This window comes from Macaca nemestrina, chromosome 1 (assembly GCF_043159975.1).
Source record: "Macaca nemestrina isolate mMacNem1 chromosome 1, mMacNem.hap1, whole genome shotgun sequence".
In the NCBI taxonomy this organism is placed as follows: domain Eukaryota; kingdom Metazoa; phylum Chordata; class Mammalia; order Primates; family Cercopithecidae; genus Macaca; species Macaca nemestrina.
Genome location: NC_092125.1, coordinates 210,008,973 through 210,143,657, shown reverse-complemented (window position 1 = coordinate 210,143,657; position 134,685 = coordinate 210,008,973). Strand labels below are relative to the sequence as shown.

The 134,685-nt window shown below is 43.9% G+C and overlaps 3 protein-coding genes, 2 long non-coding RNA genes and 1 pseudogene across 12 annotated transcripts; 3 read left to right on the top strand and 3 right to left on the bottom strand.

Annotated features, from left to right (window-relative positions):
- The first annotated feature begins 45,501 nt into the window (after positions 1 to 45,501).
- LOC105494439 (proline rich nuclear receptor coactivator 2) lies at positions 45,502 to 47,931 on the top strand. Its single transcript, XM_011762844.2, has 2 exons — positions 45,502 to 45,638; positions 45,937 to 47,931. The coding sequence occupies exon 2, from the start codon at positions 45,955 to 45,957 to the stop codon at positions 46,372 to 46,374; it is 420 nt and encodes a 139-aa protein (XP_011761146.1). The 5' UTR covers positions 45,502 to 45,638; positions 45,937 to 45,954; the 3' UTR covers positions 46,375 to 47,931.
- A 4,650-nt stretch (positions 47,932 to 52,581) lies between these two features.
- Positions 52,582 to 65,458, bottom strand: LOC105494440 (serine and arginine rich splicing factor 10). 8 transcript variants are annotated; one of them, XM_011762851.2, is made up of 7 exons: positions 65,261 to 65,458; positions 63,847 to 63,951; positions 60,128 to 60,231; positions 56,967 to 57,129; positions 56,688 to 56,741; positions 56,453 to 56,554; positions 52,582 to 52,844 (listed from the first exon to the last, which is right to left on the bottom strand). In XM_011762851.2, exons 1-7 carry the CDS (start codon positions 65,323 to 65,325, stop codon positions 52,784 to 52,786), a joined length of 654 nt encoding a protein of 217 aa, XP_011761153.1. In that variant the 5' UTR covers positions 65,326 to 65,458; the 3' UTR covers positions 52,582 to 52,783. The 8 variants fall into 8 exon arrangements, with proteins under 8 accessions (XP_011761153.1, XP_011761151.1, XP_011761150.1 ...); XM_011762849.2 differs by lacking the exon at positions 56,453 to 56,554 and having other exon boundaries at positions 56,688 to 56,738; positions 65,261 to 65,454; XM_011762848.2 differs by lacking the exon at positions 56,453 to 56,554 and having other exon boundaries at positions 65,261 to 65,452.
- Positions 65,459 to 84,619: 19,161 nt separating this feature from the next.
- On the bottom strand, positions 84,620 to 94,693 carry LOC139363810 (uncharacterized). The gene is made up of 2 exons (XR_011624827.1): positions 94,323 to 94,693; positions 84,620 to 89,294 (listed from the first exon to the last, which is right to left on the bottom strand). It is a non-coding gene; the product is annotated as an uncharacterized lncRNA (long non-coding RNA).
- Positions 94,694 to 98,789: 4,096 nt separating this feature from the next.
- Positions 98,790 to 98,912, top strand: LOC112429052 (U4 spliceosomal RNA; annotated as a pseudogene).
- Positions 98,913 to 103,305: 4,393 nt separating this feature from the next.
- LOC139356898 (large ribosomal subunit protein eL36-like) lies at positions 103,306 to 104,084 on the bottom strand. The gene is made up of 2 exons (XM_071072281.1): positions 103,848 to 104,084; positions 103,306 to 103,401 (listed from the first exon to the last, which is right to left on the bottom strand). The coding sequence occupies exons 1-2, from the start codon at positions 104,082 to 104,084 to the stop codon at positions 103,306 to 103,308; spliced, it is 333 nt and encodes a 110-aa protein (XP_070928382.1).
- A 10,202-nt stretch (positions 104,085 to 114,286) lies between these two features.
- Positions 114,287 to 134,287, top strand: LOC139356900 (uncharacterized). Its single transcript, XR_011609426.1, has 4 exons — positions 114,287 to 114,397; positions 119,763 to 119,856; positions 130,355 to 130,462; positions 134,145 to 134,287. It is a non-coding gene; the product is annotated as an uncharacterized lncRNA (long non-coding RNA).
- The last annotated feature ends 398 nt before the right edge of the window (positions 134,288 to 134,685 follow it).

Sequence of the window (134,685 nt, the reverse complement as noted above, 5' to 3'; positions counted from 1 at the left end):
GGACATGCCATTCCAATACCTCTTCACCACTAGGCCAGAGCTTTGACATGCAAATGCATACAGGTAGATTAACATAATGGGTGATGGGTCCTGGTGTGGGGCAATAGGGAGTGGTGGGGACTGTGGGTAATAAGGGGAACACAGGATCCAAGTGGAAAAGCCTGGCTGGAACTGAGAGATACCTGACCCTCTCCCCTGGTCCAGCTGAGAAGTATCTGCCCCACACCCCAGACCCTGATCTGGGCCAGTGGAGAGGGGCAGGTACCTCTTAGTTCCAGCCAACCTTTTCTCCTTGGGAGTACAGGCAAACTGTCAGATGTTCCAAGCATTTGGAAGTTGTGCTGTATTTTCCAAGAGATACCGGAAATTTTGACTTATGTGATAACTTCCTCTGTGTGTGTGTGTGTGTGTGTGTGTGTGTGTGTGTGTGTGTGTTTTGTTTGTTTGTTTGTTTGTTTTTGTTTTGAGACAAGTCTTTTTTTTTTTTTTTTTTTTTTGAGACGGAGTCTCGCTCTGTCGCCCAGGCTGGAGTGCAGTGGCCGGATCTCAGCTCACTGCAACCTCCGCCTCCCGGGTTCACGCCATTCTCCTGCCTCATCCTCCCAAGTAGCTAGGACTACAGGCGCCTGCCACCTCGCCCGGGTAGTTTTTTTTAGTTTTAGTAGAGACGGGGTTTCACCGTGTTAGCCAGGATGGTCTCGATCACCTGACCTCGTGATTCGCCCGCCTCGGCCTCCCAAAGTGCTGGGATTACAGGCGTGAGCCACCGCGCCCGGCCTGAGACAAGTCTTGCTCTGTTGCCCAGGCTGGAGTACAATGGCGCAATCTCAGCTCACTGCAACCTCCGCCTCCTGGGTTCAAGCAATTCTCCTGCCCCAGCCTCCCAAGTAGCTGGGACTACAGGTGTGCGCAACCACCTCCAGCTAATTTTTGTAGTTTTAGTAGAGATGGGGTTTTGCTATGTTGGCCAGGCTAGTCTTGAACTCCTGACCTCAAGTGATCCGCCCACCTTGGCCTCTCAAAGTGCTAGGATTACAGGTGTGAGTCACCACGGCCAGCAGCTTCCTGATTATTTTATTTTATTTTTTTGAGGCAGGGTCTCTCTCTGTTGCCCAGGCTGCAGTACAGCGGCATGATCATAGTTCACTGCAGCCTCAACTTCCTGGGTTCCAGTGATCCTCCCACCTCAGCCTTCCAAGTAGCTGGCAGTACAGGCATGTGCCACCATACCCAGCTATTTGTTTAAAATTTTTTGTATAGATGATGTTATGCCCAGACCGTTTGTTCCCCAAAGAAGACCACCAGAGTCCAGAGTCAAAGCCAAGCGGCAAGGATCTTTACTACAAGTTCGAACTTGGTCCCTCCATTCCACAGCATACAGGAGGGCCTCGAACAATGCGAGTGCTTGCTTTTTATAGCCCGATGTAAACAGGATATGTAAAGTTATAGGGAACAAGGTAATTCTCTCGGTTACAGCATTACAATTGGTTAACATTCTACACTTAGCATTCCTTATCGGAGATCTCCCAGGTGATGTTTTTCTGAAGTTTGAAAGAAATATGGAGGAATGTGTTTGTGCTGGGCTCAGGAAGTTGGGAGATATATGGGGGATGTGCCTTATTCCTTTCAATGAGGGTCTCACTATGTTGCCTAGGCTGGTTTTGAACTCCTGGGCTCAAGCAATCCTCCCGCCTCAGTCTCCAAAAGTGTTGGGATTACAGGCATGAGCCACCGTGCTCAGCCAGTTGCCAATTTTAGAATGTCAAGCCCAAAGTCACACCTTTAAAAAATGATATGTGAGTCAAACAAAACATTATCTTCAGTTTATATTTATTAGGGAGTGTGTCCCTAATGTCCAGTCCTGGGCTAGACATAAATACTCAGGTATGGAATCTGATACAGTTCCACTGTCCTCATATCCACTATCAGATAAAATATTTAATGAGATGCCATTATATTCTGATTATGGCAAAGTTTTTGCCCTTGTAAACTCATGGCCTATGATTATCTCATCAGATTCTCTCACTAACTGCTCCCCACACCCCAGACCCTGATCTGGGCCAATGAAGAAAGATTTTGCCCCTGAGGTAGAGTTGCAAGATTCTTTTTTTTTTTTTTTTGAGGCGGAGTCTCACTCTGTAGCCCGGGCTGGAGTGCAGTGGCCGGATCTCAGCTCGCTGCAAGCTCCGCCTCCCAGGTTTACGCCATTCTCCTGCCTCAGCCTCCCGAGTAGCTGGGACTACAGGCGCCCGCCACCTCGCCCGGCTAGTTTTTTGTATTTTTTAGTAGAGACGGGGTTTCACGGTGTTCGCCAGGATGGTCTCGATCTCCTGACCTCGTGATCCACCCGTCTCGGCCTCCCAAAGTGCTGGAATTACAGGCTTGAGCCACCGCGCCCGGCCGAGTTGCAAGATTCTTTAAGTAAAAAATAAACACAACAATAGTTGAGACATTCAGGCACTAAAAATTACTTGTTGCTTATCTGTGATTAGAATACTTATCTGGGCGTGGTGGCTCATGTCTGTTATATCAGCACTTTGGGAAGCAGAGGCAGATGGACTGCCTGAGCTCAGGAGTTCAAGACCACCTTGGGCAACATGGTGAAACCTCGTCTCTACTAAAATACAAAAAATTAGCTGGGCGTGGTGGTGCGCAGTTGTAGTCCCAGCTACTCGGGAGGCTGAGGCACGAGAATTGCTTCAGCCACAGAGGCGGAGGTTACAGTGAGCGAGATCGCCTTACTGTACTCCATCTTGGGCTCCAGAGTGAGACTCTGTCTGAAAAAAAAAAAAAAAAAAGAATGTAACCAGGCATTCTCTGTCTTATCTGGCAACACCACCCAGAGGGGATACTTGGCAATATCTGGAGACATTTTTGGTTGTCACAACCTGGAGGAGGAATTCTACTGACACCTGCTAGGTAGAGGCCAGGAATGCTGCTAGCCATTCTGCAATGCACAGGACAGCCCTACAGCAAGGAAATATCCAGCTCAAAATGCTAACATGCGAACCCTGGTCTAGACCTAGTCCTGACTCCTTCAGTGCAAAGCCATTGCTGGGAAGGGCCTTTAATTTGATCATTAGTCCTTTTGGGAAATGGAACAGTAACAGCCTCCAGGCCTTGCATTTCTCCCAAGAGCAAGACATTGTTGGTGAGGAATGGGACAGAGAGCCCCAGGTGCCAAGAAAGAGGAAAAGAAGACCAGAAGGAGCTGGGGAGTGGGGGCCACCTGCAGCCTACATCAGACTCCTATCTGGGCTGGAATTGGAGACCCAGGGGTGAGCTGGAAGAGATCTAGCAGATACTTCCACAATCCTGAATCCTAGACCTCTGGCCTTGAGAAAGCCCCACATGGGGAAGAAGAGTGAGGCTGTCCCTAAACGCCTGGTCCTCCATTGCAGCCTGAAGCATGTAATTGGAGGTCGAAGGCATGAATGAGTGAAGGAATGAATGAATGAAGGAAGAAAGAAAAGAAGTTACTGAAAGTTCAAGTGGAAGGAACATTAGGAAGCTGAGTTATTGTGTAGTCTCTGCCATTGCCTGGCTCAGCAACAAGTTACTTCCTGTATCTGTTCTCAATTTCTCCATTCCTGAAATGAGGAAGTTGGAGATAACAGGTGCCCCTGAAACGCCTGAGTGCATTGAAGTCACCCATAGGGCCTGTTAAAACACAGACTGGAGCCAGGCGAGGTGGCTCATGCCAGTAATCCCAGCATTTTGGGAGGCTGAGACGGGAGGAGGTCTTGCCGGAGCTCAGGAGTTTGAGCTTACAGTGAGCTCTGATCATGCTACTGCACTCCAGGCTGGGTGACAGAGAGAGAACCTTGACTCTTAAAAACAAAACCCCAAAACACAGATTGCTGGGCCCCACTCCTAGAGATTCTGTTTCAGTATTTTGGGGTGGGGCCCAAGAATCTGCATGTCTAACGAATTCCCAGGGGAGGCAGATGCTGTGGGTCCTTGGACTCCCTGTGGGCAGCACTGGACAAGAGGATCAAGAAGGAAGCTTCAGGATCTCTAAGTCCCCTGGGCGGGGCTGATGGGCCCACAGAGGAAGTCTGTTTTCTTTTCTCCCTGGGAGGGCCAGGAGCATTTGTAGGTGAGGGTTTAGCAGATGGTTTTCTCCGCTCCTTGGGTAGAGCTGGCCTCAGCAGCCCTTGTACTGTGAGATGCCGCCATCTACAGGATGGATCTACCCCATGCTGGGGCCAAGTGCTGTCATATTGAGGGTTTGATCTGAGGAGGAACATTCCTGAGAGGTATACTTTTCCTGTCAGGCCACAGGGAAGCAGTCTTTGCACTGTCTGAACCAACTTACCCTAAGATGATTCAAAGCCGGGCATGGTGGCTCCCATTTGTAATCCCAGGACTGTGGGAGACCTAGGAGGAAGGGTTGCTTGAGCCCAGGAGTTCGAGACCAGCCCAGGCAACATAGCAAGACCCTGTCTCTACAAAAAATAAAAAATTAGCTGCGCATGGCGATGTATGCCTGTACTTACAGCTACTCTGGAGGCTGAGGCAGGAGGATCATGTGAGCCCAGGAGGTCAAGGCTGCAATGAGCCATGATCTGCACCACTGCACTCCAGCTTGGGTGATGGAGCAAAAAAAAAAAAAAAGATTATTCAGTTTCCAGTGTACATGTTGGTGCCTGAATTAACTTGGGAAAATAAAATAAAACGTATCTGCAATCATATGGGATAACATATTTTCACCAAAAGTGTTGTTATGTTTTGCCTTTTAAACCCTGCTATACAGTATTCCTTTTAAAATATTAATTTTTTAGAATTGTCAAAAATTGTATCCATTTAACATGTACAATGTGATGTTCTGTAATATACATATACATTGTAGAATGGCTAAATTGAACCAATAAGCATATGCATTACCTCATATACTTATTTTTGTGGTGAGAACACTTAAAATCTACTCTCTATCGTTTTCAAGAATATAATCCATTGGGCCAGGTGGGGTGACTCATGCCTGTAATCCCAACACTTTGGGAGGCCAAGGCAGGCAGATTGCTTGAGGTCAGGAGTTCGAGACCAGCCTGGCAAACATAATGAAACCCCATTTCTACTAAAAACTAGAAAAATTAGTCGGGTGTGGTGGTGGGTGCCTATAATCCCAGCTACTCAGGAGGCTGAGGCAGGAGAATCGCTTGAACCTGGGAAGCAGAGGTGGCAGTGAGCCGAGATTGCACCACTGCACTCCAGACTGGGCAACAGAGCAAGACTCTGTCTCAAAAAAAAAAAAAAACAAACAAATCCATCAGACCCAAATTTTGCCCATTTGTCAGGCCTTTTTTCCCCCAATTATGAAAGTAAACAGAAGCAGGCTGGGTGTGGTGGCTCACGCCTGTAATCCCAGCACTCTGGGAGGCCGAGGCAGGCAGATCACTTGAGGTCAGGAGTTCGAGACCAGCCTGGCCAACATGGTGAAACCCCATCTCTAATAAAAATACAAAAATTAGCCGGGCATGGTGGTGGGCACCTATAATTCCAGGTACTCAAGAGGCTGAGGCAGGAGAATCGCTTGAACCCGTGGGGCAGAAGTTGCAGTGAGCCGAGATTGTGCCATTTCACTCCAGCCTGGGCGACAGAGCGAAACTCCGTTTCAGAAAAAAAAAAAAAAGAAAAAAAAGAAAAGAAAGAAAGTAAACAGAAGTAACCAACATGTGCCACGTCAAAAAGGAAGCAAAGTAAGGCTTATAACGTGACCATTTTGTAGATTAGAAAGCATCTGTATATACAAGAGTATAACATATTTCACAAGGACACATTTAAAGTTAAGGATACCTGGCTGGGCGCAGTGGCTCAACCTGTAATCCCAGCACTTTGGGAGGCCGAGGCGGGCGGATCACGAGGTCAGGAGATCAAGACCATCCTGGCTAACACGGTGAAACCCCGTCTCTACTAAAAAACACAAAAAAACTAGCCGGGCGAGGTGGCGAGCTACTCGGGAGGCTGAGGCAGGAGAATGGCGTGAACTTGGGAGGCGGAGCTTGCAGTGAGCTGAGATCCCCACTGCACTCCAGCCTGGGCGACAGAGCGAGACTCCGTCTCAAATAAATAAATAAATAAATAAATAATAAAGTTAAGGATACTTATCCACCCAGAGGTACCCCAGAGGAGAGTTACTTTTGGTGCTGCGGGAAATGGGAGGAAACGGGATTAAAGAAATTCAGTCCAGCTGGGTATTGTGGCTCACGCCTGTAATCCCAGCACTTTGGGAGGCTGAGTTGGGCGGATCACGAGGTCAAGAGATCGAGACCGTCCTGGCCAACATGGTGAAACCTTGTCTCTACTAAAACAAAAATTAGCCAGGTGTGGTTGCATGCACCTGTAGTCCCAGCTACTTAGGAGGTGGAGGCAGGAGAATTGCTTGAACCCAGGAGGCAGAGGCTGCAGTGAGCTGAGATCGTGCCACTGCACTCCGGCCTGGCGAGAGAGCAAGACTGTCAAAAAAAAAAAAAAAAAAAAAAAAAAAAAATTCAATCAATTGATGAGCCAATTCCACAGGAGGGGCCTTGGACAGAATCCATGATGGTGCGTCATAGACAGCAGGGGGCTTAAAGGCAATAAACCCACCAAAGATCCCCCTGAAAAGCTCAACATTTTTATTTCAGACATTTTGGAGAACTTCTTTCTACTTTTTTTTCTCCCCTAACCTAAATGCCCATCAACGCTATGGAAAACTTTGAAGGAAGAAAACAAAAATGCTTCCTGATCTCACCACAGGGAGGTAGCTGCTGCTAACTTTTAGATGTGTTTCTTTCTGGGCTGACACAATTTCAGGCCACAGGTATTGAGGAACCCAGGCTGGGCCGTGGGGGCAGAGGAGAGAACACAGTGGAGAGATGAATTAGAGGGTTGATTAATAGAACCAGAGCTTGGAGCCAAACTTGGGGCTTCCAGCGTCTGAAAACTGCCAGGGCCGAGCACGTGACTATTTCTTTAGAACTGCCCTTTGCCTTCGTGCCCAGCCCCAGCCCAGCCCCTGCCCAGCCCCAGCAGTAAACAGTCAATTCTATAAATAACCATGTGGGCAGAGGCCAAGGCAGATTTGAGCCTACCAGGCCCCGGGACCTGAGAGCATTTAGTGATTGCCTCGACTCTCACCACAGGGCTCAGCCAGTGGTACAAGCACAGGCCGATAACGTTCCCCTCTCCAAAAGAGGACTGTGGCAGGCAGCTTTGGTAGCAGAAGATTAGATTTGGATTTGTCAGCTTCCATGAGAAGCAACATAGCACGAGGATTGAGAGTCTGGGCTCTGAACCAGAGGGACCTGGGCCTCTGTTCCCAGTGTGCCACGGAATAGCTGCGTGACTTAATTTTCTTGAATTTCAGTTTTTCCATCTAGTAATACCACCTAGCAATTACATACAAAAAAAAGAAAAAATGGAAAACACCATATAAACATCAGGGGTTGGTGTAAACAAGGTAAAAAAGATAAATATAGGGGCTGGGCGCGGTGGCTCAAGCCTGTAATCCCAGCACTTTGGGAGGCCGAGACGGACGGATCACGAGGTCAGGAGTTCGAGACCATCCTGGCTAACACGGTGAAACCCCGTCTCTACTAAAAAATACAAAAAACTAGCCGGGCGAGGTGGCGGGCGCCTGTAGTCCCGGCTACTCGGGAGGCTGAGGCAGGAGAATGGCGTAAAAACCCGGGAGGCAGAGCTTGCAGTGAGCTGAGATCCGGCCACTGCACTCCAGCCTGGGCAACACAGCGAGACTCCGTCTCAAAAAAAAAAAAAAAAAAAAAAAAAAAGATAAATATAGATGCTGTCACTGATAAACACTCTCTTTTAGCAAACTTTAGTTAGGTTCCTCTGTCTTTTCAATTAGAACTTGAACTTGGCTCTGTCCTGTCTTTGGTCTGCCCAGCTCAGTCCTAGCAAAAAATCCTGCTAAGTCATTGCCCTACCCTGGATATCTGATCAAGTTCTTCATCCCCCATCTTTGATGTGTATGTCCTGGGCCTGCCTTTAGCAAGAACCTTGTTAGGTCTATTTAACAAGACTCTCCCTATTCTTGACATCTCCTCTTAGTGATGTTAAAATTTATAGGAGGCTATTGATTTGAACTGAGCTTCCTGCATGAGGCCCAAGAGAACAGACTGAAATGGAGTTCCTTGTGCTGAAGCCCACGCTACCAAGCCAAAACTAAGTTGTTTATCTGACCTTCTGAGAAACCAGGAGAGAGCCAGATAAACACCAAACCTCCAAACAAGCCAATTTTAGCGGGCATGATAATAAAGTTCTCTCAGCTTTTTAAAAACTGTTTTTGTTTTTTTTTTTTTTGAAACGGAGTCTTACTCTGTCACTCAGCTGGAGTGCGGTGGCATGATCTCAGTTCATTGCAACCTCCACCTTTTGCAAGTGATTCTCCTGCCTCAGCCTCCCAAGTAGCTGGGACTATAGGCATGCACCACCACGTCCAGCTAATTTTTTTTTTTTTTTGCATTTTTAGTAGAGACGGACTTTCATCGTGTTGGCCAGGCTGGTCTTGAACTCCTGACCTCAAGCAATCAGCCTGCCTCAGCCTCCCAAAGTACTGGGATTACAGGCATGAGTCACTGTGCCCGGCCTGCTTTTTAGAAACTTTAAGGCCGGGCGTGGTGGCTCACGCTTGTAATTCCAGTACTTTGGGAGGCCGAGGAGGGCAGATCACGGGGTCAGGAGATTGAGACCATCCTGACCAACATGGTGAAACCCGATCTCTACTAAAAGTACAAAAATTAGCTGGGCGTGGTGGTGCGTGCCTGTAATCCCAGCTACTTGGGAGGCTGAGGCGGGAGAATCACTTGAACCTGGGAGGTGGAGGTTGTAGTGAGCTGAGATCATGTCACTCTAGCCTGGTGATAGAGCAAGACTCTGTCAAAAATAAATAAATAAATAAATAAATAAATAAATAAATACCTTTAAATTTTTATTTTTTATAGAGACAAGGTCTCACCATGTTGGCCAGGCTGGTCTCGAACTCCTGGCCTCGAGCGATCCTCCCATCCCGGTCTCCCAAGGCACTAGGATGAGAGATATGAGCCACCACACCTGGCCCATGTTCCCTCTGCTTTAACCTTTACTAGGAAAGGAATCCCCCTTTTGTTCTCTGTTTCTGCTTTCCCTGCCCCTTTTCTGTCTATAAAACTAACATCTGCTGCTTGGTTCACGGGAACACTTACTCCATTTTACAGAATAAGGTGTTGCTCTATTCTAGAATCGCAAATAAATGCCAATTAAGATCTTTAAATTTGTTGTAATTTTATTTATTTATTTATTTATTTATTTATTTATTTATTTATTTTGAGACGGAGTGTTTCATTCGCCCAGGCTGGAGTGCAGTGGCACAATCTCGGCTCACTACAACCTCCGCCTCCTGGGCTCAAGCGATACTCCTGCTGCAGCCCCCTGAGTGGCTGGGTTTACAGGCATGTGGCACCACTCCCGGGTAATTTTGTATTTTCAGTAGGGAAAGGTTTTACTGTGTTGGCCAGCCTGGTCTCAAACTCCTGACCTCAGGTGATCTGCTTGCCTTGGCCTCCCAAAGTGCTGGGATTACACACCAGGCATGAGCCACCACCACACCTGGCCAATGTGTTGTAATTTTGTCTTTTGATAGTAAATTCCACCCACAGACCCCCTCACTGTGCTCCCCGGCTATAAATTCCCACTTATCCGTGTCGTATTTGGAGTTGTGTCTGATTCCCCCCATCCGTTGCAACACCCCTACTGCAATAGTCTTAAAGTTTTCTTCACCATTTTAACAAGTTTCAGGATAATTTTCCTTTCACATCTCCAATCTGAACAAAAAATATCAAAGTTAACCCAGGAGAAAATCCATGTCAGGCAGTAAAATCCCACACTCCCATTGTAAATTCCATACTCTCCCAGTACCTGGCACAAATGTCCAATCCATGATTGGACAAATGCTCAGAGAGTATTTGTTGAGTGAGTAACTGCTGAGTGTCCCTGGGATGGCAAAAATAATGGGAGCCATAGTTTCTGGGAGGTGGGTCTGATCTGTTCCTTTAGCTCTGGAAGGTGGGATGGTGTGGGGAGACAGGACACTGGGAGTCAGAAACCCCATGTCCAATCCCAGCCCCATCCTAACTCTCTATAAGCCTCAGTCCCCTTATCTGTGAAATGAACAGGCTGGGTTTGGTAAGAAGTTAAAACTGTTTTTTTCTTACCTGCAATCCATGAAAGATTCATTTTATATTATGACTCAATACACATATAAGGCCGGGAGCAGTGGCTGACACCTATAATCCCAGCACTTGGGGAGGCTAAGGTGGGAGGATCACCTGAGGTCAGGAGTTCGAGACCAGCCTGGCCAACATGGAGAAACCCTGTCTCTACTAAAAATACAAAAATTAGCCAGGTGTGGTGGTGCATACCTGTAGTGCCAGCTACTTGGGAGGCTGAGGCAGGAGAATTGCTTGAAACTGGGAGGCAGAGGTTGCTATGAGCTGAGATCACGCCAGTGCACTCCAGGCTGGATGACAGAGTGAGACTCCATCTCAAAAAACAAAACAAAACAAAAAACACATATAATATTTACACACTATATGTAAAATTGCAACTTCAGTTTCATGAAACCAGTAATTCTTACTATATGGGATACACTCTGATATTTTCCTTTTTATTTTATTCAGTTCTAATTAATTCTGTTTTATTTAAGTATGTCATTTGTAGCCAAAGAAATCATTTTTATTACTCACCAATGGATCACAAGCTGAAAATACTTATTAGAGGGCCTCTTCTGTAGGTCTGGAATTCTAATCTGCCCACATATTTCCACCTCTGCACCTTTGATCCTCTTAGCCTGCAGTGCCCTCTGCCTCCTGCTTATCAGTTTGGTCTTGACTCCTTCTTCCAGGCCCAATGTAAGTCCTTTTTCCTCCAGGATATCTTCCCAGCTTGTCACAAGTCCCATTTCTCAGTCAGTTTTTGTTTTGTTTCCTTAAATTGCTGTATCTGTCAATTAGCCAGCAGGTATTTATTTGTCTGTTTATGTGTCTAGAACTGTGCTTGGAGGAGGAGTCAAAAAGTCCTAAGATGCGTTCCAGGACCCAGGTGCTGAGTTGGAGTGACCAGCAGGACACAGAGGACAGGGGACATGAGAAGGTAGCCCATTAGGGGGTGCAACCTCCTGGAGGAAGAGGGACACGGAAGAACCTGTCTTCCACTTCCCACTCCCATCCTTGCAAGGGTTCAGAGACGTGGAGGGAGGGCAAAGACAGTTAGCGCTAAGGACAAAACAGAGCGCAAAGGGGCTGGGGGCGGCAGGAGGAGCTGTTTTGTGGACAAAGAGAAGTCAGAGTCCAGGGCCCCAACACAGGGGTTAAAACAAATGGGTCAGAAGGAGGCGCTTCATGCCGCTGGACCAGCTGGGTCACCGGAGACAGCAACTGCAGCAAAGTCTGCAGCTGCAGTTTCCACTCTGAGCAGATGCCAAAGCATCCAACTGGTTGGGCACTCCCGACTCCAGCTGGCTGGAGAAGCTGTGGATAGGTTTGAACTTCCAGGAAAAGTTGACTGAATGACTTCATGGTTTTACATCACAGGCTGAACAGTGACGATTCCTTGATCAAACTCTACTCAGGCCTTGAACTTTTTTCTTTTTCTTTTTCCTTTCTTTCTTTCTTTCTTTCTTTCTTTCTTTCTTTCTTTCTTTCTTTCTTTCTTTCTTTCTTTCTTTCTTTCTTTCTTTCTTTCTTTCTTTCTTTCTCTCTCTCTCTCTCTTTCTCTCTTTCTCTCTTTCTTTCTTTCTTTCTTTCTTTCTTTCTTTCTTTCTTTCTTTCTTTCTTTCTTTCTTTCTTTCTTTCTTTCTTCTTTCTTTCTTTTTTTTTTGAGACGGAGTTTCGCTCTTGTTTCCCAGGCTGGAGTGCAATGGCACGATCTTGGCTCACACAACCTCCACCTCCCGGGTTCAAGTGATTCACTTTCCTGAGCCTCCCGAGTAGCTGGGATTACAGGCATGTGCCACCACACCTGGCTAATTTTGTATTTTTCATAGAGATGGGGTTTCTCCATGTTGGTCAGGCTGGTCTCGAACTCCTGACCTCATGAGATCCTCCCGCTTCGGCCTCCCAAAGTGCTGGGATTACAGGCAAGAGCCGCCACGCCGGGCCTAGCCTTGAACTTTTCAACAAGACCTTGACTTCTGTGTTCATCTCTGCATTGGTCAATGTTACTAAGAATCCTGTGAAGTTGATTTAGCTAGAATCTCCTGTCCTCCATGTCTGATCACCCTCAATATCTGATAGGCTCCTTCATCCTCCACCACCTCCCAGGTGACATCTGATCGTCCTGACTTGCCTTCAGCCAGGATGTTAGGTTGGCCTAGCCAGGAGCCCCCCTCCCCTTACTTCTGATGTATCCTCTTAGTAATTTTTCATCCAGTGATCCCCATGCTGCTCCTTGGCTTTAAATTTCCACTTGCTGATTCTGTATGTGGAGTTGGGTCCAATCTGTCTCCCCCACTGCAAAACCCCATTGAAGTGGTCTTTATACCTGTCATGATGCCCCTCTTGAATAAACGCTTCCTTACCATCTTGAATGAGTGTCACTAATAATTTTGTCTTTAACAATAGCTTGCAGGACCCATAAAAGGGTATAGCCAAGAGTCAACAACCGGGGGTTCGGGAGATCCTTGGATGGATGAGGAAGCGATGGTGGAGGAAAGACCGGATCAGAGACCAAGTTCTAGTTCTGGCACTGCCTCATTCTGCCATGTGGCCTTGAACAAGTGTGAGCCTCAGATTCTTCTCCTACAAAAGCAGAGGATGGGAGAGATCATCCTGCTCTGACTTTCGTGTGGGAATGAATTAGACATAACTCCTGCCCTCAACCTGTTTATAGTCCAGTTGGGAAGGTGAAGCATTGGCTGAACTGGGTCATAACACTTAGCCCCAAGTGGCTGGTTCTGGTGTATAGTCAATACTGAGTGTAATGTTTACTGAATAAATGAAAGGAATATGCTAATACACCTCCTCACTGAACCCTGACTGTATACCAGACACAAAGTTAAACTTTTCACAAATATTTTCTCATTTAACCCTCACAACACTTAGCAGTAAGGATTATATATCTATATTGTGTTACACGTTCAAATATAACATAATATTCACCAGGAAGTAAGAGGAGCTCTAGGTGTTTTGGGTAAGACCAAGTTCACCATCCTTTGTACCCCGGACTCTAATCTTCATATGGTCCTACAGGCCAGGAGGCAAATCTTCTCCCACCTCACTGCAGAATTCCTGTTCTCGGACTCATTTTATTTTTAAAAATTTTATTTATTTATTTATTTATTTATTTATTTATTTATTTATTTATTTCAGACGTAGTCTCACTCTGTCACCCAGGCTGGAGTGCAGTGGCACTATTGTGGCTCACTGCAGCCTCCGTCTCCTGGGTTCAAATGATTTTCCTGCCTCAGCCTCCTGAGTAGCTGGGATTATAGGCTGGCATTACACCACACCCAACTAATTTTTGTATTTTTAGTAGAGACGGGGTTTTACCGTGTTGGCCAAGCTGGTCTTGAACTCCTGATCTCAGGTGATCCACTGGTCTTGGCCTCCCAAAGTGCTGGGATTACAGTGTGAGCCACTGCGCCTGGCCCCCTACTCATTTAATATTTCTCCAAAGCATTTATCATCACATGACACCTACTGTATGTTTCTTTTTCTTCCTTTTTTTTTTCTTTTTTTTTTTTTGAGACAGAATCTCACTTGTCCCCCAGGCTGGAGTGCAGTGGTGCGATCTCAGTTCACTGCAAGCTCTGCCTCCCAGGTTCACGCCTTCCTCCTGCCTCAGCCTCTGGAGTAACCGGGTCTATAGGCACCAGCCGCCAAGTCCAGCTAATTTTTTGCATTTTTAGTAGAGACTAATCCCTGAAGGACTCTATTCTAGGCACTGGGGGTATAGCAGGGATGAAAACAGACAAAATCCTTGCCCTTGTTGTGCTTGCTTCTTAGCATTGTCCCATATGAAAAGAGATGTAGTTTTGTAAGATTGGGATGCAAGGCCCATGTGCCGACATACCTGATACCTTATGTATCAATGGCAGACATAACTAACGGATCAAGAACCTTATTCCTGCCCAGCCCAGATTCTGCTCATGATCTTTCTCAACTCAGCACTCCAGGCTGACACTCAGCTGACTGGAGTTGGCACCAAAATAACCCCTGTTGGTCATGTGTGAATAGGTGTTGTCTCTTCAATAAGGGCATGAATCCCAACCCTGCACTGTGCAGTCAGAACCTCTGGGACCACAAGTGGAAGTTCCATAGCTGGAACAGGACTTGGGGTTCCTTCCCACTGGCCCCAGACAATGTTTGCCTTGTTCCTTTCCCCAGCCCCTCTGACCTGTCCTGGGGGCACAAAGAGCAGGGAGCTTAGCCAAGGTACAGACTCAAAAGCCTTGAATGCAGCCTGGTTATGGTGATCCTGGGAGGGCAAGCTGGTTAAGGAATGGGCATAGGCTCTGGAATGGGTAGTTATGGGTTCGAATCATGGGTTCTCCACTCATTCACATGAATTTGGGCAAGTCACTGCACCATTCTGAACCTTAGCTTCCTCACGTGTTAAATATGGGGATGATGCATTTACTTCAAAGGGTTGACCTGAAGATTAGGTGAAATCATCTATATAAGGGACCTGCCTTAGTGTTTGGAGAGCAATAGGCACTCAACAAATGTTGCACGAGTGAACAAATGAGCACCTGAGGAACTGCATTAATTAGTGTTCTGGCAGGAAAGGTAGACACAAAAGCACACCTGGCGGGTTGTATTTTCCAAAGATAACCTGAGAAGACTTTTGAGATCATTTCAACCACAGAGTATGTCAGAGTGATAATTTTTTTTTAAAGACAGAGTCTGGCTGTGTTTCCCAGGCTGGAGTGCAGTGGGTATGCACAGGCATAATCATAGTGCACTGTAGCCTCAAATTCTTGGACTCAAGCGATTCTCCTGCCTCAGCCTCCCTAGCAGCTGGAACTACAGGGGCATGCCACCACGACTGGCCTATGTGACTTTCTAGGCTAGGAATGCTTGCTCTTGGAGCCCGCAGTTACTGTGTAAGCAGCCTGACCGCCCTGAGGCTGCCATGCTGTGAGGAAGCTCAAACTCATTCACATGGAGAGACCACAGGGAGAGCTCTGAGAGTAAATGAAGGCAGAGCTATGCCCATCCAGCTCCATCCACCATCCACCACCAGCAACCACAAGAGAGACCCCAGGTCACACCACACAGGCAATCCCTTTCTGAATTCCTGACCCTCTGAAACCTTGAAAGATGATGAAATGATTGTTGTTGCTTTAAGCCACTAAATTTTGGAGCAATTACTCTTCAGTAACAGAATTTGTACAGTGTGTTTGGGAACACAGAAGAGGGAGCAATCAAAAGTAATTGAACGTTCAGCCAGGTGCGGTGGCTCACACCTGTAATCCCAACAGGGAGACCAGGCAGGAGGATCACCTGAGGTCAGGAGTTTGAGACCAGCCTGGCCAACATGGCAAAACCATGTCTCTAGTAAAAATACAAAAATCAGCTGGGTGTGGGGTGGCATGCACCTATAATCCCAGCTACTTAGGAAGCTAAGGCTGGAGAATCACTTCAACCTGGGAGACAGAGGTTGCAGTGAGCCGAGATCACGCCACTGCACACCAACCTAGGTGACACAGTGAGACACCATCTCAAAAAAAGAAGAAAAAAAAAAAGGTGTTGAACATTCAATGTGAAGAAAGAAATTACACTAATACATTGAGTAGGATACCCAATAAATTGAGTTGCTGTTGAAAATAATCCTTAGATGAAGGCTTTCACATACAGCAGCTCAAAGACAGTCTCCATTCCATGTTATTTTAGGAAACCTCTCTGGATCCCCACTCCTCCCACTTCCTACTCTTCCTCCCCAGCCCCTGGGTCAGGTCCTGGACTCCCATAGCTTTCAGGCTGCTAAACAACAGAGCGAGCACTGGACTTGGCGCCGGAAGTCTTGGGCTCAAGCCCTGCCTCACTGCTTACTAGCTGAATAATTCTGGGCAAATATGTTGAACTAGTCATACCTCAAATATGTTGGACTAGTCACACCTAGTCACACCCCCATTTAGGAAATGGAGATGTCATAAATGCTAATTCATTGAATGCTTTGTATGACCTGACCATTAAACCCTTTAAATTGACCACTTCACTTAATCTGCAAAACCACCAAACGAGATAAGGAATATCATTACTATTATTATTATTATTTGAGGCAGGGTCTTGCTTTGTCACCCAGCCTGGAGTACAGTGGCACAATCATGGCTCACTGCAGCCTAGACCTCCTGGGCTCAAGTGATCCTCCCATCTCAGCCTCCAAGTAGCTGGGACTACAGACATGTGCCACCGTGCCCAGCTAATTTTTGTATTTTTTGTAGAGATGAGGTTTCGCCATGTTGCCCAGGCTGGTCTTGAACTCCTGGGCTCAAGTGATCCTCCCGACTTAGCCTCCCAAAGTGCTGGGATTATAGGCATGCGCCACTGTGCTGGGCCAACAGGAAATATTATCATTTTCCCAATGGGGAAACTGTTCCAGAGATGTTAAGTAACTTGCCCAGAGTTATGCATCGTCTGCACGGCAGAGCTGGGATTCAACACCGGGCTGCCTCGCTCCAGAGCTTGTGCTCTTGACACTGTGCTGTCCCCAAGGGGGTGGGTGAAACTCTCAGGACAGCTTGTGAGAGTGTAGAAAAGGGCTTCTGGAAATGGTAGGAGTGCCATGTGCAAAGGGGAGGAAACTTTATTGTTATTATTATTATTATTATTATTTTTGAGACGGAGTCTTGCTCTGTCGCCCAGGCTGGAGTGCAGTGGCGCCATCTCGGCTCACTGCAACCACCTCCCGGGTTCACGCCATTCTCCTGCCTCAGCCTCCTGAGTAGCTGGGACTACAGGCACCCACCACCATGCCCAGCTAATTTTTTGTATTTTTAGTAGAGACGGGGTTTCACCACGTTAGCTAGGATGGCCTAGATCTCCTGACCCCGTGATCTGCCCTCCTTGGCCTCCCGAAGTGCTGGGATTACAGGCATGAGCCACTGCACCCGGCCTATTACTACTTTTTTTTGAGATGGAGTTTCACTCTTGTTGCCCAGGCTGGAGTGCAATGGCACAATCTCGGCTCACCGCAACCTCCGCCTCCCGGGTTCAAGTGATTCTCCTGCCTCAGCCTCCCAAGTGGCTGGGATTACAGGCATGTGCTACCACACCTGGCTAATTTTGTATTTTTAGTAGATACGAGGTTTCTTCATGTTGGTCAGGCTGGTCTCGAACTCCTGACCTCAGGTGATCAGCCTGCCTCAGGCATGAGTCACCGCGCCCGGCCAAAAACTTTTTCTTTTTTTTTTGAGACAGGTTCTCACTCTGGTTGTTGCCCAGGCTGGAGTGCAGTGGTGCAACCACAGCTCACTGCAGCCTAGACCTCCCAGGCTCAAGTGATCCTCCCACCTCATCCTCCCAAGTAGCTGGGACTACAGGTGTGAGCAACCATGCCCTGCTATTTTTTTTTTTTTTTTCCTGTAGAAACTGTGTTTGGCACATGTTTATGGTTACTTGCAACTCCCTGATAGCATCTGGCCTGTTCTGCCTTATAGCAGACATGGTTGCTCCTATTTCTGGGTCTTCCTGTTAAAGCTCCTTAAGGGCGAGCCCCACGTCTTATTCCTCTCTGCACGCTCACAGCATCCCATCCAGTGCCGAGGACTGAGTTGGGATTCAGAAAAAATATATATATATATATTTGAATGGAGTGGATTCCTCTATTAAGCTGAAGCACTAAGACAATTATACCTGCTCATAAAAACATAATGAGAACAAGAACCTTTAAGAACACATTCTAGGCCAGGCACAGTGGCTCATGCCCATAATCCCAGCACTTTGGGAGGCCGAGGCACGTGGATCACCTGAGGTCAGGAGTTCGAGACCAGCCTCGCCAACATGGTGAAACCCCGTCTCTACTAAAAATACAAAATATTAGCTGGGCCTGGTGGCGGATGCCTATAATCCCAGCTACTCAGGAGGCTGAGGCAGGGGAATCGCTTGAACCCGGAAGGCAGAGGTTGCAGTGAGCTGAGGTCGCACCACTGCACTCCAGCCTAGGCAACAAGAGCGAAACTCTTGTCTCAAAAAACAGAAAAAAAAGAACACCTCTAAAAATTCTCAGCATTCCTGAAACATTTCTAATGCCAGCTTTCTATTCTGGGTTTTAAACCCAAACTAACATGTTCTTTCTTGAGAGTTTGCAGATGTGGTCACAAAAGGAGGGGGAAAAGAGGAGAAGAGAATCTCTATAACTCATTCAGACACTCCCTGACACGTTCCTCAGGGTGAGAAGGAGGCTTCCTCTTCACCAGTGTTAGAATCTGGCTGGGGAGCAGGTGCGGATGGAGTTATTTGAAAGCAGAATTTTCTCAGGAGAAGAGGCTCTGTGGAAACTTGTTTTCACCAAGTTCTGTCATGTGTGACGTGAGCCAGAAGCTCCAGGAGATGTTTGAGAGAAATTTTTACGTTATGAGGCAGCTGCTTATGAAATTAGATCCAGAAGCTTCCTTCGAGCCAAGCTTCTTCTTACAGAAGCCTGGAGAACATAAATAGTTTCCATTGTGGCAAGAAGAAAAATTCTTCTGTATGTTTGTGGGTTTGTCCTTTCTTTTCCACAGTGGGTAGCAAACCTCTATAACAAGTTGACATTGAACTAAAATAGGATTTCTCAGATTCATTTGACTAATACTAAATTCAGTTGAGAGAGCTTATTCTTCTACTCATGAGCAGTCATCTGAGACTTTTGCAAATCATAAAGCTAAGCTCTAAATGATAACCAGGAACATTTCCCATTCATCTGAGATATGTCATAGGCAGTGTAAGGGTTAAAAGCACAGCTTTGGAGTTGGACAGGCTGGGTTTGAATCCCAGCTGGAGGGCCGTGGGTAAATTGTTTAATCTCTTTAAACCTCAATTTCCTTTGTTACAAATCAGGCATAGTAATATTTCTGGTTCCCAAGGCTGTTGTGAAGGTTATGCAAGTATATACACATGACTTACTATATTAAGTACTCAGTAAATGTTAGCTATTGTAGGCCAGGTGCGGTGGCTCATGCCTGTAATCTCAGCACTTTAGGAGGCCGAGGTGGGTGGATCACGAGGTCAGGAGATTGAGACCACCCTGGTTAACACGGTGAAACCCTGTCTCTACTAAAAAAAAAAAAAAAAAATTAGCCAGGCATGGTGGCGGATGCTTGTAATCCCAGCTACTCAGGAGGCTGAGGCAGGAGAATGGCATAAACCCTGGAGGCGGAGCTTGCAGTGAGCCGAGATCGTGCCACTGCACTCCAGCCTGGGCGACAGAGCAAGACTCCGTCCCAAAAAAAAAAAAAAAAAAGTTAGCTATTGTAGTAGGCAGCCCCTAAAATGTCTTGCAGTAATTTCTGCCTCCCTGTATTCAAATCCTTTGGGTAATCTCCCCTCCTTGAGTGTGGGGATTAGTGATTAGCTTCTAACAAATAGCATATAGCAAAAGTGATGGCATATTAGGGATCTCGAACAGCCAAAACAATCTTGAAAAAGACCAAAGTTGGAAGTCTAACACTTCCTGCTTTGAAAACTTACTACAAACTGCAGTATCAAAAACAGTGGGTACTAGCATAAAGACAGACGTACAGATCAATGGAACACAGCTGCCAAGACCATTGAATGGAAAAAGAGAATCTTTTCAACAAATGGGGCTAGGAAAACTGCATGTCCACATGCCAGAGAATGAAGTGAGGCCCTTACCTAACATCATATACAAAGATTAACTTAAAAATGGGATCCCTTGAGCCCAGGAGTTCGAGGTTACAGTGAGCTATGATTGTATCGCTGCACTCCAACCCAGGCGGCAGAGTGAGACTCTGCCTCTAAAAAAATAAAAACAAAAAATTAACTCTTAAAATTGATCAAATATCTAAGTGTAAGTGATACAACTATAACATACAAGAAAACATAGGACAAATGCTTCATGACATTGGATTTGACAATCATTTTTTGGCTATGACAACCAAAAACATAGGCAACAAAAGAACAAAACAGACAAGACTTCATCAAATTTAAAAACTTTTCTAAATCAAAGGATAGTATCCACAGGTTCTCAAAAGGCAACCTAGTGAATGGGAGGCTATATCTGCAAATCATATAACTGATACAAGGTCGTCTAGGGAGAAAGTCTCCTAACACTGTTTTTCCTCTACTCTCACACCGCAACAATCAACTACACAGAAGGAAACTTCCGTGACTAAGGGAGGAGACCACCCCTCATCTTGTCTTATGTCCAATTTCTGCCTCCAAAGAAAGAAGTAAAAACTAAAAGGCAGAAATGAAATCCACAGGCAGACAGCCCGGCGCTGAGCCCTGGGCCTGGTTAAAGATCGACCCCTGACTTAAACTGGTTATGTTATCTATAGATTACAGACATTGTATGGAAAAGCACTGTGAAAATCCCTGTCCTGTTCTGTTCCGTTCTGATTACCAGTGCATGCAGCCCCCAGTCGCATACCCCCTGCTTGCTCAATTGATCACCACCCTCTCACTTGGACCCCCTTAGAGTTGTAAGCCCCTTAAGAGGGCCAGGAATTGCTCACTCAGGGAGCTTGGTTGTTGGAGATGTGAGTCTTGCCAAAGCTCCCGGCCGAATAAAGCTCTTCCTTCTTTAACTCGGTGTCTGAGGGGTTTTGTCTGCGACTTGTCCTGCTACATAACCAAACGTGTGGGGGCCTGTCCCCACCACCAACCAGCAGATACCAGCCAGGTTACCTCCAATTCAGTTCTGATGCTATCTACCCGGAGACAGTGCCAGATCCCACACGTTGAGGATTCAGTCCCCAAGACTGCTCCCTCCTTCTCCACTCCCCCAGTCACAAGTCTGGGCCTCCAGAACTTCTGACCGATTGGCTTCAAGCTGGGGATCCCCCAGACTCCTCTTTGGATTTGATTAATTTGCTAGAGTGGCTCACAGAACTCAGAGAAACACTTACATTCACTGGTTTACTAAGAAAGCTATGTTAAAGGACACAGATAACCAGCCAGATGAGGGTATACATAGGGTAAGGTCTAGAAGGGGCCCAAGCACAGGAACTTCCTGCCCTGTGGAGTTGCGGTGCGCCACCCTCCCAGCACCTGGACCAGTTTTTCTTCCCCTTCCTGCTGACTTCCACATGTTCAGCTATCTGGAAGCTCTCCTAACCTAGTCCTCTTGGGTTTTTATGGAAGCTTCATGATATTAGCATTCAGTCCCACAGGGTATAGAGTGGGACCCTCTCATCGGAGAGTCTTAAGACTCCAAGTCCTGCCTTGGAGCAGATGAAAGGAGGCAGGGGAAGGTCAGAGGCCTGCCCCTGAGGCCTAAGGCACCCAACACTATTTTCTAGCCTTCATAAACAATTGTTGGTGATCGCAATGGAAAAGATATAATGGGAATGGACAAGGAAGCCTTTAAAAATGTATTTATTTATTTTATTTTTTTTTGAGATGGAGTCTCACTCGGTCACCCAGGCTGGAGAGTGGTGGTGCGATCTTGACTCACTGCAACCTCTACCTCTTAGGTTCAAGTGATTCTCCTGCCTCAGCCTCCTGAGTAGCTGGGATTGCAGGCACCCATCACTGCACCCAGCTAATTTTTATATTTTTAGTAGAGACAGTGTTTTGCTATGTTGGCCAGTCTGGTCTCGAACTCCTGAACTCAGGTGATCCACCTACTTTGGCCTCCCAAAATGCTGGGATTACAGGCATGAGCCACTGCACCTGACCTGTTCTATCAGTTTTAAGATCTGTTTTAATGTTAATGCTGGTCAGCTGTGTCTGAATTCCAAAAGGAATAACAAGGCATGTCCAACTCCCCCTTCCCATCATAGCCTGAATTAGTTTTTCAGGTTAACTTTGGAATGCTCTTGGTCAAGAGGAGGATCTGTTCAGATGGTTGGGTGACTTATGATTTTATTTTTGATTTGCAAAATATACCAATTTTCATAATCCCATTGAAACTACCTTTGCAAAAATTATAACAGTAAAAAACTCATGGCGGTAAAAGAGATCTGATCTAATCCACACCCATCTTGCCTTTCCCTTAATTATTCCTGGGCTTTGGGGCTGAGCTAACTTTGAGAGACATTTAGTTTATACTTTAAATGATAACAGGCCTTCCCCAAAACTCAACTGTCTTTGTGAAGCCAATGAAAGGTCATCAGGCTGTGGAAGGAGAGGAATCTGAATTCTGCTAAGGTGAAGACATTGTTTAATTGACAGCCACTCCTGCAGATAACACCACTATTGTAGACTGGCCTTTTGAGTATTTTTCAGTTTTCGGAAGTCTGAAACCCATGGCTCCACCCATACCTGATGGCTCTGCCTGTATCCACCAACACTGCTCCTGTGGCCCCACTCAGAAGGAGTTCAGCACTCAGGACAGCTTCCACCCCCTATGATTTCATCTCTGTCCCAACCAATCAGCAGCAAGCCTAGCCACCCCTAGCACCCCTTCCTCAAAAGTGCTTTTGGAAAACCCCTAACCTACCAACTTTGGATGAGATTTATTTGAGTCCTAATTCTGTCTGTCACATTGTGTGACTGGCCTCATGTCTATTAAACTCTTTCATTACTGCAATGCTGTGGTCTTTGTTTATGCAGCAGGCAGGAAGAATCCACTGAGTGGTTACACTACCAACCCTTACATTTTTATGTTCTAGTTTCAGAAAATTCTCTTCTCTACCCCCAGACCATAAAGGGGGAACCCACCCCCAATATTTCAACATAAGTTCTATTTTCCATAAGTGTCAGCTGGCTGAGAAATAAAGAGAGACAGTACAAAGAGAGGAATTTTACAGCTGGGCCGCTGAGCGTGACATCACATATCGGTAAGACCGTGATGCCTGCCTGAGTCTCAGACCAGCAAGGTTTTATTAAGAGTTTCAAAAGGGGAGGGGGTGTAAGAACAGGGAATAGGTACAAAGATCACATGCTTCAAAGGGCCAAAAGCAGAACCACTAATAAGGGTCTAACAAAGATCATATGCTTCTGAGGGAACAGGATGAAGGGCAAAAGCAGAACCACTGATAAGGGTCTATATTCAGCGGTGCATGTATTGTCTTGATAAACATCTTAAACAACAGAAAACAGGGTTCAAGAGCAGAGAACTGATCTGACCACAAATTTACCAGGGCTGAGTTTTTCCCCACCCTAGTAAGCCTGAGGGTTCTACAGGAGACCAGGGCATATCTCAGTCCTTACCTCAACTGCACAAGACAGACATTCCTAGAGCAGCCGTTTATAGACCTTCCCCCAGGAACTCATTCCTTTCCCAGGGTATTAGTATTAATATTCCTTGCTAGGAAAAGAATTTAGCAATATCTTTCCTACTTGCATATCTGTTTATAGGCTCTCTGCAAGAAGAAAAATATGGCTCTTTTTGCCCGACCCCACAGACAGTTAGACCTTATGGTTGTCTTCCCTTGTTCCGTAAAAATCGCTGTTATTCTGTTCTTTTTCCAGGTGCACTGATTTCATATTGTTCAAACATACATGTTTTACAATCAACTTGTACAGTTAACACAATTATCACAGTGGTCCTGAGATGATGTACATCCTCAGCTTATGAAGATAACAGGATTAAGAGATTAAAGACAGGCATAAGAAATTATAAAAGTATTATTTGGGAACTGATAAATGTCCATATTAAGGTGAAATCTTCACAATTTATGTTCCTGTGCCATGGCTCCAGCCTGTCCCTCCATTCAGGGTCCCTGACTTCCCACAACAGACCATTTTACCTTCTCTTATGCAAAAGACTTTGGATCCCCAGCTAAGGGTTGAGCCAAAGGACTCTGTCCCTTTTGTCAATCCTTATTTTGATTAGTTTATCCAATGATTGCCCCTGAAAATTTCTGATCAGATTTCATTGTAATCTCTGCCTTCTAGCTTTAAAATTTCTCCACACTGGGAGAAAGACAGAAAACTTGTTTTGGGCCTTTTAATGTTGGGGGACCAGACAAGGCTTCCTTTGGTCTACCCAACTTTTGATAGTATTGTATTAAGACCTCTGTTTTAACCCTACCAATTTCCATTTCATTCATTCCATTTCTTTATAATCACCTGAAGATTTCCACTCTACTGGGATGATTTCCATGACTTACTTACTTTCTTTCTTTCTTTCTTTCTCTCTCTTTCTCTTTCTCTCTCTCTTTCTCTCTCTCCCTTTCTTTCTTTCTTTCTTTCTTTCTTTCTTTCTTTCTTTCTTTCTTTCTTTCTTTCTTTCTTTCTTTCTTTCTTTCTTTCTCTCTCTCTCTCTCTCTCTTTCTTTCTTTCTTTCTGATGGAATTTTGCTCTGTCACACAGGCTGGAGTTCAGTGGTGCCATCTCAGCTCACTGCAACCTCTGCCTCCTGGGTTTAAGCAATTCTAGTGCCTCAGCCTCCTGAGTAGCTGGAATTACAGGCATGCACCACCATGCCCAGCTAATTTTTGTATTTTTCTTAGAGACAGAGTTTCACCATGTTGGCCAGGATGGTCTCAAACTCATGACCTCAGGTAATCCACCTGCCTCGGCCTCCCAAAGTGCTGGGATTATAGGTGTGAGCCACCACGCCTGGCTGACTCTCTCCTTTCTTTTTTTTTTGTGAGATGGAGTCTTGCTCTGTCCTGCAGGCTGGAGTGCAGTGGCATGATCTTGGCTCACTTCAACCTCCATCTCCCAGGTTCAAGGGATTCTCTTACTTCAGTCTCCCAAGTAGCTGGGATTACAGGCACACGCTACCACACCCAGCTAATTTTTGTATTTGTAGTAGAGACGGGGTTTCACCATGTTGACCAAGCTGGTCTCAAACTCCTGATCTTGTGATCCACGCACCTCAGTCTCCCAAAGTGCTAGGATTACATGTGTGAGCCACCACACCCAGTCTCTCATTTTCTTTTTTGTTCCACCCTAACAATGTTTTCTTCATTTGCCTTATTTCTTTTTTCTTTCTTTCTTTTTTTTTTGAGACAGAGTCTTGCTCTGTTGCCCAGGCTGGAGTACTGTAGCGCAGTCTCAGCTCACTGCAACCTCCATCTCCCGAGTTCAAGTAATTCTCCTGCCTCAGCCTCTTGAGTAGCTGGGATTACAGGTGTGGGCCACCACACCCAGCTAATTTTTACACCTGGCTAATTTTTGTATTTTTAGTAGAGATAGAGTTTCACCTTGTTGCCCAGGCTGGTCTCGACCTCCTGACCTCAGGTGATCCACCCACCTTGGCTTCCCAAAGTGCTAGGATTACAGGCGTGAGCCACTGTGCCCGGCAGAGTCTTCATTTCTTAGTCACCTGTGTCACATAAAATTTGTATTAAATAGATTTGTTATGCTTCTCTGCTGTTCTATATTCTCTCTTTTCTTTTCTTTTCTTTTTCTTTTTTTTTTTTTTTTTGAGACAGAGTCTCACTCTGTTGCCCAAGCTGGAGTGCAGTGGTGCGATCTCGGCTCACTGCAACCTCTGCCACCCAGGTTCAAGCGATTCTCCTCTCTCAGCTTCCTGAGTAGGTGGGATTACAGGCGCCTGCCACTGTGCCCAGCTAATTTTTGTATTTTCAGTAGAGATGGGGTTTCACCATCTTGGTCAGGCTGATCTTGAACTCTTGACCTTGTGATCCACCCACCTTGGTCTCCCAAAGTGCTGGGATTACAGGCACTGTAATGTGAGCCACCGCGCCTGGCCTATCTGTTCTTTCTTATGGGCTCTCAGCCGTGAATCCTGCAATGGGTAAGGGAAAGATCAGATATCTGATTAATTATGTGAGGCCATGCCTTTTTTATACATGCATTTATTCAACAGACACATAGAGAAGTTTGAATAGGCCGCATCCTGTCAATCAAGGGAATAGTTTGGCAAACAGGCAGACATATGGGATTTCCTACCAGGTTTCCAGGAAGCAAAGTCCCTGTGTATAGAGCCTGTAACTCTACGTGTCCAGATCCTTGAAAAGGAAGGAAGAAGGGAGGGCTTGAAGTGTCAGCTTTGCTGGGGTCTTACCAGATAAGGGCTACCAAAAGGAAAACCCTGAGCTACAGCATTTGGTGGCAGTTGTGGTCCCTGTATGTGGTTAATGCCTGCTCCAAGATCCTTCTAGTGGAGATAGCTGTCACAGAACTATTAGACACCATAGTTGATCTATATTTCATTATATTAGATTTTAAGGACATACAAGCAAATATATTACTCCTGAGATTAGGCAAGAGAGGCCCTTGCTCTGGGGTTAGAGAACCCCATGTCACAAGCATACATAAAATTAATTAATTAAATAAGATAAAAGTGAAATATTAGGCCGGGCACGGTGGCTCATGCCTGTAATCCCAGCACTTTGGGAGGCCGAGGTGGGCGGATCACCTGAGGTTGGGAGTTCGAGACCAGCCTGACCAACATGGAGAAACCCCATCTCTATTAAAAATACAAAACTAGCCGGATGTGGTGGCGCATGCCTGTAATCCCAGCTACTTGAGAGGCTAAGGCAGGAGAATCGTTTGAATCTGGGAGGGGGAGGTTGTGGTGAGCCGAGATTGAGCCATTGCACTCCAGCCTGGGCTACAAGAATGAAACTCCGTCTCAAAAAAAAAGAAAAAAAAAGGAAATATTAGAATCAAATTACAAACAATAACTGTTAATGCCACAATTATCATTCTATCTTGAAATAAATGAACACAAGAATGAAAGTTGCTAGTCTAGCTGGGTGCGGTGGCTCATGCCTGTAAATCCCAGCACTTTGGGAGGCTGAGGCGGGCGGATCACCTGAGGTCAGGAGTTCAAGACCAGCCTGGTCAACATGGTGAAAGCCCATCTCTACTAAAAAAAAAAAAAAAAAAATTAGCTGGGCGTGGTGGCTTATGCCTGTAATTCCAGCTACTCCAGAGGCTGAGACAGGAGAATCGCTTGAACCCTGAAGGCGGAGGTTCCAGTGAGCCAAGATCATGTAACTGCACTTCAGTCTGGGTGACAGAGCGAGACTCTGTCTGAAAAAAAACAAAAAGGAAAGAAAGTTGCAAGTCTAAATAAACTGAAATCTTCCAGCCATGGGTTCATAGGGGTCAAACGACTGTGTGGCTACATGTGTTACTGTACATGACATGAACATATGGGCACGTCTGCCACTCAGTGCTGGCACAACACAACCTGTAACTCTTGACAGCCATTCTTAGGACTAACACTGTTCAGGCCTCAGGGAAATGCTTCTGCATGTCTTTTGCCCCATGACCTCGAAACAAAAGGAAACTGCATGCAAATGACATAAAAGGTTGGGGTTAATTTTGTTGTTGTGAATGTAAATTTGTCAAGGTAGAAAGATAGAACATCTTTTATTATTTTAAGTGTTAGCTTTCTTATTTAAATATTTAGACAAATGACTATGTTGAAACAAAATCCATGGTATAAAGAAATACCTTTATTTTACTTCTTTTTTTTTTTTTTGAGACAGGGTCTTGCTCTGTCATTTAGACTAAAGTGCAGTGGCGCGATCAGAGCTTACAGCAGCCTCAACCTTTCAGGCTCAAGTAAATTTCCTGTCTCAGCCTTCTGAGTATCTAGGACTACAGGTGTGCACTACCATGCCTGGCTAAATTTTTTTTTTTTTTTTCAGATGGAGTTTTGCTCTCGTGGCCCAGGCTGGAGTGCAATGGTGTGGTCTCGGCTGATGGCAACCTCTGCCTCCTGCGTTCAAGTGATTCTCCTGCCTCAGCCTCCTGAGTAGCTGGGATTATAGGCACAAGCCACCATGCCTGGCTAATTTTGTATTTCTAGTAGAGATAGGGTTTCTCCATGTTGGTCAGGCTGGTCTCGAACTCCCAACTTTAGGTGATCTGCCTGCCTCGGTCTCCCAAAGTGTTGGGATTGCAGGCGTGAGCCACCACGCCCGGCCACCTGGCTAATTTTTTATTTTTTGTAAAGACAGGGTTTGACTATGTTGCCCAGGCTGGTCTTGAACTCCTGGACTCAAGCGATCCTCTTGCCTCAGGCTCCCAATGTTCTGGGATTACAAGTGTGAGCCACCACTCTCTGCCTACTTCTTCTTCTTCCTCATTTGTAAATACACATAACATAAAATTTACCAACTTAACCATTTATAAGTGTACAGTTTAATGATATTAAGTACATTTGTATTCTTGTGCAACCATCTTCACCATCCATCTCCAGAACTCTTTTTATACTGCAAAACTGAAGCTCTATACCCATTAAATAATAACTCCTCATTTCCCCTCCTCTCAGCCCCTGCAACCACCATTCTACTTTCTGTCTCTTTAAATTTAACTACTCAAGAAACCTCATGTAAGTGGAATCATACAGTATTTGTCATTTGTAATTGGCTTATTTCACTTAGCATAATGTCCTTAAGGTTCGTTTATGTTGTATCATGTGTCAAGATTTCCTAACTTTTTAAGACTGGATAATAATCCATTGTAAGTATATTATACATTTTGCTTATCCATTCGTCCATGGATGGACACTCGGGTTGCTTCCATGCTTTAGCTATTGTGAATAATGCTTTGAACATGGGTATGCAATTATCTGAGACCCTGCTTTCCAATTCCATACCCAGAAGTGGAATCGCCAGCTCATGTGGTAATTCTATTTTTAAGTTTTTGAGGAACTGCCATACTGTTTTCCACAGCAATCTTACCAATTTACATCCCCACCAATACCGCACAGAAATTGCAATTTTTCCACATCCTTGCCAATACTTGTTATTTTCTGTTTTTTGTTTTTGACAGTAGCATCCTAATGGGTGTTGGGTGGTACCTCATTGTGGTTTTGATTTACATTTCCCTCATGATGAGTTTTATTGAGCATCTTTTCATGTGCTTATTGGCATTTGTATATCTTCTTTGGATAAACGTCCATTCAAGCCCTTTGCACTTTTTTTTTTTTTTTTTTTTTTTTTTTTTTTTTTTTTTTAGAGACAGGGTCTTGCTCTTTCACCCTGGCTGGAGTGCAGTGTCATAATAATAGCTCCCTGCGAGCTTGAACTCCTGGGCTCAAGCGATCTCCCACGTCAGCCTCCCGAGTAGTTGGGAATACAGACATGCATACCACACCTGGCTAACTTTTAATTTTTTTGTAGAGATAGGGTTCTCACTGCGTTGCCAGGGCTGGTATTGAATTCCTAGGCTCAAGTGATCCTTCCATCTCAGCCTCCCAGAGTGCTGGGATTACAGGCATAAGCCACTGCACCCAGTTCTTTGCCCATTTTTGAATCAGTTTATTTCTTTTGTTGAGTTTTAGGAATTATTTATAAATTCTGGATATTACTCCCTTATCGGATATATGACTTGCAAATGTTTTCTCTCATTCCATAATTTTCGTCTTCCTTCTGGTTGACAGTGTTTTTTGTTTGTTTGTTTGTTTTTTGAGACAAAGTCTCGTTCTGTTGTTGGAGTGCAGTGGCATGATCTCGGCTCACTACAACCTCTGCCTCCTGGATTCAAGCGATTCTCCTGCCTCAGCCTCCCAAGTAGCTGGGACTACAGGTGTGCGCCACCATGCCCAGCTAATTTTTGTATTTTTGGTAGAGACGGGGTTTCATTATGTTGGCAAGGCTGGTCTCCAACTCCTGACCTCATGATCCACCTGCCTTGTTCTCCCGAAGTGCTGGAATTATAGGTGTGAGCCACTTCATCTGGCCGATAGTGTTCTTTGATGTACAAAAGTTTTTGATTTTCACGTAGTCCCATTTGTCTATTTTTTCTTTTGTTACCTGTGCCTTTGGTGCTATAATCCAAGAAAGTATTGCCAAATCCAATATCATGAAGCGTTTGCCCTATGTTTTCTTTTACGTTTTATAGTTTTATGTTTTACATTTAGGTCTTTGATCCATTTTGAGTTAATTTTCATATATGATGTTAGGTAAGGGTCTAATTTCATTCTTTGGTATTTTACATCCAGTTTTCCCAGCCCCATTTGTTGAAAAGATTGTCCTTTCTTCATTGAATGGTTTTGGCGTCTTTGACAAAAATTATTATACCATGTATGTGAGGGCTTATTTCTGGGCTCTTTATTCTATGTTATTGGTCTATATGTCTGTCTTTATGCCAGTACCAAACTATTTTAATTACTGTAGCTTTGTAGTAAGTTTTGAAATCAGGAAATGTGGGATGTCCAATTTTGGTCTTCTTTTTAAAGGTTGATTGGCTATTCAAGGTCTCTTGAAATTCCTCATGAATTTTAGGGTGGGTTTATCTATTTCTGTAAAAAATGTTGGGGTTTTGATAGGGATTGCATTGAATCTATAGAATGTTTTGAATAGTACTGACATCTTAACAATATTAAGTCTTCTCTAATCTATGATGTCTTTCCACTTACCTATGTCTTTGATTTCTTTCAGCAATGTTTTTTATTTCTCATTGTATAAGTCTCTCACCTTGGTTAACTCCTAAGTATTTTATTCTTTTTGATGCTATTATAAATGGAATTGTTTTCTTAATGTCTTTTTCAGATTATTAATCATTAGTGTCTAGAAATGCAACTGACCTTTGTATATTGACTTTGTACCCTGCTTCTTTGCCAAAATTTTCAGATAGTTTGAACAGTTGTGTGTGTGTGTGTGATCTGTATGCATTTCCACATGTAAAATTATACCATCTGCAAATGGAGAGAATTTTACTTCTTCTTTTTCAATTTCAATACTTTTTTTTCTTTTTCTTGACTAATTGCTTTGGCTAGGACTTTCAGTAATGCGTTGAACAGAAGTGGTGAAAGCAGGCATTCTTGCCTTATTTTTGGTCTTAGAGGAAAAGATTTCAGTCACTGATGAGTATGACATTGGCTGTATTTTATATATAGCTTTTATTATGTTGAGGTATTTTCTTCTGTTCCTAGTTCGTTGAGTGTTTTTATCATGAAAAAATGTTGAATTTTGTCAAATGCTTTTTCTGCATCAATTGAGCTAATCATGTGGGGTGATTTTCCCCTTCATCCTATTTTTTTTTTTTTTTTTTTTTGAGACAGAGTCTTGCTCTGTTGCCCAGGCTGGAGTGCAGTGGCACGATCTTGGCTCACTGCAAGCTCCACCTCCCGGGTTCACGCCATTCTCCTGCCTCAGCCTCCCAAGTAGCTGGACTACAGGCACCCGCCACCACGCCTGGCTAATTTTTTGTATTTTTAGTAGAGACGAGGTTTCACTGTGTTAGCCAGGATGGTCTCGATCTCCTGACCTCATGATTTGCCCACCTTAGCCTCCCAAAGTGCTGGGATTATAGGCATGAGCCACCGTGCCTGGCCCCTTCATCCTATTAATGTGGTATATTACTTTAATTGATTTTCATATGTTAAACTATCTTTGCATTCCAGGAATAAATCCTACTTAGTCATGTGTATAAATAATCCTTTTAATATGCTGTTGAATTCAGCTTGATAGTATTGTATTTTGTTAAGGACTATTGTATCGATGTTCATAGGAGATATTGGTTCACAGTTTTCTTTTCTTGTGGTATCTTTATCTGTCTTCAGTATCAGAGTAATGCTGGCCTCATAGCATTTGTTAGGAAGTGTTTCCTTCTTCCATTTTTTTGAAAAGTTGAGAAGGATTAGTGTTAATTCTTTAAACATTTGATAGAATTCATAAGTGAAGCCCTCAGGTCCAGGGCTTTTCTTTGTCAGGAGATTTTTTTTTGGTCAGGAGATTTTGTATTACTGATTACATATCATTATTAGTTATAAGTCTATTCATATTTTCTATTTCTTCATGATTCAGTATTAGTAGGCTTTGTGTTTCTAGTTATTCATCCGTTTCATCCAGATTATCCAATTTGTTGGTGTATAATTATTCATAGTATTCTCTTATAATCCTTTTCATTTGTTTCCACTTTCACTTCTGATTTTAGTAATTTGAGTCTTCTCTTTTTTTTTTCTTAGCCAATCTAGCTAAATTTGCCTATTTTGTTAATCTTTTTGAAGAACCAATTTTGGGTTTAAAATTTTTCTCTATTTTTTTTTTTTACTTTTTCCTTAAAATTTTTATTTTTTATTATTATTATTATTTAGTAGAAACAAGGTCTTGCTATGTTGCCCAGGCTGGTCTTGAACTCCTGACCTCAAGTCATCCTCTCACCTCGGCCTTAGGAAGTGCTGGGATTATCAGTGTGAGCCAATGTGCCTGGCCTCTGTGATTTTTCAATTCTCTATTTCATTGATATCTGCTTTAATCTTTATTATTTCTTTCCATCTGCTAGTTTTGGGTTTAGATTTTCTTTTCCTAGTTCCTTAAGTTGTAAAATTAAGTTGTTGATCTGAGATCTTGTTTTTTAATGTAAGTGCTTACAGCTATAAATTTCCTACGAGCACTATTTTCATTGCATCCTAGAAGTTTTGATATGTTGTGCTTTCATTTTCTTTTTTTTTTTTTTTTTTTTGAGACGGAGTCTCGCTGTGTCGCCCAGGCTGGAGTGCAGTGGCCGGATCTCAGCTCACTGCAAGCTCTGCCTCCCGGGTTTTTACGCCATTCTCCTGCCTCAGCCTCCCGAGTAGCCGGGACTACAGGCGCCCGCCACCTCGCCCGGCTAGTTTTTTGTATTTTTTAGTAGAGACGGGGTTTCACCGTGTTAGCCAGGATGGTCTCGAACTCCTGACCTCGTGATCCGCCCGTCTCGGCCTCCCAAAGTGCTGGGATTACAGGCTTGAGCCACCGCGCCCGGCCTGTGCTTTCATTTTCATTTGTCTCTAAGTACTTAACAATTTTTCATGTATTTTAATAGCAAACTTACAGGAAAAGCACGGAAGACAGACAACATTAAATATACGTAATTGCACATAGGACAACTCAGTTAGAAAAGTATAATGAATGGATGGAATCTACTAGATGACAAAAATGCTACAAACACCATTTAGTTGCCGTCAATAAGAAATTTACTTGTTTTAAAAAAATCCAGGCTGGGCGCGGTGGCTCACGCCTGTAATCCCAGCACTCTGGGAGGTCGAGACGGGTGGATCACGAGGTCAGGAGATCGAGACCACCCTGGCTAACACGGTGAAACCCCGTCTCTACTAAAAAATACAAAAAAAAAACTAGCCGGGCGAGGTGGCGGGCGCCTGTAGAACCAGCTACTCGGGAGGCTGAGGCAGGAGAATGGCGTAAACCCAGGAGGCGGAGCTTGCCTCCTGGCTGAGCTCCGGCCAGCTCCGGCCACTGCACTTCAGCCTGGGCGACAGAGTGAGACTCCGTCTCAAAACAAAACAAAACAAAACAAAAATCCAAACGCTGGCATTGTCCAGAAAAATTTAACAGGTTTATTTACAATTATTGTAAAGTTGAACTGCTGAAACTTGTTCATTGAAACATTTTAACTTGCATTAATGCTTTACGTCTCCGCATTTATATTAAAAATTCACACACAAACAAAAATGGAAAAACTGCCAATACCTGATTTCTGTCCCCTATCTTTCCACTCGCAATTATAACGTTTTGACTCCATGCGAAAAAAATATCTGACGTTCAGAACTACCAACAACAGGAAGAAGAGAATTTATTTTCTTTTTTGAGAATGAAATGTTTCCTATCACAATGGATTCTTAAGCACGTTCTCCATGTATGCAGCGTGCCAGTTGCATGTTTTTTGGCATAATTGTTACACGTTTGGCATGGACAGCACACAGGCTGTTGTCTTCAAAAAGGCCAACCAGAGAGGCCTCACTTGCCTCCTGCAAAGCACCGATAGCTGAGCTCTGGAAGCGCAGATCTGTTTTATTATTTGATTTTTATTTATTTACTTTTTTTGAGACGGAGTCTCGCACTGTCGCCCAGGCTGGTGTGCAGTGGCACGATCCTGGCTCACTGCAAGCTCCGCCTCTCGGGTTCACGCCATTCTCCTGCCTCAGCCTCCCCAGCAGCTGGGACGACAGGCACCCGCCACCACGCCTGGTTAATTTTTTGTGTTTTCAGTAGAGACGGGGTTTCACCATGTTAACCAAAATGATCTTGATCTCCTGACCTTGTGATCCGCCCGCCTCAGCCTCCCAAAGTGCTGGGATTACAGGCGTGAGCCACCGCGCCCAGCCCCTGCAGATCTGTTTTAAAGTCCTGAGCAATATGTCGCACCAGACGCTAGAAGGGAAGTTTGCAAATCATAAGTTTAGTGGACTTCCGATAATGTCTAATTTCACCGAGTGCCACAGTACCAGGCCTGTAACCATGAGGTTTCTTCACCCCTCCAGTAGAGGGCGCACTCTTGCGAGCGGCCTTCGTAGCCAGTTGCTTCTGGATGCTTCACCACCGGTGGATTTGCCGGCAGTCGGCTTTGTAGGAGCCGTTGGTACAGAGACCTCCCTGCTTACCCCCTTTCTCTTGCTTACCCCTTCTCTTGCTTACCCCCCTTCTCTTTGCCTTCCGGAGCTCAGCGAGTGAGAGGTGGCGCTGGCCTTGGAGAGTGACAGTGGCGTGGCAGCGGCTGTGAACACAATTCAGAAAAATTTTTGTTTTTAATGTATTTAATTTTTTTTAGACAGTCTCGCTGTCACCCAGGATGGAGTGCAGTGGTGCAATCTCGGCTTACTACAACCTCCACCTCCTGGGTTCAAGCAATTCTTCTGCCTCAGCCTCCCAAAGTGCTGGGATTACAGGTGTGAGCCATTGCACTAGCCTGTCTTAAACAATTGATATGCATTATCTTATTTAATTCTCATCACAACCTACTGAGGTCACTAGTAGTATTGCCTCATTAAATGGATGAGAAAACTGAGGTTCAAAGAGGTAGGCTAAGTGATTTGCCCAAAGTCACACACGTCGAACTTGAACCTGGGTCACCCTGATGCCAAAACCTGCTCTTAGCCACTCTGCTACACCAACCTAGTGTTCAGGGTCCATACTGCTAGGAAGCGCTCAGAATACAGTATGCTCTAAATGGGAGGTAGCCACCCTTCTAGTTCCATGCTATCATTGGCCAGTAAAATTGCACATATATTCTCATTGCCGATTAGAAAAAAAATTAGAAAAAAAAAACCTAGAGTATTTATAGACCCCGATGTGTTTGTTTGTTTGCGAGACAGGGTTTCACTCCTATTGCCCAGGCTGGAGTGCAATGGTGGGATCTCAGCTCACTGCAACCTCTGCCTCCTGGGCTCAAGTGATCTGCCTGCCTCAGCCTCCCAAAGTGCTGGGATTTCAGGTGTGAGCCACTTGCCTGACTGGAGTTATTTTCAAAGCCCACGAGGGTGGCCCCTGCAATGACAGTCTTACAGCAAGATATTGTACTAAGAGGCAGAAGCTGAGGGAGCAGTCAGCCTAAGGAGAAGCATTGCCCACTGTGAAGGAATTGCAGCTGAGAGAGCTCATGAAGAGAATTTGCTGAAGAACAAGTGCCATGAGAGAAAGAGGCAGCTTTAGCTATCTATCAGGCCAGGAAAATGTCACAAGAGTTCTAGTCAAGTAAGAACTTTCTTAACGTCTTCTGCCCTTCTTCCTCCCTGATTGCAGCCCTTAACTACAGTTAAGGCCAGGCACGGTGGCTCACACCTGTAATCCCAGCAATCTGGGAGGCCAAGGAAGGCAGATAACCTGAGGTCAGGAGTTTGAGACCAGCCTGGCCAACATGGTGAAACCCCGTCTCTACTAAAAATACAAAAATTAGCCGGGCGTGGTGGTGTGCACCTGTAATTCCAGCCACTCCGGAGGCTGAGGCAGGAAAAAAAAATCACTTGAACCTGGCAGGCAAAGGTTTCAGTGAGCTAAAATTGCACCACTGCACTCCAGCCTGAGCGACAGAGTGACGAAAAAAACTGGGGGGCTGAGGCAGGTGGATCACTAGAGCCTAGGAGTTCAAGACCAGCCCGGACAACATGAAGAAACCCTGTCTCAACAAAAAATACTAAAATAAGCCAGGCACGGTGGCCTACACCTGTTGTCCCAGCTACTCGGGAGGCTGAGGCAGGAGGATTGCTTGAGCCCAGGAATCCTGCAGATCTCACCACTGCATTCCAACCTGAGTGACAGAGATCCTGTTTCCAAAAAAAAATTTTTTTTAATTGCTTAGGACAGTGTACCTTGCTCACAGTAAAGTGCTAGATACTTAGTGTTATTATTTAATATGCAACACATTTGTAATATGCAAAAGATCGTATCTTTGAATTGCATCAGTAACAGTTATAACAAAACAAAATAAAGATATACCAGTCAAAGGCAAGGAGATGGTGTAAATATTAAACCACGGTGAACTGGAATCAAGAGATCAGACTGAACTTGAGCAAGTTACTTCACCTCCTCTTGCCTTGGAAACTGCGGGCGAATGGCGACTCCTTTGTTGCCTGCTCTTCCCAAGATTGGAAGTCATGCCATGGTGTCACCTAACAGTTTAATCATGTGTTAAGACTGTGTCAATCTGTTTTTGGTTGTTTTTTTTTTTCCTGCTGTGGCAAAATCTAGGCTTTTGGGCCATGGAAGCTTGACTCATAGTCTCTTTCCAAACCCAAGCCATCAGCCAGAGAACAAACACCGGCTTGCCTGAGTCAGTGGAAATTCCAGATGTTTGTAGCTCATTAACTGCCAAATTGACAGCTATGGAGGCTGTGACGAATAAATGGATCTTATTAGCTCCATGTTCCCCAGAAAAAGCTGTCCCACAGGCATGCTTTGTACAAAGGCCATACATAACACGTGATCTTTAAAAAAACCTTTTAAAATTACTTTGACTATTTCCCGTCAAAAGAAATTCACTGCCGGGTGAGGTGGCTCACCCTTGTAATCCCAACACTTTCGGAGGCCGAGGCGGGTGGATCACCTGAGGACAGAAGATCAAGATCAGCCCAACCAACATGGTGAAATCCTGTCTCTACTAAATACAAAAAATATGCTGGGCGTGGTGGCACATGCCTATAATCCCAGCTACTTGGGAGCCTGAGGCAGGAGAATCGCTTGAACCCAGAGGCAGAGGTTGCAGTGAGCCGAGATTGTGCCACTGCATTTCAGCCTGGGCAACAAGAGCAAAACTCCGTCTCAAAAAACAAATAAATTTACCAATGTAAATTCACCAACTCCTCTTACAGATCCAATGTCAGGAAAGCAGCTATAAACAACAAGAACGGAGAACAGTATCCTCAAAGCCAGAAGCCTGGGGCTGACCTTTAGCCTGATGGTGGGGGCATACATGGATACATAGTTTCTGGAAGGTATTTGGTAATATATATCAAAAGTCTTACCTATATATTTACCTTGTGACCTAGTACTTTCACCCCTAGTAATTTATTTAAAGGAAACTTATTTACAGAAATGAAGATTTATTTATAGGGATATCCAACTCAGCACATAATAGCAAAAAATTGGAAATAACAGTGGAGAATAGTAAAATTAATCAAAGATGGTCATAACATAAAATATGGTTAGCAATAAATGTATATATACATAGAAACATGCTCACAACATCCTGAGTTTAAAAAGTGGAAAAAGGGGCAGGCATGGTAGCTCACAACTGTAATCTCAACATTTTGGGAGGCTGAGGTGGGTGGATCACATGAGGCCCAGGCGTTCAAGACCAGCCTGGCCAATATGGAGAAATCCCATCTCTACTAAAAACACAAAAATTAGCTGGGTGTGGTGGCACATGCCTGTAATCCCAGATACTCAGGAGGCTGAGGCAGGACCATCACTTGAAACTGTGAAGTGGAGGTTGCAGTGAGCTGAGATCATGCCACTGTACTCCAGCCTGGGTAACAGAGATAGACTCTGTCTCAAAAAAGAAAAAGAAAAAAAAAGTGAAAAAAGGTAACAATAGAATTTATACCACTGAGGCAGGAGAATCGCTTGAACCCCGAGGCAGAGAAGTTAAACAACCTGCCAAAGTCAGTCATATGCTAGAAAGCCACAGAGCTAAGGTGAGTCGCTGAGCAGGTTTTGGTGTCTATGCTCCCGCCACGACTCACACTCTCTCCTGGTATAGAAAAAAGACTGGAAGGACATACCTTCCAAGCATTCACAATGCTTACTTCTGGGAAGTGAGATGTTGAGTGATTTCTACTTATTGTTTATCTACCTTTTCTATAGTTAATGTGTTATGTAACGAGACAAAACTCCAAAGAAAATGTTTAAAATACAAGACATTTGTTGCAGAGGTGAATGAGTCTCTCTCAGCCTCAGTTTAGAACAGCAACTGTGCCTACCTTTAAAGCTCATGGTAGGACTGAATGAAATAAAGTGAGAGCACTTGGATGATGTAGGTTTAGAATATGTTAAAAAGATGTGTAGAAGATGTTAAAAATGGTAGCGGCTATTACAATACAAAGCAGAGGCCGGGCGTGGTGGTGCTGAACCTCGGTTTTTCACCTGTGAAAATGCCGACAGAGGCCTGGGTGCAGTGGCTCATGCCTGTAATCCCAGCACTTTGGGAGGCCAAGTCAGGCAGATCACTTGAAGTCAGGAGTTCAAAACCAGTCTGGTCATAATGGTGAAACTCCAACTCTATTAAAAATATAAAAATTAGGCCTGGCAGGGTGGCTCACACCTGTAATCCCAGCACTTTGGGAGCCTGAGGCAGGCGGATCACTTGAGGTCAGGAGTTCAAGACCAGTCTGGCCAACATGGTGAAACCCTGTCTCTACCAAAAATCTAAAAAGTTAGCCAGGCATGGTGGCATGTGCCTGTAATCCCAGCTACTTGGGAGGCTGAGGCAGGAGAATCGCTTAAGTCTGAGAGGTGGATGAGCCGAGATTGCGCCACTGCACTCCAGCCTCGGCAACAGCGCAAGACTCCTTCTCAAAAAAAAAAAAAAAAAAAAAAAAAAAATTAGCAGGGTAATGGCAGGCATCTGTAATCCCAGCTACTCGGGAGGCTGAGGCAGGAGAATTGCTTAAACCCAGGAGGCAGAGGTTGCAGTGAGCCGGGATCACGCCACTGCACTCCAGCTTGGGTGACAGAGCAAGACTCCATCTCAAAAAAAAAAGACAAACAAACACACAAAAACCATAGCAAGTGAATCCAGAGAATGTTGTCAAGCAAACACTGTGTGGGAGCTTCAGTGGTTTCATGTTTCCTTTGATTCTCTTTAGAGCCTCCCATTATTTCTGAGCTGGGGATGGCGTATCTGTCTCTTCCTCATGCCACGAGTGTGAATAGTTGGGGGACAGGCATTGTTATGGTCTTACATATAAGTAGATGGCTCTGATATACCATTATTTTGGGGGGAGTGAGCACGGGGTGTTTCAGATTTCCTCTTCCTATCAACGCAGGTAGCAGTCTCAGCCTGTTTCATTCGTTCCTCTCAAGATTGCTGCCCCTCTCTCCATTCAGCCAGCTTCTGGCCTGGGGACTGAGGCCAAGACCCTTGAATGGGCCAAGAATTAGACAACTGGGATCAACAAACTAGCAAGGAACCCCATGGCCGAGCCTGGGAGTCCACCTGTGTGAAAATCACTTTTAAAAGCTAATCTAAACAACTCTGGGTATTCAGGAGCTAGTTTCTGATTTCTTGGGGTTATTTGGTGTTATCACCAACTTTGAGAATTACATAGGACAAGGGGGTCTCCTTCATAAATATGTCTCCACACCAGGGGATTGCCCTTAGCAAAACTGAAAGCAGCGATTCTCAACTAGAGTGAGACATTGGAATCAGCTGGATTGGAATAGCCGCACCCCCGTGCTCAAAGATTCTGATTCTGGGATGGGGTCTGGGCATCAGAATCCTTTAAGGGTCTTGAAGGCTGGACCCCTGGATCAGCGTTGACAGGAGGAGTGGGAGTTCAGCATTGACTTCCTGTGCCCTGTTTAGTAATTAGACTGAAATGGCTGCAATGGTTAAGAACAGATTTGACACTTCTCAGGAACGTCTGAGCAAGCAGGGAGGCAGCAGATGCTTCCCCAGGAAGTGAATTCATGGTATGGGGAGGGGTGTGTGTTTTGCAATCAGTTTGGCAACCAGATGAGAACTCTGAGGCACATTGAAACAGTGGGCAGGTGTTCCATTTCACTCTTCTGGCAGGTTCTAAGAATTTGCTTGCTTCTTCAAACCGAATTAAGCCCTGAGCTGACAGACCTGCAAACATTCCAAGTTGACCATCTGATTTCATATATGAGCATGAAGGAGAAAGAGAACCAAACCAGCTTTTGTTTTGAAATGGACTTGCTAGGGCGGGGGTGGAGTTGGGGGGATAATATTAAAGTACCTAACATTTTTAGCATGTTCTGTGTATTTATTTTTGAGACAGGGTCTTGCTCTGTTGCCCAGGCTGGAGTATAGTGGTGTGATCATGGCTCACTGCAGTCTCAACATCCTGGGCTCAAAGAATGCTCCCACTTTAGCCTCCCAAGTAGCTGGGACCACAGGGGCACACCACCTCCCACTCCCAGCTAATTTCTGTATTTTTTGTAGAGATGGGGTTTTACTATGTTGCCCAGGCTGATCCTGAACTCTTGGGCTCAAGTGATCCTCCCGCCTCTGCCTCCCAAAGTGCTGGGATTACAGGAGTATTCTAAATCTACATCATAAAAGTGCTTTTACATTCATTATTTCATTGGCTCCTACCATGAGCTCTACAAGACAGGGAGGATTGCCATTCTACAGATGAAGAAACTGAGAATCAGCCTGAAGGCCAGTCGATTCTACTATGACTTATTCCAAAGCCATGGCAAACCTGGGTGATTTCTCTAACCACTCTGGCACTGGTGCAATTGTATGCCTCAGCCTACAACTTGTCTCTCCCCCAAAGCTGGGCTTTCAGAAACACTTTTTTTTCTTTTTTTCTTTTTGAGACGGAGTTCTGCGCTTGTTGCCCAAGCTGGAGCGCAATGGCGCAATCTCGGCTCACTGCAACCTCTGCCTCCCGGGGTCAAGCAATTCTCCTGCCTCAGCCTCCCGAGTAGCTGGGATTATAGGCACGCGCCACCATGCCCAGCTAATTTTTTGTATTTTTAGTAGAAACGGGGTTTCACCATGTTAGCCAGGCTGGTTTCCAACTCCTGACCTCAGGTGATCCGCCCGCCTCAGCCTCCCAAAGTGTTGGGATTACAGGCATGAGCCACTGCACCTGGCCCAGAAACACTTGCTTCTTGCTCCACCTGTACTTACAGATTAGGTAGATAATGTTTTCCTATGATTTCGTTGATTTTGGTTGCCACTGATATGTTGCTCAAAACAGATCCTCCAGTGAAAAAATTTCAGTAAGTTGTGAGAGTCTCCCTCATTTTCTACTTTATTCGCAGGGTCTAGTCACAATGTTTGTTACCTGCACCTCCTGAGTGAGGTTAGCAGGCTGATTTTGGCATTGCCTGTCCTTGACTCTCAGGGGAAGAAGGAAAGGAATAAATCTCCCAGACACCAGTTTCCCTCTCTGATAAACTGTAAAGGAAACAGCTTTTGGGTTCCTTTAGGGCCAGGATGGAGCCTCCTTCACTGTTGTATCCCCAGGGCCTGGCATAGTGCCTGGCACAAAGTAGGCACCAGATAAATCTTTGCCAAATACTTTCTATTAAACATCCATGTATTTATTATGCATTTGGCTTCCAGTCTAGGTGAGCTATATCCTGAGAGCTGTTTGTTGGCATCAACATTTTCCTATTTGAACTGAGAACTCTAATAGGATTGTGCTGGTGGAGCTGAGTTTAAAGACCACATGGGTCTGGCAGAAGCTGTGTCAGATGTCCCAAAAAGGGTATTATTTTAACTTCTCCTCTCTAGTTCTGAGCTGTTGAGGGCACTTGGTAAATACTAATGAATAATGAGGCTGGAGCTAGCCTGAGACTGTGCTGGGAGTCTGAGATGCGGTAAAAGCTTTAACAGTGCTTTCCCCGAGGGCATCTCGACTCTGACCTTCTGGCAAAGAAACTGGTTCTGCCAGATGGTAGGATGGAGACTTTTTGCTGCCTGAACAGCCCCGGCAGCCCAGTCAACAGTCAGTCAGTGTTTGCTCTGGGCAAAACACCTTTTAGGTGCTGGGGAGCACAGATGCTACGGGAAAACTGCAGCCTGGGCTCTTGAATTCCAGTGCCTGGCTTTCAACGCAAAACTGGCTGAGCCTCAGATTTTTCATCTGTACAGTGGGGATGAAAACAACTCCTACCCCACAACATTATTGTGAGGATTAAATGAAATAAGAAAAAAAATCTAGCACAGGGTTGGGGGCAGAGTAAGAATACACTGTGTGTGTTTATACATTTCCAATGTTATGTGTACGTTTATGCAGATAAAATTCAGAGTGGCTGAAGAGATGAATTCTTTTTTATTGGTGGTTTTCTTTTTTTTGAGACAGTGTCTTACCCTCACCCGGGAGTGTAGTGGTATGATCGCAGCTCACTGCAGCCTGTACTTCCTGGGCTCAGGTGATTCTCCCACCTTAGTCTCTCAGGTAGCTGGGACTACAGGCATGTGCCACCATGCCCAGCTAATTGTATATTTGTAGAGATGGGGTTTCGCCATGTTGCCCAGGCTGGTCTCAAATTCCCAAGCTCAAGTGATCCTCCTGCCTTGGCCTCCCAAATTGCTGAGATTACAGGTGTGAGCCATGCCTGCCATGAAAAGACTAATTCTAGACTGCAATGACTTTGAATGATTTTCTAAACGTTTAGAGTTTAGATTTTATTCTGTATTACAATCTGGAGCCACGGAATTTTTTGTTTTTTAAAGTGACACCATTAAAAATTCATTAAATACAGCTGACTATTATCTGGCTAGATGTCTAAGCAAACTTCTTGAATGTTTGGAAAACAGATTACCCTTTCACTGAGACACCTGTTGGTTTACCACATTCTTCTTATTTGACTATGATTAGCATCAGAAAGTCCCTATGCTCAAAAATACCTCTTTTATCAAACTAGATTAACAAACTGCATCTCTTAAGATGCAGTAACTTTTCTTAAGATCCAATGGCTAGAATATAGGAATTTGGGTTGGATTGGGAAGTGGGGGATGACGGTGGCAAAAAATTGAAGATTAAAAAACGAAATACAGGCCGGGTGTGGTGGCTCACGCCTGTAATCCCAGCACTTTGAGTGGCTGAGGCGGGCGGATCACATGAGGTAAGGAGTTCGAGACCAGCCTGGCCAACATGGTGAACTCCTGTCTCTACTAAAAATACAAAAATTAGCAGGGTGTGTTGGCGGGCGCCTGTAATCCCTGCTACTCAGGAGGCTGAGGCAGAAGAATCGCTTGAGCCCAGGAGGCGCAGGTTGCAGTGAGCCGAGATTGTGCCACTGCACTCCAGCCTGGGCGACAGTGCGAGACTCCGTTTCAAAAATAAACGACGAATTACATGAGATTTATAAGAAGTTGGTAAATACAAATTATTTAATGTAAACTTACGTATGTATGTATCCATGTGCATACACGAACAAACTGGGAATGTAATGAGACTTGATTTTGTACCGTTTATCCCAGAATTATTCACGCTCATTGAAATTAGTGTTCTCTTTTAAAAGATTCACACTGGGTTGCTCACACACGTACTCCAAAGAATTGCCATTTTCCCCTTACCTGCATCTGGCTGGCATAATCAACTGAACAATATTCTCTTTCTTTCCTTTTTTTCACTTACAAGTGGGGCAAAAAGGGGAAGGGAGCAGCCCTCACTCTCTCAGCAAACTTACTGTGCACTTACCACGCGCGAAGGCGCTGCGGTCAGAGAAACAAAACCTAACCGGTTGTGGCCCTCGAGGGTGTGTGGGTGGGGAGAGCTGCTGCCACAGGAAACTGTAACACGGCGCGTTAAGGGCTCTAACTGAACTTAAGGACCAATGGGGCCACCAAGCAGGAAGTGACTGACTTGCCCGCGTGTGTCTGAACCGCCTTCACACGGAGGCAAATTTTGAGTAACTGCGGGGCTGGAGGGTGGGGGGCACCGGAGGGAACCGCAGGGACGCGCCGACTTCGGATGCGGAGTTGTGAATGTGGGAGAGAGGCGACCCAGAAGTCGAGGCCCGAGGCGGCGGGGGCTGGGCCCTGGCAAGCGGCTTTCTGGAGTATCCTCCATCTGTCAATACAGGCTACGCGACTCAGTGGCCCTAATTCGAGAGCCAAACGTCCCCCGCCGGTCAGTCTTTTCCCTCAGGGCAGTCCCAAGGGCAGCGAGCCCGCGCGCACGAGAGCCGAGAGCTAGCGGCCGGGGCCTTGGGGGGCCAGGGGCGCGGGGAGGCCGCCGTGGTAAGGCCGTCAACACCGGCGGACCGGGCAGTTACTCCCGGCATGCTCCTCCTCCCCGGGCGGATTTCAAACCCTCGGCAGCCCCACCTCCCCGCCTTCGCCCCCGGCCTGCCCCAGCAACAGGCGGCGGCCCGCTTCTCATTGGCCAGGCCTGCGCTGTCGTGTTTTGATTGGCCGCGGAGCCGCCCGGCCCTGCTTCTGCGGTCGCCGCCGACTCCATTTTGTCGGTAGAGGCAGAAGGAGGAGGTTGGGTTGTAGAAGCTAGGGTGGCCGGCAGCTCGCTCATCGGTGTTCGTGGGCTTTGTCGGTCCGTGCCTCGTCTCTCCCTGGAAAGGGAGGGAGGCTTCGACGTCGAGAGGGAGCCACTGCCGCCGTAGTTCCGAGCTTGAAGTCGGTAAGTAGCGGCTGTGCAGCGGGCGCGGCCATGTTGGTGGCTGCGCTCCCCATTGTTGGGGGAAGGAGGCGAGCGGAGGCGAGATCCGGGCGGGGGCGGGCGCGGGCGGTCGCAGCGCCCCGACCCCTGCGGCTCCGGAGAGATGGGGCCACTGGGAAGCCAAGCCTGTGTGGCGTCGGAGGCGGCGAGTTTTCCGAGTTCGAGTTGTGAATGACTCACAGTCCGGAAATGGCAATTTATTTAGGGTGGTTTATCTGTTTGGAAGGCTCTCTTACCCCTTTGAAAGGAGGGGGCTTAACTATTTGGTAACTTATTTTCTTGGAACATCAAATTAAAACCAAACCTTGAATGTTGAGCTGTTCCCTCTAGGGAGACATTTTTATAGATTTAAGATGGGCTTAGACTGTTAGGGCTTGTGAGAACTTATTTTAAGACGGGGAGGAGGCGAGGGTGTTCACAACCAAAGGAAACACTGCGTGATGTCTACATGTTCCAAGAGACTGAAAATGGATGTGACGTGTGTGGAAAGATTGGAAAATTCTGGTGGGAGTTTAAAAACACGGTCTCTTTTGAAAATCCGCCTGAAGCCAATTTTTGGATATGACTCTTAACATTTAACACTCGTTATTTGATTTTATACGTGAGAGAATCTGAAGATCTTTCCCAGGAAAAAGATAAAAACAAAACTTACTGCGGGACTTCGAGACATTTCCAAAAATTCCCCAGGAGTGACTGGGTCTCAAGGGTGAAGAGTTTTTAAATGATCGTGGTTATGAGGTCAAAGCCATCTTAAGATAAATTTTCTTAGTTCAGGAAGTAGCCTTCTTTACAGTCAACGATTTTTGTAGTAAATCTAAATGATCACTTTCTCAACGTGTTTTTGAAATAATGAAGTAATCTTTACTTTTCTAGCTAGGACTTCTCTCAAACTTGTGTGCTGAGGAGACTCAGATGTTGGCCTCAGCTCCTAGGCTGAACTCAGCAGATCGGCCCATGAAAACTTCTGTATTGAGACAAAGGAAAGGATCTGTCAGAAAGCAACACTTGTTATCTTGGGCTTGGCAGCAAGGAAGAGGACAGGTAGTGGAGATCCTGCAATCTGAAAAGCAGACTGAAAGGTAATTATCATAATGGGCAAACATTTTATGATGGAGCCATCCTAAACCAATTGTTTTTATTTTAAAATAGATTATGCAGATTTGTGGGTAAGCTCATTTTTCTTAGAGACGGTATAATAATAAAGGTTGTGCATATATTGGAGTCTAAACAGCTTGCTTTTTTAATTTAAAGCAGCTGAATAGCCTATTACTGAGTCTTGTTCAAAATATCTGGAGTTATAAGTTGGAGCCATAGAAGCTTTTTACAGATTTGAACTTAATGGAATTTTACTCAATATTTGTTTCCATTCACTTGTAGGTGACAAAGAAGCTGAAGATGGGTGGTGGAGAGCGGTATAACATTCCAGCCCCTCAATCTAGAAATGTTAGTAAGAACCAACAACAGCTTAACAGACAGAAGACCAAGGATCAGAATTCCCAGATGAAGATTGTTCATAAGAAAAAAGAAAGAGGACATGGTTATAACTCATCAGCAGCTGCTTGGCAGGCTATGCAAAGTGGGGGGAAGAACAAAAATTTTCCAAATAATCAGAGTTGGAATTCTAGCTTATCAGGTCCCAGCTTACTTTTTAAATCTCAAGCTAATCAGAACTATGCTGGTGCCAAATTTAGTGAGCCACCATCACCAAGTGTTCTTCCCAAACCACCAAGCCACTGGGTCCCTGTTTCCTTTAATCCTTCAGATAAGGAAATAATGACATTTCAACTTAAAACCTTACTTAAAGTACAGGTATAAAGTAAGACAAATGTTAAAATTATGTTCGCGGGTAGTTGTCAATTGGTCTGAAACATTCGCTAAGGAATTAATCTATTTGTGTAGAACTGCTAATTAATGTAAAAAAAATAGACGATCTTGTGTGCACTGTGATACAATGGTAGTATCAGTGCAACTTAAACTAATGGTATTTGATATTAAGTGTTCTCAACCGAGTAACTTTTAAGTGGAAACCAAGTTTAGATTTGGGGAGTGGTAACGGAATCAGCTTTTTCTATTGTTAGGGGAAGATAGTAATTTATCATTCATGGAATAGATTGTTGAAAGTTGGTGAATCAGATTATAAGCTTCAAGCTAACACAAGGATTCAGAATTAGGTAAACATCTGAAAGTTTAGTATATTAGAAACACCCAAACCAGTAATATGCTAACAACCTGATGCACTGCTGAAAGAAAATGTGAATTTTTTGTAATAATTGCATTTTAGTGAATTGTACAGTGGGTGGAAAGGGCATTTGGAGCTCATTAGAATGAGACATAGTACATCCCAATGGCCCTGTTTATTAAATATAGTGGATTAAGTGTCAACAAATACACCAAAACCATTTTTTATAGAAACAGTATTTAATGGTCACTCAATAGCTTTCAAAATACATTTTTGTATTACAGCACTGCACAAGCTATTCTAATAGTGATCTGGGCCTCATCATTCCTGCAAAGCTTGCTTTCGGGAGTTGGATAATGTGAAAATTTTAAGTACCTAGGGGAGAAAGAGCCATGTACATATCTGTAATAAACTTGTAGCATATGTAAAGTTTTATTGGCCTTTATCTTACAAAAATGGAATATTTTAGTATGAATTTGCTGAATGTAAGACCGTGGACTGTTTTTTATAGTATGGCCTAATTTTAAAGGTCCAAAATAATTTGTTTTTAAAGTTTGCCCTTGTGCTAAAGTGCCAGTGTACGTATGTTATACTTGATTGTAAACTACATTTCAAAGTAAATCCGAGTGTAGTAAGTTTTATAACTAAAAAGGTTTAAGCTGCTAAAACTATTTTTAAGAGATGTGAAATGCAGTATGGGACTATTTTTTTTTTCCTCCTCTAAGCCCAAAGATTAACTGGAGTCCCTCCAACCTTACAGATTTTTGGGTTTCACAATCTTATAAACTAGGATACAGGTAGTTTTGAGTATGGTGCCAATGATGTTTGGTTTTTGTTTGGTCAAGGGTAGGTGCAACCCAACGGACCATTTATGCAAAAGATGTAAACTCTTGCATAATACATTGATAACATGTTTTGCCAACCTTAAGAGTAAATGCTTAAACATAAGCGAAACCAGTAGAAGGTATGTGGGTCAGTTTAAAAATTTTGATTGTTAATGCCCTATTTTGTAATTTGGCACCTCTTTTGATGCCTAAGCAGGTTAGCAGATGCCTAAGCTGTATTTCTCTAAATAAATCAAGATGAAGTACTGCCCAAGTTAAATATTGATAGCCTAAAGATAAGTTTATATGGTACTTAATGTACATGATATGAATTTGAAGCATAAAATTAAATAAAATTGTTTTCCCCCATTGGCTTGGTTTTATTTTAAAAATGGTTTTGATTGCTTAATATTCTTTTTAAAAATGTCACTGACGGCCGGGCGCGGTGGCTCAAGCCTGTAATCCCAGCACTTTGGGAGGCCGAGACGGGCGGATCACGAGGTCAGGAGATCGAGAGACCATCCCGGCTAACACGGTGAAACCCCGTCTCTACTAAAAAATACAAAAAACTAGCCGGGCGAGGTGGCGGGCGCCTGTAGTCCCAGCTACTCGGGAGGCTGAGGCAGGAGAATGGCGTAAACCCGGGAGGCGGAGCTTGCAGTGAGCTGAGATCCGGCCACTGCACTCCAGCCTGGGTGACAGAGCAAGACTCTGTCTCAAAAAAAAAAAAAAAAAAAAAAGTCACTGACTTGAAGCTCGTAACATACTCAGAATACTCAAGACTCTTGGACTTCTCTTAAATTTCTGATTATAAAAGAACAGTCACAACTAAAATGTGACAGGACTGTTGGCTTGAGAAGGGGCAACTAGTTTGCTGACTGATACAGAAGATACTAGGATTTGACAGCTATGCAATTAAACAACTACTTGAGATTTCTCTCTCCCAGTAGTGCTAACAATTAAAAGGAAAAAAAAAAGGCCACACATGGAAAACGTCGCAAAGCTTTTCAAAGTTAATTCCATGATCTAGGTTCATAGAAAAAAAATTATGAATTTATCAAGTTGACAAGAACCCTTGTGTTTCAAAGTATGTTGACGAATCAAAGTACACCAACCCTTGTGTTTCAAAGTATGTTGACGAATCAAAGTACACGTAAGGGGACCCTCAGAAGAAAAGCATCACGACCACACCTTTCTGATACAGATTCCAAATGATAGAGCATCTTAAAACTAGTTTGAGAATCCTTAAAATTCTACAACTAGTCCCATGGCAAAGCTGTATTTTTTCACGCAAACTAGGAAATGATTTGGAGTTAAGGCAGAACCAGCATTTTGTTTCCAGGGTAATTTCTGTAGACAATGCCAAGGATTAAAGAATTGAACTTCATGTACTGAACAAATCACAGCCTAGGTGTCTGTTAAGGTTTTAAGCTATATATTGAATACACTAGATTTTTGTGGATTAATCTAGTAATACACTAGATTTTTGGTTTGACTCAAGCAAAATGGGTAAATGGAAGTGGGAGTGGAAGATTACCTATAAAAATTTTAGCAGCTTAAGGGTAACCTGAATAAAAGGTCAGTAACCGTATGACACTTCATACTTTAGGAAAGGTACTGATAAAGTTTTGGTTAGCCTACAGAATGGTGATAGGAATTTCCCAAATTGATGCAATCGTGAGAACCAAAAATACCTGGTACAGAGAACTTACCATGTAAGGCTGCTGAAGTCAGCCATATTGTGAACCTTAAGTAAATGCTCTAATTTTTTTTTTTTTTTGAGACGGAGTCTCGCTCTGTCACCCAGGCTGGAGTACAGTGGCCGGATCTCAGCTCACTGCAAGCTCCGTCTCCCAGGTTTATGCCATTCTCCTGCCTCAGCCTCCCGAGTAGCTGGGACTACAGGCGCCCGCCACCTCGCCCGGCTAGTTTTTTGTATTTTTAGTAGAGACGGGGTTTCACCGTGTTAGCCAGGATGGTCTCGATCTCCTGACCTCGTGATCCGCCCGTCTCGGCCTCCCAAAGTGCTGGGATTACAGGCTTGAGCCACCGCGCCCGGCCTAATGCTCTAATTTCAATTTGTCTTCTTTTTGATGGCAGTTACACTATGATGGAATCAGGTCCAAAACCTATCCTTAAGCTTAAAATATATACTGATAAACTATCCTCTTCCCTAGAACTACAACAACACAGGAAAAAATCTGAAAGGTTTTGTGTAAGTTTTAGTTTCTAGTATTTTGGTTGCATTCTCGTAGGCAATTTGTAAAGCAAGAGGGACAGAGTGCATCTCTAAAACCTCTTATACAAATTAGGAAAAAGTGTACCCAGGTGGTTACAAATCTAAGGTAGAGCAAAGTCTTAAAAAAACCCAAGATTTATTTTTGGCTCCTAGACCAGTTTATTTCACTTTCCAGCATTCAAAGAAATGTGATCTGCAAAAAACTAGATACAAAGGCCTTTTACTTCTTTACAAACTATGGTTAGTTCTCAATGAATTTACATGCCTCACTTTTTATTCCAAGAAAAATTCCCATTGTGCAATACAAGGGTGAAACAGCTGTTACAAATACACAGAAACATAATAAAGATAACCAATACTGTTAGAGGAAGGGGCAGAGGAAAAAACCCAAGAGAAGGAACCTTTTCCACAGTGACTAGCAGAATGTCTTGTAGATACCAATAACTGAAGGCAAACAGGTTGCTCACTTCTTCCTATCAAGTCATCCAATCTAAAATGAGAATAGTTCATGCCTAGGATAGGCTAACTATAGGCTTTGCTAGTCCTCCTTCCTAGTAGAATGCCATCAGATTATTCCTGAGCTATTGCTCAAGTTACAGCTACTTCAGAATATAATCTCAGGTTTTGTAAACAGGAACATGGTCAAAATGCAATACAATGGAAAATCTCTACAAGAGAATGAGATTTGGAAAGCCATGCTTAGAATCTCTGAGCCACACAACCATGAGATCTTGGATTACATTTAATCTCTCATCCAGGAACATTATCCATTTACCTTGTAAGGTTGTGAGGAATGAATAGCATATGCAGGAAGCTATCACATGATGGGTATTCTACAAAGCACAATTTTCTCATCTGTAAAATGGGAATAATACCCATTTCCCAGGAGTGTTTTTAGGATTAAATAGGAATATTTGAAAAGCACATGGTTCAGCACAGTAAGTGCTCAATAATATTGACAGCATTCAGTACAAAGAGAACCACAGAAGAGATCCTAAAGCAATTCATTCAACAGATGTAAAAATTAAAGAGGGCCTTTTCTGATTTACCATAATTAAATACTTTAGAGAACTACCAACTATTGTTATTGTAGTTACATAAGTATTTACCTAAATTTTTTAAAAACAAAATCCCAACTCAATATGCAACTTAATTCTCTCCCCCTTAAATGTCTTAACTTCAAAAGGAAATGGAGAAGGGAGGTAGAGGGCAAAAAAGTCTATGACCTCTACATTTTCTTTTAAAAACACACAGAACCTCTGTCCTAAGAACCCACTATGTTAATGAGTGTGTAACAGTATACAAAATACTTTTTGTGATTAAATCTAGTCATTTTGGCTCTAAGTAAATTCTAGATCCCATTATATCAATTTTACTATCTCCAGGAAAATAAAGCTATAAAAACAATCCCCCATTTGATTAAACAACAAAAAACATGGTAACAAAAGATGAAACAAGTGAAAAATTATGGGCTGTAACCTAGGATCTGATGCTTGCTGTGTGATCTTGGAAAAGTTCAAAAAAAATTTCTAAAATAAAATATGAACAAAAATACCTCATGAAAATATACCTCTGCTATATTTTCAAAATTGCTATAAATTAAAAGCTTAAGACTCCACTTCCAGATTTTTAGTTAATAATTTTATACGGAAAGTTTTAAGTATGTGGCAAAAATGACAAAAATAAAATGTGATGGAATCAATGTATAGGTAAAGAAACATCATATCCTAATAAGAAACTAAGGAATCCAAAACATTTTGTGATACTATAAAAGTTATTTATTCGCTATACACAGAACATGTCCCCTATAAAATGTACATGTAAATCACTAAAAAGTATAATTTGGTGAACATTTTCTCAATTACAGAACATACTAAATCAGTTGGGGTAACAGCTGTCTGCCTCAAAATAATCTAATTATAGCACCCAGTCTCCTTTATATCTAATGCAAAGTTAAATACTTATCTTGGGGGTTATATCCTAGTATGTGTTTGGTGAGGCAGAGTAAACAATTTAATATAACTCTAGTATATTACAGTCACTGCACAATAAACCAGTTTATTACAGATTAAAACAAATCATTTTTTCATTATTTGTAATAATGTGATCAAATACTGGATACTTTTAAATGGCAGATAACCACACAATTACTTATCTTTGATAGTATATTGTGTTCTATAATTACATTGATACGAATGGTATAAAATATTGTTATGAATAATATACCTCAAACAAAGCAATGAGGCCATACTGTAATGATTCACTAGATTGTGCTCAGTAGACATTTACTGAAAAAGGGAAAAATCTATTTTTCTCCTCAATTATCCAGGACAATGATTTGCCCATAGTAAGGGCTCAATAAATATTTGCTGAACATACTGACTAGGAAAGAGGTGAGAAGAGATGGGCCCTCTTAGCTGGATGTCAAATATAATTGGAATTTACCTGGGAAGGAGAGTACTTAAAGAAAGATGTAAACTGCATGTGGTGTATACAAGTAAATAAACACAGATGCCAACAAAGCAAATCATTAAGCAGAAAACACTGGCACCAAAATAAACAAAGGCAAGATTTGCCAATAATGGCAAAAATGGAACTTTTATATTGGACCATACCTTTTCCCACCCAATTCAGTTTGAGACAGACCAACAGAGGCACTGTAAGAGACTATGGCTGTCTTCCTTGATATTCAGACATCCTAGTTTCCAATAATTTATTATGGACCTGTTACCCATGAATCAATATAAACCTATTCATATTTAGGGATTAGTTTCCACAAGTACAAAGTTGAATTTCCTTTTATTTGTCCTAAAATGCTTACTTTCAAACTTGAAGGGACTTCAATTATTCCATGTAGTTTTCGATAACATTCTTTTATCTTTTCAGACCAGAGTCAAAATATTCGTACAGTATTCATACTGCAGCACCTTCCACCCACCCTTTGGTCGCTTGAACTGCCCTTCTTTGGTTCTTTTTCCGCTTTCAGATCTTTCTTGAAGTGTAGTAAGCAGAACTGTACTGGGTATTCCAGCTGCAGTTTGGTCTTAAATAAAAGAAGGATGTTTGTCAGTTTGGTTTTCTTTATTCTTCTCTGTGGTATACAGGATTTTGTTAGTTGAACTGGATGTAGCAGCTTACTGGGCCAAATTTTCAAGAGAATAATACAATAGTTCCCAGGTCTTTCCCCTGGGATGTAACTTAACAGCTCATACTCTATGTAGCACCTTTCCTCTCTCACTGAAGCATTATCTCTCATTTTTCTTCTTGCTTACTTGGCTTCAAAAAAAAAAAAAAAAAAAATGCAGAGAGATCTTAAGCAAAAGGAGAGGTGAAGTGTGTCAGCCCTCATTTGAGTATTGATATAACCATTCTATTTATTACTGAGCCCAGTACCACATACACAGTACATACACTCAGTAAGTGGGGGACTCAACTACATCACCCAAAACTAACATAAAATACTATGTAAAGATCCTCATCAAGTATCAGTAGGATCCAAACTACCATGGGTTCAACTGTAATATAGTCCTTTTGAAGCTGTTAGGTGTGTCACTTTAGGAACATACAAGGTTCTCAATAGTCCAAGTCTAAAAATAAGTTGACACAAGTAAAAATAAAAATGAAATTAGGCCTTCAAGTTCTATACAGAAAATGAACAATTTCAATGAGCTATCTCCTCAATCTACTTCTCTCAAATTATAGTCTGTAAAACAAACAACACCCACCCCCACCCCCCCAAACTAAGGACCAGGCCTTGGCTTAAATCCTGGCTCTGCCTTATAGTCTTTTCTTTGTGCCTGTTTCCTTATCTTTGATATGGGGAAAACAAAAGTATCTTTCTCACAGGGTTTTGTGAAGAGTGAGTGAGTTAATACATAGCCTTTTCAAGTGTCTGGCACATCATGAATACTTAATAAATTAGCTATAATTGTCATCAAGTAGATAGAATTTGAACCACAAAATACCTAACTAACCTACTTCCCCAAAGAGGTTATCACTTAATATTAGCTGCTCATCAACATTCAATTCAAATTGATTTAAAATCATGTCATAAACGTTAAGTCCCAATGCATCTTGTTTACGAAGAGGGAGAGCAGAATTACTGGTCCAAATTTCATCTTAACATACTACCAAATAACCTCTTAAGTTAGTTAACCCAAGAGGCTCAATGAGCAATCATGAAACAACTTTGATATTACACAATGAATTTTTAACTACTGTGTAAAAGATGTACCTTTCTGGCAAGTTCTATCATTTCCAAAGTAAAAGTTAGTTGTGCCTAGTGCAACACTGATTAAAAATATTCCTAAATCTATAAAGGACTGTTTCCATTGTTATTTTAGAATCATATTCAATACTGTAATAATTCCAGTTAATCGTATTTCCTTCATTTTGTTTTTATTATAGCATGTTTGCTTAATTTACAGCAAGCAGAAAATAAGCTGGGTCTTGTTTTGATCCAAACATTGATGTTTTAAAGGTTGTACACAATATTTGTTAAAAAGAACATATAAAAATACCTTTTTAGAAGCCTCTATAAGAAAGAAAATACAAAGTTTAACCCCACAACTTTCCTCTTTGCTAGAACTGCAAACTACTGCTACAGTTTTAAATAGACTTTTTGTTGTTTAAACTATACATCCAGGAAAATCTAAAAAAATTAAAGAAACGTGCATATAAATGATTGCATAGCAGAACATGAACATTAACTGCAAACAGTAAAGAAATGAAAGTTAGAAATACTATCAAATATACAAAGGTTCTAGAATCAATCCTTTAAACACATTCCACAAACAGTATTTAAAATCCATCGTTGTATTCTTTACAGGCAAACCCTAGATTACTAAAACCAAAATTGAAAAAAGTAATCCTCTAAAAGGAATCGCTTCTCCATAATTCTCACTTATATCTGTAAGCAAGCAATCTGAGATTTTTAAAGATGCTAGCTTTTTATTCTGAAATGAAATTGGACATGTCAAGTCACTTTTGTCCCCAAAACGATCTTTCAGAGAAATACTAGAAATTATAAATGGTTAAGGGTATTACTTCATTTTTAGTCAGGTACTACACTGATAATCGAAAGCTCAGAAGATGTGACTCTTGCTTAAAACTGACTAATCCTTTTTCCCAAATTATCTTAAATTTCATGGCACCACAGAATCACCTAGAGTGAGTGTTGTCTTTCAACTTGCCTCGAATTAAATAAACTGAGGTGTGAAAAGCAGGCCTCCCTCACAAAGAGGTAGGCAAATTTTGATACAAATGCACGAGCGAAGTGCTGTAAGCATCAAAATTTCAGTTTTTACACTATGCACACACACAAAACCTACTTTGAAACAATTTACTTGTTTCTAACAGCAGTAAAAAAAACTAAGCAATATTATGGTCAATAACGCTCCTTAAACTTTAGAATAACTACATAAGAATATTCCTTTCTCCTTAAAATTATTTTTGCCATCATCGACCTGCTCAAATTTCAAGGTGAGTTTTTGTGTTTTCTATGTTCCAAATCTTCATAGGAACCAGAAAAAAAGCAGTGAAGGTTCCATGTTTCAGTCAACAACTCAATTTCCCAGCAGGCATCATTCCCCAAGACAGTGGGGTTAACAAAAGAACTAATCCACACTGCATCAAAAATAATTATCATTGGCCTAGACATCTGGTTTTGCTTTTTTGTTTTGTTTTGTTTTTGAGACGGAGTCTCACTCTGCTGCCCAGGCTGGAGTGCAGTGGCGTGATTTTGGCTCACTGCAACTTCCACCTCCTGGGTTCAAGCGATTCTCTTGCCTCGGCCTCCCGAGTAGCTGGGATTACAGGCATGTGCCACGATGCCCGGCTAATTTTTGTATTTTTAGTAGAGACGGGGTTTCATCATGTTGATCAGGCTGGTCTCAAACTCCTGCCCTCGTGATCCACCCGCCTCGGCCTCCCAAAGTGCTGGGATTACAGGTGTGAGCCACCGCGCCCGGCCAGGCCTAGACATCTTGACAAGACATAAAGGTCCACCCTGAACCTAAATGTGTCTGAGCAGTCAGTGTTGTACTGTGGCTACTACTTCACTTTTGTATCATTCTATCTTATTAGCAAGCTACATTTCTAGGTTAACAGTTCTACCAAATATGAATATGAAAGTTTATTTTTAATGAGACAATGTTGCAAATTATGGTCAACCAACATCTTTTCACCAAATACTTCAAGCATAAAAAATGAGAATCTTTACAAAAATATACAGAGACACCACAAATTGGTAGCTGCCCATAACATTAAACAAACTGGACTCTTAAGAGTGGCTTCTCAACAGCATATCATTTTAATTATAACCATTGCCCGGTACAGGGAAAACTAACAAGTGTTTTTTTAAGCATCATTGCAACATTGTATTCCTGATAATTTAAGTAAACCAAACTATGAGTAAATGAATGATACATGCCTAAAAATGACCATGGTTTATACTATCAGTGGCCACTGGACTTAGGACTAGTCCAAGACCTTGATCTAGATTTTGACCTAGACCTAGACTGTGATCTTGACTGAGATTTGGATCTAGGTGGTTCTTTTTTCCTTGATTCCTTTTCATATCTTGAGCCAGACTTATAATGTGTTTTGGAATCTGTTTTAGAGGTGCCTCTAGTTTTGGTGTGAGATGCAGACCTAGAACGTGATTTAGCCTTCATTTCTTTCTTGGGCTGGGACTTGGACCGTGATCTTGAATTGGATTTAGATCTTGAAAAAGATCGATTTCGGTGTTTGAATCTTTCAAAACAGAGGAGAGATATAATTAGAGTAAAAATTAGATTCTATATTAATCAAATTTGTTATTTTTAGAGCAAAAGTTCACTCTGAAATTAAAAAATATATGAGTCTTTTTCAAAGCAAAGTTATTTACCTATCATTGTCGGAATGGCTTCTGCTACGTCGTGGTCTTCCAGTCGGTCTACTGCTAAAAAGCATATCAGAAAAAGCGGTGACAAATATCTATTCATAGAGGCAAAGTTTCTAATTAAAAGCAAACCATAAAACTTTTAAAATAAAATGATACCATATTTTTTGTCTCAATGAAACAGTCAATATATATAATTAAAAGTATACAAAAAAGTAAAAAAAAAAATTAAATGCTAACAAATACATTTTTTAAACAGATCACTGTGCTACACAGCACACTTACTTTCTAGGACTATACGATCTTCTATAGTTGTAATCAAAAGACCGACTTCTTGATCTCCTCCTTTCATAACTTCGGCTTCTAGAACGTCTGTATCTGTCATAATCATCATAGCGTGAAGAACTGTACACATTCCTCCCTTCCTTGGCTTTCATCTGATTTGGTGCTAGGAAATACAAAGAACAGAAATACTTAGAAATATTAAAAACAGTATTAAAGCCCTCAATAAATAGGAAAAAAAATCCCTGCATCCCCTCTTGTATCCCAAACAGAGTATGTATGACCGGGTGGTGCCTCATGCTTGTAATCCCACTACTTTGGGAGGTTGAGGTGGGAGGATCCTTTGAGCCCAGGAGTTTGAGACCAGCCTGGAGCAACATGGCAATATCCCATTTTTACAAAAAATAATTAGCTAGACCTAGTGGCTTGCACATGTATTCCAGCTACCTGAGAGGCTAAGGGGGTAAGAGTTTGCAGCTGCAGTGAATTGTGATTACACCACTACACGCCAGCCTGGGGGTCAGAGACCCTGTCTCAAAAAAAAAAAAAAAAAAAAAAAATTTGCGTATGTTTTGGCTTTTGTTTTTTTTTGAGACGGAGTCTTGCTCAGACGCCTAGGCTGGGGTGTGGTGGCGCGATCTTGGCTCACTGCAAGCTCTGCCTCCTGGGTTCACGCCATTCTCCTGCCTCAGCCTCCCGAGTAGCTGGGACTACAGGCGCCTGCCACCTCGCCCGTCTAATTTTTTTGTATTTTTAGTAGAGACGGGGTTTCACCTTGTTCGCCAGGATGGTCTCGATCTCCTGACCTCGTGATCTGTCCATCTCGGCCTCCCAAAGTACTGGGATTACAGGCGTGAGCCACCGCGCCCGGCTGGCATTTTTTTTTTTTTTAACGTATTTTTATTCTTGAGACCAGGGTCTCGCTGTGTCATCCAGGCTAGAGTGCAGTGGCACAATCTCAGCTCACTACAACCTCCACCACACACCAGGTGAAACCATTCTCCTGCCTCAGCCTCCTGAGTAGCTGAGATTACAGGCACGCACTACCACACCCGGCTAATTTTTATATTTTAGTAGAGACAGGGTTTCACCATATTGGCCAGGCTGGTCTCGAATTTCTGACCCCAAATAATCCACATGCCTCGGCCTCCCAAAGTGCTGGGATTACAGATGTGAGCCACTGTACCTGGCCTGGAGTCTTTTTTTTTTTTTTTTTGAGTCGGAGTTTTGTTTTTGTTACCCAGGGCAGAGTGCAATGGTGCAATCTTGGCTCACCACAACCTTCGCCTCCTGAGTAGCTGGGATTACAGGCATGCACCACCACGCCAGGCTAATTTTGTATTTTATTTTTTGTGGAGACGGGGTCCCACTTTGTTGCCCAGGCTGGTCTCAAACTCCTGGGCTCTGGCAATCCTTCCACCCAGGCCTCCCAAAGTGGTGGGATATAGGCGTGAGCTACCACACCCAAGCATTTTACATTTTTAAATGGTTGAAAAAAATGAACCATATGCTGATTTGGAATGATCCTGCCACAGATTCCATTCATTAAGAACACAATTAACAAAATATTTATAGGTGGCCTATGAACAATGTGTAGCGTCAAAATGCAGTAATATATAATTACAGTTCTAAGACCCTAAGCAGAATAAGGCATTCCTAAATGCCTATAGACACTTCAGTTCTTATCTCATTCAATTCATTGAAGCAGATACTTTATGTATTGAAGTACATATAAATAACACAATGCATAACCAGGAATCTATTACCCAACTGAAGAACTAGAGTTACCAATATTTTATGTCTACTCAAGAGCTCCTCTTCTCCTCAGCAGCTATATATATATATATATATTTATTTATTTTTTTTTTTGAGACAGTATCTCGCTCTGTTGCCCAGTCTGGAGTGCAGTGGCACAATCTCGGCTCACTGCAACCTCTGCCTGCTGGGTTCAAGCAATTCTCCTGCCTCAGCCTCCTGAGTAGCTGGGACTACAGGTGCGCGCCACCATGCCTGGCTAATTTTTTGTATTTTTAGTAGAGATGGGGTTTCATCATGACCTTGTGATCCACCTGCCATGGCCTCCCAAAGTGCTGGGATTACAGGTGTGAGCCACTGCACCCTGCCGTTATTTTAATCTCTTAATTAGTATCTTGCCCAAGGTAACATAGTGGCTAAGCCAGAATTCAAACACAGGTCTATTTGACTCTAAAACCTGTACTCCTGCCTTGTAAGTATGAAGTGAACATCTGGTAAGCCTGCATAACCAACTTTCAGAAGAGTCCACATATATTTTAGGCATTCTCATTTCCACTTCCTACCTACACTTAACCCCAAAACTTTGTAATACATCTGGAAAATATGATGAAATATTCAAGAAATATTCAAGATACTCCATTTTCTTAAAAACGATCCGTTTGGGATCACGCCTGTAATCCCAATCCCAGCACTTCGGGAGGCCAAGGCGGGTGGATCACCTAAGGTGGGGAGTTCGAGATCAGCCTGGCCAACATGGTGAAACTCCGTCTCTACTAAAAATACAAAAATTAGCCAGATGTGGTGGCATGCACCTGTAATCCCAGCTACTCGGGAGGTTGAGGTATGAGAATCGTTTGAACTCAGGAGGTGGCGGTTGCAGTAAGCCGAGATCATGCCACTGCACGCATTCCAGCTTGGGCAACAGAGCGAGACTCTGTCTCAGAAAAAAAGAAAGAAGAAAGGAAAAAGAAAAAAGGCCGGGCGCGGTGGCTCATGCCTGTAATCCCAGCACTTTGGGAGGCCGGGGCGGGCGGATCACGAGGTCAGGAGATTGAGACCATCCTGGCAAGCACGCTGAAACCCCGTCTCTACTAAAAACAAACAAAAAAAACTAGCCAGGCGTGGTGACAGGCGCCTGTAGTCCCAGCTTCTCGGGAGGCTGAGGCAGGAGAATGGCGTGAACCCGGGAGGTGGCAGAGCTTGCAGTGAGCGGAGATCGCGCCACTGCACTCCAGCCTGGGCGACAGAACAAGACTCCGTCTCAAAAAAAAAAAAAAAAAAAAAAGAAGAAAAAAGAGATCCTTTTGGGTTTTGAACAGATACACAAATTGCTTAAATTCTTAAAAAAAAAAAATATCAAAACACTAAAAAAATAATGCTTCATACATATCAGGCATAAGGGTACTTACTCTTTCGATCCCCCTGGGCAAACTGGATTTCAATCTGCCGTCCACAAATCCACTTTCTGTCCAAATTATGTAAAGCATCTTCAGCATCACGAACATCCTCAAATGTGCTAAATGTTAAGGGGCTTGGGAAGTTTTGCAAACTTTGATAATGAATGAGAGTTCAGTTGGTATGTCTGGAACAATTCACAATCTCCCAATATTATTCCAGAAAATCGACCAGACCCCCACTCACTAGTTGGTGATTCAGTTGGATTCAGCCATTAACACTTCACACTATAAAAGCACTTGTGTTTTCCTAAGGCACATATTTGAAAACGTATGAATACATATTGCAGTAAAGTTATTATTGAAATAAGATCTGTTATAGCTGAATCACCAAGTTGTCCTATCCAAAAATTTTCCTAAGTTTTAAGAATTAAGTTTACAAAACAAAAAATAAAAACAAATGTCAGTTCTATGTTGTATGCTAAAATAAAAATTTCTTAAAATAAAACCAAACTACTGTCTTTCATATTTGTTTCAAATGAAAAAAAGAAAATGCCAATAGTTCTTGTGTAAGCAAGCAGTATATGCCTTACCTTACAAGAGACGAAAGCATTAACTTCAAATTTATTTTGCTGTTTTCTTTTTCATATATATCTACTACTACTATTTAACTGTCTTCCTTCCACTGCATGGGAAGACAAGCACGCTAGCCATTTGTGGGCATCAAGACAGAGTCAAGCAATACTCAAGACAATCACTATACCAAAAGCGTTATTACATCCATGCAGACTGTAAAAGCATGCTATCAAGAAACAGATCACTGTAAGGACTCCTAGACTGGAAAGCCCTAACCATGACCCTAAATTTACAACTTCTTGCAAAGAAATGGTTTGAGACTGGTTTCCAACTTGAGAATTTCAAGATATTATTTACCGGCCTTAAGCAGGAACTACTGGTACTTGTTTTTGATCTGAGAAGCTAAGCTGCTTGTCCTCCCTGGTCATGACAGCAATATTACTACGAGAACTCCTGGCTTTACATAGCTATTCTGTCCAAACCTAGCTCCTTTCCTAAAACCATCATTACAACAGAGACCAAGTATACATTCAAGGCAGGGTTTGATATAAATGGTTTGGAAAGAGCTAGGTTAGGTACAGGTTTTCATTCTATCCTAAAAATCATTATTCTAGTTTGCACATTTCTATTTCCTAAATTTGAGAGAAAACACAAGACTGCAGATTTAGAGAGGTGATTTAAAAAATCCCTGAAGTGATACACTCCTTTTTCGAGACCGATACTGGTATTCTTTTACTACAGAGATTAAAAGGTCTGCCTTACTAGACTTCCCACTTTTTGTTCTGAAAGGAATTAAGGACTGCAGGTTTCCAGCTCTCTCTTCCCGAGGCCATTATGAACAGATTAAATGGAAGGACAAGTTTTAAATAACTGGGGTTTCAACATGAAAAGGCAAAGGCTGATGGGGAGTTCAGAACCTTGAATACTGTAACTGAACATCCCTCAAGGTTAATGCAGCTGGGCTCTAAACTAATTAGAAGGAATAAGTTCACTTAACGGGTATACCCCAAGAGACAGAATATAATAAGTATAAAAAGGATTTATATTGAGAGCCATAAAAATTATTAATGAGAGCAGAGCATCCTCTCTGGGGCTACTTTCAAAAACAGAATCCTGGGCTGATGGCAAGTTTCTGCTTTATTCGGTAAGCCAGGGATAGGAAGAAAAGGCTATTGCAAATGGAGTCAGACAGAAGAGAAAGCAGCAGCAGAGGCAGCCAAGTATCACTCTGATGTCAACCATGGAGAAATTTGTACTTTATGGTCTTTTCAAAAATGAAATTGATAAGCCTGTTACTTATTTCTTTTCAACTATTTTAAGACCATAGACTTACTGAATAAGTATTTTAAAATTATCATTCTCCTTTAGATTGCTTTGAATTGCTAGCCTTTTCTGCCTCAAATACCACACACTCTTGAATCAAACTACTACTGACCTTGATTCCTGGGCCACCCAACACTAGGTAAAATCAGGTCTATGTTGTAAGCCAGAATGCACCGCTACCTTTATTTACTAAGCCAGATATAGCTATTACCTTCTCTGTAATGGAGCTTTGCAACCAATGCTTACAACTGTCCTTGATCACTGGCCCTGCAGGAGTAGCTTTTGGCTTTTTCCCTGTAAGTCTCACTAGGACTCCACTAACTTAAAAGTTTGAGGCCCACTGAATTTAAGCAGGAAGAATTTTTCCTAGTCTGAGGCCCACAACCCAAACCGTTGTTGCAGGCAGATGATCTCACTGAAAGGAGGAAGGTTACCTGACTCTGGGTCAGGGACCAGTCTCCCATAGGTCCCAGTTGGGTACCTATACCAGGGAGAAGGCCTCCTGCAACTCATTCAGGGCCAACTGATCATGTGTGCTAAAGCAGCGCAGAGCCAGCAGTCTTCACAGGGTTAAGATAAAGAAGTTAAGGGTTTGTGTGTGTCCCCAACGACCACTTTAAAATCTATATATAAACAGAATTTCTAGTGGCTCTGACCCTACAAGACCACCTGAGCTGTTTCTAAGTAGTCCCCAGTGCATGCACCTGTCTCTCCTTTAAGCAGGGCTCTGTGGCTTAACCCCAGAACCCCATGCTACTCCAAAGAGCACACTGCCTGCTACTCTGTGGCATCTGACCACCTGGTCCAAAACCAAAATATGCTGAATTTAATCTTAAGAATATACATCCTGTTACACTTTAACTTGATAAGAGAGTGCATTTATACAAGACCACAATCACAACATCAAAGGCCCACATAAATCAAGTTACAGGTTTTGTCACTAGACCAAACCAGAATAATTTTGAAAATTAACTGCTTACAAAACATTAAAAAAAAAAAAAGAAAAAAAAAGAAAAATAGTTATTCTGTAGGATACATCAGGTATGACTCCTTTAATCTTGGCCATCATTCAACTTCATCTTGACCTTTAACTCTTTAAGTGCTTGTCAGAAGGACTTGTCATGAGATGCTTGGCCAAATATGACAGATGGCTTTATCTTTAACTTTGAAAAACAACCTTTTCCCCCTTTTGTAGATAAAGCGAGGCTTTGTCTCCCATTAGGCTTGTCCTTCTTCCAGCTTTTCTTTATTTTTTCTTTTCCCAAACTCTCCCTTCTCTTCAAGCCTGATCCTTAAGAGGTCTTTGGCTTGTCTACTTGCCTTAAGTGTTGAACTCTACTCTAAAGGTTCTTTCATGCTTTCTCTTTGGGGTCGCCATAACTGTACAGCTTTACATTCTCTGAGGTAACAACAGAGGACAGCAAATTAGGGGACAATATTAAAGAAGTTTACCTCATTGTTATACAATTTGTTTTTGATCAAGTGATTCAAATTAACAAACAAGAATACCAAATTTTAATTGCTAAGCACAAGAACATATTAACTTTTAATGGACTTACATTAAAGGTAGTAGCAACCAGAGTGCATTCAAATTTAAATCACATATATAATCATCGACTTGAGTTTCAGAAGCATGAATGGGAATTTAAATATTTTACCATTTTTGGATTAACTTTAATAACGACAGCAATGTGTGAGTCAGAATTAATTTTCAAAAATTTGAAGACAGACATTAGAGGACAAAAAGAAACTACTTTTTAGATGTTACCACTTACATAAACTTGAATTTCAAACTTCAACACCCCTCACTAATCAGCCATCTGAAGAAAGGATATTGAACATAAGCAAATCCTCTTGGACGGCGAGTGTAGAAATCAAGTGGAACATACACATCAACTATAGGACCATAACGACCAAATTCACGCCGCAAGTCTTCAGACCTAAAACATCATAAAATTTTTATGTCCAAGTCCTTAAGATGTATAGGCAATATATCTTTCTGATGAAGGAAAGCTAGGATCCAAGAATTTGGAAGATAAAAATGCAGTTTACATTAGCAGGACAACAGCAGACATATGGTACAAGGGAATGACCACAATTTTTATCTACAGCCTTCGTTTTTCATAAAAGGTACAGCGGCATCAGGTTGTATATAAGCATTGGTTTTTTTTTTTTTTTTTTTACTTTATATTACAGCATCAAATCGACTCTAGTACTCTGAAAAATACCAAGCACTTATTTTTACTCCCCAATTTTAGCGACAGGTTTAGACACTTAACAATAGGTAAATATGGTCTGAAAAAGTCACAAATATCGAACTCCTTAAATGTCAAAATGACGTAAAAGGAAAATTTCTCTAGACGCTAACATAATTACTATTGCTTTCTTTCCTGCTTAAATTTAAGACAAAAGCAAATCACAAAGCTAGCAAAAAAAAAAAACCCCACAAAACACCAAAAACCCAAACCACTTATTTTTTGTGTGTAGATTCATTATTTGTGAAATAAGAAGCCTCATCTTGTAGTAAGAACTCTTCCAAAATAATCTGAAGGTAACTCGAAACAAGGGAATGGTGAGAACAAAGCCTATTTAAGGTAGGTCTGAATTAATCTAATTTAGCTGTCAACGTCCTAATGATCGAGGCTTCCCAAACCTCCCTTTTCAAAGGATGACCAGAATTTCCAGGAAATAAGAAAAACTACTCGCAACATTTAACTGGAAAAATCTAACTCCCCAAATCTCAACGCTCCCTTTCTCCAAACACCTCCAACTGATTAAAACCCCCAAATATTAATAACGGCAACAACAATAAAGATAAATAGTAGCAAGATTCCTCTCCTCGATCCCGTTATTTCACCTCACTCAAAAAAAAAATCTCTGGGCCAAGGGGGCGTGAACCTCGAAGAATGAACTTCAAATCAATGGGGGGGCTGCCGTCGGGTCGCGGAAAGGCCGCGGCAGGGGGCTGCGCGCTCGAGGAGGAAGCCGGGAGAAAGGGGCTGCGAACTGCGGAGAGGGAGGGGACCGAAAAACCCCGCCACGCGGCTCGGCGAGGGCAGAGGCGCCGCCCTCGCTCCCACGCGGCGGCTGAGGCCGGCAGCGCGGCCTAGTTCGGCGCCAAAGCGGGCGCGGGACCCGCCATCTTCACTCAGTCCCCTCCCCCGGCCCAGTGCCGCCACCACCACCAGGGTCCTCTCCGGGCGCCTGCGGCCTCCCCGCCTAGGCCCGGGGTACCTGCCTTGTACCTACCTGGTGTCGTCGGCCACGTTCCTGACGAACAGAGACGTGTTGGGGGGACGCAGGTAGCGGGACATGGCGGCTGCTTGTCTCGGCCGGGCGCGCTAACGGGCTCAGCAAACCGTCCTCGGCTCCGGCGGCCGAGCCTCAGACACACACAGCTAGAGGGCTCTGCTACGGCAACCGACTCTTCTCGCGAGACTTCACTCCCGCCTCCACTCCCCCCTCCTACCTCCGCGCAAAGTCGGGCCCGCAACGGTTCTTTCCCGCGAGATCACCAGGCTTGCGACTGCGCATGCGGAGGGCTGGCGCACGCGCCTCCGCCTCGGTCTCATTCACTGGCCTCTTGCGGTGCCTGTTACCTTCCCGCCCGTCTGTTCTTTCTTTAGGTCTTCATTTTCCCGCCCTTTTCTACCTTGCACTCTCCTTCATCCCCACCCCCAAATCAGGAAGCAGATGTTTTAGTCTCTAGGCCAAACTTTGCAGTTATTACTAAATGGACAGATTTTTAAACTATTTAATTCAGAGAGGCTGCCTTAAATTTCTCATTTGGTCCAAGTAAATGCCCTGCTTTTATTTTGCCTTGAATTTCCCGTTTGGTCCAGGTTATGCCCTGACCAGCAAAATAAGGATTTAAAGCTTCTTGTATTGAGTGTGTAAAGGAAGGAGGTGTGTGCCCTTGCGCAGAGCTGGGCCTGCCTCTCCAGTGCTTACAGCCCGCCTTTGCCCCTCACCCACACCCTGGCCATCTCCAGTTAGTCACGTATTTGGCTTCCAGCCTGGGTGGGACCAAACCTCACACTGTAGGTTCATTACTGTGGTCATTTGTAATGTATTGTTTGTTGCTGACGGCTTCCCGGGTATGCATCGGAGCTGTACTGCAGTGGTTCTCAAACTTTTTGGTCTCAGAACGCCTTTATGTTATTGTGGATTATGGAAGATTCCAAAGAGTTTTTTTTTTTTTTTTTTAAAGTGTGGGTTATACCTATTAATAAATAGTTAATGAGAACTTAAAATAGAGGAAACTTTGGCTGGGCTCGGTGGCTCATGCCTGTAATCCCAGTACTTTGGGAGGCCTAGGCGGGCGGATCACGAGGTCAAGAGTTCGAGACCAGCCTGACCAACACAGTGAAATCTCCTCTCTACTAAAAATACAAAAATTAGCTGGGCGTAGTGGCGCGTGCCTGTCATTCCAGCGACTTGGGAGGCTGGGGCAGGAGAATTGCTTGAACCCGGGAGGCGGAGGTTGCAGTGAGCCGAGGTTGCACCACTGCATTCCAGCCTGGGCGACAGGGCGAGACTCTGTCTCAAAAAAAAAAAAAGAAAACTTTGACTCACTCCACTACCCTTTATCACACATCACATCATGTACCCTCTGCAAAACTCCACGTTTGTAAGAGAATGAGCATGAAAATAGCAAATAATCTTTAGTATAGTTTTGACTTTGGAGGCCGTTTTGAGAGCCATTTCCTGCTCGATAAGAGTCAACTTCTGGAGATGAGAGACCTCGGGTTGGAATGCCTCCAGCGTGTGGCACAGTGCCAAGTAGGTAGCAGGGATTCAAGTACTGTTAAATTAAATGAGGTTTTATTTAATAAAAAGTCATAAAAGCATTATTTTTGTATTAATCAGCATCCAAATTAAGTGATCTGATACAGGTGATGATGGTTTGCAGCAGTCTGTAGCAGAGCTATTCTACATTTTTGTTTCCCATGAAGATTTGCATGCTTAATTTATTAAATGTTGGGCCGGGAAAGGTGGCTTACACCTGTAATCCCAGCATTTTGGGAGGCTGATGTGAAAAACAAAACAAAACAAAACAAAAAAAAGTTTGATTCCGTTTTGTGTCAGACATTGTGCGAGAAGCTTGAAATTCAGTAATGAAAATCATAGAACTTATATTTCTAGAGGGGGCAGTGAGAAAATAAGCAAAGTAAATGCAGGTTTGTCATATGAAAGAAACAGTAATATGATAAGTTTTTTTCTTGTTTTTGATTTTTATTTATTTTTATTTTATTTTATTTTTTGAGACGTAGTCTTGCTCTGTTGCCCAGGCGGGAATGTAGTGGCTGGATCTTGGCTTACTGCAGCCTCTGCCTCCTAGGTTCAAGAAATTCAACTACATCAGACTCCCGAGTAGTGGGGACTACAGGCGCCCACCACCATGCCCGGCTAATTTTTCTATTTTCAGTAGAGACGGATTTTCACCATGTTGGCCAGGCTGGTCTCAAACTCCTGACTTCAAGTGATCCGCCTGCCTCGGCCTTCCAAAGTGCTGGAATTACAGGTGTGAGCCACTGTGCCCCTGGCGTTGTTTTTAATTTTTAAAACAGGGTTGCCTAGGAAGGCCTTGCTGAGCAAGTGTCTCCCCTGCCCCTCTCAGTTAAGTACTTTCAGTGGCAAGAAAACAGATTCCTGCAAATTACCTTCAGTAATAGAGGAAATTTACAGTCTGGTGCTACTCCAGCCACTCATGTTTAACAGGGTAAAGGTTTAGAAGGGAGTCTGATGCATAGAAAGTGCCCTAAAATGGGCCGGGTGGGGTGGCTCACGCCTGTAATCCCAGCACTTTGGGAGGCCGAGACGGGCGGATCACGAGGTCAGGAGATCGAGACCATCCTGGCTAACGCGATGAAACCCCGTCTCTACTAAAAGTACAAAAAACTAGCCGGGCGAGGTGGCGGGCGCCTGTAGTCCCAGCTACTCGGGAGGCTGAGGCAGGAGAATGGTGTAAACCCAGGAGGCGGAGCTTGTAGTGAGCCGAGTTCGTGCCACTGCACTCCAGCCTGGGTGACAGAGCAAAGACTCCGTCTCAAAAAAAAAAAAAAAAAAAGAAAGTGCCCTAAAATGTTAACAGGATCACAGGGGCCCAGTACAACATGAAAATGCAAGGCCCTTCATTCAGTATTTATTAAGAAATTCAAAATGACAATCGCAGAGTACTAAGCCAAGTGCAGGGTCCTTCCGAGTGTGGGGCCCATTCCAGTGCACAAATAGCACACTCAAGAAGCTGGCCCTGAATGCTAGCAATTATTATTATTTATAATGCCTTCAGAAATAGCACAGGCAACTGAGAGACAAATATTTACTCACCAGAATTGCTTTCCCCCAAGTGTCCCTTTTTTTTTTTTTTTTGAGATGGAGTCTCACTCTGTCCTCCAGGCTTGAATGCAGTGGTGCAGTCTCAGCTCACTGCAACCTCTGCCTCCCGGGTTCAAGTGATTCTCCTGCCTCAGTCTCCCGAGTAGCTGGGATTACAGGCATGTGCCACCATGCCCAGCTAATTTTTGTATTTTTAGTAGAGGTGGGGTTTCACCATGTTGGCTAAACTGGTCTCGAATTCCTGACCTCAAATAATTCACCCACCTCGGCCTCCCAAAGTGCTGGGATTATAGGTGTGAGTCACTGTGCCCAGCCCACAAAGTGCCCTTTGATGTTTTCTGCTGTAGGATCCCAGAACCTAGAAAAAGATGATGCTGGGAAAAGTAGAGAGAGAGTGAACTCCTTTCTGCCAGAGATAGGGCTTGAGCTGTGTAATTTACCAAACTACAAATCTGCTGGGGTTTGGGGCACAGGGACAAGGGAAGATACACTAAGGAAGTTTGGAAGCACAACATCTCATCCCAGAAGTGCTGCCCACTATGCTAAGAGCACTGTATTTAATTCTGAGTATAATACCAGGGCTGGTACTTTTTTTGAAGACCCAAATGTTAAATTCTCTCTCTCTCTCTCTCTTTATTTTCCTTCTTTCTTTTTTTTTTTTTTTTTTTTTTTGAGACGGAGTCTTGCTCTGTCGCCTAGGCTAGAGTGCAGTGGTGGGATCTCGGCTCACTGCAACCTCTGCCTCCTGGGTTCAAGCAATTCTCCTGCCTCAGCCTCCCAAGTAGCTGGGATTACAGATGCCTGCCACCTCGCCTGGCTAAGTTTTTGTATTTTTAGTAGAGATGGGGTTTCGCCATGTTGGCCAGGCTGGTCTCAAACTCCTGACCTCATGATCCACCTATCTCAGACTCCCAAAGTACTGGGATTACAAGCGTGAGCCACCGCGCCCAGCCTCTTTCTTCTTTTCTTGTTTTCCTTGCTCTTTTTTTTTTCTTTTTTTTTTTTTTTTTTTTTTTTATACAGAGTCTTTCTCTGTCTCCCAGGCTGGAGCGTAGTGGTGCGATCACAGCTCACTGCAACCTCCACCTCCCGGGCTCAAATGATCCTCCCACCTCAGCCTCCCTAGTAGCCGGGACTACAGGTTCGTGCCACCACACCTGGCTAATTCTTTAAGGTTTTTGTAGAGATGAGTTTTACTGTATTGCTCAGGCTGGTCTGGAACTTCTGGGCTCAAGCAATCATCCTGCCTCACCCTCCCAAAGTGCTGGGATTACAGGTGTGAACCACTGCACTTGGCTTCCACATGTTAATTTCTGAAAATGATCTGTTGGGCACTGCACCTCTTCTTGAAGACATCATGTTTTATTGAGATTTATGTTAGAAAACCGCTTTCCTTAGTTCTGTTCTCAGAACTGCACAAATAAGACCCAAATGGAAAGACTATAACCGAATTTCCTTGATACTGAAATAGTTCTTCCTTGATTTGTGGGCAATGGCACACTCATTGAGCCATTCTGCTTGCTGGAAGGAGACTCACAGGGACAAATTCTGTGTGTTAACTCAGTGGCGTTATGAGCCTGACTCCACAGGCAGAACCAAAGCCTTGAGTCAATAGGACATGAATTTTATTGGTACAATTGCTTAATTCAGACAACTGCCACAGACAGTGCTTGGTGGTGTGTCTCTGTCTCCATGAGCAAACAATCAATTAGAAGCATGTTCATCTAATTTGTTTAATAAGACATGCCTGGTGTTTCCTATAATCTGCCTCACTCTAGTGAGTAGGCAGCAAGCCAAGTTTTTCAGACTGCAAGAACTCAGTGTTGTCGTTTAAACATTCCTTACTTGTGAGTTGGAAACTTTTGGGCACATACATATGTACACATTTATCAATTTATTAATATCTATGTGCAGGCTGTCCTTTTAACCCCTGCTCTGACTAATTTTGCTCTGTGGGAGAATTCATGGCTAATGGACATATTTATTCACTACATTATTTTTTTAATTTTTATTTTTTTGAGATAGGGTCTCACTCTGTTGCCCAGGCTGGAATGCAGTGGCACAGTCATGACTTATTGCAGCCTTGACCTCCGAGGCTCAAGAGATCATCCCACCTCAGCCTCCCAATTAGCTGAGACTGAAGCACAAGCCACCACGCCCCACTAATTTTTTTTTCTAATATTTTGTAGAGATGGAGTCTCACTACATTACCCAGGCCCATCTTGAACTCCTGGTCCTCCCACCGGGGCCTCCCAAAGTGTTGGGATTACAGGTGTGAGGCACTACTTCTGGCTTAATGTCTTAAAATAACATTTGTCCTAGTTGTACATGTTAAAACTTTGGAGATGAAAAATTTAAAGGAAACAAAAATCACCTGTTATCCTATCACTCAGAACTAATTACTATTAAAACTTCGATTATTATTATTATTTTGAGAAGTTTTGCTCTTGTCACCCAGACTCAAGTGCAATGGTGTGATCTCAGTTTCCTACAAACTCTGCCTCTTGGATTCTCCTGCCTCAGCCTCCTGAGTAGTTGGGATTACAAGCACCGGCCACCACGCCTAGCTAATTTTTGTATTTTAAATAGAGACGAGGTTTCACCATGTTGACCAGGCTGGTCTCGAACTCCTGACCTCTAGTGATCTGCCCACCTTGGCCTCCCAAAGTGCTAGGATTACAGGTGTGAGCCACCATGCCCGACCTAGAGCCTGACTCTTAAATGTTACATGACATCTCCCTAGAAAAGTAGATCAGGGAGCTCTGATTTACCAAGGAGTGCGTGTAGGGGCTGAGAAAAGGTAAGAACCTTTGCCTTAAGACTTCATGGAATTGTCAAGGCTTACTGTTCTTTGTAGCCTGGTTATCTAGGCTAACATGTAACAATTGGTATCATGTAACAAAGGGCATGGGAAAGAAGTGAAGAAATACAATCATGGGCTTCATAACAAGGTTTTGGTCAGCAACCGGCCCTGTATACCAGCAGTCTCCAACCTTTTTGGTACCAGGGACCAGTTTCATGGAAGACAATTTTTCCGTGGACCAAGGATGGGGGATGGTTTCAGGATGATTCAAGCACATTACATTTATTGTACACTTTGTTTATATTATTATTATGTTGTACTATATGAGGAAATAATTATATAGCTCATCGTAGTGTAGAATCAGTGGGAGCTCTGAGCTTGTTTTCTTGCAACTAGACGGTCCCATCTGGGGGTGATGGGAGACAGTGACAGATCATCAGGCATTAGATTCTCATAAGGAGCATGCAACCTAGATCCCTTGCATGCGCAGTTCACAATAGGGTTCGTGTTCCTATGAGAATCTAATGCTGCCACCGATCTGACAGGAGGCGAAGCTCAGGTGGTGATGTGAGTGATGGGGAGTGGCTGTAAATACAGATGAAGCTTCGCTTGCTTACCTGCTGATCACCTCTGTCGGTGTGGCCCAGTTCCTAACAGGCCACAGACTGATACCAGGCCTGGGGTTTGGGGAACCCAGCTATATACAATGGGGCTCCCATGACATTATAATGAACTGATTATAAAGATGATATAAATCTTTATAATTCTATAAAGATTATAGAATTATAGCAATGTCGTAGCTGTCTTAATGTCATAGGTTAATGTTATTATTGTTATGTGGTGTTGCTGGTGTAAATAAACCTACTGGGCTGTCAGTTGTATAAAAGTATAGAACAGGCCAGGCGTGGTGGCCTACACTTGTAATCCCAGCACTTTGGGAGGCCAAGGTGGGAGTGAGATCCTGTCTCAAAAAAAAAAAGTATAGCATATACAATTATATATAGTACCTAATACCTGATAATGATAATAAATGATTATGTTACTGGTTAATGTATTTACTGTACTATGCTTTTTATGTTGTGTAACTTTTTGTTTTTAATTTTTGGGGATACATAGGATGCGTATATATTTATGGGTTATAATATATACCCATATAATATTAGTTATTAATAGTTTTTAATAACTACTGAAAAGTATAGTTTAGAGTGTACTCCTTCTATTTATATATTAGAAAGTTAACTGTAAAGCAGCCTCTGGGCCAGGTGCAGTGGCTCACACCTGTAATCTCAGCACTTTGAGAGACCGAGGCAGGTGGATCATTTGAGGTCAGGAGTTTGAGACCAGCCTGGCCAACAGGGTCACTGTGTTACAGTTGACTATAGTATTCAGTACAGTAACATGCTGTTCAAGTTCGTGGCCAAGGAGCAATATCCTATATCATCTAGGTTTATGTAAGTATACTTTGATGTTTGGACATCGATGAAATTGCCTGATGATGCATTTTTCAGGAAAAAAATCCCCACCATTAAGCCATGCATGACTGTGTGAGAATGTTGAAGCCAGGCCGAGGTGGGAGGATTGCTTAAGGTCAGGAGTTCAAAACCAACCTGGGCAACATACTGAGACCCTACCTCTAAAAACATAATTAGTTAGGTGTGGTGGCACGCACCTGTAGTCCCACCTACTAGAGAGGCTGAGGTGGGAGGATCACTTGAGCCCAAGAGGTTGAAGCTGCAGTAAGCCATGATTGCACCACTATATTCCAGCCTGGGTGACAGAGGGAGACTCTGGTTTTTTTTTTTTTTTAAAAAAGTAGAGGTCATCCTGTTAATGGATTTCAGTCATCTTTAAAAGGCCACAAAGCTTCTTTTTCAAACAAATTATTATCAGAAATCCAATATATAGAATTGTATCTGTCTTATCCCACCTTGGGGAGAGGACAAAAAAAAAAAAAACACACACACACACACAGAAAAAAACAAGTTAAGGTACAGTGGCTTATCCTGTAATCCCAGCATTTTGGAGGCTGAGGCAGGGGGATCGCTTGAGCCCAGGAGTTCAACCGATTAACATAGCAGAGGCCCCCTCTCTACAGAAAAAAAAAAAAAAAAAAAATAGCTGGGCATGATGGCGCATGACTACAGTTCCAGCTACTCAGGAAGTTGAGAAGGAAGATTGCTTGAGCCCAGGAGGTTGAGGCTGCAGTGGGCTATGATTGTGCCACTGCACTCCAATCTGCGCAGAAGAGTGAGACCCAATCTCCAAACAAAACAACAGCAACAAAACCATACCTGGAGGGTGGAACTGCCTATAAAAGACTACTGATCTGGTAGTGATCTTTATAAACCTCCTCACTTTATGGGCAGGAAGGGAGGGATGCACCCCAACCCACACTGCAAGTGAGTGGGAGAGTTTGTTCTAGAAAACTGCCAGCTGGCTGCTGTGCCTACATGTTATCTTCAAACTACAGTTGCTTGAAGGAAACCTGTAAAACCACTTTTATCCATTTGGTGAAGATGAGTTTAGTTAAAATTAGATAATATTGTTAAATTACGTTTATTGAGCTATAATGCGTGTTTTTTTTTTGTTTGTTTGTTTTTTGAGACGGAGTCTTGCTCTGTCGCCCAGGCTGGGGTGCAGTGGCGGGATCTCAGCTCACTGCAAGCTCCACCTCCTGGGTTTACGCCATTCTCCTGCCTCAGCCTCCCGAGTAGCTGGGACTACAGGCGCCCGCCACCTCGCCCGGCTAGTTTTTTTTTTTTGTATTTTTTAGTAGAGACGGGGTTTCACCGTGTTAACCAGGATGGTCTCGATCTCCTGACCTCGTGATCCGCCCGTCTCGGCCTCCCAAAGTGCTGGGATTACAGGCTTGAGCCACCGCGCCCGGCCGGTTTTTTTGTTTTTTTTTTTTTGAGATGGAGTCTGGCTCTGTTGCCCAGGCTGGAGTGTAGTGGCATGATTTCAGCTCACTGCAACCTCTACTTCCCAGCTTCAAGCAATCCTCCTGCCTCAGCCTCCCGAGTAGCTGGGATTACAGGTGTGCCCCACCACGCCTGGCTAATTTTTTTGTATTTTTAGCAGAGACAGGGTTTCCCCACGTTGGCCAGGCTGGTCTTGAACTCCTGACCTCAGATGATCCGCCTGCCTTGGCCTCCCAAAGTGCTGGGATTACAGGTGTGAGCCACTGTGCCTGGCCCATTTATTGAGCTGTAGTTTAGATATGATAACATGTGCCTACTCTAAGTGTACCTTTCCAATGAGTTTTGGCAGATTTGTACACCTGTGTGAGAGCCATCACAGTAAAACTATGGGACATTTCCATCACCCCAAAAGGTTCCCTTGTCCTCTGTCCCACTTGATTTCTCTTCTAACTAATGCCCTAGGCAACCACTAATCTGCTTTCTTTTACAGTCATACAGTATGTGTACTTTTGTGTGTGTCTGGTTTCTTTTGCTGAGTATGTAAGATTCATCCATTTTTTGTTGTTGTTGTTTAAGGTGGAGTCTCATTCTGTCATCCAGGCTGGAGTGCAGTGGTGCCATCTTGGCTCACCTCGGCCTCCCACAGTGCTGGGATTATAGGTGTGAGCCACCGCACCCAGCCTGTTTTGTATATATCTGTACTTCATTCCTTTTTGTGACCAGGTAGTATCCTATCATATGGTGTGATGGTTAATTGTATGTGTCAGCTTGACTGAGCAATGAGGTACCCAGACATTTGGTTAAACATTATTCTGGGTGTATCTGTGGGGATATTTTTAGATGAGGTTAACATTTGAATCAGTAGACCTAGTAAAGCAGATTGCTCTCCCTAACAGGGGTAGACTTCATCCAATCCATTGAAGACCTGAACAGAACCAAAAGGCTGGGTAAGAGAGAACTTTACCTCCCTGACTCCTTGAGCTGGGACATTGCCCTCAGATTGGAATGACCCCATCAGTTCTCCTGGGTCTCCAGCTTGGTGACTGCAGATCTTGGGACTTCTCAGCCTCCATAATCCCATAAGCCAATTTCTCATCATAAATCTTTTTACCTCTATCACTATCTCTAGTCTCTGGATAGCTATACACATAGTGTTGGTTCTGTTTCCCTGAGGAACCTTGACAAATACATGTGGCTATTCTATAATTTGTTTATCCACTCACCTGTTGCTGGACATTCGGAATTGTTTCCGGTTTGGGGCCATTAGGAATGAAGCTTCTAGGCCAGGTGTTGGGGGAGTGGGGACGGGTCACGCTGTAATCCCAGCACTTTGAGAGGCAAAGGTGGATAGATCACTTGAGGCCAAGAGTTCGGGACCAGCCTGGACAACATGTTGAAACCCTGTCTCTACTAAAAATACAAAAATTAGCCTGGTGTGGTGGCGGTGCCTGTAATCCCAGCTACTCAGGTGGCTGAGGCGTGTGAATCGCACAAACCCGGGAGACAGAGGTTGCAGTGAACTGAAATTGAGTCACTGCAGAGTCTGGGTGACAGAGAGAGACTTTTTTTTTTTTTTTTTTTAAATAAAAGAGCTGGGCGCGGTGGCTCATGCCTGTAATCCCAGCACGTTGGGAGGCCAAGACGGGCGGATCACGAGGTCAGGAGATCAAGACCATCCTGGCTAACATGGTAAAACGTCGTCTCTACTAAAAATACATTTAAAAAAATTAGCCGGGCACGGTGGCGGGCGCCTGTCGTCCCAGCTACACGGGAGGCTGAGGCAGGAGAATGGTGTGAACCCAGGAAGCGGAGCTTGCAGTGAGTGGAGATGGCGCCACTGCACTCCAGCCTGAGGAACAGAGCAAGACTCCTCAAAAAAAAAAAAAAAAATTAAAAAATTAAAAAAAAAATTAAAAAAGAAAGAAAAAAATGAAGCTTCTATGAACATCTGTGCAGCAGTCTTTTTGTAGACGTGTGCTCTCATTTCTCATGGGTAAGTGTCTAGAAGTGAATTTACTAGGTCCTATGGTGAGTTGTCTAGGAAGCAGATGCCAAGATAGAGCAAGAAATGCAATCAATTTATTGAGGTTAATGTCTGTGAAATATAAAGGAGACACAGAACAGGAGGAGGCAGACCTGAACAGGGTCTTCAGACCAGATGTGACCCTGTCAAAGGAGAGGGGGATATCTTGATGGTTTACGTGGTTACCATACCCTTGGAGGGTGGCAGAATATGCCACTCGAAAATATGCCACTTTGGCATAGGATTATTTTGAACTGAAGGCACTTGAAAAACAGCAGATATAAGAAGGGCACTCTGACGTCTCTTCCTTCTTCCTGAAAGCAGGAGATAAAACTCCCATGTGAAAGATGTCCTCCCTAAACCAGGAGGAAGAAACATTCTTGTCAACAGAGATAGGGAGTCAAGGCTGAGAAAAATCTGTACAAACAGACCTTATTAAAATACTCATTATTGGCCGGGCGCGGTGGCTCAAGCCTGTAATCCCAGCACTTTGGGAGGCCGAGACGGGCGGATCACGAGTTCAGGAGATCGAGACCATCCTGGCTAACACGGTGAAACCCCGTCTCTACTAAAATACAAAAAAAATTAGCCGGGCGAGGTGGCGGGCGCCCGTACTCCCAGCTACTCGGGAGGCTGAGGCAGGAGAATGGCGTGAACCCGGGAGGCGGGGCTTGCAGTGAGCTGAGATCCGGCCACTGCACTCCAGCCTGGGCAATAGAGCTAGACTCCGTCTCAAAAAAAAAAAAAAATACTCATTATTTTTCCCACATATTTTAGTTACTTTTGTGCAGTTGCCTCTTTCTGTTCAACATAGAATACAAGCACTTAGATTTTTCCACTTCTTTGGGTCTGTAGTATACTATATATACACACACACACATATATATACACATATATATATATGTATATATATATACATCTTTTTTTTTTTTTTTACTTTTTTTTGAGATAGTGTCTTGCTCTGTTGTCCAGGCTGGAGCGCATTGGCACGAAGATGGCTCACTGCAGCCTTGACTTCCCCAGTTTGAGGTGATCCTCCCACCTCAGCCTCCCAAGTAGCTGGGACTACATGTATGTGCCACCATACCTGGACAATTTATTTGTTTTTAGTAGAGACAAGGTCTCACTATGTTGCCCAGGTTGGTCTTGAACTCCTGGGCCCAAGTGATCCTTCTGCCTTGGCCTCCCAAAGAGCAGGGATTATAGGTGTGAGCCAACATGCCTATCCTATTTATTGGTTTTCTTTTTTTTTCTTTTTTTTTTTTTTTTGAGACGGAGTCTTGCTCTGTTGCCCAGGCTGGACTGCAGTGGCCGGATCTCAGCTCACTGCAAGCTCCGCCTCCCGGGTTTATGCCATTCTCCTGCCTCAGCCTCCCGAGCAGCTGGGACTACAGGCGCCCGCCACCTCGCCCGGCTAGATTTTTGTATTTTTTAGTAGAGACGGGGTTTCACCGTGTTAGCCAGGATGGTCTCGATCTCCTGACCTCGTGATCCGCCCGTCTCGGCCTCCCAAAGTGCTGGGATTACAGGCTTGAGCCACCGTGCCCGGCTTACAGTCTTTTGTTCTAATGTTGGGTGTGTTAGGCCACAGGAGCAGTTCCTCTGCCCTCCTGCCCTCCTTTCACCTGTGCAATGGCAGGACTCTCATGTTCCCCAGCCCTTTAAAAAAATTTTTTTCCCATAGGTTATTGGGGTACGGGTGGTGTTTGGTTACATACTTTTTTTGTTTTGTTTTTTGTTTTTGTTTTTGTTTTTGTTTTTGTTTTTGAGACAGAGTCTTGCTTTGTGGCCCAGGCTGGAGTGCAGTGGTGAGATCTTGGCTCATTGCAACCTCCACCTCCTACGTTCAAGCGATTCTCCCACCCTAGCCCCCCCCCAGTAGCTGGGATTACAGGCGTGCACCACCATGCCCAGCTAGTTTTTGTATTTTTAGTAGATACGGGGTTTCACTACATTGGCCAGGCTGGTCTTGAACTCCCAACCTCAAGTGTTCTGCCTACCTTGGCCTCCCAAAGTGCTGGGATTACAGGTTTGAGCCACTGTATTCGGCAGATGAGTAAGTTCTTTAGTGGTGATTTGTGAGATTTGGGTGCACCAATCACCTGAACAGTTTACACTATACCCTATTTGTTGTCTTTTACCCCTCACCTCTCTCCCACCCTTTCCCCCAAGTCCCCAAAGTCCATTGTATCATTTTTAATGCCTTCCCGTCCTCACAGTTTAGCTCCCACATATCAATGAGAACATACGATGTTTGGTTTTCCATTCCTGAGTTACTTTATTTAGAATAATAGTCTCCAATCTCATCCAGGTCATTGTGAATGCTCATAATTCATTCCTCTTTATGGCTGAGTAGTATTCAATCATATATATATATATGATTGATTGATATATAGGTTGATATATTTATATATATTGATTTTTATATATGATATATGTAAGATATATACATATATCTTTCTCACAGTTTCTTTATCCACTTGTTGATTGATGGACATTTGGGTTGGTTCCATGATTTTGCAATTGAAAATTGTGCTGCTATAATCATACGTGTGCAAGTATCTTTTTTGTATAATGACTTCTTTTCCTCTGGGTAAATGCCCAGTAGTGGGATTGCTGGGTCAAATGGTAGTTCTACTTTTAGTTCTTTAAGGGATCTCCACACTGTTTTCCATAGTGACTGTACTAGTTTACATTCCCACCAGCAGTGTAGAAGTGTTCCCTGATCACAGCATCCACACCAACATCTACCGTTTTTTTGATTGTTTTATTATGGCAATTCTTGCAGGAGTAAGGTTGTATCAAATTGTGGTTTTGATTTGCATTTCCCTGATCATTAGTGATGTTGAACATTTTTTCATAATGTTTATTGACCATTTGTATATATTCTTTTAAGAATTGTCTATTTGTGTCCTTAGCCCACTGTTTTTTGTTTTTTGAGACAGAGTCTCACTCTGCTGCCTAGGCTGGAGTGCAGTGGTGTGGTCTCGGCTCACTGCAACTTCTGCCTCCCAAGTTCAAGTGATTCTCCTGCCTTAGCCTCCCGAGTAGCTGGGATTACTGGTGTGTGCCACCACGCCCGGTTAATTTTTTGTATTTTTAGTAGAGATGGAGTTTTGCCATGTTGGTCATGCTGGTCTCAAACTCCTGACCTCAGGTGATCCACCTGCCTTGGCCTCCCAAAGTGTTGGGATTACAGATGTGAGCCACCCCGCCTGGCCCTCAGCCCACTTTTTGATGGGATTGTTTTTTCCTTGCTGATTTGTTTGAGTTTGTTGTAGATTCTGGATATTAGTCCTTTGTCAGATATATAGATAGTGAAGATTTTCTCCCACTCTGTGTGTTGTCTGTTTACTCTGCTGACTGTTCCTTTTGCTATGCGCAAACTCTTTAGTTTAATTAAGTCTCAGCTGTTAATCTTTGTTTTTATTGCATTTGCTTTTGGGTTCTTGGTCATGAAATTCTTGCCTAAGCCAGTGTCTAGAAGGGCTTTTCCAATGTTATCTTCTAGAATTTTTATAGTTTCAAGTCTTAGATTTAAGTCCTTAATCCATCTTGAGTTGATTTTTATATAAGGTGAGATATGAGGATCCAGTCTCATTCTCCTACATGTGGATAGCCAATCATCCCAGCACCATTATTGAAAAGGGTGTCCTTTCCCCACTTTATGATTTTGTTTGCTTTGTTGAAGATCAGTTGGCTGTAAGTATTTGGATTTATTTCTGTGTTCTCTATTCTGTTCCATTGGTCTATGTGCCTATTTATATACCATTACCATGCAGTTTTGGTGAGTATGGCCTTGAAGTATAGTTTGAAATCAGGTACAGTGATGCCTCCAGATTTGTTCTTTTTGCTTAGTTTCGTTTTGGCTATATGGGCTCTTTTTTGGTTCCATATGAATTTTAGAATTGTTTTTTCTAGTTCTGTGAAGAATGAACCCCGACCCTTTCTGATTGTGTTGCCTTTCTTTCTCTTTCTTTCTTTCTTTCTCTCTCTCTCTCTCTCTCTTTCCTTCCTTCCTTCCTTCCTTCCTTCCTTCCTTCCTTCCTTCCTTCCTTCTTTCTTTCTTTCTTTCTTTCTTTCTTTCTTTCTTTCTTTCTTTCTTTCTTTCTTTCTTTCTTTCTTTCTTTCCTTCTTTTTCTTTCTTTCTTTCTTTTCTCTCTCTCTTTCTTTCTTTCTCTCTCTCTTTCTCTCTCTCTTTCTCTCTCTCTCTCTTTCTTCTTCTTTTTTTTAATGAGATGGAGTCTCGCTCTTTTTGCCCAGGCTGGAGTGCAATGGCACAATCTCAGCTTACTGTAACCTCTACCTCCTGGGTTCTAGCGATTCTCCTGCCTCAGCCTTCCAAGTAGCTGGGATTATAGGCTACCACACCCGACTAATTTTGTATTTTTAGTTGAGACAGGTTTCTCCATGTTGGCCAGGCTGATCTCAAACTCCTGACCTCAGGTGATCTGCCCACCTCGGCCTCCCAATGTGCTAGGATTACAGGCGTGAGCCACCACACCTGGCCTTTTTTTTTTTTTTTCTGAAACTGAGTCTCACTCTTGCACAAAGGTGCAATCTCAGCTCACTGCAACCTCTGCCTCCTGAGTTCAAGCAATCCTCCTGCCTTGGCCTCCCCAGTAGCTGGGATTACAGGTGCCTGCCACCATGCCTGGCTAATTTTTGTATTTGTAGTAGAGACGGGGTTTCGCCATGTTGGCCAGGCTGGTCTCGAACTCTTGACCTCAGATGACCCACCTGCCTCGCCTTCCCAAAGTGCTTGTGCCTGGCCCAACTGACTGTGGGTCTTAAGACCCTCCCATAAGAGGGTCCCATCCTATACCCTGAGGTAAGGAATGCTGATGTCATGAAGCCTCCGTGAAAACCCATGAAGACAGGGTTCAGGAGCTTCTGGATACTTGAAAAAGTGGAGCCTCCTGAAGGGTGGCACAGCCAGGGAGGCCATGGAAGCTCTGAGCCCCTTCCCCCATACCTTGTCCTACATGTTCCTTCATCTGTATCCCTGGCAATATCCTATATAATAAACCAGTAAATGTAAGTGTTTCTCTGAGTTCTGTGAGTCGCTCCAGCAAATTAATTGAACTCAAAGAGGGGGTCATGGGAATCTCAGCTTGAAGCCGGTTGGTCAGAAGTTCCAGAGGCCTGGACTTATGACTGGTTTTTATGTGTTGTGGGGGTGGGGCAGGGGCAGTCTTGGGGACTGAGCCCTCAACCTGTGGGATCTGGCACTGTCTTAGGGTATATAGTGCTAGAACTGAATTGGAGAACACCCAGCTGGTGTCTGATGCTTGGTGTGTGTGGGAAAAAACCCACTCATTTGGTCACAGAAATTTTTTGTGTTGACGTGGTTGTTGTGGTATGAGAGTAGGGGAAAAACAGAGTTCTGGCTGGGCGTGGTGGCTCACACCTGTAATCCCACCACTTTGGGAGGCCGAGGTGGGTGGATTACCTGAGTTCAGGAGTTCGAGACCACCCTGGCCAACATGGTGAAACCCCATCTATACTAAAAATACAAAACTAGCCGGATGTGGTGGCGCATGCCTGTAATCCCAGCTACTTGAGAGGCTAAGGCAGGAGAATCGCTTGAATCTGGGAGGCGGAGGTTGTGGTGAGCCGAGATTGAGCCACCGCACTCCAGCCTGGGCTACAAGAGCAAAGCTCCATCTCAAAAAACAAAAAACAAAAGCCACAGAGTTTTTCCTACACAGGGTCTTTATTTTCTTTTTTTTTTTGTTGAGACAGAGTCTTGCTTTGTCGCCCAGCCTGGAGTGCAGTGGCCGGATCTCAGCTCACTGCAAGCTCCGCCTCCCGGGTTCACGCCATTCTCCTGCCTCAGCCTCCTGAGTAGCTGGGACTACAGGCGCCCGCCACCTCGCCCGGCTAGTTTTTTGTATTTTTTAGTAGAGACGGGGTTTCACCGTGTTAGCCAGGATGGTCTCGATCTCCTGACCTTGTGATCTGCCCGTCTCGGCCTCCCAAAGTGCTGGGATTACAGGCTTGAGCCACCGCGCCCGGCAGGGTCTTTATTTTCTAATGGGGGCTCCTATGTAGATGTAAACATCTGTATGCTTTCCTCCTGTTAATTTGCATTATGTCAATTTAATTTGCAGACCCAGTTGGAGACCCTAAGAGGGTAGAGAAAAGTCGTGTCCCCCTATTCCCTTCTCAGGCTGGGTGGCAGCACTTGTCCATTCACTTTACAATTGGCAAAGAAAATCACAAGGCACTCACATAGATCACCTGGGTTCCACGTATATTCATCCTGACCCCCATTCTTTTATTTATTTATTTATTTATTTACATAGTCTTACTGTGTCACCCAGGCTGGAGTGCAGTGGTGTGATCTTGGCTCACTGCAACCTCCTCCTCCTGGGTTCAAGTGATTCTCCTGCCTTAGCCTCATGAGTAGCTGGGATTAGAGGTGTGTGCCACCACGCCCTGCCCCAACTCCCATTCTAGAACAATAACTCTATCTTTCCCTGTTGAGGAGGATCAGTTGAGACCAGTTGTGAGGAATAGTATCAGAGGCTCAGCACTGTTTTTTTGTTTTGTGTTTGAGACAGTTTCACTCTTGTTGCCCAGGCTAGAGTGCAGTGGCATGATCTTGGCTCACAGCAACCTCTGTCTCCCAGGTTCAAGCGATTGTCCTGCCTCAGCCTCCCAAGTAGCTGGGATTATGGCCGCCCACAACCACGCCTGGCTAATTTTTAGTAGAGACAGAGTTTCACCATGTTGACCAGGCTGGTCTTGAACTCCTGACCTCAGGTGATCTGTCTGCCTTAGCCTCCCAAAGTGCTGGGATTAGAGGCATGAACCACCGTGTCGGGCCACGGCATTGATTTTTGTAGCTGGTAGGTAAGCAGCAGCTAGATCAGTCTTGGTAAATGGCAGTCTATGCCAGGGGTCAGAAACCTATAACCCTCAGGCCAAATCTGGCTTGCAGCCTGTTTTTGTATTGTCCACGTACTAAGAATGGATTTTGCATTTTTATTGATTTATTTTATTTTATTATATTATTTTTTTAAGACACAAGGTCTCGCTCTTTCGCCTAGGCTGGAGTATAGTGGTATGATCATATGATGCAGAAGTAGGCTGCTTGTGGGAGGCTTGAAATCTAGGGCTTAAGTAATCCTCCCCCCTTAGTCTCCTGAGTAGCTGGAATTACAGCCTTGAACCACCACCATGCCTGCTTAAAAAAAAAAAAAAAAAAAATTGGCCAGGTGCAGTGGCTCACACCTGTAATCCCAGCACTTTGGGAGGCCAAGGCAGTGGATTGCTTGAGGCCAGGAGTTATAGCCCAGCCTGGACAACATGGTGAAACCCCATCTCTACTAAAAATACAAAAATTAGCCAGGTGTGGTGGCAGGCGCCTGTAGTCCTAGCTACTCGGGAGGCTGAGGAAGAAGAATAGCTTGAACCCAGGAGGTAGAGGTTGCAGTGAGCCAAGATCATGCCACTGCACTCTAGCCTGGGTGACAGAGCAAGACTTGTCTCAGAATTTTTTTTTTTTTTTTTTAGATATGGGGTGTCACCATGTTGCCGAGGCCGGTCTTGAATTCCTGGCCTAAAGCAATCTTCCTGCCTTGGCCTCCGAAAGAGTTGGGATGACAGGAATGAGCCACTGCACCCACCTGTTTTAGTTTTAAATGGTTGAAAAAATAAACCATTTCTTGATATTAATCAAAGAAGATTAATATTGATTTACAGTATTTGTATTATAAACTGATTGATTTCCTCTGCTGACTTTGTTTGATTAGTTACGGGATAGTCTGGCACAGCAAAACTGCGGAATAACATGTTAATCTATGGAACCCTTGTGCATTGCTGACGGGATGTAAAATGGTGCAGTCACCATGGAAAATTGTTTGGCAGTTCCTCAATAAGTTAAACATTGAATTACTGCATGATGCAGCAATTCCACTCCTGGGTATGTGCTCAAAAGAATTGAAAACAGATATTTGAACAAAAACTTGTACACAAATGTTTATAACAGCACTATTCACAATAGCCAAAAGTTGGAAACAAGCCAAATGTCCATCGACTGATGAATGGATAAATAAAATATGGTATATTAATACGAGGGATATTATTCAGCTATAAAAAGAAATGAAGTACTGTGACATGCTACACCATAGATGAACCTTGAAAACATTATGTTAAGTGAAAGCCAGACACAAATGGCCACATAATGTATGATTCCATTTATATGAAATATCCAGAATAGGGAAAATCCACAGAGACCATAAGCAGATTAGTGGTTCCCAGGGACTAAGGAGAGTAAACTGCTCAGTAGGTGGGAACTTTCCTTTTGGGGTGATGAAAAAGTCTGGAACTAGATAGTGGTGGTGATTGCACATCATTGTGAATGTACTAAATGTCACAGAACTGTGCACTTCAGAACGGTTAAAATAGTAAATTTTATCTTATGTGTATTTTACCACAATTTTAAAAGTAGGCTATACAAATAGGAAAAAAATTTGATCTATTACTGAATGTCAGACATTTGCATTATTGCCTAGTTTTCCTTTTTTTTTTTTTTTTTTTGAAACAGGGTCTCACTCCGTCACCCAGGCTGGAGTGCAGTGGCACATCATGGCTCACTGCAGCCTTGATCTCCCCAGGCTCAGGTGATCCTCCTACCTCAGCCTCCCGTGTTGCTGGGACTATAGGAGTACACCACCATGCTTGGCTCATTTTCTTTTCTTTTTTTTTTTTTTAAATAGAGATGGGGTTTTGCCATGTTGCCCAGGTTGGTCTCAAACTCCTGGGCTCAAGCAATTTGCCTGCCTTAGCCTCCCAAAATGTTGGGATTACAGGCGTGAGCCATCACACCTGGCCCTATTTCCCATTTTTTATTGTTAAAACTAACTGATATGGTTTGGCTGTGCCCCACCTAAAATCTCATTTTGAATTGTAATCTCCATAATCTCCATATGTCAAGAGAGGGACCAAGTAGAGGTAATTGAATCATGGCCGGGGGCGGGGAGTAGGGGGGTTGGGGGGTGGTTTCACTTATGCTGTTCTGTGATATCGAGTGCTCATGAAATCTGATGGTTTTATAAGGGGCTCTTCTCCCTTCACTCAACACTTTTCCCTCCTGCTGCCTTGTAAAGAAGGTTCCTTGCTTCCCCTTTGCCTTCCACCGTGATTGTAAGTTTCCTGAGGCCTACCCAGCCATGCTGAACTGTGAGTTAATTAGACCTCTTTCCGTTATAAATTACCCAGTCTCAGACAGTTCTTTATAGCAATATGAAAATGGACGAGTACACTAACCTTGAGATAACCATTGTTGTTCACCTGAGAAGCACAAAATTTTAAGGACAAATTCCGAATTGTTGAATGACTGAGTTAAAGAACATGAACAATTTTAAGAGCTTGATATACAAGATAAAAACAACCTTTGGAAAGGTTGCATTGGTTTCACTCTTATTACCCATTCAGTACACACACAGTGAACATGTGTAGAGTTTATACTCTGTGCCAGGTATATATGGAAGACTAAGCCACAGTTCTCAGAGATTTGAAATTTAACTGGATGATATAGGCCTGTAAGTAGCCAGCAACAATAAGGTACAATAGATGTAAATTTCAAGTGACACTGGAAACCCAAAGGAAAGAGGACCTGATTTTCTCTCTCTTTTTTTTTTTTTCAAGATGGAGTCTCGTTCTGTTGCCCAATCTGAAGTGCAGTGGCACTATCCTGGCTCACTGCAACCTCTGCCTCCTGGGTTTAGGCGATTCTTCTGCCTCAGCCTCCTGAGTAGCTGGGACTGCAGGCATGCAACCACCATGCCTGGCTGATTTGTGTATTTTTGTAGAGACAAGGTTTCACCATGTTGGCCAGGCTGGTCTTGAACTCCTGACCTCAAGTGATCCGCCTGCCTTGGTCTCTCAAAGCACTGGTATTACAGGCATGAGCCACAGCGCCTGGCCCTGATTCACTCCTGTTTAAGAAGCGAGGTGATATCTGAGACCAAGGTGTTTTCTCAGCCTGTGTCAGCCACCCTCACCTATTCTGGATGTTACCTTAAAAAATAAGTTGCCATTTTTCATAGACTAAACCTTTACTTCTTAAAAACATATTTATTTCATTTAATTTTATTTATTTTTTGAGACACAGTTTCACTCTTGTCTCCTAGGCTGGAGTGCAGAGGCGTGATTGACTCACCTCAACCTCCGCCTCCCAGGTTCAGGCGATTCTCCTGCCTCATCCTCCCAAGTAGCTGGGTTACAGGCATGCACCACCATGCCCAGCTAATTTTTGTATTTTTAGTAGAGACCGGGTTTCACCATATTGGCCAGGCTGGTCTTGAACCCTGACCTCAGGTGATCTGCCTGCCTTGGCCTCCCGAAGTGCTGAGATTACAGGTGAGAGCCACTGCATCTGGCCTTCATGTTTATTTGATTGCTAGTGAAGATGAAGGTTTTTCTCATGTTTATTAACAACTTTTATTTCTTCTTTTGCTCATTTTCCATTGAGATGTGAATGCTTTTCTCAGAATTTTGAAGATTTCTATGGTAAGGGTGATTTTATTTCAGTTATTTTCACAGCAAATATATTCTGCTGACTTATGTTTGTTTTTAAGTCTTGTACAGGGTGGTTTTTAAAAAAGCTTTAATGAGGTATAATTTACACACTATAAAATATACCCACTGTGGCTGGGTGTGGCTGCGCACGCCTGTAATCCCAGTACTTTGGGAGGCCGAGGTGGGCGCATCACCTGAGTTCAGGAGTTCGAGACCAGCCTGGCCAACATGGTGAAACCCCGTCTCTACTAAAAATGCGGAAATTACCTGGGTGTGGTGTGCCTGTAATCCCAGCTATTTGCAAGGCTGAGGCAGGAGAATCACTTGAACTGGGGAGGCGGTGTTGGGATCTGCGTGTTTCTTAGACAAAGGAATGAACACACAAGACAACACAAGACGAGACAAACATGGCAGCCGCGCCGTGCCGAACGGCACACTTTGATTTATTTTATACAGTCGTTTGTGGAATGTTGCCAAGTCACAAGACACATGTTGTTTTTCTGACCTTTCCCTGACTTTCTGGTTTTTCAAGATGTTTACACATTAACCAGTCCCCAGGGTCTGCTGTTTGCAGCTGGCTCCTTTGTCCTTCCTGTTTGCAGGGAAGGAGCATCCTGCTTTGTTTGCAAGAGCAGGACTTATCGGGAACATCTCGTTTGCGAGCACCTAGTCCTCTACATTTCCGCTTTCTTTATTTACAAGTTTGAATTTCTTTCAAAACCATCATCACATGTTCAGCTCACTCGGATTTGGTGTTTGCCCTTTGGCACGGTCTCCAGCAGACTATGAAAATGACAAAGGCAAGAACAACAATCAATACATTACTAGAAACAGAAGTCAGTAAAGTTTTTACAGGGCTCATAGGGTTTAAAGACATCAAGCTTTGTGCAATACCAGTCATCAAATCTGCTCCGGTCAGCAATGGTAACTGATTGCAAAATGTTTCAGAAATGTTTTGTGTTAATTCTTGTATTTCTAAGGAAAGATTATTATGGCCAATTAAAAGTCTCTTCGTCTCAGTCCAATTATGTACAGTGCTGTTAAAAGGAACAGGAGTAATACAAAATTGGGTAGTATTCCAATCACATTTTAACAAAGCTCAAGTATTCAACACTGTTAGCTGATCTCCTAACCAAGAAACCACTTGCTCCAGATTATCCACTCGTTCAGTCAGATGAGCATCTATGTCTCGTTGCTGCTGCCACAACAAATGTGATTGTTCATGCCATTGTTGTACAAATTCTGCATTTTGTATACTCTGATGTAGAGTTAAGCCAGCAACAGTGGCAGTGGAAGCAACTGCTACAAGTCCCACCACCACTGTTACGACGATCCCAACTATTCTCTGGCTGCGGTGGACACGATCTTGTATTACTTTATAAAGTTGAGTGACCCCAGCGGATTCACTCCAGGAGCGTGTTAAGTTCACAGGTAGCCAGGTTTTTTTCCTGGCTTTCAAAATATGTAAATCCGAATGAGACTCATTCCAATTATTATTCCACCAAGTAGTATTTATACAACTTAAGAATGTACAATTGCCGGTACAGTTAACTACCCCTGTATTATTATCCCATTTAAAGATTTCTGTTAACAACAAATAAGGTTTCTTTACACATGCAACACATATCTAGAGCTATTTCGATGTAAAGATATATGAAAAGGATTAGAAATGTTAGTAGTAAGATTCAAGGACTTGTTTCCCGTGAAAGTGAACATTGGTTTACCAGCAGCTAGCAACTTCCAAATATGACTTTGTATTTGTGAGGTGTTCGCCAAATGCGGCATAGGGGGCGACAAGCCACCATCATGCCAAATAATAGTTTCATTGCCATCCGCAGCAATGCTGTGATTACCCTTATGCCAGCACAGGTTGACATGGCTGAATTTAGTTTGAAAATCTCCATGCACACTCCAATCTGTAACAAGGTATTTACGACTTTTCCCTTTTACTTCTAACAACAATCACAGCCCACTACCTCAACATCTAGTCCACTCTAGTTGGGAAACACCTCCGGACACATCAGGGATAGGGCATAAAGATAATGTAGTTGGCAAAGTTTCATTAAGTAATGCAGTATGATTATACTTAAAACTTTGAGCAACAATAATCATAGTAAAGGCAGCAATGTGACTATGGTTATAGCGAACAGCCCAAGCCTCATGAGAAGGATGTAGACAATGTGGACTACTCCCAAGACATATAGGTAACCCTTCAACCCCAAATTGATATGAACTATTTACTATGCCAGTGTCTAATTCAGGAACTTGGTTCAAAAAAGGTGATGGCATCCAAGCAGTATCATTAGTAAATACTGGGACCTCTTTGTCTCCCCATGCCACACCTTGATATAAGGGTGGAAAAGGAATATAAGCCCAATAGGTAAATTCTCCAGCTGTTACCTGGCAATTCACTATAGCCAGCATAGCCAGAAATAAAGTCATCAGGGTTTTGGGCTGCCCAGCTTGCTCAACAACCCCTTCAGCTTTCTGAGTGAGCTTTCTCAGCTGACCCCATGTCGGGGGCTCCGTACATCGAGTTCCGAAGGTGAATGTTCTCTGAGCACTCAGATTCAGCTCCTGAAATGCTGCTAGAAAGTCCCCTGATCAGTTCCTCTTCGCCATGGCACTGCTTTAGTCTTCTAGACGGGAACCATTTGTCTCCAGCACCTGTACGGACAAAAGCATAGCCTCGGCCCCATTGTAAAACTTTTCCTTTTAAATATTGCCCTTGTAATGAAGGATAATACACCCACAGATTACTGTTTTGCAGCTTTTCTAAAGGCTGTTGAAAATGTTTCACTGCTGCCAACTGCTGTAATTGGCACCAATGGTTGAGAAAATTTAAAGTAAAAAGGGCTTTCAGAATTTGATGTTTTGGGGAATCTCACCCATTTCCCCCTGTTTGTTTTGAAAGTTGTAATTTTAAAGTAGCATTGGCTCTTTCAATAATTGCTTGGCCTTGACTCTTAAATGGAATACCGGTGGAATGGTGAATATGATATAAAGAAAGGAAGGCAGCCAATTTACGAGAGCGATAAGCAGGGGCATTATCAGTTTTTAATTCAGCAGGAACTCCCATAACCACAAAGCAAGTAAGTAAACGAGTGATAACAGAGTCAGCCTTTTCAGAGGGTAATGGTGTAGCCCATTGGAAATGTGAACAGGTATCAATTGTATGATGAACATATTTTAGACGACCAAAAGAAGAGACATAAGTGACATCCACTTGCCAAATGTGATTTTGTTGAGTGCCTCGAGGATTAGTACCTGGACTTAGAAAAGGTGCAATAATAGGAGCACAAGATGGACAGGCCCTGACAATAGCTCGGGCTTGTCAGCGTGTTATAGAAAATTGCCACTGTAATCCTAAACTATTAGTATGATGCAATTGGTGCTCATCCTGAGCATGTTGGACACTGCCGATAAGTAAAGAATCAATTTGACTATTGCCAAAAGTCAAAGGTCCTGGCAAAGTAGAGTGAGAATGAATATGAATGATAAAAAGGGGGACAGTGTGAGAAGTAAGAGCTATAAATAATAAAGAAAATAATTTTTGTAAAGGAGTTTGAGGGAATAATGGCAATGAAGTTTGTGAAATATATTGAGTCACATAAACAGCATATTGGGAATCACTAACAATGTTATAAGGGGTTTGAGGCCAGTCTTGAAGTACCATAAGAATGACAAAAAGTTCTCCCTGTTGTACTGATTCAAATGGATAGTGAGAAATTTTAGAGTTATCCTGTGTCCAATATCCAGCTTTTCCGTTACTAGATGCGTCAGTGAAAAAGGTGGGACCCTTAACTGGGGTGTAAGAGATGGGATTATATGGCAGTAAAGGATATTGTTGTAGAAAAGCAAATAATTTATTACTAGGATAGTGCTGAGAAAAAGAACCAGTGTCCTCAGTGCAGGCCACTTGCCAACCTTCATGAGTCTCTAGTAGAGATTCAATTTGTTGTTTAGACAATCGGGTAATAATTTTTATAGGGTCAACACCAAGCAACTGACGAGCTCGATGTCATCCTTTAATAATCAATTCAGCTAATTTATCAATGTATGGGTGAATTTTTAAAATGGCTTTATTAGCCAAAAATAGCCACTCCAGAATGTTATTATCTTGATGTAAAATGGCCGTTGGCGAGTGAGGAGTATGAAAAAGACATAAAGAGGGTGGAAGATTGGGTGCAATGTAATTAAGTTGAGCTTCACTGATTCTATTTTCTACAAATGACAACTCTTCTGCTGCTGCAGGGGATAGTTGACGGGAACTGTTTAAATCTGAATCTCCTTCTAAGGTAGCAAATAAATGTTGCAATTTGTAAGTAGGTATGCCTAAGATGGGGCAAAGCCAATTTATGTCTCCTAGCAATTTTTGAAAATCATTGAGAGTTAAAAGTTGATCTCTTCAAATTTGAACCTTCTGAGGCCTTATCTGCTTTTCTGCTGAAAGGTATCCCAAATATTGAATAGGAAATTGAGTTTGTATTTTCTCAGGAGAAATTTGTAAATTATATTGAGTTAATTGCTGTTGCAAAGCTTGAAAAACTTGACTTTGCAGGACTTCATCAGGAGTTGCTAATAGAATATCATCCATATAATGGTATATCAATACAGTAGGGAATTGACATCTAACGGGATTTAAGGCTCTATGAACAAATTCTTGACAAAGAGCAGGACTATTAAGCACACCTTGAGGGAGAACTTTCCATTGGTATCTTTGAGTAGGCTGTCTATTATTATATTTGGGAACAGTAAAGGCAAATTTTTCACAATCTTGGGGTTGTAATGGAATAGTAAAAAAAAATCTTTAAGATCTATGACCATTAATTTCCAATTTTGTGGGATAAGGGCTGGATTAGGAAGACCAGGTTGTAAAATCCCCATATGTTGAATAGAAGCATTAATAGCCCTAAGATCAGTTAATAAGTGCCATTTTCCACTTTTCTTTTTAATGACAAACACAGGGGAATTCCATGCAGAAGTACTTGGTTCAACATGCCCCTCGGCCAATTGCTCCTTAACTAAATCTTTTAAAGCCTCAGGTTTTTCTTTAGACAACTGCCACTGTTCCACCCAGACAGGAGTTTCAGTTTTCCACTTCAGTTGTAAAGCTTGAGGCTTGTGGACAGTGGCTATGAGTTTAAAAGATTGTAGCCCATCTTGAACATCATATTTTTGGCAGCCGGAGAAATATGAGGAATGCTTAGAAAGGCACCAAATTGTTGTAAAAGATCACGGGCCCAAAGGTTAATGTTAATGGGAACTATATAAAATAATACTTTTTCCTGTTGTCCTTCAGGTCCTATGCAGCTCAGGGGCTCAGCACTTTGGTAGACTACAGAAGCAGTACCTAGGCCAGATAAAGTGACCGATACTTGTTTCTTTTTCCAATGAGCAGGCCATTGAGCCAAGCAAATAATTGATACATCTGCTCCTGTATCGACTAATCCCTCAAAAAGTATCCCATTAATTTGCAATGAACATAAAGGTTTTTGTTCAGAAACTAAAGTTTCCCAGAAAACAGTTTTCCCAGTGCTACTGAAACCTCCTTGATGAGACACGTCTCTAGACAGAAAGGGAAAAAAAGTCAATAGAAGCAATTGTGCAATATGTTCCCCTGCCTCTAGGTGCATAAATTGTGAGGCTTGTACCATAATATGGATTTCATCAGTAAAGTCAGGGTCAATAATTCCTGGGATCACTATTAGCCCTCGCAGAGCACTGCTACTTCGACCTAATAGTAGTCCTACATGCCCATCAGGCAAAGGGCCACATACTCCAGTGGCTAATTTATATATACCTCCATCGGGAGACAAAGTATAAGGTTGGGTAATGGCCAAATCAGCAGCAGCGCTTTGCCTAGTAGCAGCATAGAGCTGAGAAACAGGTATAAGATGTGAAACCTTTAAGGATGGCTCGAGGGTGTTCTCTGATGCTGTAGACCATGGCTTACCGGATATTGTTGCAGACTTGTATTGTAATTGTTGGGGCCCCAAGCCTGTGGGCCCCGATTCCCGTTTCCCGGGAGAGGTAATAATGAATTGCCAAGTTTATCAGTTTTTGAATGGCATTCGTTTGTCCAATGGTGACCTTTACTGCCTGTTTACAGTCCCCAGAAGGTAGCCTTTTGTCTTTTGAAGCAGAAACGCCCAATTTTTTCCGACACTCTTTTTTAAAATGGCCGGGTTTCCCACATTGAAAACATATACCTTGTTTAGAATTACTCTTTAAGGTTTTGGAAATTGCACCAGCAAACAGTTGAGCATTATAAACAGCCCCTCCAACACCAGCACAAGCTCTAATGTATTCATCTAAATTAGCTCCACTGGCTTTTAAAGGTCTCAGTAATTTTTGACATTCAGGGTTAGCATTTTCAAAGGACAATGTCTGCAACAAGATTTTAGAGGCAGGGCCAATGCCTACAGTTTTTAATACAGCATCTTGAAGACGTGCCACAAAGTCGGGGTATGGTTCATTTGCCCCTTGTAAGATCTTTACAAAGGATAAAGAAGTTTTACCCGCTATTTCTACCTTGTTCCAAGCTCTTAAAAATAAAGTCTTAATTTGTGTGAGAGCTGTATTATCTAAGCCAGCTTGAGCGTCAAGCGTGGCATATTGCCCCATTCCAGTGAGTTGTTCTTCAGTGGGTCCCGGAGGGTTACGTGTAGCATTTTTTCTAGCCTGCACATGTGCCTCTTCCATCCACCAGCTTTGCAGCTGTAACCATTGAGAACGATCAAGAACAGCCTTTCCCAGAGTTTCCCAATCAATAGGAATCATTAAGTTTTCTGATGAGAAGGAATTGAGAAGACTTAAGAACAAATGGGGACTGGGGCCCATAGTTAGAAATGGCAGTTTTCATTTCTTTTAAAAACTTAAATTGTAATGCTGCAAAATGAATGTTATTACTACCATTTGGAAATTGAGCATTAGGGGCAAAAGGGACTCGTGTAATTGGAAACAAATTTAACTCTTCAAAATCTCCTTTAACTTTATCACCCTCTTCTTCCCCTATGGGAGGGAAGGGTATAGAAAAAACCTTCCAGATAAAGGCAAAGGAGCTGGGGGTGGTGGTAAAGGAAAATCCTCCTCCAACGGCACAGATGGAAGGGTGACAGGGAAAGCCTGTAGTGGTGATTTAGGAGAAACAGGAGCAGTGACACCTTGCAATTTTAACAATTGTTGTGACATACCCAGAATATGCTGCATGTCAGAATTTCCTTTGGAAGGAGACCGTGAGAGAAGCACTGGCTCTTCCTCTAACTCCCTATCTTCAGCAACTGGAGCGTAAATAGGCTCCTCTCCAAGGGCAGCTCCTTCTGTTTTTTTATTTGCTGCACCCTCTGTGGCAATATCGCCACGTTCAGAGTCAGTTTTGAGTAACTCTAAAGCTTGTGTAATTGAGCTGCATAAAGTCCACAAAGTTAAAGGCATAGTTTGCCCGCGCTGATGTGCCTGTCGCAGGACCTTAACCACCTGTAACCATTCTTTTCAATTTAGCTGTATTTTAGTCTGATAATGAAACCAATAACAATGCTGCTCAACATGGGCAAACAATCATTTCAAAGTTTTTTCTTTTACTTCCACTCCTATAGACAATAACAATCCTTGGAGCAACTGCAAATACTCAGAGGCCAAAGAGGTGGAATTCCCCATAATTTTCCCGTGGGTCTCCCTTCTTTATTTACTTACCCGGGGTGGTTCCCCTCCGGTTCCCTGCTTTCGTGAAGCCACGGACCATGCTCGCTGCACCAGATGTTGGGGTCTGCATGTTTCCTAGACAAAGGAATGAACACGCAAGACAACACAAGACGAGACAAACATGGCGGCCACCCCAAATGGCACGCTCTGATTTATTTTATACAGTCATTTGTGGAATGTTGCCAAGTCACAAGACACATGTTGTTTTTCTGACCTTTCCCTGACTTTCTGGTTTTTCAAGATGTTTACACATTAACCAGTCCCCAGGGTCTGCTGTTTGCAGCTGGCTCCTTTGTCCTTCCTGTTTGCAGGGAAGGAGCATCCTACTTTGTTTGCAAGAGCAGGACTTATCGGGAACATCTCGTTTGTGAGCACGTAGTCCTCTACAAGGCGGAGGTTACAGTGAGCTGAGATTGTGCCATTGCACTCCAGCCTGGGCAACAAGAGCGACACTTTGTCCCAAAAAAAAAAGTATATATTATATATATGGTATACACACACACACACACCCCCATTGTAAGTGTACAATTCAATGATTTTTAGTAAAATATATAGAGTTTGTATAGATAGACATATCCAAGTCACATAAATATGTAATAAAGTTGTAGAATTGTGCAGGGTATTTTAAAAATATATATCTTTCGCCGGGCGCGGTGGCTCAAGCCTGTAATCCCAGCACTTTGGGAGGCCGAGACGGGCGGATCACGAGGTCAGGAGATCGAGACTAGCCTGGCTAACATGGTGAAACCCCGTCTCTACTAAAAAAATACAAAAAACTAGCCGGGTGAGGTGGTGGGCACCTGTAGTCCCACCTACTCGGGAGGCTGAGGCAGGAGAATGGCGTAGACCCAGGAGGTGGAGCTTGCAGTGAGCTGAGATCTGGCCACTGCACTCCAGCCTGGGCGACAGAGCGAGACTCCGTCTCAAAAAAAAAAAATAATAAAATTAAAAAAAAATATCTTTCATTGTATGTAGTCATAGTTAATTTTTCTTTTTAAATTCAAAGTATTTTAGAGATTAAACACATCAGTAAACAAATTTATTAACATTATTTTTAGAACCATGTTCTATATCAATCATTATTTATTTTCAAATCTGGAACAGTGCAAGGAGCCACACAGTTATGGGGGAAAAAAAAAAAACCACACTTTTTTTTTTTTTTCACGTGGAGAGACTTCAGGCATGGAAAGCAAAGAGGCAGAGATTTAACTGTTTAATTTCACTGCCGTTCCTGTAATCCGGTGACTTGCTTAATACACAGCCTGCAGGCAGGAGAATCAGGTGACTTGGAGCCCTGGGTGAGAAGGTGAAGTTGTTACCCAATCCTGATTTAGGGCAAGGCGACCTCTGTTTTAGGACTGTCTTAGGTATTTTTTTTTCTTCTTCTGGGTCAGAGTCTCACTCTGTCATCCAGGCTTAAGTGCAGTGGCGCAATCTCGGCTCACTGCAACCTCTGCCTCCCATGTTTTTATCCTGCTTCAGCCTCCCAAGTAGCTGGGATTACAGGCATGTACCACTACACCTGACTAATTTTTGTATTTTTAGTAGAGACAGGGTTTCACCATGCTGGCCAGGCTGGTCTCGAAATCCTGACCTCAGGTGATTCACCCACCTCAGCCTCCCAAAGTACTGGGATTACTTACAGGCGTGAGCCACTGCCCCGTGCCAGGACTGTTCTAGGTTTTGACTTTCCTCCCTCTCTGGATTCTGTACACAGTGTTTCACTTTAGAGCATCTTTTTCTGTCTTTTTTCTTTATTTAAGTCTGACTCTTTCTTCCTCTTTGCTCAGTGATAACTGTTGGGAAGAAATGACTTCTTTATTATTCACTTCGAATGGGCATTTCAGCTTAGGTCCTTGCCTTGAGGATCAAAATATTATCATCTTCACTCATACTCCTTACAAACATATCACCCTCTCTCACATGGTGAAAGACAGCAAGAGAGATGCCAGGCTTTTTTCAAAAGCCAGACCTTGTGTGAACTACCAGAGCAAGAACTCACTCATTACCATGGGGATGGCACCATGCCATTCATAAGGGATCTGCCCCTAAGATCCAAACACCTCCCACCAGGCCCACCTCCAACATTGGAGGCCACATTTCAACATGAGATTTGGAGGAGACACACATCCAAACTACATCATCATCCAAAGATAAGGATAGTAATTTATGCCTAATAGGATTTCATAAGGAACAAATGTAGTAATACATGTTAAGCATCTTGCACATGGTAGGTGATCAATACATATTTACAAATGTCAATAAATATTAACATTATTATTATTCTCATTCAATGTACATGATTAGGAGTTAGTTTAAGGGAAGAGACCACCCCTCATATTGTCTTATGCCCAATTTCTGCCTCCAAAGAAAGAAAAAGTAAAAACTAAAAGGCAGAAATGAAATCCACAAGCAGACAGCCCGGCGCCACACCCTGGGCCTGGTAGTTAAAGACTGACCCCTGACCTAATTGGTTATGTTATCTATAGATTATAGACATTGTATAGAAAAGCACTGTGAAAATCCCTATCCTGTTTTGTTTTGATCTAATTACCAGTGCATGCAGCCCCCAGTCACGTACCCCCTGCTTGCTCACGACCCTCTCACGCACACCCGCTTAGAGTTGTGAGCCCTTAAAAAGGACAGGAATTGCTCACTCGGAGAGCTCGGCTCTTGAGACAGGAGTCTTGCCAATGCCCCCGGCCGAATAAACCCCGAATAAATCCCTTCCTTCTTTAACTTGGTGTCTGAGGAGTTTTGTGTGCAGCTCATCCTGCTACAAGTTAATAAGAGAATACTTTGGTCAGTCAGTACTACATATTAATATAGTTTCAGCTCTGCCAGCAGGAACCAAGGTCAGGAAATAATGAATATTAAGAAGATAAAAGAGGCTGGATGTGGTAGCTCATGCCTGTAATCCCAGCGCTTTGGGAGGTGGAGGTGGGCAGATCGCTTGAGGCAAGGAGTTCAAGACCAGCCTGAGCAACATGGTGAAACCTCATCTCTACAAAAAATACAAAAAATTTAAATTAGTTGGGCATGGTGGCACATGCCTGTAGTCCCATGTACTTAGGGGACTGAGGCGGGAAGATCTCTTGAGCCTGGGTGGTTGAGGCTGCAGTGAGCCATGGCTCACACCACTGCACTCCAGCCTGGGTAATAGAGTGAGACCCTGTCTCAAAAAAAAAAAAAAAAAAAAAAAAGGATAATTAAAAAGTAAAATCTTAACTATTTGCAAAATTGAAGAGCATAATCAGGGCTGTTATATATGGATATTCAGATTGTACACTGCCCAACACAGGAATGCAGTTTACATAGACTGTAATATGAATGATGCTCTCTGGATTTGTTCAGTGCACAACTCTTAACAGTTATACATAGTAGCCTCCAAGATAATAGATAATAATGGTCTTCAATGAATAATTGGATGTCTTTTAATAAGGAAAGCAGAAAGCAATTAAAGATGTTTTTGGATTTCGTGATTGGAAGGGTCCTGGGAGATGATCTAGTTCAATCCCCTCCTCATATTTCAGATGGGGAGGGAAAAATACAAGGTTCATGCAGGGCGGAACTGGGACAAGAACTATGTCTCTAGGCTCTTTGCTCATTGCCCTTTGTGTTTATGCACAATTTCATTGTTGGTAGGAATTAGCATTCCAAATCACATCTTAAAACCCCTAGAGAGAAGGAAGACTTGCAACAGCTTTGCATCTTCTAGCCTTTGTCAGGAACAAACCCAGGATGGCTAAGCAGGAATGTGATGAGTTCTGGGTCTTTGCTCTTCAGTGTCCTGCACGTCTTCTCAGTGTGAGCAATTCCTGTTGAGCATTGCCGCTTTGAAAGCTTTTTGTTTGCCTCTGTCTTCGACTTGATGTTAGCTGGCAAGCGATGTGGTTTGCTAATGACCTCAACCAGGTTGCTAGCTTGGTAGTAATCTGAGAACAGAGTCTCTGGTGACCAGCTGAACCCTTTTGAAGTTTGCTGTGGTGAATTGATGTACTGCTTCAGATTTTAATTCAGAATCAAACAGAGCCTGAGTAGGGACGATGGGAGGCTACGCTACGGGAAGCTGATGTTGGGCATTAAGTACCTTGGGTTTTAAATTAATAGCCAGCTATGCATTGCCTTTTCCCTATCCTCCACAGTCAGGTATTTGTCAGTAAGTGGATATGTGGGAGGCATTGTGCCACTAGGTGCTGTGGGAAAGCCAGGAAGAATCAAACCCTAGGGGGTGCCTTTGGAAGAGAGCTGTGTGCAGATTTTGAACTTGAGCCATACCTTGAAAAATTGGTACATTTGGAGCAGAAGAGGTAGAAAAGAAAAGGAGAATGGGGAAAGAATTTTGGGTGGGAGTAATGACAAGCTTGAAAGCTTATAGGGAGAAATATACAAGGTGTGTTTGGGAAATGAAATACGGATCAATCTAATCAGTAGTGAGAAGTTATGAAAGGAAGATTGAGCTTTGTGCGGTGGCAATATCGTAGCCAATGAGGTTTATCTGAGGTGCGATTGTTGCTAATTGGGGAAGAAAAAAAAAAGACTTTGGTCTAGCCTGCTAGGTCCTTAAACCCCAAATGTGGGAGACTTTATTTATTTAAGATGGGATCTCACTCTGTCGCTGAGACTGGAGTGCAGTGGTGCAGTCATAGTTCGCTGTAGCCTTGAAGTTCTGGGTTCAAGTGATCCTTCTGCTTCAGCCTCCTGAGAAGCTGGAACTATAGGTGTGTGCCACTATGCCCAGCTAATTTCAAAAGAATTCACTATGTTGCCCAGGCTGCTCTTGAATTCCTGGGCTCAAGCAATCCTTTCACCGTGGTCTCCCAAAATGCTGTGATTACAGGCATGAGCCACTGCACCCAGATGGATTTTGACTGTATATAATCTGAAGATAAATAGGGAGCCCCAAAAGGTTTATGGACAACAACACTATAGGATGAGGAAGTGTTGGTAACTAACTTCAACTTAGTCTTTGAGTTATTGAATATCCAGATGGGATTGTGATTGGGCTAAAAGATTATTTAGCATCACCCAGAGATAAATTTAGAGGTGGATTAAATTGAATTAAATTAAATTAATTAATTAATTTATTTTGAGATGGAGTCTCACTCTGTCACCCAGGCTGGAGTGCAGTGGCACCATCTCAGGTCACTGCAACCTCTGCCTGCCGGGTTCAAGCGATTCTCCTTTTTCAGTCTCCCGAGTAGCCAGGATTATAGGTGCCCGCCACCACACTTGGCTATTTTTTTTTTTTTTTGTATTTTTAATAGAGGCAGAGTTTCACCATGTTGGCCAGGATGGTCTCGAACTCCTGACCTCAGATGATCCACCCGCCTTAGCCTTCCAAAGTGTTGGAATTACAGGTGTGAGCCACTGCGCCCGTCCAGAGGTGGATTTTATTTTTTATTTTATTTATTTATTTATTTTTTTGAGATGGAGTCTCTCTCTGTCGCCCAGGCTGGAGTGCAGTGGCCGGATCTCAGCTCACTGCAAGCTCCACCTCCCGGGTTTATGCCATTCTCCTGCCTCAGCCTCCCGAGTAGCTAGGACTACAGGCGCCTGCCACATCGCCCGGCTAGTTTTTTGTATTTTTTAGTAGAGACGGGGTTTCACCGTGTTAGCCAGGATGGTCTCGATCTCCTGACCTCGTGATCCACCTGTCTCGGCCTCCCAAAGTGCTGGGATTACAGGCTTGAGCCACTGCGCCCGGCCAGAGGTGGATTTTATATCTCACGTTTTTGAGGAAGAGAATGGGTCTTTGTGGGAGAGATAATTTGCATACTCAAGGAGAAGAGCATGAAGTAGTTTTAATTGTTGTATGAATGTTAAATATAGGCTGGGAGCGGTGACTCATGCCTGTAATCCTGGTACTTTAGGAGGCTGAGGCAGGCAGATCCCTTGAGCTAGGAAGTTCAAGACTAGCCTGAGCAACATAGTGAGTGACCTGTAGTCTCAGCTACTCAGGAGGCTGAGGTAGGAGCCCAAGAAGTCAAGCCTTCAGTGACCCGTGATTGTGCCACTGCCATGCACTCTAGCCTGGGCAACAGAGTGAGACTCTATCTGAAAAAATAAAGAAAAAGAAAAAGTTAAATGTAAGTAGAGTGATAAAATATGCTGGATAACCAATAGCTTGTGCTGTTGCTCTCACCTGCCCTTCTGCACTCTGGTAGACATTTCAGAGAGTGACAAACTGTATTTTCTAGGCTTCCTTGCTAACTGGCTTCTGTGTATGTTCTCATGATGAAACTCATTGGTGTGATACTGGAGGACAGAAGGAGGAATTGACTCTCCTCCTGCTTTTGGATTCTGGTGGCATCTTGGCCAGCAGAGGTAACTGATGGTGATGGCGCTGGCTCCAGTGAAAATGGTAGTAATGCAGTGGCTCACACCTGTAATCCCAGCACTTTGGGAGCCTGAGGTGAGTGAATCACCTGAGGTCAGGAGTTCGAGACCAGCGTGGCCAACATGGTAAAACCCCGTCGCTACTAAAAATACAAAAATTTGCCAGGCATGGTGGCACATGCCTGTAATGCCAGCTACTAGGGGGGCTGAGGCAGGATTGCTTGAACCTGGGAGGCGGAGGTTGCAGTGAGCCGAGATCATGCCACTGCACCCCAGCCTGGGCAACAGAGCGAGACTCTGTCTTGAAAGAAAGAAAGAGAGAGAGAGAGAGAGAGGGAGGGAGGGAGAGAGAGACAGAAAGAAAGAAAGAGAGAGAGAGAGAAAGAAAGAAAGAAAGAAAGAAAGAAAGAAAGAAAGAAAGAAAAAAGAAAGAAAGAAAGAAAAAGAGAAAGAGAGAGAGAAAGAAAATGGTAAAGAAAATGGTAGTAATGGATCTGGGAGGTGACTGCAGGGACAGGAGCAATGACTTAGAAGTACAGACTCTTGGGTTCCTGTTTAGACAACTGGGATCCCACAGCCAACAGAATCCTTAGAGACAGAATCCTTAGAGATCCTGTCTCTGAGTTTTAGGTAAGGTTTTTGTTCCTCTGTCCCAAGGTGGCAATGGTTTCCTGAAGTTACTGATCTTTGAGTAATTTCATCTCCCCTCTTTTTTTTTTTTTTTTTTTTTTTTTTGAGACGGAGTCTTGCTCTGTCGCCCAGGCTGGGGTGCAGTGGCCGGATCTCAGCTCACTGCAAGCTCCGCCTCCCAGGTTTACGCCGTTCTCCTACCTCAGCCTCCCGAGTAGCTGGGACTACAGGCGCCCGCCAACCCGCCCGGCTAGTTTTTTTGCATTTTTTAGTAGAGACGGGGTTTCACCGTGTTAGCGAGGATGGTCTCGATCTCCTGACCTTGTGATCCGCCCGTCTCGGCCTCCCAAAGTGCTGGGATTACAGGCTTGAGCCACCGCGCCCGGCCATCTCCCCTCTTTTGATACTCCTTCCTTTTTAATATTCTTGTAGCCAGTTTCATTATTAATTTATTCTATTTGAAATACCTAGAGTGATTTTCTTGATTAGATCCTGATTGATACAGTACCTAGTCGTCTTCCTTTTTCTTTCTTTCTTTTTTTTTTTGAGATGGAGTTTCACCCTTGTTGTCCAGGCTGGAGTGCAGTGGCACGATCTCGGCTCACTGCAACCTCCGCCTCCTGAGTTCAAGCCATTCTCCTGCCTTAGACTCCCGAGTAGCTGGGATTACAGACATGAGCCACTACGCCCGCCTAATTTTGTATTTTTAGTAGAGATGGGGTTTCTCCTTGTTGGTCAGGCTGGTCTCGAACTCAACCTCAGGTGATCTGCCTTCCTCAGCCTCCCAAAGTTCTGGGATTACAGGTGTGAGTCACCGCGCGTGAGCCACCACGCCCGGCCGTCTTTCTTCACTTGGCTTCTAGGATGCCACACAGGTTTTTCTCGCATTCTACCAGACATTCTTTTTCAGTCTCCCTTGCTGATTCTTCCTCTTAAATCTGACTCTTAATGTTGGGAATGTTTTTCACATAAAAATTACTAATGGTGACTTTCTTTCCAGTGTCCTGAAGATCTAAATTTATCTGTAATATAGCCCTATCACTCAACATAGGAATTCATCTCATTTTACATGTGAGGAAATTGAAAATTTCTTGCCCTAGGGACTATTTCAGGAATATCATCCTGAGAAATTAGTTCACATATTGCTTCTACCTGTGAGGCTGCGGCTTTGTCTCAGACTGTTAAAGCTAAAAAGAGCCAAAGAGATTTGCTCATGGGTGGGATACTCCCTCAGTAAAAAATCTACAGTGTAAGCTCTGGTCATCTTCTTTACAGGTTTAGAAACTACTTTTTTGTTGAGCTTACCCAGAAACACATCAAATTTAATACAAATGCTTATACTTTTCAGATGTTAATACTATAAAATGTAAGAACCATTTTGAACAATGAATTATTGATGATGGGCATTTGTGGTTTTACGGTAACTAAAGCATTCTAACAGTATTGAGTGTTCTCATTCGTGAATATGGCATCTCTCTCCACTTATTTAGGTCCTCTTTAATTTCTCTTAGTGATATTCTGCCAGAGTGTTCAGGATTGAAGTTTTGCACGTGTTTTGTCAAATTTAAGAATGTACTTCTTGGGGGCTGGGTGTGCTGGCTCATGCCTGTAAATCCAGCACTTTGGAGACTAAGATGGGAGGATCACTTGAGGCCAGAAGTTTGAGACCAGCCTGGGCATCAAAGTGAGACCCATCTCCACACACACAGACAAAATAGTTAGCTGGGTGTGGTGGCATGTGCCTGTGGTCCCAGCTACTTTGGAGGCTGAAGCAGGAGAATTGCTTGAGTCCAGGCGTTCAAGGCTGCAGTGGACTATAATGGTACCATTGCATGCCAACCTGGGTGACAGCCCGATCCTATCTCAAAAACATAAAAAATAAATAAATAAAAATAAAAAATAAAAAAGAATATACTTTTTATACAATTTTGTATTCAGCTTTTTTTTTTTTTTTTTTTTTTCTGTCAAGCTGTTCTTTATTTCGGGAAGAGGGCAGGGCAAGGGCTCAGTCTTTCTTGGCAGTGGCTTTCCTCATGGCAGCCAGGACGTTTCGCAGCTCCTCCCGCTTCCTCTTGGCGCGGATATGCGTCCCCACCCTTTTCTTTTTTTCTTTTTTTTTTTTTTTGAGACAGAGTCTTGCTCTGTCTCCCAGGCTGGAGTGCAGTGGCGCGGTCTCCACTCACGCCTTTCTCCTGCCTCAGCCTCCTGTGTAGCTGGGACTACATGCACCCACCACCACGCCCGGCTAATTTTTTGTATTTTTAGTAGAGACGGGGTTTCACCGTGTTCGCCAGGATGGTCTCGATCTCCTGACCTCGTGATCCGCCCGTCTCGGCCTCCCAAAGTGCTGGGATTACAGGCGTGAGCCACAGCGCCCAGCCTTCTTTTTTTTTTTTGGAGACCAAGTCTTGCTCTGTTGCCCAGGCTGGAGTGCAGTGGCACAATCTCGGCTTACTGCAACTCTGCCTCCTGGGTTCAAGCAATTGTCCTGCCTCAGCCTCCCGAGTAGCTGGGATTACAGGCTGAGCCACCGTGTCTGGCCGCCACCCTTTTCTTGATAAACTTGGAGGTCTTCAGTAACTCCATGGCCTTGGAGACCTTCAGTAACTCCATGGCGTGATGCTTGTAAGGGGCGAAGCCACACACCTCTTGGATCATGTCCCGCACAAACTTGGTGTGTTTGGTTAGGCGCCTGCAGCGGCTGCTGTGCCTGGGATTGCTCATGTTCTTGGTCACCTTGTGGCCCTTGTTGAGGCCCATGGTCATAGGGTAGTGCAGAGCCATGGCTGCTGCTCTCTAACTGCAGCCGCGGCGGAAGGCAGTTTTTTTTTTTAATAGTATTATTTCCAAAGCATTTTACCATGTCTTTAAAGGGGTTTATTAAACATTGGTAATGGCTGCATTAATTCAGTTGGCAACTTTTAAACCACTGATATTACTGGTTTTGCTTAACACTTTTACTTAATGGTGATGGCTGTGCTTTGTTTTATAGCATCAGCTTTGCTGTGTTAAACAGAAGGTCTAGTGTTGCACTGAGTCCCGTGGGGAATGTAGTCTAGAGAATTTGGAGGCTCAGTTCCAAAACTAACATTCCAAATAAAGAGGGTTTTTAGTGAAAATGTCAGTTTACCTTGAATATTTTTCCAGTCATGTAAGTAATCCTCATTTTCTTCCTAACATTAAATGTATTTATTTGTGATCTCTGGGCTACTTTCATTATGATAATAATTTGCTATATTTCAGGGATTTTCTTGTGGGGAGAGGGGACTATTTTTTTTTTTTTTGACGGAGTCTCACTCTGTCACCCAGGCTGGAGTGCAGTGGCATGATCTCTGCTAACTGCAACCTCCGCCTCCTGGGTTCAAGCAATTCTTCTGCCTCACCCTCCCGAGTAGTTGGGATTACAGGCGCATGTCACCACACCAGGCTAATTTTTTGTATTTTAGTAGAGACAGGGTTTCACTGGGTTGCCCAGGCTGGTCTCGAACTCCTGAGCTCAGGCAATCCGCCCACCTCGGCCTCCCAAAGTGCTGGGATTACAGGCCTGAGCCACTGCGCCCGGCGAGAGGGGACTATTGGTCTAATCTTGAATTTGAATGCTCTGTAGTACTCTATATTGCTATATGGCTGTGCTAAATGCCATCACAAATAGAATAAACAGTATATATAATTTGTTCATCCATTTCTTCAACAAGCGTTTAGTGAGCCACCTTCTAGTATATGCTAGTATATGCAGTGGGAATCTGTTACATTCTGGAGTTTCAGAGCTGAATAAACATAGTATCTCTTGTCCAGGAACTTCCAGGCTTACACCTATGATCACATTAGAAATAAATCAATGCAGGCCATTGCTGACACATTCCTGGAGGCCTGACTCATGCCCACTCACTCTTTTACCCTCCCTCTGCTTTGTTCAATTGTTGATAGAGTCCTGGGGACTCATTAGAGCTATCACTGGCCAGTTTACCTGGATGAGAGTGTCTTCAAAAGCATCACCAACTTAAGACAGGACTGATTTCTTCCAGAATGCTCTAAATTTCCCCCTGCCCATTAACACATTGCCAGGACAGATTCTTTGCAAACGTTGTGGCCAGTTGGGCCTGCCCTCCCTCACAACCCTCTAATCCTTGATTTAATGTTCAAAACATTAGCATCCCCATAATCTATAATACCCTCTATTACACTATGACCTCTTCTTTTATAGCCTCTTCTCCATTCTACTCTGTGTTGCCTCTTCCCGCTGCTTTGCCCCTCCAAAGATCCCCCTTGCATCTGTTGAAGGCTCATCCCGTGCTATGCAAACCTTTCTAGAATGCGAGCTCTTCATGGAAACTCTGTCTCTACCTCTACCTCTGTGCCTGACGGAAACCCAGACATCGTCTGAGATTTCCTCTGTAGCTCTCTCAAAAGGATGCCACTCCTTGTCTACTTCTCAAATACCTGGGATCAGGAAGTGGGTAAGGATTCCTCTTTCCTTTTCAGGGCTACTTCTGAATCATTGCTAGTATAAAGCCCCTTGGTCTTTCAACTCTGCTATGACCTAGTTATACTCCTGTCTGTTCTGCCCCTCTCCCCAATTCCTGGCTATTCCTCTCATTTGTTGAAGGTTTTCAGAAGTGATATTATTAAGAACATGGGATTTAGAGTCAGGTATGTCTGGGTTCCAGTGTCAGGTGTGCCACTTACTAGCTGTGCAATCTTCAGCAAATTATAGTATTTAATCTCTGAGCTAATTATAGTACTTAATCTCTGAACTTAAATTTTCTTCGATGTAAAATAAGATAATGGCAATCACCTTGGAGAGTGGTTACTGGCATTCAACATTCATTCAACTAGAAGTAAGTGGAATAAAATAATTATACATTGACATATGTTCTGTGAAGGGTTTAGGATAGAGAATAAAGGGGCACTCCACTATGGAGGAGGTTCGAAGGCGAGGTGCCGTTTGAGCTGAGACCTGAAGGAAGAGAGGGAGGGTTAAATGAAATAAAGTACATGGAACCACTTGGCACAGCACGGGCCCATAGTGAACTCAGTGTTAGTGGAAATCGTTTTCCTGGTAAGGGTGGTGGCAGAGGTGAATGGCTTTCAAAGCTGCTGTAATTGTAAGCTGAGTTGATCCTGGTCCAAGCGAAATAGTGGCATTAGTGCTTGCTGGTGGTAGCAGCAGCAGAAGCAGTAGTTTCTCTATCAGATCAGGTTTTCTTCTCTCCTCTCCTGTCCTCTCCTCTTCCTTCCAGAGAACAGAACTAGGGGCTGTAGATTGACCAACCAAGGAACTCTACTGCAGGGATAGCAAGTCCCCACTACTCCTGCCCTGCAGGACTGTACAAGTGCGATGGACCAGAGACAGCTGAGCATTTGCCATGTTCTTTTTTTCCCAAAGGGAGTTCTTATTGCACTTATCCTGCTAGGGAGAGATAAATTGTCTTTAAGCTTACAGATCTCTAGTTATGAGAAGCCACATTCTGACCGTAATCCTCTAGTGATCCTGGACTTTGAGCTGGATTTAGTAACTGGATGTAACTATTGCTGTATCCCCTGGGGAGGGCCAAATGCATTTCCTTTTTCTTTCTTCTTCTTCTTTTTGTTTTTTGAGATGGAGTCTTGCTCTGTCTCCCAGGCTGGAGTGCAGTGGCGCGATCTCGACTCACTATAACCTCCGCCTCCCAATTCAAGTGATTCTCCTGCCTCAGCCTCCTGAGTAGCTGGGATTACAGGCATGTGCCACCATGCCCAGCTAATTTTTGTATTTTTAGTAGAAACAGGGTTTCTCCGTGTTGGCCAGGCTGGTCTTGAACTCCTGACCTCCAGTGATCCACCAGCCTCAGCCTTCCAAAATGCTGGGATTACAGGTGTGAGCCACTGCACCTGGCCTCCAAATGCATTTTCTTTGTGGGAAGATGATGTGTTTGAATGTTGCTAGCCAAAGGGAGGACCGTGGCAGCAACTGCTTATTGCCTATCTCAGATCTACTCTCTCTATTTCTTTTTGTTTTTGTTTTTATCTGAGGTGTAGACATGCTCTGTTGCCCAGGTTGGAGTGCAATATGGCATGATCTCGGCTCCTTGCAGCCTCTGCGTTTATTTCTTTTTGATAGAGAGCCCTGATTTTGTTCGGGGTAACAATGTGCTGGTTAAAAGTAATGTCTTCCTCAGCCTCCTCGGGGCGGTGGCCATGGGGCACTTGAACTTAGGGTTTCAGGGAATGTTGATTTCTATCTTCTTATTTTTTTTTTTTTCTGAGATGGAGTCTCGCTCTGTCGCCAGGCTGCAGTGCAGTGGCATGATCTCGGCTCACTGCAACCTCCACCTCTGGGGTTCAAGTGATTCTGCTGCCTCAACCTCCCTGAGTAGCTGGGACTACAGGTGCCTGCCACCATGCCCGGCTAATTTTTGTATTTTTAGTAGAGACGGGGTTTTGCCATGTTGGCCAGGCTGGTCTTCAACTCCTGACCTCAGTTGATCTGCCCCCCTCAGCCTCCCAAAATACTGGGATTACAGGCGTGAGCCACTGTGCCTGGCCCTAAGAAGTTATGTTTGCATCCTAACCTCCAGTATCACACAATGTGATTGTGTTTGGAAATAAGATTGTTGCAGACATAATTAGTTAAGATGAAGTCATTGCTATAATCTGAATAGTCACCCTCTCACCATGCATATGTTGAGAGTCTGATGGCCAAGGTGATGGTATTAGGAGGTGGGGGGCTTTTGGGAGGTGATTAGATCATGAGGGTGGAGCCCTCAAGAATGGGATTAGTGTCCTCATAAAATAGACTCCTTCCAACATGTGAAGACACAGTGAGAAGGCTCTATGAGAAATTAGACTTTCACCAGACACTAAATCTGCTGGCACCTTGATCTCTTTTTTTTTTTTTTTTCTTTTGAGACAGGATCTTGTTCTGTCGCCTAGGCTGGAGTGCAGTGGCATGATCTTGGCTCACTGCCACCTCCACCTCCCAGGTTCAAGTGAGTCTCCTGCCTCAGCCACCCAAGTAGCTGGGACTGTAGGTGTGCACCACCACACCCGGCTAATTTTTGTGTTTTTAGTACAGACAGTCTCACCATGTTGGCCAGGCTGGTCTCAAACTCCTGACCTCAAGTGATCTGCCCACCTGGGTCTCCCAAAGTGTTGGGATTACAGGTGTAAGCCACCATGCCCAGCCCTGCCACCTTGATCTTGAACTTCTCAGACCCCAGAACTGTGAGAAAACATTTCTGCTGTTTATAAGCCTCCCAGTCTATGGCATTTTGTTATGGTAGCCCCAGTAATCTAAGACAGTAATAATGGAGTAGGGTGGGTCATTAATCCAATATAATTGGTGTCCTTATCAAAAGACAACATGAAGACACAGATGGAGGATGCCCCATGTGATGGCCCAGGAAGAAAGTGGCATGAGATGGCTAAGAAGAGGGGAGGAAAGATTCCACCCGGAGTCTTGAGGGGGCGGAGGCCCTCTGACACCTTGATTTTGGCTGTCTAGCCTCTAGAACTGTGAGATAATACATTTCTGTTGTTTTCAGCCCCCCAGTGTGTGGCACTTTGTTTCTGAAGCCCTAGTGCACCCTCTCATCCATCCACTCTCCTTCCCAGGTCACCAGGCTCTCATTTTGCCACAAGAGCCTCTAAACTAATCTCTGAGCTTCCAGTGGAGTTTCCTTTCCATTCATGCTCCATACAACAGCCTGAATGAGTTTTCTAAAGCTCAGATTACTCACCTGTTCACACACCTTTCAGTGGCTTCCAAGGATGCTAAAGATAAATTCTGAATTCCCTTACCTGATACAAAAGGCCGTATGTACCTTCCCAGCATCAAACTTGTACCAGACATTTTTTGTTGCTCTCAATGACTGCAATTGCCCCAACGCTCCTACTGTCTGACCTCTGGGCTTTTTTTTTTCTTTCTTTCTTTTTTTTTTTTTTTGAGATGGAGCCTGGCTCTGTCACCCAGGCTGGAGTGTAGTGGCGCGATCTCGGCTCACTGCAACCTCTGACTCCTGGATTCAAGAGATTCTCCTGCCTCAGCTTCCCAAGTAGCTGGGACCACAGGTACCCGCCATCACACCCAGCTAATTTTTGTATTTTTGGTAGAGAAGGGGTTTCACCATGTTGGCCAGGCTGGTCTTGAACTTCTGGGCTCAAGTGATCTGCCTGCCTCGGCCTCCCAAAGTGCTGGGATTACAGGCATGAGTAACCGTGCCTGGCCTGACCTCTGGGGTTTAATTCCCATTCGATATCCCTTCTTCGAAGAAGCCTCCTCCTAACAGTGCTGTAGGCTCTCTTCAAGCCCAGTTCTTACCCCATCAGCACACAGATTCCATTTATTATGATGCACACTTGCCTGTCTATCTGCCTCCTGAATCTGTAAATTCTTCAAGGGCAGGGCAGTATTTTCTTCAGCACTGAAACATCAGTGACCAACAATGACTGTCCCATTTCAGGTGGTCAATTCATTGGATTTAGGGGAACAGATGGTTGACTCTTCTTACTATCTTTTTCTCCATGAGTTTCATATTTTGAAAGATTTTAAGCATTAAACACTATTAATTAAGTTAACCTTTGTGGACTTACGAGAGGATTAATGCATGGTTTTCTTTTTTTCTTTTTATTTTTTATTTTTTTATTTTTTATTTTATTTTATTTTTTTGAGACGGAGTCTCACTCTGTACCCCAGGCTGGAGTGCAGTGGCGCGATCTCGGCTCACTGCAAGCTCCACCTCCCGGGTTCACGCCATTCTCCTGCCTCAGCCTCCGGAGTAGCTGGGACTACAGGCGCCCGCCACCTCGCCCGGCTAGTTTTGTTTTTTTTTTTGTATTTTTTAGTAGAGACGCCGTTTCACCGTGTTAGCCAGGATGGTCTCGATCTCCTGACCTCGTGATCCACCCGTCTCGGCCTCCCAAAGTGCTGGGATTACAGGCTTGAGCCACCGCGCCCGGCCCTCTTTTTTTCTTTTTAAAATATCGAAAACAGCTTGAAGAATCTCCAGCCTGTTTTCTTTTTTGGGAAATAACTTATCACCTGGTGATCCTGGGTTTTGAATTTAGCCAATTCTCCTAGGTAAAGAAACTGAGGCCAAGAGAGGTGAAATGACTTGTCTGAGGTTTACAGTGAGTTAATGATGGCACTAGGCTAAAACTCAGGTTTCCTGACTTCAAATCCAGGATTCTTTCTGCTCTCTTATAATAGACAGGGCTTCAGGAGACCTGGTATAGCCAGTTATGTGCTGGTAAATGTTTAACAACTGGCTCCATAGGAGGAAAAAAGAAAAAGGTCTTGATTTATAGCATTTGTTGATTTCTGTGGTATAAATAACTCGACCTTGTCTAATTTTAAGCTACCTGAAGTAACTGAACATAAGGGTTGATTCAAGCGGACTCCAGCACACTACTAGATACAGCCCCTGATTTTAGACTTTGCAGGTTTCTATTCTGGAGAAACTTCTATACCCTCTTTCTTTTTTTTTTTTTTTTTTTTTCTGAGACAGAGTCTCGCTCTGTCACCCAGGCTGGAGTGCAGTGGCCGGATCTCAGCTCACTGCAAGCTCCGCCTCCCAGGTTTAGCCATTCTCCTGCCTCAGCCTCCCGAGTAGCTGGGACTACAGGCGCCTGCCACTTCGCCCGGCTAGTTTTTTGTATTTTTTAGTAGAGACGGGGTTTCACCGTGTTAACCAGGATGGTCTCGATCTCCTGACCTCGTGATCTGCCCATCTCGGCCTCCCAAAGTGCTGGGATTACAGGCTTGAGCCACCGCGCCCGGCTACCCTCTTTCTTAAATATTTGTAGTGCTTGGAGACTCCCATCCCCCAGACACTGGCTGTTGCCAGAACATGCGAAACTCTTGCAGTCAGATGATGCAAAAGGCTATAAATAAAAATAAAGGATCCCACAGGAATGACCTGCTGAAAATATGACAAGATGGAAAACTCATATAAGTACAGAGTGCTGTACAGAGTGCTGTTCATGGTCATGTGTTAGAACCAAAAGCCAGCGACGAACTCTGGAAAGATGAGTTAATGGAATACAAGTCCCTAAAGCATTTAGGCCGGGAGGAAGTGCCACCTCCTCTCTGTAGCTTTTCTGATTTATCTCGGGCGGAAATAATTCCTCCTTCCTTAGTAGATCCCAAATACTTACACTCAGTTGTTTTATTTTATTTTTAGAATTGCATTGCATCTAGAATGTATTTTACAGAATACATCCAAACTCCTTAGTTTGGCAGAGAGGCCTTTTATTAAATGAGTTTTCAAAGAGGTGGGTGAAACAACAGGAAGAACACAGGCTTCGGGACTTGGATTCTGGGATCAACTCCTGCTGTACCGCTTACTGCTGTGAGACTTCAGGCCAGTTTCCTAACCTAGGCCTCGGTTTCTTCATTATTTTTTTCTTTTTTTTTTTTGAGACAGAATCTTGCTGTGTCGCCCAAGCTGGAGTGCAGTGGCACAATCTCAGCTTACTGCAACCCGTGTCTCCCAGGTTCAAGCAATTCTCCTGCCTCAGCCTCCCAAGCAACTGGGATTACAGGTGCCTGACACCACGCCTGGATAATTTTTTTTGTATTTTTAGTAGAGATGGGGTTTCACCATATTGGCCAGGCTGGTTTTGAACTCCTGACCTCAAGGGATCCACCTGCTTCAGCCTCCCAAGATGCTAGGATTACAGGTGTGAACCAGCGCGCCCGTCCAGTTTCTTCACTCTTGAATACCTTCCTTATAAGGTTGACACAGATGGAAATGACAGAAGACATGTCAGGTGCCTAATACACCACCTGTTATGTGCTAAGGATGCAAGAAATGACCTGTTCTCTCCTTTTACAGGTGAAACATTTCCTGCTTGTTCAAATCTTCTTTATATTTTTGGAGATATGCTTTCCTATTAATGAATTAGTTCATTTACACAGACTCCTAACAAATATTTAGAGCAAAATTCTCTGTGGACTGAATCTTTGATTCTACTGTCTTTAATGTCTAGTGGTTTTATTTGTTTGTTTTTTTGGGACAGGGTCTTGCTCAACATGTCGCCCAAGCTGGAGTGCAATGGCACCATCGCGGCTCACTGCAACCTCTGCCTCCCGGGTTCAAGCGATTCTCCTGCCTCAGCCTCCCGAGTAGCTGGGATTTCAGGTGCCCACCATCATGCCTGGCTAATTTTTGTGTTTTTAGTAGAGGTGGGGTTTCACTATGTTGGCCAGGCTGGTCTCGAACTCCTGACCTCAAGTGATCTGCCTGCCTCAGTCCCCCAAAGTGCTGGGATTACAGGCATGAGCCACCGCACCCAGCTTAATGTCTAGTGGTTTTGCAGGACTAGGACACAGATACATTCTTGGGCTCAGGGGTCAGGTATACTGCTTCCCAGGCGGAAAGTAAGATACCATGAAAGTTGTTCTTAAATGTGATCTAAGTACTACAGGAAGGTGATGAGGGGGCCTCATCAAATGGAGGATATAACCAGAAGTGACACCGGTACCCCCGCTAAGGACTGGGCACTTACGCCATAGCATCTCCTTCAACCCTCACACTAACGCTGTGGTGGTAGAATGACTCCCATTTTGCTAATGACAAAACCAATGTTTGCAGAAGTCCATGCATTTACTCACCAATCTTCCTTTTGTACCTGCTACATGCCAGGTACTGTTCTAGGTGCTGGAGATAAAGCATGGGCAAAACAGACAAAAATCCCTGTCCCTGTGCAAGTGACATTAACAAGGCGATAAATAAGATAAGGAAGTAAAATATAGAGCATGTCAGGTGGTGCTAACAGCATGGAGAAAAATTAAGAAGAGTGGGGGAGTGTGAGGGATGGGTGAGGCTGCAATTTGATTTTTTTTTTGAGACAGAGTGTTGCTCTGTCACCCAGCCTGGAGTGCAAGGGCACGATCTGGGCTCACTGCAAACTTGGCCTCCCAGGTTCAAGCAATTCTCCTGATCAGCCTCCAAAGTAGCTGGGATTACAGGCATGCGCCACCATGCTCGGCTAACTTTTGTATTTTTAGTAGAGACGGGGTTTCACCATGTTGGTCAGGCTGGTCTTGAACTCCTGACCTCAAGCAATCCACCCGCCTTGGCCTCCCAAAGTGCTAGGATTACAGGCGTGGGATTACTGTGCCCAGACTGCAATTTGATTTAAAGTGACTAGGACAGCTGGGCAAGGTGGCTCATGCCTGTAATCCCAGCACTTTGGGATGCCAAGGTGGGTGGATCACCTGAGGTCAGGAGTTCAAAATTAGCCTGGCCAACATGGTGGAACCCCATCTCTACTAAAAATACAAAATTAGCTGGGCATGGTGGCATATGCCTGTAATCCCAGCTACTTGGGAGGCTGAGGCAGGAGAATTGCTTGAACCTGGGAGGCGGAGATTGTAGTGAGCCGAGATCGTGCCATCGCACTCCAGCCTGGGCGACAGAGCGGGATTCCATCTCAAGAAAAATATTATAATAATAACAAAATAAATACATAAATAAATAAAGTGACCAGGGAATGTCTCATGGAGATGACCTTGGAGCAAAGACATGGAGAAAGCAAGGGAGGTGGCCATGAGGATAACTTGTTCGGAAACTGACCTGGGGCTCCCAGGAATTGACAGGGCGGGTACTGGAATCTCTGTCTGGCTCTAAGGCCAGCATTCTCCTTTCAACAAGCCTCTTTTTCAAGAAGCAGTGTCGCTGTCCTCCAAGCAGGCTGTGTGTGTGTGATCCTGTGTGCATGCACATATGTGCTATTTAGGAATGTGTTATTTTCCATGGGTAGACCCTGTGAGGACCCAAGCTTCCCTACTGATATCTTCCAGAGCCTGAGGCCTCACACTGTTGGTTTTCATGGAAACTTGGCAACTTTCTAGTTATCCCGCCCTGAGCCCTGCACCACATTCCGATGGCTTTATTTGTGTGCCTTGGAGCTCTGCCAGGGCTGGGCCTGGGACAGGTTGCCATGGAGACCTCCCCACTCTTTCCAGATAAGAATTTCTCAAGGATGTTGACGTTAGGCCTGAAATAGTTCTAGCCCGCTCTCAGACCGTAGGAGGATGAACTTTGGCATGGAGAACTGAGTTAGGAAACCTACTCATTCCCTCAGCCTTTGAATTTGTGTACACTGTATCCTGGGTAAGAAAGACTTCTGGGGAGGGTACTCCAGGGTCCCCCAGCTTTAGGATTGAGGATGGCTTTGCTTAGGTACTAGGAGAGCTTCTTTCAGTTTTTCCATTCCAGTTGTTATATTCAGAGCTTGCCTTTGAGAGCCCTCCTAACATAAGATATTTTCCTTTTTTTTTTGAGATGGAGTCTCGCTCTTGTCATCCAGGCTGGAGTGCAGTGGTGCGATCTCGGCTCACTGCAACCTCCGCCTCCGAGGTTCAGGTGATTCTCCTTCCTCAGCCTCCCAAGTAGCTGGGATTACAGGTGTCCACCACCACGCCCAGCTCATTTTTGTATTTTTTTTTATTAGAGTTGGAGTTTCACCATGATGGCTAGGCTGATCTCAAACTCCTGACCTCAAGTGATCTGCCTGCCTCAGCCTCCCAAATTGCTGGGATTATAAGCGTGAGCCACTGTGTCCAGCCTTTTTTTTTTTTTTTTTTTTTTTTGAGACGGAGTCTCACGCTGTTGCCCGGGCTGGAGTGCAGTGGCCGGATCTCAGCTCACTGCAAGTTCTGCCTCCCGGGTTCCCGCCATTCTCCTGCCTCAGCCTCCTGAGTAGCTGGGACTACAGGCGCCCACCACCGCGCCCGGCTAATTTTTTGTATTTTTAGTAGAGACGGGGTTTCACCGTGGTCTCGATCTCCTGACCTTGTGATCCGCCCGCCTCGGCCTCCCAAAGTGCTGGGATTACAGGCTTGAGCCACCGCGCCCGGCTTTTTTTTTTTTTTTTTTAAGACGGAGTCTCACTCTGTCAACCAGGCTAGAGTGCAGTGGCATGATCTCAGCTCATGGCAAGCTCCGCCTCCCAGGTTCACGCCATTCTCCTGCCTCAGCCTCCCGAGTAGCTGGGACTACAGGCGCCTGCCACCATGCCCAGCTAATTTTTTTTTTTGTATTTTTAATAGAGACGGGGTTTCACCATGTTAGCCAGGATGGTCTCAATCTCCTGACCTTGTGATCCGCCCGCCTCGGCCTCCCAAAGTGCTGGGATTACAGACTTGAACCACCACATCCGGCTTTTTTTTTTTTTTTTTTGATGTGAAGTCTTGCTGTGTAGCCCAGGTTGGAGTGCAATGGTATGATGTTGGCTTGCTGCAGCCTCTGCCTCCTGGGTTCAAGCAATTCTTGTGTCTCAGCCTCCCTTGTGGCTGGGATGATCGACTTGTGCCACCACGCCTGGTTAATTTTTGTATTTTTAATAGAGACGGGGTTTCACCATGTTGCCGAGGCTGGTCTTGAACTCCTGGACTCAAACGATCCTCCTGCCTTGGCCTCCCAAAGTGTTGGGATTACAGGTGTGAGCCACTGCACCTGGCCTGAAAGAACAATTGTCACTGGGAATTTGCTATCAGAAAGAAGAAGTGGTCAGCGTTTATGCCTTTAACTCGAAATAATTCTTAAGCCGAAATGGCATATTTTGGGGTGGCGTGTTCTGCGGTCCTTCACTTGTTTTTCCCAGTAAATATTATTTTGAGTGAAGAAAGTGACTCGTCCAAAAAAAATTTTTTTTTTATGACTTGTCCAAGTTCACTGCCTCAGTTATCTATTTCTGTATAACAAAACACTCTTGGATTTAGTGGCTTATGACAACAACTGTCTTATTTGCTTAGGATTCTGTGGGTCAGTTGTTTGAGGTGGGATGGATGGTTCTTCTCCTGGTCTTGTCTGAGATCACTTGCAACTGCAGGCAGCTGGGGGTTTGGCTGGGAGCTGGTTGATCTGGGACCTCAGCCAGGGTATGTTTTTGCTCTTTGTGGTCTTATGTCCAACAGGCTAGTGTCCTGGGCTTCTTTCTAAGAAAATGAGGCTCAGGGCCTCTTCAGGGGCAGATCCTGAAGCAGTTCTAGGGGTCTTCTCTAAAGAAAATAAAAACCATTAATATGAAATTAGGTCCAGGGCCTTGGAAGAAGCCAGTGCAAGTAAAGGGCCCAAAGCTTGAGCTGCGGGAGCCTTCCAGAACATCCGCCTTTGGTATTTTCTGCTCTTGGATCCTCAGTGAGACTTGATGGGGTCTGACATCATTCTTACCCTTGAGAATGGGCCAGGGAACTAGCATGACATGGAACAGGGCCTCTTCTCAGTGACATACCTAAGTGCCCCCTCCCGCCTCCCCAACTTGCCCCTCTCCTCTCAATCTTGAAGCTGCTATTGCTGTACTTCAATACACTGAATTTATTGAGACATAAACTTTTATCAAGCTTTAGATTTTATTTTATTTTATTTTTTGTTGAGATGGATCCTCATTCTGTCACAGTCTGGAGTCCAGTAGCACCATCTCGGCTTACTGCAACCTCCACCTCCCGGGTTCAAGCAATTCTCCCACCTCAGCCTCCTGAGTAGCTGGAATTTCAGGCGAGTGACACCAGGTCTGGCTAATTTTTGTATTTTTAGTAGAGACAGGTTTCACCATGTTGGCCAGGCTGGTCTGGAATTCCTGACTTCAGGTGATCCGCCCGCCTCGGCCTCCCAAAGTACTGGGATTACAGACATGAGCCACTGGACCCTACCAGATTTTATTTTATTTTATGAGTCAGGATCTCACTCTGCCACCCAGGTTGGAGTGCAGTGGTGTGATCAGGGCTCAGGCAGCCTCAAACTCCCCATCTCAAGTGATCCTCCCACTTCAGTCTCCTAAATAGCTAGGACTGTAGGTACTCCACAATGCCTGGTGACTTTTTGTTTATTTTTTGTAGAAACAGAGTCTCGCTATATTGCCCGGGCTAGTCTCAAACTCCTGGATTTCAGTGATCCTCTCCTTGGCTTCCCAAAGCTCTGGAATTACAGGTGTGAGCCACTGCACCCCGCCCAGGCTTTAGATTTAAAAAATTCAACTCCTGCCCCTATTTCCCCCCACAAATATGCTCTCTGGCATAACTTTCAAAGGTCTATTTGAAACTCAAAAGCTAAGAATGGACTCTTTGTTCTGCTGTATCCCCCATCACTTCCTGAGGGAATGAGCTTCAAATGTCCTACCTGCTTCCCAAATGGGCGGAAAGATTCAGGGACAAAACCCACATTAGATAACAGTATAAAATAGCATCCGGCTGCACGGTTAGAATTGCTTGTTTACACAGGTCTAGGAGCACCAGGTGAAAAATGTGAGCTTTGGCCGGGCGCGGTGGCTCAAGCCTGTAATCCCAGCACTTTGGGAGGCCGAGACGGGCGGATCACGAGGTCAGGAGTTCGAGACCATCCTGGCTAACACGGTGAAACCCCGTCTCTACTAAAAAATACAAAAAACTAGCTGGGCGAGGTGGTGGGCGCCTGTAGTCCCGGCTACTCGGGAGGCTGAGGCAGGAGAATGGCGTAAAAACCCGGGAGGCAGAGCTTGCAGTGAGCTGAGATCCGGCCACTGCACTCCAACCTGGGCAACACAGCGAGACTCCGTCTCAAAAAAAAAAAAAAAGAAAAATGTGAGCTTTGCCCTCACTTGGGGCTCAAATTTACCTGGGCATGTTTGGTGGGGGATGGAGCCACACCGTAGGTACAATTGTGTTCCAGAGAGAGAGGCGACATTGGAGAAGAAAGAATACACCATGCTAGGCTCAGACATGGGGCCTTGGGTGGGATGTAGGCAGTGGCTCTTTGCACAGGGTGTGGCTATAACTGGGACCTCCGGGTAGTGGCTCATGGTTGCAGTGGGGAAGGAAACTAATCTGGGTATAAAAGCTGATGAAGCTGTAGCACCAGGAGTCCAAGCTGTGAAGGAGGTTGAATCCTTCCTCCACCAGCAGCAGACTGTGAGCTGCAGAGTCAAATATGTAAGTAGCAATTATTGGTGAGGCTGTTGGCAGCTCATGGGCAAGAATAGAGGTTGTTGGCAGGCAAGTAGCAAGGGCAAGGTCAGTGGCGCTGGTTGGGGTCTGATGTGAAGGTAGTGAGAACTGCAAGAACTCTTTTCACCTAATGACTGCAAACTCCTGTGCTAAGAGATTTGACCAACCCTAGCATGGCTTCTAGCAGCCTAAGGTGGCATCTCTGGGACCATCCAGCCCCCTTTTAAGCTCCTGTCTGTAAAATCTCCAGGCTGTCAAAAGAATGAACTGTTTGTTGGCAGCCAGTACCTAATATAGACCCCTGACCCCCACTTTCACAAAGCATTCATGAAAAGGGCCTCCTATTGAGACTCCTTCTTCTGCCCTTTGAGATGTGTGTGTATCTCCTACAACTTACCTTTCTCAAAAGACCTGAAAGCCATTCCTTTGAAATGTGATTATCAGGAAGGTCTCTGTCTCCCAGTCTCTATGGGAGGACAGAATCCCAGCCTTGCTGATCGCCAGCTAGCAGGCACAGCTGGCCGACTGCATTTTCACTTGATAACTTTTCCCTTTAGTCCTTGCTTGCCTCTACCCACTCCCACTCCCATTCTCCCTTTAAAATGCTGTTACCTCTGGGTAAACCAGAAGAGAGCTCAGCTCTTTTCCCTACTGCCCCTCATTACTGCATATAATCTGTTTTCACTGTTTTAACCAGTATCTGGCTTGTTTTCCTTTGACAGTTGCTCAGGGGTTATCAGTGGCCCTCCTGGGCAACTCAAAGTTGCAGCCTGCACGAGGGGTGAATCAGAGGAGAACTGGTATCCAATCAGGTGATGGTGACAGGGCGGAGCAGTGACCTGTGGGCAGGAGTGGTCTGGCCAGCATTGAAGATATATTAGGGACCACAACTGGGGCACATGGTGGTTTTTGTCCAAGAGAGACAGCCAAATGTACAGCCTGAAGCAAACTGATGTGGGCAGAGAGCATGGGAGTCACCTCCCCCAGCAGTCCCTGCATTCATACAAGGGGGCAGGAGACCCAGAAAGGAGGCATCCTGCTCATTTTTTTTTTTTTTTGAGATGGAGTTTCACCTTGTAGCCCAGGCTGGAGTGCAATGGTGTGATCTCAGCTGACTGCAACCTCAGCCTCCTGGGTTCAAGTGATTTTCCTGCCTCAGCCTCCCAAGTAGCTGGGATTATAGACATGTGCCACCATAGCTGGCTAATTTTATATTTTTAGTAGAGATAGGATTTCACCATGTTGGTCAGGCTGGTCTTGAATTCCTGACCTCAGGTGATCTGCCCGCCTCGGCCTCCTAAAGTGCTGGGATTACAGGTGTGAGCCACCGCGCCTGGCCTCATCCTGTCCTTTTACATGTCAGCTGTTGAGTCCACAGTCTTTCTGTCAATCGGAACTTATTTGTGTACATAAACCACAGATACAACTCCCAGTGTACTCTCGTGGCAATGCTTGGAGAGTCCTGTTCACCCAAGAATCTCTTTATTGAGACCATTTATCACAGTCATTATCAATGACCTCTTGAATGAAATAATTATTTTGTCTTCTTCCTGCAGGATGGAAAGTTTCCTTTTGAGAGGAGAAAAAATGGTGAAAAGAAAATTCTAGCAAATACAAAATTAGTTGCAAGTCTCCTCCTGTACTTGCTAAGTAAGTAAGGGGACTCTCTGGATGACCTCAGACTTTCTGGAAATCGAGGAAGCATATTCCACAGCAGCAGTCCCATCCCAGGCTAGGAGTGGGGCGGCAGGGGGGCAGGGAAGAGAGCTGGAAATGGGGCACGAGGCTGAGGACCCAGGACAGAAAAACTCTGCACCTGCCCCTTTAGTGACCAAGAGTGAATTTCAAACCTAGATTTTGAGTGACAGTAAATTTATATAAATATTTTGAGCCGGGAGCGGTGGCTCAAGCCTGTAATCCCAGGACTTTGGGAGGCCGAGATGGGCGGATCACGAGGTCAGGAGATCGAGGCCATCCTGGCTAACACGGTGAAACCCCGTCTCTACTAAAAAATACAAAAAACTAGCCGGGCGAGGTGGCGGGCGCCTGTAGTCCCAGCTACTCGGGAGGCTGAGGCAGGAGAATGGCGTAAACCCGGGAGGTGGAGCTTGCAGTGAGCTGAGATCCGGCCACTGCACTCCAGCCTGGGCGACAGAGCGAGATTCTGTCTCAAAAAAAAAAAAAATTTTGAAACAGGGTCTTTGCTTTGTTACCTAGGCTGAAGTGTGCAGCGGCATGATCACGACTCACTGCAGCCTTGACCTCCTGGGCTCATGTGATCCTCCTACTTCAGCCTCCCAAGTAGCTGGGACCGCAGGCTCCTGTCACCATATTCAATTAATTTTTAAATTTTTTTTTGAGAGGGGGTCTTGCTGTGTTGCCCAGGCTGGTCTCAAACTTCTAGAGTCAAGTGATCCTCCCACCTCAGCCTCCTAAAATACTGAGATTACAGGTGTGAGCCACTGTGTCTGGACAACAGTCAATTTTTATGTGTGTACTTAAGGTTTGCTATATTATTTGAAGTCAATTATGTTTCCTTCTATAACTTTGGATTGAGGTCAAACATTGTTGCTCCAGATTTTTTTCCAGATAACTGGAGTGGGGTACATGCTAAAAGAAGTGGGCTTCCCCAGAAGAAATGATACTTACCTGACACAAGGGCTTTAGCTAGATCTGTTTAGCCACTTCCAACCTTTCTTCAAAAGTAAACTTTTTCATTTTTAGATTTCTTCTTTTAATAGATGCCAGTGTTACTTGCCATTTTTTTAAAAATTAAAAAAAATTTTATTTTAGCACAGATGAGGTCTTACTACATTGCCCGGGGTAGTCTTGAACTCATGGGCTCAAGCGATCCACCTGCCTTGGCCTCCCATATTTTTAGATTTTAAAATACTTTTAGGATTTAGGCCGTGAGCAGTGGCTCACACCTATAATCCCAGCACTTTGGGAGGCTTAGGAGGGCAGATCACCTGATGTCCGGAGTTTGAGACCCGCCTGGCCAACATGGTGAAACCCCGCCTCTACTAAAAATATAAAAATTAGCTGGGCGTGGTGGCGCATGCCTGTAATCCCAGCTACTCGGGAGGCTGAGGCAGGAGAATTGTTTGAACCCAGGAGGCGGAGGTTGCTGTGAGCCAAGATTGTGCCACTGTACTCCAGCCTGGGCATTGGAGTGAGACCCTGTGTTTAAAAAAAAAAAAAAAAAAAAAAAAAAAAAATTGAGTGAAAGAAGCAAAAGATACAAGAGAGCAATACTGAGTGATTCCCTTCATATGAAGTGCGAGGACAGGTAGAAACTAATTTGTGGTTGTGAAAATTAGAACAACGGTTGCCTCTGAAGGGGAATGACTGGTGTGTGGCATGGAGGAAATGTTTGGGTTGATTAAAATGGCCAAAATCTTGTTGGGGATATTGGTTTCACTGTTGTACATGTTTGTCAAAACTCATCGAACTGTACACTCAAGACCTGTGCATTTTTCTGTATGTAAATTATAGTTCAACCTTAATTTTAAAAGAAGCAGTGAGCCCCCAAATTTTAGATGATGAACTGGTTTGGGTTGCTACCTCCTTTCCTTAAAGTCAACTGGGGGAGAAACTGTGCAGGGAAACAGATTGCAGAACCAACAGAAAATAAAAATGAGGCCATCCTTCTTCTCTTTGCCTCTACTTCCTCCCTGATTGAAATTGTCTTTTCTTTCTGTCTTTTTCTTTTTAGAGACAGAGTCTTACTCTGGTGCCCAGGCTACAGTCCAGCGGCACAGACGTGGTTCACTGCGGCCTCAACCTCTTGGGCTTAAGCAATCCTTCTTGCCTCAACCTCCTGAGTAGCTGGGATTACAGGTGTGCACCACTATGCCTGGCTTTTTTTTTTTGGAGACAGAGTCTTGCCGTCACCCAGGCTGGAGTGAAGTGGCGCGATCTAGGCTCACTTCCATCTCCTGGTTTCAAGCAATTCTCACGCCTCAGCCTCCTGGGTAGCTGGGACTGGAGGCTTGCACCACCATGCCTGGCTACATTTTTGTATTTTCAGTAGAGACCGAGTTTCACCATGTTGTTCAAGCTAGTCTGGAACTCCTGAGCTCTGGCAATCTGCCCACCTCCGTCTCCCAAAGTGTTAGGATTACAGGCGTGAGCCACCACGCCCAGTCACCTGGCTATTAAAAAAAAAATTTTTTTTCTTTAAATTTTATTTGTAAAGACAAGGTGTCCCTATGTTGCCCAGGCTAGTCTCGAACTCCTGGGCTCAAGTAATCCTCCCACCTTGACCTCCCAAAGTTCTGGGACTATAGATGTGAGTCAATTCACTCAGCCAGATTGAGGCTGTCTTAAACCGGTGTCTAGGAGGTAGGTAGTTGTGGCTAGGGTAGAGGGCTGTGGTGGGGATGGTGAACAGTCTGGAAGAAAGTGTTTTTGTTTTTTTAAATGTATTGATACGTTTAGATTTTTTGGATATATTTGTATAACTGCCTGTTTGACCAGGACCTGTTTGGTCTGGTTTGGTTCTGCCTTGCCTTTTGCTGGAGTCCTTTTAGGACAAACCTTCACTTTCTTCAGGGTCAAGTATTTGTGGGGTGACATTGGCAATACAAAAGCTCTGCAAGGGTGAAGAAAGCAGGAACATCTGTCACTCTTCCTTCTTCTCCAACCTCCAGGCTGTGGGATCAACGTAGTGAGACTACCTGATATCAGGGTCTGTTCTTTCTTTTTCTTTTTCTTTTTTTTTTTTGAGACGGAGTCTCGCTCTGTCGCCCAGGCTGGAGTGCAGTGGCCGGATCTCAGCTCACTGCAAGCTCCGCCTCCCGGGTTCACGCCATTCTCCTGCCTCAGCCTCCCGAGTAGCTGGGCCTACAGGCGCTCGCCACCTCGCCCGGCTAGTTTTTTGTATTTTTTTAGTAGAGATGGGGTTTCACCATGTTAGCCAGGATGGTCTCGATCTCCTGACCTCGTGATCTGCCCGTCTTGGCCTCCGAAAGTGCTGGGATTACAGGCTTGAGCCACCGCGCCCGGCCCTATCAGGGTCTGTTCTTTCTAAGGGGTTGAGGTGGAACCTTAGGCAGTGGAGGTGCTTGGAGGAGTGGCAGGCAAAGGGAAGCAGCCACAGTTCCTGGGGTGACCTGAGGTGAAAGGGGACTTTTGGTCCTGGTGCTCATCTCCCTCTGTCTCCTTGAATTCATGAGGGCTAATCTAAATTCAGGCCTAAACTTTGACTCTTCCTCACTACTTACTTCCAGACAAATTAACTGATAGAGATCTGATTTGATTCTGATTATTTAGCCATAAACTGAAATTTTTTCCATTTTATCATTCTCACTTTTCCTTCTTTTCCTGTACTACATGCTTTATTTTTTTTGCCCATCATTTATTTGCTTGTTTATTTATTTATTTATCTATTACGGAATCTTGCTCTGTTGCCCAGGCTGGAGTGCAGTGGCGCTATCTCGGCTCACTGCAACCTCCGCCTCCCTGGTTCAAGCAATTCCCCTGCCTCAGCCTCCTGAGTAGCTGGGATTACAGGCGCATGCCACCATGTCCGGCTAATGTTTTTGCATTTTTAGTAGACATGGGATTTCACCATATTGGCCAGACTGGTTTCAAACTCCTGACCTCAGGCAGTACCCCCGCCTCGGGCTCCCAAAGTGTTGGGATTACAGGCGTGAGCCACCACACCCGGCCTTTTGTGTCCTTTAAAACTGTTCCTGGCTGGGCATAGTAGCTCCTGCCTGTAATCCCAGTGCGTTGGGAAGGTGAAGCCAGATGATCACTTGAGGCCAGGAGTTCAAGACCAGCTTGGGCAACACAGTGAGACTCTGTCTCTACAAAATTAATAATAATAATAAAATTAACCAGGTGTGATGGTACCATTTATACTCCTAGCTTCTTCAGGAGGCTGAGGTGGGAGGATTGCTTGAGTCTAGGAGTTCAGGGGTGCAGGGAGCCATGATTGTGCCACTGCACCCCAGGCTGGGTGACAGAGTGAGATCCCCATCTCTAAAACAAAGTCCGTTGCCACTGTGGCAGTCTCCTCCACAGGCACATGCAATATGACATTTCTCATTTCTCCCCACTTTCAAAGTAAATATTATTTCTGTGTTTGTTTCTTATATAATTGTTTGCCTCTTATTAGCATGTTCAGAATTCTCCCTGGCTTTATTCTTCTTGGCTACTATGGGGTTGATAATACGTGAAACATTACTTGGACACAAGAACAGCAACATTGTTGAATTGTACGTAGTTCACAATGACCATTCATTACAGCTAATGCCATCTGTTGGTGGAGGGAAGAGTTGACATTCTTTTTTTCTGTGACTGTAGACATTGAAATGTAAGGGGAGAAGCTTGTCTATACATATTACTCAGAGGCTTTAAAAATAATTCATTATATATAGTACATACTTTTCCTTGTAAATACAGAAATATATCTATTTTATTTATTAATTAATTTATTTATTTTTCGAGATTGTGTCTCACTCTGTCGCCCAGGCTGGAGTGCAATGGCTCGATCTCGGCTCACTGCAACCTCTGCCTCCTGGGTTCAAGCGATTCTCTTGCCTCAGCCTCCAGAGTAGCTGCAATTACAGGCATGCGCCACCACACTCGGCTAATTTTTGTACTTTCAGTAGAGACGGGGTTTCGCCATGTTGGCCAGGCTGGTCTTGAGCTCCTAACCTCAGATGATCCGCCTACCTTGGCCTCCCAGAGTGCTGGGATTACAGGCTTGAGCCACTGCTCACGGCCTAGACCTATTTTACTTAAAAATATCTTTGTACTATTCCATAGTGTGGGTGTACCATAATCTATTCAACCATTCCCCAATTGATGGGCATTTAGGTTATTCCCATATTTTATTTTATTTTATTTTATTTTTATTTTTATTTTTTTTGAAATGGAGTTTCACTCTTGTTGCCCAGGCTGGAGTGCAATGGAGTGATCTCAGCTCACTGCAACCTCTCCCTCCTGAGTTCAAGCGATTCTCCTGCCTCAGCCTCCCGAGTAGCTGGGATTACAGATATGTGCCATCAGGCCCAGCTCATTTTTATATTTTTAGTAGAGATGGGGTTTCACCATGTTGGTCAGGCTGGTCTCAAACTCCTGACCTCAGGTGATCTACCTGCCTCGGCCTCCCAAAGTGCTGGGATTAAAGGTGTGAGCCACCACGCTTGGCCTTATTTTTTATTTATTTTTTTTGAGACAGAGTTTCACTTTTGTTGCCCAGGCTGGAGTGCAGAGGCATGATCTTGGCTCACTGCAACCTCCGCCTTCTGGCAGTTCTCCTGCCTCAGCCTCCCAAGTAGTTGGGATTATGTGCCCGCCACCACACATAGCTAATTTTTGTATTTTTAGTAGAGACAGAATTTCCCCATGTTGGCCAGGCTGATCTCAAACTCCTGACCTCGTGATCCGCCTGGCTGGTCTCAAATGCCTGACCTCAGGTAATCTGCCCACCTCAGCCTCCCAAAGTGATAGGAGGCAGGCATGAGCCACGGCACCCAGGCCTAAAGAAAGCTTTTTGTTTGTTTGTGTTTTGAGACAGAGTCTCACTTTGAGACCCAGGTTGGAATGCAGTGGCATGATCTCAGCTCACTGCAACCTCTGCCTCCCAGGTTCAAGTGATTCTCCTGCCTCAGCTTCCCGTGTAGCTGGGACTACAGGCACGTGCCACCACACCTGGCTTATTTTTAAATTTTAATTTAATTTTTTTTTGAGTTAGGATCTTGCTCTATTGCTCAGGCTGGAGTGCAGTGGCGTGACTATCGCCCACTTCAGCCTTGACCTCTGGGCTCTGTGATCCTCCCACCTCAGCCTCCCAAGTAGCTAGACCACAGGTATGCACCACCATCGCTAGTTAATTTTTTTTTTTGTAGTGATGTCATCTTGCTATGTTGCCCAGGCTGATTTCAAATTCCCGGGCTCAAGTGATCCTCCCACCTCAGCCTCCCAAAATGTTGGGATTACGGGCATAAGCCACTGTGCCTGGCTTAAATTTTGTTTACTACAGATAATCTCAGAAATTACATATCTTTAGGTTTAAACATACATTTCTTTGATTTTCAATAAGGATATAATTATTCATCATGTCAATAAATAGATTTCTGCTTCATAATTTTTTTTTTTTTTTTTTTTGAGATAGAATCTTGCTCTGTCACCTAGGCTGGAGCACAATGGCACAATCTCAGCTCACTGCAACCTCCACCTCCCGGGTTTAAATGATTCTCCTGCCTCAACCTCCTGAGTAGCTGGTATTACAGGTGCATGCCACCACGTGCAGCTAATTTTTGTATTTTTAGTAGAGATGAGGTTTCACCATTTTGGCTAGGCTGGTCTTGAACTACTTACCTCAAGTGACCCACCTGCCTTGCCCTCCCAAAGTGCTGGGATTATAGACGTGAGCCACAGTGCCCGGCCTTGCTTCATGATTTTTTAGTGCTTATATAATGTTACAAGATGTAACAGTTTACCCAGATAACCTCTACTGTTGGATATTTGTGTTGTTTCTGTAGTGGCAAACTCAAATGTTCTTTGTATCTCTTTCACTTGCTATACGTGTGGGCTTTATTGCAGCAAGGTTGCAGGAGTGAAGCAATAATCAAAATAAACCAGGGATTTCCTGAATAAACCTGTGTCTTCGGACAGTGGACAGTTTTCTTTTCTTTTCTTTTTTTTTTTTTAGATGGAGTTTCACTCTTTTTTGTTCAGGCTGGAGTGCAATGGCACGATCTCAGCTCACTGCAACTTCCGTCTCCCAGGTTCAAGTGACTCTCCTGTCTCAGCCTCCCGAGCAGCTGGGATTACAGGCGCCCACCACTACGCCCAGCTAATTTTTCAAAATATTTTTAGTAGAGATGGGGTTTCATCATATTGGCCTGGCTGGTCTTGAACTCCTGACCTCAAGTGATCCGCCCACCTCTGCCTCCCAAAGTGCTAGGATTACAGGCATGAGCCACTGTGCCTGTCCGACAGTTTTCTATAATTATCAGCCACTTCTAGTTTTATAACATCACTGGTCATGGTGGCTTCAAGATTTGTGACATAAGGCATTTTTCTCTGGTTAAATTAAGGTGGGGAAACTTCTTTAGCTGACTAGCTGTTTGAAAAATATCTTACAACTCATGAGCTGGCTTTTGTCATTAATTCAGTTAGGTGGTTTCAGATATTTATATTTTGTTGTAGAGACAGAGAAGCATATTTTTTGAAATGTTTGTCCAAATTCTGAGTGCCAGCCAAACTTTCACACTCCTGTCTATTATTCTAGGGAGTACTACTCTAAAGAATACAGTAGTTCTCCCTTATCTGTGGTTTCACTTTCTTTAGTTTCGGTCACCCATGGTCAGCCATGGTCTGAAGATATAAAATGAATAATATCAGAAATAAAAACCATTCAGAAGTCTTTGAGATGGAGTTTTGCTCTTTTTGCCCAGGCTGGAGTGCAGTGGCGCTATTGCGGGATTGATAAGGAATTAGAGAGACCGAGGGGGTTCAGGAGGATATGTATTGTTTAGGTGCACTGGCTTAGTTGGATTAACATCCAAAGGACTGAGCCCTGAACAAAGAGTTAAGTTACCTTTTAAGCATTTCATGGGGTGGGGGGAGATCTGTGCAGGGGGAGGCATATTACAGAAGTGACAAACAAAGACAGTTATTCAATTAATTGAGACATGCATTACACCATTTCTTACTTTTCAAGGACAAACATGTTTTATCTGTCTAGTGACCTTGCAGCTGCACAGTTAGAGAAACAGGGTCTTCACAATGCCTGGGAAAGGAGGAGATAAGGCTCACTAGCCACAGAAAAACAGGCAGTTAATTTTTAAAGGACTCCAGCTCTTTCTCTTTTTCGGGGGGAATTGGGTTTTCTTACATACAACTGAGTTTCTGCTTACACATTTTAAAATTTCTTTTAATTTCTGTTCCAGCACAATCTTGGCTCACTGCAACCTGCGCCTCCCGGGTTCAAGTGATTCTCCTGCCTCAGCCTCCCGAGTAGCTGGGATTACAGGCAACTGCCACCATGCCCAGCTAACATTTTATGCTTTTAGTTGAGATGGGGTTTCATCATGTTGGCTAGGCTGGTCTCGAACTCCTGACTTCAGGTGATCCACCCACCTCGGCCTCCCAAAGTGCTGGGATTACAGGTGTGAGCCACTGAGCCCAGCCCATAAGTCTTAGATTGCATGCCATCCTGAGTAGCGTGACGAAATCTTGTGTCATCCTGCTCCATCCAGCTCAGGACATGAATCCCCACTTTGTCCAGTGTATCCACGCCCTTCCCCCACCACCACCGTTAGTCGCTTCCTAGCTATCTAGGTGATCAGATCAACTGTCTGAGTATTTCAGTGCTTGTGCTCAAGTCACCCTTATTTTACTTAACAATGGCCCCAAAATGAAACAGTAGTGATGCTGGCAATTAGGATATGCTAACGAGAAGCTGTAAAGTGCTTCCTTTAAGTGTAAAGGTGAAAGTTCTTGACTTGAGAAAAAAATCATATGCTGAAGTTGCTAAGATCTACAATAAGAATGAATCCTCTATTGGTGACATTGTGAAGAAGGAAAAAAAAACTCATGCTAGTTTTGCTGTCGCACCTCAGACTGTAAAAGTTGTAGCCACAGTGTATGATAAGTGCTTGGTGAAGATGGAAAAGGCACTAAATTTGCAGGTGGAAGGAAGACGTGAACAGAAGCATGTTCCAATCTGTGGCAATATATTTAGCCAGATTAACTTAAGGTTAATTAAACTTTTTTTTTTTTAATTTGAGATAGGGCCTCACTCTGTTGCCCAGGCTGGCTGCAGTGGCACAATCTTGGCTCATTGCAGCCTCGACCTTCTGGGCTCAAGTAATCCCTCACCTCAGCCTCCCAAATAGCTGGGACTGCAGGCACATGCCACCACACTCGCCTAATTTTGTTCATTTTTTGTAGAGACGGGGTTTCATTGTGTTGCCCAGACTGGTCTTAAACTCCTGGACTCAAGTGATCTTCCTGCCTCAGCCTCCTAAAGTGTTAGGATTACAGCTGTGAGCCACCACACCTGGCAAATTAATTTTTATTGTAAGTTTGTATGTATAGGAAAAAACAGTATATATAGGGTTTGGTACTATTCGTGGTTTCAGGCATCCACTGGGGGTCTCGGAATGTATCCCCCAAGGGGAGGGCCACTGTAATTATCAAATTATAGTTGGGCTGGATGCAGTGGCTCACTCCTGTAATCCCAGCACTTTGGGAGGCCCAGTCGGGTGGCTCATGAGGTCAAGAGATTGAGACCATCCTGGCCAACATGGTGAAACCCCATCTCTACTAAAAATACAAAAATTAGCTGGGCATGGTGGCGCGCACCTGTAGTCCCAGCTACTCGGGAGGCTAAGGCAGGAGAATCGCTTGAACCTGGGAGGTGGATGTTGCAGTGAGCCACTGCACTCCAGCCTGGCAACAGAGCGAGACTCTGCCTCAAAAAAAAAAAAAAAAAAAAAAAAAAAAAAAAAGAGTTGGATAAGTATTATATCAGAACTATTTTGTTTCTTTTTTTGATTTATTAATATATTGGATAAGTGTCTTTTTGGTCAGGGCCTGTTTGATTTGTCCACAGGAAGATCTAGAGCATCACTATTTGTCAGGAAGAGGAAATACAGGCATGAAACCAACAGGACAAACTTTTTTACTTTAAGGATTTTCCTTCTTAGTGTCTGTCAAGGGCTTATGACCAGAAAGATGTCCAGTCTATGGAACTGAATTGTATTAACTTTAGAGTTTTTACAGAAACTTGAATTTTGTTTACAATCGGTTCTTATGTGTTTATCTTTTTATAAAGATGCATCATGTTTGACAGATTTAAACATATACTTCTTTTTGAGTAGTCAGCAGATAATTATAGACTATTTGATTTCTTTTTTATTTTGTAGAGAGGGAGGTTCTCCCTATGTTTCCCCGGCTGGTCTCAAACTCCTGGGCTCAGGCAATCCTCCCACCTTGGCCTCCCAAAGTGCTGGGATTACAGGCAGGAGCCACCATATCCAGCCAGACTATTTGATTTTTAGGATGCTTCCTAAGAAAGGATCCCTTCCCCGCTTCCTTCCTTCTTTTTCCTATCAAGGGATAGTATACACATTACCGATTTCATAGCCTATATTAATCCTGAGTACTTGATGGATTTTTACAGATGTACGCATCCATGTGACCACCTTCCAAATAAAGAAACGGAACATCTGCGGCAAGCCACTGAGCCTCCATGTGCCCCTTTCCCATCTATACTATTCTCCTGTTGGAGGTAACTACAATTCTGATTTTTTTTTTTTTTTTTTTTTTTTTTTTTTTTTTTTTTTTAGCGACAAGGTCTCCCTCTGTTGTTCGGGCTGGAGTGTAATGGTGCAATCGTGGCTCACTGAAGTCTGGACCTCTGGGGCTCTCTCTTTCAAAAATTTAAAAGTGGGCTGGGCGCAGTGGTTCATGCCTGTAATCCCAGTACTTTGGAAGGCTGAGGTAGGCAGATTACTTAAGGCCAGGAGTTTGAGACCAGCCTGGCGAACATGGTGAAACCCCGTTTCTACTAAAAAAATACAAAAATTAGCCAGGTGTGGTGGCACGTACCTGTAATCTCAGCTACTTTGGAGGGCTGAGATAGGAGAATCGCTTGAACCTGGGAGGTGGAGGTTGTAGTAAGCCGAGATTGCACTACTGTACTCTAGCCTGGGTGATAGAATGAGACTCTGTCTCAAAAAAAAATTTTTTTAAGTGCCTATTGTTCAATACAGCCGTCCACTTCTAGTTATTTATTCCACAGAAATACTTTATCCTATGGATATATTCTATTCCTTGAAAATATTCCATGTGAGCCCAAAGGTATTTGAGTAAAGTTCATATACAATGTCCATCATTGTTTGTAATGAAGAAAAACAGAGGTCAGGCACAGTGGCTCGTACTTGTAATCCCAGCACTCTGGGAGGCCCAGGCAGGCAGATCACCTGAGGTCAGGAGTTCAAGACCAGCCTGGCCAACATGGCAAAACCCCATCTCTACTAAAAATACAAAAATTAGCCAGGCGTGGTGGTCGGCGCCTGTAATCCCAGCTACTTGGGAGGCTGAGGCTGGAGAATTGCTTGAACCAGGGAGGCGGAGGTTGCAGTGAGCTGAGAACGTGCCACTGCACTGCAGCCTGGGTGACAGAGAGAGAGAGAGACTCAGTCTCAAAAAAAAAAAAAAAAAAAGAGAAAGAAAAATAGGAAATGGCCCCATATGTCCACCAATAGAGGCGTGGTAAACACGATTTGGCATGTGGTATTATGTTATTATTTTCAGAGACAGGTCTTGCTCTATTGCCCAGGTTGGAGTGCAGTGGTGTGATCACTGCAGCCTCACACTCTTGGACTCAAGCAATCCTCCCACCTCAGTCTCCCAAATAGCTGGGATTACAAGTATGAGGCAATGTGCCTGGCAGCACATGGTATTAAATACTATACATCAGTCAGCAAGGATGACGAATGGTCATTAAAAATCTTTAATACTTAATAAGTTCAAAATGCAAGTAGAAGAATAATAGGCATAACATGATTTCATTTATATAAAAATAATGCACACTGCAAAAGAATGAAGTTGGACCCTTACCTAACACCATATACAAAAAATAACTCAAAGTGGATCAAATACCTAAATATAAGACCTAACAACACCACCACTCTCAGAAGCAAATGTGGTAAACACTTCATGACATTGGATTTGACAATGAATTCTTTTTTTTTTTTTTCTTTTTTAAGACAGAGTCTCGCTCTGTTGCCCAGGCTGGAGTACAGTGGCGTGATCTTGACTCACTGCAAGCTCCACCTCCCGGGTTTATACCATTCTCCTGCCTCAGCCTTCCGAGTAACTGGGACTGCAGGCGCCTGCCACCATGCCCGGCTGATTTTTTTGTATTTGTAGTAGAGACGGGATTTCACCGAGTTGGCTAGGATGGTCTCGATCTCCTGACCTCGCGATCCGCCTGCCTTGGCCTCCCAAAGTGCTGGGATTACAGGCGTGAGCCACCGTGCCCAGCCCGGATTTGACAATGAATTCTTAGATATGTGTGACACCAAAGGTACAGGCAGCAGATGAAAAAATAGACAAATTGGACTGCATGGAAACTTAAAAGTTTTTGTGCATCAAAAGACACTATCAACAATGTAAAAAGGCAACCCAAAGAATGGCAGAAAATATTTGCAAATCATATATCTGATAAGGCATTGTCATTGAGAATAGGTAAAGAGCTCCTAAAACTCCTTTGGGCACGGTGGGTCACTTCTGTAATCCCAGCACTTTGGGAGCCCCAGGTGGGCAGATCACTTTAGGCTAGGAGTTTGAGACCAGCCTGGTCAACATGGTGAAACCTTGTCTCTACTGAAAATACAAAAATTATCCAGGTGTGGTGGCAGGCGCCTGTAATCTCAGCTACTTGAGTGACTGAGGCGGGAAAATCACTTGAACCTGGGAAAGGGAGGCTCCAGTGAGCTGAGATCGCACCACTGCACTCCAGCCTGGCCTGGGCGACACAGCAAGACTCCATCTCAAAAAACAAACAAAAAACCTTTTAAAAATAACAACAAAATCGTAGGCCGGGCGCGGTGGCTCAAGCCTGTAATCCCAGCACTTTGGGAGGCCGAGACGGGCGGATCACGAGGTCAGGAGATCGAGACCATCCTGGCTAACCCGGTGAAACCCCGTCTCTACTAAAAAAATACAAAAAACTAGCCGGGCGAGGTGGCGGGCGCCTGTAGTCCCAGCTACTCGGGAGGCTGAGGCAGGAGAATGGCGTAAACCCGGGAGGCGGAGCTTGCAGTGAGCTGAGATCCGGCCACTGCACTCCAGCCTGGGCGACAGAGCGAGACTCCGTCTCAAAAAAAAAAAAAAAAAAAAAAAATAACAAAATCAATCCAATTCAAAAATGGACAAGGAACTTAAATAGACATTTCTCCAAAGAAGATATGCAAATGGCAAATAAGCACACGAAAAGATGCTCAACATCAAGAATTATTAAGGAAATGTAAATCAAAACCACAATGGGATAACACCGTAAACCTATTAGGATGCTACTATCAAAACAAAAGCAAAAAAAAAAAAAAACCAAAAACCAAAAAACAACAACAACAACAAAAAAGAAAAGAAAAGAACCAGAAAATAAGCAATGGCTAGAGTGTGAAGAAATTGTGAGTCTTGTACACTGTTGGTGGGAATATAAATTGATAAAGCTGTTATGGAAAACAATGTGGCAGTTCCTCAAAAAATGAAAAGTAGAATTACCATGTGATCCAGCAATTCCACTTTTGGATATATACTCAATGGAATTGAAAGCAGGATATAGCCATGTTCATAGCAGCATTATTTACAACAGTCAAAAGGTGAAAGCTAACCGAGGGTCCATCAGTGAATGACTGGATAAGCAAAATGTGGTATATCCATACAATGGAATATTATTTAGGCTTAAAAATAGGGAAATTCCGACACATGCTATGATATAGACGAACCTTGAGGACCTTATGCCAAGTGAAATAAGCCAGTCACAGAAAGACAAATACTGTATGATTCTACTTATATGAGGTACCTAGGGGTATCAAATTCATATAGTGGTGGTTACCAGGGGCTGGAGGAAGGGAAAAATGTTTATTGTGATTGTTACTATTTAATGGGTGCAGAGTTATGTTACTATTTAATGGGTGCAGAGTTACTGTTTAATGGGTATGGAGTTTCAGTTTTGCAAGATGAAAAGGGCTACAGAGATGGATGGTGTGATGGCTGACTACATTATGGATGTATTCATTTATTTTAGAGACAGAGTCTCACACTGTTGCCCAGGCTGGAGTGCAGTGTCTGTAACCTTCAACTCCTGGGCTCCAGCAATCCTCCCACCTCGGCTAGAACCATAGGAATATGCCACCATGCTCAGTAATTTTATTTTCTTTCTTTTTTTTGCTTGTTTGTAGAGATAGGGTCTTGGTATGTTGCCCAGGCTGGACTTGAACTCCTGGCCTCAAGTGATCCTCTTGCTTCAACCTCCCAAAGCGTTGGGATTAAAAGTGTGACTTACCATACCAAGCCTGAAAACATTTAATAATACTGAACTGTACACTGAAAATGGTTAAGATGGTAAATTTTATGTTATATGTATTTCACCACAATAAAATATGGAAAATATAAAAAATGTACACATGGGTTTGTTTATTTATTTATTTTGAGAAAGAGTTTTGCTCCAGTTGCCCAGGCTGGAGTGCAATGGCGCCATCTCGGCTCACTGCAACCTCTGCCTCCCAGGTTCAAGTGATTCTCCTGCCTCAGCCTTCTGAATAGCTGGGATTACAGGCACCCGCCACCATGCCTAGCTAATTTTTTAATGTTGGCCAGGCTGGTCTCGAACTCCTGGCCTCAAGTGATTCCCCCACCTTGGCCTCCCAAAATGCTGGGATTATAGGAGTGAGCCACCGCACTCAGTCACATGGGTTAATTTTTACGTATACATATACATGT

Excerpts from the sequence above, each read along its gene's own strand:
- LOC105494440 (XM_011762846.2), bottom strand. The coding sequence starts at position 65,325 with ATGTCCCGCTACCTGCGTCCCCCCAACACGTCTCTGTTCGTCAGGAAC. Across the intron at positions 60,232-63,846 it reads AGAGGATTTGCTTATGTTCA|ATTTGAGGATGTTCGTGATG; the intron begins ATATCCTTTCTT and ends AACATTTAGCAC. Across the intron at positions 56,742-56,966 it reads AGATCGTATAGTCCTAGAAA|CAGTAGACCGACTGGAAGAC; the intron begins GTAAGTGTGCTG and ends TATGCTTTTTAG.
- LOC139356898 (XM_071072281.1), bottom strand. The coding sequence starts at position 104,084 with ATGGCTCTGCACTACCCTATGACCATGGGCCTCAACAAGGGCCACAAG. Across the intron at positions 103,402-103,847 it reads CCAAGTTTATCAAGAAAAGG|AAAAGGGTGGGGACGCATAT; the intron begins GTGGCGGCCAGA and ends AAAGAAAAAAAG.
- LOC105494439 (XM_011762844.2), top strand. The coding sequence starts at position 45,955 with ATGGGTGGTGGAGAGCGGTATAACATTCCAGCCCCTCAATCTAGAAAT.